The 141,159-nt window shown below is 41.6% G+C and overlaps 1 protein-coding gene across 1 annotated transcript; it reads left to right on the forward strand.

The window, feature by feature from the left end:
• The first annotated feature begins 53,133 nt into the window (after window positions 1-53,133).
• RBBP8 (RB binding protein 8, endonuclease) lies at window positions 53,134-121,086 on the forward strand. Its single transcript, XM_032795810.2, is given in 21 exon segments — window positions 53,134-53,153; window positions 55,980-56,103; window positions 57,790-58,016; window positions 65,396-65,438; window positions 71,220-71,277; window positions 71,279-71,319; window positions 77,365-77,477; window positions 78,838-78,913; window positions 81,987-82,156; window positions 84,294-84,398; window positions 87,856-87,944; window positions 101,070-101,197; window positions 102,351-103,245; window positions 103,345-103,471; window positions 104,543-104,634; window positions 105,597-105,708; window positions 106,528-106,692; window positions 108,662-108,731; window positions 111,428-111,524; window positions 117,047-117,188; window positions 120,520-121,086. Coding segments are annotated over 19 exon segments (2,742 nt in total). The 5' UTR covers window positions 53,134-53,153; window positions 55,980-56,103; window positions 57,790-57,904; the 3' UTR covers window positions 120,627-121,086.
• Window positions 121,087-141,159: the final 20,073 nt, after the last annotated feature.

Here is a 141,159-nt window from a genome sequence, read left to right on the forward strand (position 1 = left end):
CAGCTTTTAATATCTGTAATTCATTTTAATATCCTCCATGATTTAAAAACAATCTACTCTGTAAAAACTGAATTAGTGTTTGTTAAGCTAAAGATACATTTTAAGACCCGGTTTTATGACTTAATGAATCGTAAGAACAATGCAAGGTCCTTTAATTTAAGATGTTAACTGTTTAAATATTTTATAAAGAACAATCACTGTTTAATTAATGTTCTAGAATGGGATTTGTAATTGATATATGCAAAATATTGTGTCTGTCTTGGACAGTAGGATTTCCAAGCTAACTTCTTACATTTTTCCTGCAGAGACAGCCAGTGCTTTCTTCTAAGAAGGGATTCTACCTTATTCTATCCTAAAGAACATACACATTGGTCTAATCAATAAGAGCTATTGTTTGGTGATCTTGCTAGCTATCACCCTGAAGTGAACCTCCCTTTTCTAAGGAAGCTAATATCTTAGAATATGGGGGTTGGAAAGGACCTCAGGAGATCTAGTCCAACACTCTGCTCAAAGAACGACAAATTCCCCAGACAGTTGTTTGTTTTTTATCTCAGTTCCCTCAATGACCCCCCCAAAGATTCAACTTACAACCCAAGGTTGTAGCAGGCCAATGCTAAAACCAGTCATTTGCTATACTAGGAGTGGCCAAGCCACATGCAGCTCTTTTACAGTTACAATGCAGCTTGCAGAGCACCCCACCCTATTCCCGACTTACCAGCCTGGGGCAGGGGGAGCTTGGGGCTTTGGGCCCTGTGGGGGAAAGGTCTTAGGGGTTGGGGCTTCAGAAGGAGTGGAGCTGAAGCCCCAGTAAGTGTGTCCAGCTCTTGAACTTCTAAAGATTATCGTATGCGGCTTGGAGGGCCATTAAGTTTTGCCACCCCTGTGCTATGCCCTTGATCCCTTTCAGTCAAGATTCAGGCCCAGAGGTGGTACAGAGACAACACTTATTGTTCCTTTAGGTGGCCTCCTGTCTATAGAGCAGGATAACACATCCATGGTCATCCTGGATGACCATCTATGACATTTCAATACTGTTGATCACTAAACTATCTTATTTCAGTTCTGTGAAATAAAGATGCATAGAAATACACCAAAATGGCTTGAGTCCTTCAAGACCAAACTCAGAGGGCTAGTGCAATCACTGGCAGACTCCCATCAGCTCTAATTATTCTTATAGTGGCTTCATATAGTTAACTAGGTGTCATGGTCTCAACTATCAGTGATATACAAACAATATCCAACTGCATACATCTCTTTGACATCCAATGCAAATAGCACCCTGTTCCCAGCTTTCCCAATACCTGAGAGAGCAGCTGCTTAATGCAATTGGACCCAGGTAAGACCAAAGTAATATTGATAGGTATAGGAAGGCACTTTGAGAAACTTATTCATAACAATCCTTTGATCAAAAGCATCTTCCTAATGATTGTAAGGTTGGCTTAGAGCATCAGGGACATTTTGTATTCCTCAGTGCTTTGGACTGCCAAAATAACCACAACTGTAGAAAAACTCCTATGTTCTCAAGTTTTCAAACATTGATCCAACCATAGTGATTCACAACCTCTAGGCTCAATTAATACAACTTACTCTATTTGGGAGTGAAACCAGACTGAGAGCACTTTGACTGGTACAAAATAATATAGTAGCTGCTCACTATTTCATTAGGATGTGTCCATAGAGTATAACTAAGGGAATATTATTGTGTAACTTAGCCCATCCCTCAATGCTTTCCAAAGCATCTGATTATAAAGGATATATAGATATAGAGCCATGACTGACATCCTGGCATTAGCCACTGTCGGAAGACAGGATATTGGGCTAGATGGACCTTTGGTCTGACCCAGTATGGCCATTCTTATGGCACTTTAAAACTTATGCCCACTTATTAACACAAGTCACCATCTCAGTCACCCAAATGCTCCTCTCAGACCCATACTATTCCGAACACAGTCTGTAAAGTTGCATCAGTGTACCTGTGAATAGGATTTGGCCCAATGTGTCAGTAAGTCTATAATACACAAGGAAACTAGGGACACTGGAAAAACATAATTTTTTTCCTGTCTCTTAAATGGTGGAAAATTAAAATGTCTTTTGTCCCAGAGTGAGTTTTCACCTCCTCAAATAAAAAAAGCTGTACCCAATCAACTAGGCTACAGATCTCAATCGAGATCCAAACCAAAACAAATTCTGTGCAAATCCAATTCAAGGCCCTGATTCAGCAAAGCATTAAGCATGTGCTGAACTTTAATCATACAAATAATTGGGCTGGATTGGGGGCTGCTAATTTCCTGGATTGAGGCCATAAATAGTTAACTGCCCAATAACTAACAAGTGAGTTTTGCATTTTTTCTTAAGCAATTTATAGTATGTTGGTCATTTTTATCATTACTGCCTTTTTTGTATAGGAGTTTTGCTGTTGATTTAAACAGGTTTGTGCATGGCATAGGTCTTCCATTTTTACCTTAAGTAAATAGATTAATCTATGTGAAAATGAAAGCTGCTGTGTTCAGGCTTTTTTACTCTAACTTAGGTGTAACTTCTTGGCAGCTCAGAGACAAGAAAGGACAGGTGACAACAATCCCAGCTCAGCACTATTGTATTCTACCAAGTTATGTTGCCCTAGTCACAACACTTGGAGGAAGTTCCACACAAACAGAGGAAGCAGAATTTGTTCTGAGAAGAAATTAGTAGCTGCATTACTACCCTCTCAGCACTGATGCCTACAGAAGATAAAACCTGGGAAAAGTCCTCAGGTTCCTATTCTTTATTGTTGCTGCCTGGGATTTAACTTGTATGTCTGAACTATGTACATATTTCACTGACTTTGGTGGGGCGCCATTAGTGCATTTACATGGGCTGAGACAGTGACAGGACTGCTGATGTTTACAGTAACAGGTTAGGCCTACTTTATGCCAAAGTATTCTTATTTCTTAAAATAATTGGTGCAACTTGACCCCTTTCTCCCTCTCTATTGTTTTGTCTGCTGGGGTTGTAGAAGAAGGAAGCAGTAAATTACTAAAGAAAATAGCTTTTATCTTGCCAGGACGTGTTGCTTTGAACTTGGATGATATCAACATATCAATTAGATTCACTGATGTGTTAAACAAGGTTGTCCCAGGTTTATGGCTCGCTGAGGTTGGAAGTTGAAATGAGGGCTTGACTGCATTAGGAACCCTTGCTACAATTATAAGTAAGCCAGTGTAACTCTCTCACACAGAGTGTAGATACATTGCACTATTAAGTGGGGCACCTGGTTTCCTTTTCCTTAGTCACACTGGTACAAGCCCATTTTACAGAAGTGCCACACATCAACACTGGGAATTTGCTCCAGTACAGTTGTTTGGTATAGCTACAGCAATGCAAAAATCCCTAATAGGGACAAACCCAGAAATTAGAAGATACTTTTTCCCCCATATAAAATGCTCTTTAGAGTGCACTTACAAAAGGCAGTATTCTGAGACTAGCTATCCCGGGCACATCCAAGTCTTGGCCAGTGAGGTGGAAAACGAACTAAATAGCTGGCATTGGTTGGACTTTAGTGAAGTTACTAATTCCAAGCCTTTATGTGGCTTCAAAGAATTGCCAGCTCTGTTTTTTTTCTGTGGTATGGTATTTGCATTAGTTCATGACATTTTAGGCCTGGGGTGGCTTATTTAAGTGCATTAAATGCTTTTGCTTTCTTTGCAAATGACAGCAAATTGTTTTGTTTGTTTTTAAATGCCGAGTAGCTGAACCAAAGTGGCTACTCAGTTGAATTGGTCCAGATTTGCCATGCAGAGAAGTGACATGCAGAGATCAAATTGGTTTAAAAAAAAAAAGTGGAGGTACTAATCCAAGCTCCTCCCATTTGTAATGTCAAAATAACATGCCTAGGTCTGCCAATTTTGGCTGGATGTGTTGTTGGGAGTTTCATCACATGACAATCTTTAACAATTAATCTTTAATTCCTGGAGTCTCCAGGACAACCTGGACGATAGGCAACCCCATGGACATGCCACTCAGAGTAGATTGTACTGACCTTAAAAGTACGATTGCCTTCTTCCTTCTTGCATATTTTGATAAGCAGTAAAGTAATTAAGAATGCTGATATAATAAGGCTTTAGAGTCAACATCCCAGTGAGAGAGAGGAAAGTGTATAGGTCTGGCAGAGCTATTTCAGGCTGTCTGTAAACAGCACAGTGATTTATGTTCATATTCCATTTTAAAGCTCCTTTCTCAATTGACAGCATTAGAGACTTTGGGCCAGATCCTCCTTTAGGATAATTCAGTGTAGCATACTTCAGTTCAGGGGAACTATGACCATTTATAAAAACCAATACTACAGCTTTTTTAATGAAAACTCAGCTCCTCGAGCACTATGCAGTCAGCCACAAAGGAAAATTCAGTGCAGGAGGTCATCTAGTCCAACTCCCTTTTCAAATCAGGACCAACCCCAACTAAATCATCCCAGCCAGGACTTTGTCAAACCGAGCCTGAAAAACCTCTGAGGATGGAGAATTCCACCACCTCTCTAGGTAACCCATTCCAGTGCTTCACCACCCTCCTAATCTCCAACCTAGACCTTCCCTTCTGCAACTTGAGACCATTGTTTCTTGTTCTGTCATCTGCCACCACTGACCAGGGCCGGCTTTAAGAAGTGCAGGGCCCAATTCAAAAGTTTCAACGGGGTCCCGGCAGGGATGACTATACATTTAAAAAAAAAAAAAAAAAAAGTAAAACACACATGGGGCTTATATTCATTGGGCTGTTCTCCAAGTCTTTGGCAGCACTTCGGCGGCAGCTCCTTCACTCACTCCAGGTCTTCGGTGGCACTGAAGGACCTGCCGCTGAAGATCCAGAGCAAGCGAAGGACCCACTGCCGGAGTGTCGCCGAAGACTCGGAGCGCCGCCAGGTGAGTAAAAATTAAAAAGGCGCCTCTAACCAGGGAAGAGATTCTCACTGGGCGCGGGGCCCTCTTAGGCGCGGGGCCCGATTCGGGGGAATTGGTGGAATTGGCCTAAACCCGGCCCTCCTGATAACAGCCTAGCTCCATCCTCTTTGGAACCCCCTTCAGGTAGTTGAAGGCTGCTATCAAATCCCTCTCATTCTTCTCCTTTGCAGACTGAATAATCCCAGTTCCCTCAGCCTCGCCTCAGAAGTCATGAGCCCCAGCCCCCTAATCAGTTCTGTTGCCCTCTGCTGGACTTGCTCCAATTTGTCAACATCCTTTCTGCAACAGGGGCCCCAAAACTGGACACAATACTCCAGATGTGGCCTCACCAGTGCCGAGTAGAGGGGAATAATCACTTCTTGATCTGCTGGTAATGCTCCTATTAATACAGCCCAATATGCCATTAGCCTTCTTGGCAACAAGGGCACACTGTTGCCTTATATCCAGCATCTTGTCCACTGTAATCCCCAGGCCCTTTTCTGCAAAACTGCTGCTTAGCCAGTCAGTCCCCAGCCTGTAGCAGTGCATGGGATTCTTCCGTCCTAACTGCAGGACTCTGCACTTGTCCTTGTTGAACCTTATCAGATTTCTTTTGGCCCAATCCTCCAATTTGTCTAGGTCACTCTGGACCCTATGCCTACCCTCCAGCGTATCTACCTCTCCCTCCAGTTTAGCATCATCCACAAACTTGGTGAGGGTGCAATCCATTCCATCATCCAGATCATTAATGAAGATGTTGAACAAAACTGGCCCCAGGACTGATCCCTGGGGCACTCTGCTTGATACCAGCTGCCAACTAGACATCGAGCCATTAATCACTACCCATTAAGCCCTGACGATTTAGCCATCTTTCTATCCACTTTATAGTCCATTCATCCAATCCATACTCTTTTAACATATTGTCAAGAATACTGCGGGAGACCATATCAAAAGCTTTGCTAAGGTAAAGTTGTATCACGTCCACTGCTTTCCCCATATCCACAGAGCCAGTTTTTCCTTCATAGAAGGCAATCAAGTTGGTCAGGCATGACTTGCTCTTGGTGAATCCATGTTGACTGTTCCTGATCACTTGCCTCTCCTCCAAGTGCTTCAAAATGGATTCCTTGAGGACTTGCTCCATGATTTTTCCAGGGACTGAAGTGAGGCTCACTGATCTGTAGTTCCCCAGATTCTTCTCCTTCCCTTTTTTAGAGATGGGCACTATATTTGTCTTTTTCCAATCTGGGACCTCTCCTGCTCACCATGAATTTTCAAAGATAATGGCCAATGACTTTGCAATCACATCAGTCAACTCCCTGAGCACCCTCAGCTGCACTAGATCCAGACCCAGGGACTTTTGCATGTGCAGCTTTTCCTGGGCTCCTGCTCCCTGTTTTGCTGAATCAGGCCCTCAGGCAGCACAAACACACAGGTAGGGATGCACCAGCTGTAGGATCAGTCTGCAAACAGCTCTCTATGAGGAGAGTCAGCTAGGAAATCACCCAGCACTCAAGTGCAACTCTCCTCTGGAAGGTACACACAAAATAATATTGTCTTAAACTGTAGAGAAAGCTATACAGCGTAACCTCATACATTTGTCCCCTCCCTCATTGTGGGGGAAAATATGTACAACTTCTTCTCCTCTCCCCACCCCCCGCAGTTATAAATTGCATAAACTGGGTTTAATAAACAAAAACAAGTTTAACTATAAAAGGCAGATTTTAAGTGATTATAAGGGACTGTAAACAGAACAAGGCAGGTTAATAAGCAAATAAAACAAAACACGCATGCCTTTCCCTTCAGGTTAGTTCCTTTGTCCCTTCAGGTTCTTTCAGCAGTCCTTCTAAATAGTCATTAACCTGTTCTTTCACAACTGAGGGCTGCTCACCGCCTCCCCATACTATGCTGCTCAGTGCAGCAGTCTGGGAGCTGACCTTGTCTGTGAAGACTGAGGCAAAAAAGCATTGGGTAGCCATGGAGGAGAGTGGAATGCCTTCCTCCCAGCCTTAAATAGAATTTACATAAGGTGGGAAGCCTTGTTTCCCAAACTTGACCTCCCCCTCCCTTTTAGGAGAAAGTGATGAAGTCCAAGATAATGTTTAGTATCAGATCAGGTGGACTTGGCACCTAGTAGTGTCACAGTTACGTCCCAGGATGCCTTTCAGGAAGCAGAGAGATTAGTATCTTCAGTCTTGTTGCTTCTTCCTAATAGCTCATCAAATTTGATGGCTTGTTGGCTGGTGGGTGTCTTCCTAATACACACACAGTTGTAATTTTTACATAGTTCAGATTCCTAATTTTAGATACAGAAATGATACATGCATACAAATTGGATAATCACATTCAGTAAATCATAACCTTTCCAATGATATCTCACATGAGCCATCTTGCATAAAGTATCTGTTATGTCATATCCATATCATAAGTATATTTTCGTAAAGAATATGGAGTGTAATGTCATAGTGATGTAAGGCTTTTGACAGAGATCCACATGACAGTCTCACAAGAAAATGAAGCAAATGTGTTCTGGATGAAATTACTATAAGGTGGATGCACAACTGAAAAGTAATTATCAGTGGTTCAGTGTCAAATAGGGAGAGTGTACCTACTAGGGTCCCAAAGGGATCTATCATGGGTCAGATACTATTCAATATTTTTATTTGATATTGAAGTGGAGAGTATGCTTATAAAATTTGCAGATAACACCAAGTTGGGACAGTTGCTAGTACTTTAGAGGATGAGCTTAGAATTCAAAACAGCCTTGACAAATTGGAGAATTGATCTGAGTTCAACAAGATGAAGTTCAATAAAGACGTGGAAACTACTTCACTTAGGAAAGAAATCAAATGCAAAACTACTAAATTAGGAGTAACTGGCTAGATGGTAGAACTGCTGCAAAGGATCTCAGGGGGGTACAGTCGATCACAAATGGAATATGAGTCATCAATGTGATTCAGCTGCGAAAAAAGCAAATATCATCATTCTGGGGTGTATTACCAGGAATGTCATATGTAAGAAAGGGGAGGTAATTGTCCTGCTCTAATCAGCACTGGTGATAAAGGGTTTAGAAAACCTGACCCATGAGGAAGGTTAAAAAAACAACTGGGCATATTTAATCTTGAGAAAAGAAGACTGGTGGACGACCTAATAATAGTCTTCAAATATGTTAAAGGCTATTATAAAGAGGACAGTGATCAATTGTTCTCTATGTCCAGTGAAGGTAGGACAAGAAGTAATGGGTTTAATCTGCAGCAAGGGAGAGACAGAAAGTTTTCCAAAAAACCTAACCTAACTATAAGGGTAGTAATGCAGTAGAGGGGGTGTTGTGTGACCTACCCAGTGCTGATCGGGTATGTGCTTCACAGTTAAACCCTCCAAAGAATTTGAAGTTTTACCCATATCAGGGGAGGCTAATTCTTACTGTGGAGATTCTGAAACATACCTGCAGGAGCATCCCTGTGCCCAGGGCAGCATAGCTATCTCCAGGAAGACAGGAATTGGGGTCACTATCCTGTCATCCTCCAACTTTGAATGGGAGAATGGTCTAGTCACCATCCACTGTTAGGCTGGCAGGTTAGGGCACTAATCATCTCTTGCCACAAGGAAAAGGGAACCTGAAACTGGGGTACTGCAGTGCCCCCTTAATTCTCCAGTCTGGGCTGTCTCTCAAATGCTTTGCTAGTGACAAGCAGTGAACCCCTCCAGGTGCTGTTATCACTGAGCCCAAGCTTGTGGAGCCCCACACCCAGTTAAATTACGTGAATGCTCCCTGAGCCACTCACAAATCACCCAAAGAAAGGCACCAACAAATGTCCCAAGCCCCCAGCCTTGCACCTCAGAACTATACTATTTTGCCCTGGTCAGGAGCCTTGTTACCAGTCTGCTCCTCCCTTGATGTGGCGAGGACACACACTAGCCTTTGTAAACTGAGCTGAGATTTCCCAAGTGCTTCAACCAAAACACACTGTTTTAGGTAAAATATAAAACAGATTTATTAACTACAGAGAGGTTTTGTCATAAATGATAGTTACCAAAGAAAATAAAAGGTAAGCAGACAATCTAAATCTTAGGCAGTATTTGGATCAAGCAGTTTCCCTCACCCCACTGGATGTTGAAGGTAGGCTAGTGATTTTAATACACAGGCTTCTGTCATAAGTAGATAGGTAAGGGTTAATTTTCTTTTGCCTGTAAAGGGTGAACAAAGGGGGAACCAAGCACCTGACCAGAGGACCAATCAGAGAACTGGATTTTTTTTAAAGTCTGGGAGGGAAAGGAACTCGGGGTCTTGTTCCTCGGCTGGAGTGAAAACAAGCTTGCTTCTATCAAGTGTGAGTACAAAGGAAACAAAGTAATAGGCTGTTATGTACTTTGGTTTGTAATTACATATTGTGTTGATTTCGGACTGGTTTAATTGGGTATTTTTAAATCAGACTTATTCCTATTTTCTTATAAGCCATATCCTGTATTGAATTCTTAATGCAGTTTTAGTATATGTAAGTTCTTTCTTTTATATAAAGTTTTCTTTTAAATTGTGGGAGTTTCTTTCTAGTGAGGCAAGGGGAATAGAAATCCTGTGCCTGGCTCTGTCTATCCCTGTGACAGGCTAGGGGGAGGGGAAGCCTATGCTCTGTTTTACTTTCCTATTGTCCCAGAGCGGGAAAAAGCTACGGGAAAGAGAGAGAAATCAACTCTGTTCTCTGGTGTTTAAGGCTTGTCTCTTTGTGGAAGATGGGAGACAGGTTTTCTTGGTATTGTGATGTAAAGAGATTAAATCAACTCCCTCAGGTTGCTCAGAGCGGAACGGCTGAGAGGGAGGGGGAGGAAGGTAGATAATTTTGCCGGTAAGACCAGACTTTGAGTCTTGGGGGTCTTCCAGGGAAGTGGGGAGGCGCAGAGAGGGGGTCCCCCAAGGAATATTTGGGGAACCCGGGCTGATAGGAGCCAAAATCCTATCTGGTGGCAGCGAGATAAGATCCAAGCTGGTACAAGCTTGGGGGAATCATAGTAAGCACCCAGATTTTGGACGCTAAGGTCCAGATTTGAGAAGGTAGGCTAGTGATTTTAATACACAGGCTTCTCCTTTAAGCCTGGGACTAGTCTCCTTGGTTCAAGTCTTTTTGTCTTCTCTGTGTTGCTTCCAGCATAGGTGGGGGAGCAGAAAAGTCAAAGCATGATCCCATTGTCCCCTATTTATATCCTCAGTCCACGTGCCTGAAAAACACTATCACAGACTTGTCCTGATGGATTTTGCTGAGGCATAGTTGAACAATCCCCCATTCTGCCATGCTTACACAGCCCCAAGGTGGATAAAAATCAATGATTTTTTTTATTTATTTAAATTGGATGTTTTTGATAAGTTTTGTCCTCAAAAAGCATTTTATCTAAAGTTAGTTTAAGATACATTATAGCTCAAAGATATCTCATCATGGAATAGGGGTTATAAATTCTAATTCTATAGTATGAAACAATATATTCATGTAATATTTAAGAAAAGTTTTGTAAATGAGTTCCAATAGTTCATGGATTAGGGCCCCAATCTTACGGGATTCCAGGGGCTTCTGTATAGATTTAGGTTAATCTTTCTATCTACCCCTGGGACTCAGTGCTCAGTCTAGAAGATACTATCAGAGATGCTTAGTTTTGCAGTTCTCAGACTGTGGATTTGTGTCTCCAGAGACAACATGCTTGTTAACAGCAAAACTGTTTTTAAATAAAATATAGAGGTGAGAAATAACAAACCTCAACCCTGTTGTTCCTCTGCAAATTTGTGTACACAGTCAATCTCTCTCTAAAAGTGCAAAGGTTCAAAAAGTTCAATGAATAGCAGATTGTTGGGGGTGGAATAGATCTGGACAAGGAGAAGATGTCTGGAGATAAATGTAGGAAGGGAGGGACAGGCAGTAGAAACAAAAATGAAACTGCTTGAGCAGCATATTCCAGAAGTCTGGAGGTCTTTCTGAGTGTAGCCTTCATTGATTTGAGATCTACCATACCATTCTCTCACTAGAAGTGAAAACCTATAATGGCAGCAGGCCTTAAAAGAGACCCAGTTTGGGAATATTTTAATGAAGTTCCTCTACCTGTGGGTAAGACAGGCATGTGAAAAATGCAAACAGTGCAACAAAGAAATGCAAGACCTGGTGCCCAAATGAAGCAACATCATGAGAAATGTTCCTTCTCAGGAGGAAGCTGCATGATGGAAAGGAACATGATGATGGAAAGGAACATGCAGGATCTTCAGGTTGGTAAACTTTTTTTATTTCATACTTCTTTCTTAAGGACTGCTTGTCTTCCTTCTGGTCTATTCTTGAATTCTCATATTTAAGCGAAAAATATTGTTACTCTATGGTACTATCATTTTAGATGCAGTTGTGATAAAATAAATAGCTGAAACAAGCAGATCTTCCTTTTTACAATTTCATCTTTAAAGTAGTATTGGGTGTCAGTGAATGCAATGAGTAATACTAAATGAGCAGTATGGTAATAATAACTTATTTTGTTTAGGGAAATCCATCCTCAACATACAGATTCTGAAGACTAGCCACCTTCAAGACCACCATTTTCTATAGTTTCAGAGTTATCTGCCAATGACAGTGTTTCAGTCACATCATGTATGTCCCATAGCCACAATATATCTCCTGTAGCAAAAAGGAAAAAAAAAATCTCCATCTTCCAGAAACAACCATAGATAAGTTTGTGATAAGAACGAGCAGATTACAAAAAGAGGTACTTGATGAAAAAATTGCCTGGTTTGTTTATGCAACAAACTCTCCTTTTGGTAAGATTGAGAACCCACATGGTTCAGTCATTAAGACCAGGATACAGTCCATCCAACAGAGCAGATGTCGCAGGCAAACTGCTGGATAAAGTGTGTGAAAGAGAAATTGAGCAGTGTGCAAAAGGTCTAGAGGGTAAAATTGTTAACCTGATTCTTGATGGGTGGAGCGATGTCCACAATGATTCTGTGACAACAGACAAAGAGAATGTCTTCCTTACAGAAACAATTGATACATCAGGAAATGCAAATGCAGCAGAATACTTAAAGAAGTAGCAGTAAAACCTATAACAAACTGTGGGGGGGAAAAGTCAAATGTCTAGTGCGCAGCTTGGTCACAGACAATGCTGCAAATGTATCCAAGATTAGAAGAAATACATTAGAAGAGAATGAAGAATCTCAAGCGAATAACATACACTTGGAGTGCTCATTTGGTTCACTTTCTAGCCAAAGACTTCAGTGTTCCAGAAATAAAGGCTAATGTTAAAATTACAAAATACTTCCATAACAACCTCTTTGCAGCAGCTGCTCTAAAAAAAGTGGGAGAAACCAAGCTAATTCTCCCACAAGACGTGCGATGGAACTCAGTAGTGGACTGTTTTGAGCACTATATCAAGAACTGGCCTAATCTTTTGACAGTTTGTGAACACAGTTGTGAAAAAATAGATGGCATTGTCACAGCCAAAGTTCGCAACGTTGGGCTTCAAAGAAATGTTGAATGCATGCTGAGCACCCTGAAGCCTATTTCTGTAGCCTTGAACAAAATGCAGGGGAAAAGCTGTTTTATTGCTGATACTGTTGAAATTTGGAAGGATCTGAGAGATCTCAAAAAGAGAAATGTACAACGACAGAGTTAAATTACAAGCATTAAAAAAAGAATGGGACAAGCACTATGTCCAGCTCATTTTCTTGTGAATATTCTCAATATTCGGTACCACAGTCAAACCTTAACTGCTGAAGAAGAGGAGTTGGCTATGACATCGACATTCAGCAATCATCCCTCCATAATGCCAACTATAATAAACTTCAGAGCTAAAGGTGAACCGTTCAAGAAACATATATGGTTGCTGATGAGTTAAAGAAAGTCACACCAGTGAACTGGTGGAAATCACTTAAGCACTTGGATTCAGAGACTGTTGAAGTGATCTCACTTTTAACAGCAGTAGCTTCTTCTACCAGTGTAGAACAAATATTTCTTCCTTTGAACTAATTCATTCCAAGTTGAGAGATCGTTTAGGACCTGAAAAAACAGGAAAGCTTGTTTTTCTTTTCTTTTCCAGATTATGAACGAACAGGAAAATGAAGGTGAAGACAACTGAGTTAGCAGCAGAAGCCAATATTAAGTTGACCTGGCTGACATAGTTGATTTGATTTTTGTTTTTTTTTAATATTTCATTTAACTATAAGTTAATATCAGGTTTGTTTTTGTTAACATTGTTTTTAAAGAACTTGAATGTTCAATTACATTCAAAAATTCATATGCTTGTTTTTTTAAATATTTGCTGTTGAAGAAGAAAATCCAGAATGCATAACATTGTTTTAGTTTCTCTTGATGGTGTTCCTTGAATAGGACAGAATTGGCACCAGGTTTGTTGTAAAGTTTGGTTCCTGGGTTAGTGTTTTTGTTGTATGGTGTGTAGTTGCTGGTGAGTATTTGCTTCAGGTTGGGGGGGCTGTCTGTAAGCGAGGACTGGCCTGTCTCCCAAGGTCTGAGAGAGTGAAGGATTGTCCTTCAGGATAGATCTTGTAGATCTTTGATGCGCTGGAGAAGTTTTAGTTGGGGGCTGTACGTGACGGCTAGTGGCATTCTGTTACTTTCTTTGTTGGGCCTGTCTTGTAGTAGGCAACTTCTGGGTACCCTTCTGGCTCTGTCAATCTGTTTCTTCACTTCACCAGGTGGGTATTGTAGTTTTGAGAATGCTTGATAGAGATCATGTAGGTGTTTGTCTCTTTCTGAGGGATTGAAGCAACTGTGGTTGTATCTTAGAGCTTGGCTGTAGATAATGGATCATGTGATGTGGTCTGGATGAAAGTTGGAGGCTTGTATGTAAATGTAGCAGTCAGTAGGCTTCCGGTATAGGGTGGTGTTTATGTGACCATTGCTTATTAGCACTGTAGTGTCTAGGAAGTGGATCTCCTTGTGTGGACTGGTCCAGGCCGAGGTTGATGGTGGGGTGGAAATTGTTGAAATCCTGGTGGAATTCCTCAAGGGCCTCCTTCCCATAAGTGGTGTAGACAGGTTCTAAGAGCAGGGGGAGCAAACATTAAAAAGGCGCCCCCCCCTTGGCTCCTCCTCTAGTCATGCCCCCTTGGCTCCTCCTGCCATGCCGCACTCCCCCCATGGCCTCCTTCAAGTCTGGGGTGCAGCAGTCCCCCCCCACCCCCCCAGTTCCAACCCCATGTGTGTGCAGGGAACAGAGGGGGTTACAGCCTGGATTGGGGTTACAGGGCTCAGCTCTGCTCAGGGGTTCTGACCCTTCATGGCTGACCGGGAACACAGCTCCTGGTGGGTCTGGGCCCCTTGGGCAGCAGGGCAGTTTGGGGGAGTCTCTGTGCTCCACGCTGAGTGCCGGCAGTAAAGAGCCAGAGGCTCCCACCTAGGCTGACATCCCCGTATGCCTCTGTTCTTCCCCGGGGCCCGCCCGCTTCCCCTCACGCACCCTGGAGCAGCGAGAGAGCCTCTAGCTCCATTCGCCTGTCTCCTTCCCCTTCCTTGCCCAAGGCCACCCTCGCTCCTCTGGCCACGCCACCCTCCCCCCGTGGCTTCTCCGGCCACACTGTGGACTGCCATGCTGCGTCCCCCCGCCCCCATGGCTCCTCTGGCTGCACTGCCCCCCCCATGGCTCCTCTGGCCATGCTGTGGGCTGCCATGCTGTGGCCCCCCTCACTCCTCACTCCTGTGGCCCCCTTCACTCCTGCGGCCACTGTGGCCCCCCCATGGCTCCTCCTGCTGCACTGTGGGCTGCCATGCTGCACCCCCCACATGGCTCCTCCGGCTGCACCGTGCCACCCTGCAGCCTCCCCCAATGGCTCCTCCGGCCGTGCCACTCCCCTTTGCCTGCAGGAGCCTAGCGCTGGCCCGGCGAGCGGAGCATGGACCCCGCCCGTTGGCACCATGGTAACCCCTAACTAAGACGCCGCTTTTGGAAAATGTGCTGAGGGGAAGCGGCTGCTTGCCCTGCACCCCCCTAGCTATGCTACTGCTTCCCATGGGTCCAGATGATGAAGATATCATCAATCTAGTGCAAGTAGGGGAGGGGCGCAAGGGGATGAGAGCTGAGGAAGTGTTTTAAATCAGCCATAATAATGTTGGCATAGTGTGGGACCGTGCGGGTACCCATAGCAGTTCTTCACATTTAAAAAAAAAAAGTATCTATTCCCAGGGACCTTTTTTTTTCTCTTCCCATGTTGCCTGCTAAATATCTTGTTCATATTTTCTAATTTCTATTTTTCCTCTCTCTCCCTGACTATCCCTTGTGTGTCTCCATGGCTATGGTCATGAAACTGTGCACTTAACCACTCTGGTCTCACTCTGCTCTACTGCTGTGTCTCTTCTGCCAGGCTTTATCCTGTCCCCTAGGTACAGTGCTGATCTTATCCCTGACTTTGCAGTGCTGGACTTTATGCTGATAGCATAACATCACAGATTCCTTCTCTCAGGGAAGAAAATACAGTCTAACTCTCACTTTCATTTGAAGTCTTTTTCTAATAGATAATGCAAAGAAGTCACTTCCTCACTCCCTGCATTCTGGAACAGGGGAGCAGACAATGTCTCTAATATTTTTTCCTCTGTTGCCTTAGTCTCACAATTGTCCTACTCTGGGTTTCCACTACGTGTCTTCCAACATCTTCCAGTCTCTGATAGTGTGGTTCTGCTTTCTTTTCCATATCTCACTATGATGAGAATCTTCGTGTAGGAAAATTCTGGTTAGGGACTTGTAGAGATCTCACTTCTTGTGATTTCTGGTCTTTTCCATGATGAGCCAAGATGGGCGAGGTAATATCTCTTATTGAACCAACTTCTGTTGGTGAGAGAGAAGCTTTTGGGCTTAAAGACCTGAAGAAGCGCTCTGAATGACTCAAAAGCTTGTCTCTCACCAACAGAAAGTTGGTCCAATAAAAGATATTACCTCATCCCTTCCACACACACACTTATCTCTCGAATATCCTAGGACCAACACGGCTACAACAGAACTATCTACAACTTTTCCACAATGGTTATTTTATTTTCCTTTTTTTATATTTGATTAGTATTTTGAAAATTGTTTAATTCTGAGGTTTGAGTGCTGCGGAAACTGACATGTCCTGTCTTAGCATCAATCCCATCACCCACAACCTCAACAGTGGGACAATCTTCATCAGTTTACTGATTTAGGATTTCCCCAATTTAGCTCCCCTGTTTGCACATACATGCACAGTGAGAATCCCATGTCAGTTGTTCAGCAGAGGAATTGGCACTTACTATACCTGTTCTCAGGAACGCAATGACTTCGTCTCTACGCCACATGTTGCCTCTTGAATCCTTCTTTTTATTTTCTCTTTTCTTTCCCTTTCTCTTTCCTCCAGGTGTACCACTGGTCATGAGGACTGTATCTGGCTACTTTGTCCCTTATATGAACACTGAACAGTCCCTTCTGGAAGGGTGCTAGGCTTCAGCTCCCATTAAGGCACAATGCCGACCTCTGGATGTGAGTGCTCCGCAAAAATTTAATGAATCTTCACAGCACCCTTGTCAGGTGAGGGGATATTGTTAGTCCTACATAGGAAACAGAGGCACAGAGATTAAGGCCAAAATTGCCAAAAGTTCCCACAAAGTTCCTGGGTGCCCAATTTGAGATACTTTGAAAAAATCAGGCCATAGGTACTTGACATTTTTATAACATTGGATGCTCAAAGCACAGCTCCCATAAATTGCAGTTGTGAATGCTCAGCGCTTCTGCAAGTCTGGACCCAGGTGTCTCAAATCAAGCATTCATAAATTGGTTAGGGGCCACCTGTGACTTACCCAGTATCACACAGGAACTCTATGGCAGAGGCAGGAATAGAATCCAGTTATCCAGGTCAGCATTCAACTGCCTTAACCATGAAACTATCCTTTCTCCTCTGGTCATTCCCTGATTTATTCACTACTCATCCATCTTCCAACTTCCTCAACAAATGAGGCAGGGATCTTACAGACACCAGCCTCCTTTGCTACACGACCCTGATTCATTGCCAGTACACAGTCCTTCAGGTGGAGACAGGTCACTTCCTGTTGGGGTGGGGGACAGTAGTGGGAGGAAAGTAAAGTAATTAAAGACTGTATTATAATATACAAACAAGAGGACTGACTTAAGATTGCATAGACAACCTTAATTCTGGTATTTCATAATTTTCTGGTGCTTGATTTTTGCAATGTAAATGATCTTTTAATGTAATTTTCATATGTAATTTCCTACTTTTTTTTAAATCAGATCGCTTTCAAAACTCTATGATGGGGGACCATATTGACCCCAGTATGGATCATCAACATGGTTCAGACTTTTAGATCCGCAGCACAGACCTTTATGACTCAAGTTAATGGAGTAACTAGTAGCCGTAGAATGCTCTCTGTATGGACCAGCCACAAGATGGTGATAAGAGGCACATTTACCAGTATATTTCACAGCTATTTCCTAGACAGCAGAGGAATGTTAGAGTCAGAAAACCTGTATTCAATTTCAGCCAGGCTCTGGAGGGGACTGTGGATAGTGGTTATAGCCCCGGAAGCCTCTGTTCCCTTGACTCCTGCCTCTACTCCTATTTCTCCTCTGTTCCAATCCCCAATCTTACAATAGGAGATCTTAGGTAATCCTAACTACAGGTGTAGCTACCAGTTGTGCTTCTATTCAAGTGGATAAATTCTCAATAAAGATTGTATTATACTTGATTTATGTTCTTGTACTACATCCATCACTGATGTGTCTGAGGCTTCTAGTCAGCAAAGCATTTAAACATGTGCTTAACTTTATAGTGGCTTAAGTCCATCCTTATTCAACAAAGCACATGCTTAATTTTAAGAATTCATTACGCCCCAATGAAGTTGAGGAGACTAATTGCATATCTACACGTTTCCCTGAACCAAGGCCTGACTGCCTAATACTACATGTATATTTGACACAGCCAATAGTTGTACATAAAAAATATAGTAATTGTATAATAGATACTATTTCCTTTTTTCTTTTCTTTTTAATGCAGGGAGGTTTTCTTATCCACTTTAAGTTCAGCTTACTAAGGATTTTCTTTTCCATTTTGTTACACATTCAGAAGTCAAATAAGCTCAAATTGTTGAATGCTGGTGTATTCAGACACATAATAATTACTTGTGTGCCAGGTCCTCTCCTCTGTATACTCTACAGTTTCCATGCACACAGTGGAGGATGGCCTAAAAAAGTGTCCACTGCTTTGTGCAGGCTTTGTGCATTTGGTACACTAGATGGCACAAGTATCCTTTTGTGAACTGACAATAACATAACTAACATAGGGTACGTCTATACTACCTGCTGGATAGGCGGGTAGTGTTCGATGTATCGGGGATCTATTTATCGCGTCTCGTCTGGAAGTGATAAATCGATATGCGAATTGATGCCCGTACTCCACCTCGGCAGGAGGAGTAAGCGAAGTCAACAGGGGAGCCGCGGCAGTCGGCTCGCCGCCATGAGGACAGCCAGGTAAGTCGAACTAAGATACTTCGACTTCAGCTACACGAATAGTGTAGCTGAAGTTGCATATCTTAGTTCAAACCTCACCCCACCCCACCCCACCCCACCCCCGCTAGTGTAGCTTAGGCCCTAGAAACAAAACTGAAAATACACCACCCATAGCTGTCTATTACTTCTTTGTTTAAAGATAGTTGTCCATGGGAGAAATATAGATCTGTCATGGTTGGGGGAACAAAAGGTGAATGCACAGCAGTTCAAAATAATAACCTAATCATAGTTAATGCCTGCAGCATTTATTGTATTACTATCAATCCTGATGAATTGTTTAGATATTAATTTGAACATTGGTAGCGATTCTATAGGATTTCAACTAGACTTCAGCATTAATTGCATGCATATTTTAAAGTGTTAGCAACAAGTACTATCCAGCATGCAATGCCTACTAACCATGGAGAATTCCAATTTGGAACAGTTCAGACTGAGAAAAGGAGCTGACACAGCAGGGCAGGACACTTTCCAAAAGAACATGCATGCTCAGGCAGGCTGAGAGGACTACACTATGCAGGCAGTTGCTGGGAGATGGGCAAGTCCCCTCCTTTCAGAGATGAAGCAGCCAATGATTTCCTCAAGACACTAATGTAAAAATTGCCAGGCCTACTCCTCTCACTTTGCCTTCTTTGATAGTCACTTTGAAATTTTGCCCCTCGAGATACCCATCAACAGGTAACTAGCTATTAAAATAAGGAGCAAACAAATATAGTTCGGGGATTTGTTACCCAAAGCTAATACCAGAAAATGATGACCAGGAGGAGTTCTCTTCCATGTTCACCACTATCACTGCAGCATGAGAGGGAGAAATAAAGGAAAAAACAGAAGGAGAGAAATCAATGGAGAGCAGGCCTGGCTAGTAAATTGAATTAAGTGGCATGTCATCCAGCTAACAATCTACATTATGTCTCTTGAGTCATGCAAATGCCACACCCTGTGGTATCCTAGTACAGATTTCCAGTACGGATTAAGGCAATCATCTTTAAAAACACAAGGTTCTGTGTTATGTTTAGATTCTTCTACTGTAGATTCTTCATCATGGTATCAGAGTTCCACACTGAAAACATACAAGGTGACTTGCACTAACAATGTACCTTACATGTAAGTTCTTCCATTCAAAATATGTTTTTTCTATAGCCAGCAACGGAAACAAGCCATTAAAGTCTTAGCATCAGCTTAGTTCTTCTGTAAGAGACTATCTACTCCAATCAATTTAATTTCAGCAGCACTATATCCTCTCTGTAGCTGATAGTAATGAACATATCTGGGAATTAAATCAAGTGGACATGTTACAAACCCTCAAATTTCAAGCCCATAGAAACTAAAATGCTGGTGAAAAAGGTAATAAATTGTTACCAGTTGCTCTGTGACATTGGATACTTGCAGAATCAAGTAAAGTAAGATCCTGAACCTCAATTGTGCATGAGTACTTTACTGGGCAGGATGCGTCAGGGGGACAGTGGAGTTAACCAGAGGAACAGGTGATTTTTTCTTTGTATATTTCATATCTGTTGTCCAAACATAATTTCTAAGAAAAGCAGAGGTTGATGGAGAAAATAGACAAACCTCAACCAATGTTTGTTCTGCACAATGAACTGCGTAAGAAGAGATGAGGTTTGTGAAAGGATTCACCAAATAATGAAGCCAAAGCAAAGGAGAGCATGAACTAATTTATGTGACTAGCTACTGGGAAGAAGATACTGTAGATTTCTCCTGGGCTAACCTGACTTGTCTGGGAAAATGTTCAAACTTTTCATTTCTGTATCAGGAATTTATGTATTTATGTTTAGTTTCACCCCCAGCCCCAGTATTCCTGTCAGGGAGACTTCTAATTGGAGTCCGCTCATCTAATTAGGGTGACCAGACAGCAAGCGTGAAAAATTGAGACGGGGTAGGGGGGTAATAGGAGCCTATCTAAGAGAGAGACCCAAAAATCGGGACTCTCTCTATAAAATCGGGACATCTGGTCACCCTACCATGATCTAATGCTAACTCTTCTGTTTGTTCAGCAGCCCCAGCCACACACAGAATGGTCTCAGCTTCTGGTGTGTTTCATTATATGCTGCTTTTAATCTTTCCATGCATTTTTTCTAATGGTCCAGGATCTTAGGAGCCATACACAAAAACCACATATACCAGCACTGTCCACACATTTTAACTAACCTTGGTTGTCTTCTCTTGCACAACTGAGCTAGGATGAACTGTATAAGGTAAACTGCTGTTATAGCAATATCACTGATATGATGGTCTGTTGCTTTGTTTGTTTTTTGTTTTTGTTTTTTAATAGTTAGCTATTTTGAGGTGATTGGTTCTCTTACCTTATGCTGCAAAGTTTCTCCTCTTAATCTGAGTGAAAATAAATGCCCACATGGGGAAGGATAAACTTGGGGCTAGAGCCAAGAAAGGAGGGTCAGGACATTTGCTTTCTACTCCTGGCCCTGGCGTGGCCTTCCTGTCTGACTTTGGACAAATAGTTTAGCAATCCTGTGCTTCCATTATCCTATATGTACAATGGAGCTAATACTTTCCTCCCTTCCAAGGTACTGTGAGGCATAGTGTAAACTCTTTGGGCCAGGGAACATCTTTTGGGTCTATGTTTGTACAGCGCCTAGCATGATGGGCTCCTGGTCTATGCCTGGGGCTCCTAAGCATTATGGTAATAGTCCTACTACTAACAATAATGAATAAATACTTCATTTCTGTTTGCAAAGTGCTCTGAGACACTTTCACGGAAGGGTGGTCTAGTGTGAATAAAACACATTTATTTCCTCCACCTCCCACACCTGGTTTCAGGAAATAAAACCACTCTAGATTATTATTATTCATGATGATGATTTGATTTGCATGGTTAAAAGTCAATAATTTTGAGGATGCAAATCTAATCACTCATACTGGTAGGTGGTCTTGTAGCTTTAGCTATCCCAGGATATTAGAGAGACAAGGTGGGTGAGGTAATGTCTTTGATTGGACCAGCTTCTGCTGGTAAGTGAGACAAGCTTTCGAGCTTACACAGAGCTCTTCAGGTCTTATTTGTCTGAAGTAGAAACTTAGCTCATGTCACTAGAGGGTGCTAGAAGTACTGAAACACACACACTTTACTACTGTTTTATAAATACTTTACTAACTCTGTGGGACTATTCTAGGCAGCTCCATGTTTTCATAGTTTGAATTTTAAAGTAAATTTTGTCTAGGAGGTCACCCACTTCAGAGTGGTTGTAGGCTGAGCACATGGCACATACCAGTGGCTCCTGGCACCCATTCACTCCACACCACAATCTCCCCCTCCCACAGCATCCTCTCATCTCCTTCTATTTCAGAGACTCACTGCAACTCTCCTCCCTCATGCCTGGGGCTCTGTGTGTGTCTCTTCACATCTCCTCTCCCCACCCATGGCCTGAGCTCTATGTTCCCCCATTCCCTCTTCCTGTACAAGGGTCCCCCTATCATCCCACCATCCCAGGGGTTCTGTCTGCTTCCCATTCCAATCTTCCCCATGCTGGATACTCTGCGTGCCTCCTTTCTCCCCTCTCCACATACCAGGGTCCCATAATCTCCCCTGCTCCTGGCCTGGTGTTCTATATGCCCCATTTCCCCCCTTCTCCTCCTAGGATCCCCCATGCCAGAAGCTGTTTGCACACCTCCTTTTCTCCACTTCTACCACCTCCCCACCATTATTCTGTTGTCATTGTCTTGTGCCACAGTAATCTCATCGGGCCATGAAGCTTGAGAATCAATTCGGCAACTCTTGTGGGGTCCTCTGTAAGGGCTTGATCCAAGGAATCAAAACCAATGAGCATTGTTTGACTTACAGTATTACATTAAAAAGTGTGGACAGATGTTAGCCTGCTCCCAACGCATCTTGCAGAGTGGCTATATCTTGGTCTCCTCTCTACTGATTTTCATTCCTGCACATGCCCTGTCTGAAATCCTACGATAGTAAGATTTATTAGTATCGATAGTATTTTCCAAAATGTTTTGATATCAATCAGAGGCTCTTTTATCTTTAAACCATTTATGTCAGCTAATATTTCCCTTGATATAGAGTGTCAAAATCCTCAACTGTTGTCGTTCCTACCTGAGTTTCCAATCCTCCAACTTTGGTTAGATCATCAGCTACCTCACTTCCATATATGCCAATGTGCAATGGAATTATTGTGAAGTCAATTGCCTCGCTCTCAGATCCTCTTAGCATCCTTATGAACTGCATTGTTGACAGAATTCTGATTTCCTTAAAAAGAGCTGAGGATTGCCACCTGTGAGTCAACAAACAGCACAACATTCGTCGCTGTTTCTGTTCTGTTTATTTCTTGCAGTGCTGTGAGAATAGCTTTCATTTCAGATATATCCCTGACTAATGCGCTTTCTTTTACTCTCTCCATTAGGCCATGGGGTAAAGACACCACAACCACCATTCCTGAAGGATTTTGAGCCATCAATGTACACATGAATCTGTTTGCCGTGTGACCCTCACTGTGGTAGTGGGGTGTTCCTAAAGGAACTCTCTGGCTACCATATTCCCACCATATTCTGAAGCTGCAGAAGAGAGTTTGGAAACGTGAGCACTCTTATCCTTCCTTTTGTCTGGGATAAGTCATTCAGGGTATCAACATGTTCTGTATTGGGAAGATAGACGGAGATGATATGGGATATTGTTATCATGGAAGTTGTTAATGGGTGCCATCAACCAGTTGGTTGATTTATAAACCATTGCAGAGATGCTTGAGCATGAAGCTATACTAAAGAGCTTACAGAAACTTTGTGAGTCCTTTGGATTTTCCAGTTTTCCCCCAGATCAATAGGGTTCTGGCCATTGATCCCTAGAACCTTCCCTGAAATTTTGGAATTGATCAGAGGTCACATTCCAAAGTTATCACATGACAGACAGATAAATACCCATGCTGTTGAATGTAAAGGCAGCAAGTTATTGGGCAGCAAGCTAGGGTGTGACTCTACAGTAAGCACTGCAGTGGGATCAATGTGGCAAGTTATTGCATGGCAAGCTAGTGCTACAGTAGAATCATACTCTGGTCTGCCATGAAGTAAGTTGCTGCATGGACAAGCCCTAAAGCCTTTGCAAGCTTGATCACTAGTTAAGTGAGGGGTTTTTTTTTCATTATTGTTCAATGTGCTGCCCAGGAGAGGTACAAATATGCAATGAGTTTACCTATACTCAATTTTTTTTGCCAGAAAACTAACACTTAAAGCTAGTTAAAAGCAAGTTGTCTTGGAGAAATCCATGTGAGACGTGCTTAGAGGTTTATTTCTGGCTGTAGCATCACCATCTTTGGATGCTTTTCTCACTCAATGGGCAGAAGCAATCTGCTCACCCCATTGAAGTTTCATACTGAAAACTCAACCAAAATGGGATGACAAACTAGCAAGACTATCTATGAAGGCAAATACAAAAAGAAAATCAAACGATCCCAGTGGCAAACTCATTTTCTTACAACAGGCAGAACTTATTACTGTTTGGAGAGAGTAGGGGATTGATTCTCTGCAATATACCCAGCAAAATCAGGGACAGTATATAACCATTGCACAGAATGCTAGACAAGAAAACATGCCATCTGCCAGCTAATTTTCTCCCATTGAAGTCAATTGCAAAACTCCCAGTTTCAGTTTTTTATTCTATCATTCAGTTTGCTCACAATGTTATCTTACATTTAGATAGCACTTTTCATCCTTCAGGATAGAGAAGTGCTTAATTACTTATGCACTTACAGGTATCACTTTGCCAATCGCTGACATGCAGCCACTTCTGGGATTGAAAGTAGCATATAATAGGTACACAGTATGTCGCACAGCAGAGCTCTGTGTTTGGCTCACATTTGGAACTATAGTAATGGCTGGAATCTTTAGTTTCAGTGCAAGACTGAAGTTAACAGGACCCTTTCTCATTAATTTCAGTGGCAGTATTTGCAAGGTCACAGATCTTCTGTTATTTGGCATCTGACAGTTTAAATTTAGCATAAACTAATGGGGACACTAGAAAACTATCATTATGGCATAACAGTGAGTATTGGCTCTGATTCCTGGCTGTGCATTTGACTTCACCCAAATTACTGTGGGTTTAAAATCTGGCTACGCTAGTACAAACCCATGCAAAAGAAACTGTAGAGAATTCCATTTATCTAGTTTTGGAAGGATGAAGGTCCCAACAGTTCTTTATGGGATTAGAACCTGTGGCATGCCAAATCTGAAGCTTAAACTATCCTTGGATAACTTGCCAACAGTTCATCATTTTAAAGTGTTGTGCTGTTATCATCTGCTGAGGAAAAATGTGTGTGTACAGATAATAATGTATAATAAGCACCTGTGCGAAGCATAACCTAGACCAAGTAGGCTATTTTGTAATATTTGGAAGTAGGCACAAGAAATAAGTACCTTACAGGTAGAGTCCCGTGCACAAAATAACTATAGACTATGCATTAAAAATTCTCACTTCTGTTTGCAGAGGAGAATTTTGCCCTTAGGGGCAAAGCCACTCCCTAGCACCCAGCCTGAGTGTCTCCCTAATGCCCAGCCAAGATCCTCCCCCTCATGGGGAAGAATCCTCCCCCTGAGGCTGATAAGCAGGAGTGAAGCAACTCTGGGAAGGCTTTCTTTTTTATTTTTTTTCACTGAAACATCCTTGTGGTAGGATACGTTGCAGAGCTTTAGGATAGGTTACCTTTGGATAGAATGATCAAAATGAAAACTTTATCAAAGTTCATGTCTTAAAAAAAAAAAGAGACAAACACACAACTTAGTTTCAGAAATCCCTTATTCTGTTTCTGTGAGTCTGATCATGCCACTCCTTGATTCCTTAATATAACATTACCTGGAGCCATGTCATACCATCAGCTTTTAAGCCTTACTGAAGCCAATAAGGAATTCTGCCTACAAAGCAATACTATAATATGACTCATAAAAATAAATTTATGCTAGGTCAAGCACAGCCATTTTAAATAACAGCTGTAATGATCTGCATTCAAACTGAAAAACATTCACTCCACTGAAGTATATTACTACTTTTTATTTAAATATGTTTTGTTTAAGGCCAAATGCAAGAGTTTTCCAGCACAGAACAAAAGAAATATATGCTACATAGCATAAAAAGTGCATCATGCCATTTTGCATATTGTAACTAGAGATATACCAGCAAAACACAGGTGAAAACTTCTTTCCATATAAGTGTGTGTGTAATATACATTTTTCTGCACAAATTACTCAGCAGAAACTCCAAAGTCCTGTATCTCTCCTTGCTTTCCCCATTCAGAGTTTTCCATGTCAGACAGTGTAGGACTTATCCCTTTACAGTACATCATTTTTTTTTCCCCACGCCATTTTTTGTAAGCTGCTGATTGAGCCATAAACATAAATCATCCCTAAAAGAAGCTCCATTAGAAAATGTATAATTTTATAGGAGACATGAATGTTTTACTTTGCAGTTTGGTCCACTTCCTAAATATTGCTCTCTTTATTGTTTATTAGCCTGTTGCAAACTGTAAAGTGAATTCATCCTCTGAAAAATGACTCTAAAAATAGTACTGTGGGTTTTCATGTTTATGATCTCCCAGTGACTCCATAACAGACTCAGTTTAAAAGTAAAAAAGGTTTTTTTTCTAACTATCAGTGTTGCAAGCTCAGTCTGGGATCTGAAAGGCAAGCTGTGTTCTTTCTGGCTCATGTATTCTCATCTCAAGTAAAAAATTATATCGACAATCAGAGAACTAGACTGGGATACTCTCATTCAAACTGAATAGTGGCAATTTACATCATGAGTAGTGATATTCAGTGGAACTTCTTGTGATGTAAGATACTGGTCAGCATGAGTAAGGGGATCACAGTCTGTCCCAGAATTTTTAGATGATGTATTAGCCAGAAAAGAATCCAGCTCCCTCTCCCATAGCTGGGCAAGGTTGCTATACTTGCTGAAGAAAAACAAAGCAAAGAGGTATTTTTTGTCAGAAAACTAAACACCAATTAGTCTGATCATGACACAAGTTTTCTTAAGTAAGAAAGTACCAATTTTATTTAATCACTTGCTTCCCACCTATTCTGTTCTATTCCATATAGGATTTTATGCCACACATCACCATAATATTTGAGTACCTTCCAATAGTGCATTAAGTGATTCCACTTCTATCATATGTTGTTTGTTCTTTCATCCTTTCCCCAGAGGGAGAAGCATTTAGAGAGGAGTGTCTTGCTTTGCTAGTTTGTTTGTTAAATATACTTGTTGATACGTGTTTATTTTAGAGAAGGCAAGGTCAAAGAAATGCGCCTTGCACTTGGAGCAGAAAATGATGAGGCTTGTGGTAGCTCTTAGTTCATTCCTCAGTCTCAGAACACTCCCAGAGAAGGTGCTGTCTCCCACACAGACAAGCTTTACTTCTACTGTTGGGAATTCCGTTGTGTCAGAGGAGCGAAATTGTCAAGCATGGTCTTCATTCCAGATCTTTAAATAGTCTTGTAGGTGTCCTGGCCCCAGGACATGGAACACTTTGAAGATAAAGACTGAGACCTTGAACTTGATTTGAAAATCTATAGGAAGTCAGTGTAGACAGCAGAGGACAGATGTGATGTGCTCATGGTAGCCTGGGTTGCTGGGCAGACATGCTGCAGCATTGTATAGTAATTGGAGTTTACTAAGTGCTGAAGGTTTTATACCCAGGTATATTGCATTGCTGTAGTCCAGCCAAGAGGTGATGAAGATACAAATAACTGAAGCTAGGTCCTCCTCTGCCAGGATGGAATGAATTCTCCTAGCCCACCAGACAGTAGAAAGCATTATACACGACCATTGTGATATGAGAGCTTAGCAGCAGCAGCAAGGAATCCAGGACTATGGAGTGAACTGACCAATTGTGCATGTGCATCTTCAGTCAAAAGAGACTGCACCCATAGCTGCATATTCCTCAAAATACTTTCCTCTATTTGGCTTGAGTTCAGCTTCAGCCATCTGTTCTTCATCCACCATGATAAGACTTTTTCCCCCTTCCCTTAATACAGCACAATTTATAAGATCTGAAAGAGGTCCCCCAGCCAGGAGAAAAAAAGGACTTGACCAGTCTGCTTTTGCTCATGTTTTCTTGATTGTTCTCAGATACTGAGTAATATGCCAACACTTTTCATTTTTACTCAGAAAGCAAAGTGGCCTTGAGCCATACCGATGACAGATAAAAATTGCGTTAACTACACTTAACCCATAATATTTACTGTTAGCAATGGGTAAAATCATGCATTGGTCTTCATTTGGTACTGTTTCCTGACTGTGTTGATCAGATTATTTTCTTTTGCCGTAAGTTACTTTTTGTTTTCAGCTAATTGTGTTCAAGATGCTTTGCACAGGGTAACTAAATAGACCTCACAAGATTCCTATTGCGATAGATAAATAAGTAATATTTACACTGTTCTATAGCTGGGGACACTGAGGTGGAAAGATTATGGGTCAGACGGTGACCTTCTTATACAAATCGGTGAGCAGCTATTCATATAGGTCATCCCATTGACATTAACTAGGATCTAAATTAGTCACCATAAAGAGAATCAGCATCAGAGCTGTGATTTAGAATTATGGGATTCTTTGCTGAGACCACTAGCTTCCTTCTTAGTCCATATCTCTCTTCCAACTCTTGTGCATACCTCTACTTACACACAAATTCTCATCTCTTTTCCCCAGCAGCATCCCTTCACCACTATTTACTGTCTTTTTTATAGCAAACGTACCACTGCAATACAAAGAGGTCAGATTTGTTAAAGGTATATGCTACTTCTTACCACCATGCTGCTGCAATTCGATGACTCTAGACAGGCCTAGAGTCCTAGTGTTAAGGAATGCAATTTGAGCCTTTGCAGGCACAAGCATGTCACTGATGCTACTAAAAGAAAACTTGAGCTAAAATTCACTTCAAGTCTTCACTTGCTTGCAGTGGAAAGTTTGCTGGCAGCTGTTGTCCTCATTAGCCCTGTGGCTATGTTTTTTTTTCTGAAGTGTCTTGTGTCTCATTGAAGCTTAAAGCTTGTTAAATTGGGAGGGGACTTTGGTCATCTGCCAACAGCAAACAATAAAATGTTCTTTTTTCCTGTTATAACAGAGTTGTAAGTTTTGGTTTATGGATAATGGAGGCTACATATAGTAAATTAACAAAAAACATAGAAGAAAACAGGTGGTCTTCTAAGCAGTCCTCTTAGCCCATCATAGATGCTCCCAGAATTTTAAATATAGTAAAAAAAAAAAAAAAAAAAAAAAAACCAACCCAAAAAACCCTATTTTTTCACCATTAAATATTTTATTTTCCAGTTCTCTCTGTGGGATATCGATTTCTCCCTTTCTGGGGCCTTTGCTGGGATTTATATATGCCTCTTTGTCCTTAAGGGGGGTTTAGATACATTGTCATTTTACAGGGTCAGCCCAATTATTTTATTAGGAACACCACCACCTGAGGAGCCAGAGCCCTGAGACCTTCTGGCATAAAACAACATACCCCATGGCTGAATCAGGCCATCAGCTAACTATGACTGGGGTATATGTCCTTTGGTGCCCACTGAAGAGGGTCCCTGATGCTCCCTGTCCCAGCTGTGCTCCTAGTGAGAGTCTCCACCAAGTCAGACTGTGGCCTGGGGATTTTGAGATTAAATTCCAGCTTCCTACTGTATCTGAGATAATAGTTAGGCTGAGAACCTCAAGAAGTAACTGGACTCCTTTCAGGAAAAAAAGATGGGGTGTGCTAACTAGAAGCCAGGACAAGGAGTGATATGCATTGCTCTGCATAGTGTTGTTTGCAGTGCCATCATAGCTGTCATGTTGGTTGCAGGATATTGAAGAGACAAGGTGGGTGAGGAATTATCTTTTATTGGACCAACTTCTGCTGGTGAAAGACAAGCTTTCAAGCTACACAGAGCTCTTCTTCAGATCTTGTTGCTCTGCATATGTCATTTTCATTGGAGGTTAGCTTGTTTGTCTGGATTTTTAAAGATGATCAAGCTGCAAGCTGAAGGCAATGTGGCCAGATACTCTGGTTGGCGACGGATCTCTGGCCCAGTAGGGGATGTAAGATTAGGAAGCCAGGGGAAGGTGGCGAGGGTGGGGAGGGCAGATGGGGAGAGGGTCCCCTGCCACAGGGGGTGGAGAAGACCAGGAGAAGATTGCCAGGGACAGCTGTAGGGAAGTTCCTTATCAAAATTAATCTCTTTACTCTGTTAGAATGTGTTTCCCCCAGCTAGACTAGATTCATTGATCCTCCCTAGCAGGGGCGGCTCCAGGCCCCAGCACGCCAAGCACGTGCTTGGGGCAGCAAGCTGCAGGGGGTGCTCTGCCTGTGCCGTGAGGGCGGCAGGCAGGCTGCCTTCGGCGGCTTGCCTGCGGAGGGTCCGCTGGTCCCGTGGCTTCGGAGAACCTCTCGCAGTGCCTGCGGGACGTCCTCCGAAGCCACGGGACCAGCGGACCCTCTGCAGGCGAGCCACCGAAGGCAGCCTGCCTGGATGCTTGGGGCGGCAAAATGCCTAGAGCCGCCCCTGCTTCCTAGCTCCTATGCAACATTTTGACTGTGGGAAACCATTGTCAGACTGACCTGACCAGCCAGTTACATTGGGTTTATGGAGTGGTCCAAAAGTAGCTGGAGTGTATCACTGAATCTTTATGGGGTAAGAGCAAACCCTATCTGAATAGTGTGTGCATCTTAGAGGCACTTAGAAATGTCATCTATAACATCTTCAATGATATGGAAGCAGACATACTATAAGTGCCCAATGCAGTAATGTAAAACGGACTAGGTATCATGATCTTTGAAAAGTGCTGAGGATGTAGCCTGTTCTTTTTGTTTCTTTTCTTTATGCCTGGAAGTACAGAGCCTTCTGTTTGGTTTCTGTGACAGAGATCCACATTTTCAAGAGTGGTCTGTAAATTTCTGACAACTCTTGTTTGCATTCAATGCCCAACCGTGGTGAATGCAAAGCAAATGTTTTTGTGCTCAAATCGCAAAGTTTTCCATGGGAAAAAAAATATGGATTCATATACAAAGATTTCAGGCTTGATTTCCCCATTGCATTACTCTGCTTTCTCCATTCATTTAGTTCCAGGAGATGCACCAACTTGAAACTGGAGCAACATAGTGGTGACTCAAGCCCCCGGCCTTTTTGACTAATTACATGTGTGCTTGGACGTGCCTTGCTACTTCGTTTAAAGTTTGGCATGTAAAAGCTGCGTTACGTGTGTTTTATGTTGATACTGGTATGTGTATGTATTTCTAATGTGTGAAGTTTCATAACTAGTGTTGCACCCATCACACGCACCCATCAATTAGATAAAATTTACTGGTAAAATGTTAGGTTTGAAATATGGGTGCATTATTGTATGATGACATCACACACAAGATAGATTTTGAAGACTCTCATGCGTGACAGAATTACCAACTTGGGATCATTTCTGCAGGGCTCCTGTACTATGAAATATAGCACTACATCACTTCCAGTGAACATTTTGCATAAATGTTAACTAAAACTTTTCAGTGTGTAGATAGCTTGCATATTGTGTTTGTGTATTTACAGATAAGCTGGATATAATCTGATGGGAAAGGTAAGTACAATTTTAGATTTCAGACTTGGGAAGGAGGTCCCTAACCTATTCTTCCATCAAGGCCCTCTGGGCCTTGCTACACTCCTGTTCAGGAAGGCAGAATGTAATTAACCAGTTGGAATTTGGCCATGACTCCAGATTTAGTACAGATTACCTCTCAGCTATAAGACACGTAACTGCCATTTTATTTCCATTGTATGCTTCAAAGTATAGGAGAGGGAAAACGCCTCTCTGGAACAGACAAGATGAAGGACTCTGCTAGGTCAAATTCTTTTTCCCCTTATACTTCAATTTTTTTAGATAACATTCTCCCCTTGATTATGCAGCCCATAAAAATCTTAACTTCCATGTTGCTTTCTGACAGCAGTACTCATGCCACAGGCAATGGCATATTTATGGGCTACATGTGGGCATAAATTCTTCTCAGTCATGATATAACAGCCTTTATATAACAGAGCAAAATTTGTCCATGTCATGAACCAATTTAAGTAACCCTCTCATGGTAATCCTGAAATCTCAGATCTACTGTAGGGCAGTCTATGTTATCTGATTTTTTTTTCCAAATTGTAGTCTTCTATCAATATCTTTGCATTCATATTGGTTCCTATATGTTTTAATTCTGGAAATACTTCACCTGATATTCCCATCCTGGAAAAACACATCACCAATTTTAAAAAAATTGTTTGTCCAATTATATTTATTTCTTCATAACAATGAAGAAATGTTATGTATCCTTCACTGGGAGGATGGGAATTCCTATCTTGTGGTCTAATTATGCAGCACCAGCAAACTCACACTTGAAGTCAATGGGATGTGGTGTTGGGTTCTCATGACTTTAATCAGACAGTTCAATCAATGTGTATAGTCTAATTTTTTACGAAAGCCAGGATTTTTCAAACACAGATACCTAAAGCTAGGCTCCTGCATCCATACTTAGATGCCTAAATAAGTGGCCTGATTTTCAGAAGTGTGGAGCACCCTGAGCTCCCACACAAGCCAACTGACCCCTTGAAGCCAATGGGAGTTATTGAGTACTCAGCACTTTTCAGGCACCCAAATATGGATTTAGGAGTATGATATCTTTAGATCCTGGCCTTTTAGGTAGGGGCAATGGCCTTTCTGCGTTTGAAGTTTATCTGAGGGTTGGATGACTTTATTCTGGTGCTAACGATCTGTAGGCAGCAGTTAACATATGGATTTCAAACATCAGTCAGTGCTGTAAACACAATGAACAAAGAGCCATCAGAAAAGGAGAAAAGAACTCTGAGCCAAACTCTTTCAGGTCATATGCCAGGTGAGATGACAGTAGTTCAGACTGTTCACTTGTCCAAAAGCCCTGCTACCATCTGCCCACATATTTCCATCTTTCCGGTGTTGTTGCCACAGCAAGCCCTTTCTCCTTTCAGCAAGCAGCCACCTGAACTATTGTATGTGTATGGATTTGGTTCATTTGCTGCCTGTATGATTCAGAGCATCATTAATCTGATACAGAGAGCACTGTTTGAAATGCTTTGACTGTGTACAATATCAAATGTCACACTAGGCTCTTGAGTACAAAAAGTACAGATAGCACAAACTAAAGGGCCGATTCACCCCGGTCTAACTCTAGAGACTTCACTAGCATATTTATAAGGTTACTTCACAGGAGTTAGACCAGGGAAGAATTTGGCCCAGAAGTTTAGCAGTAAGAGAAATGAGAACAAGCTGCTTGGTTCCCTAATAAGGATGTTTTTAGGATTTTTAATGACTCTACTTAACTGATAACATTGCAAACTGTGGTGATTTAAGAAATGCTGATATATACAGTTTTAGATACTTGATCTGTTTGACTTCTCTGAAGCATGTAACATTTTTAGCAGAGGGTGACCATCACTTCCTCTACACAGACAAGATGAATTTGTCTTTTGAAACTGAACCCATAAGCTGCTTATGATCAGTGAATTGCTGCTTCTGTTAGCGCTTTTTAAGGAATGAAATAAACACCCATGAAAACTGTTGTATTTTTTTAAAATCATGGAGCAATGACCATTTTTAGTCTTGGGAAGAAAAGCTTAAATCTTAATTTGGACTGCCAAGCCCCTTGTTCAGGCTGTCATCATCTCTTGCTGCCCTCAACTTCCGTAATTTCCTCCCCCATTCTCCACAAGTCCAAACCCTGCTGCTAGGATCAGCTTTCTGGCCTTTCAAGCAGTGGCCTCACCAACACTCATTTAAGGATGACTGGTAACCTTCTATCATTGATGCCACGGTGAGGTGTTGCTGTGATTGTTGTGGTACACCAGTCCTTTGCAGATTTCTGGCAGTATGTTTTGTGCACCACAAGCTCAGAGGTAAGCACTGTCAGTGCTTCAAGCACTAGGCTCTGTCCCTTCATGGTTTCCCATTACACAGTCACACACTCCTAGTAAGGAAAGGAGGATTATTTTACTGTGGCTGTCAGAAAGAGAAGATGTCAATGGCCAAGGCACAAGGGCTTGAACAGTTACCACAAAGATCAAGAAAGACATTTCTGATCTAGCCCATAAGCAAAGCAATAGAGGGGGAACTGGGACAACAAGCCCCAGCAGAGCCCCTCAGTCTGGGCTGCTCCTTCTTCATATCCTGACTAGGGCAATTTAAATGCTGACCCATAGGTCCTACCATCTGGAGCTCAATCCCATACTCTATGATGATATTATGAGTCTCTCTGCAGTGTCCTCATTGAACATGCAGCCACCTCATGCTACCTGCTTGCAGGCTGACGGCAAGTGTAATAACAAGACAATAAAATACAATTTAATACCCTAAGCTGATGTCATCACCAAAGGGAATCCCATCCCCTCCCCCCCCACCCTAAGAAGTAACATCAAGAGGATGAGCAATACACTAACAATTTTTTGATATATCTAGGCAGACCCTGCTGAGACAGCAAACGCTGGATATGCTTAAACCAAAATTCATTCCCTTCTGTGCGCAGGCTGCTGCCATATCTTTTCCCGCAGAACAGCAAATTATCCAGGGTGGGGTGAAATATTTTATGACTATGATGAAGCTAAATATTATTTGAATTCCATATTAACTTGCCTTCCTGCCCCTAGGGTCCTGATGGACAGCTTGATGCATCTTCCAGAGAAGAGATTATTACAGACAGTTTCCTACTGAGGTTTTGCTAGTGGTGTCTCTTACATAAGAACAGCCATACTGGGTCAGACCAAAGGTCCATCTAGCCCAGTATCCTGTCTTCCGACAGTGGCCAGTGCCAGGTGTTTCAGTGAGAATGAACGGAACAGGCAAGCACTGAGTGATCCATCTCCTGTTGTCCACTCCCAGCTTCTGGAAGTCAGAGGTTTAGGGACATCCAGAGTATGGGGTTGCATCCCTGACCATCTTGGCCAAGAGCCATTGATGGGCCTATCCTCCATGAACTTATCTAGTTCTTTTTTGAACCCAGTTATAGATTTGGCCTTGAAAAGTTTATGTTAGGGACTACCTCAGAAGGCTTAATTTCATTTATTACACTGTGATTCCCACTAATTTACTCATTTTTATATTAAATGGGACATTTATATTTGAATATAGACTGTGGGCCAGATTCTGCCTAGCCCTTTTGCAAGTGTGTAGTGCACCAAGAGCCTGCCACCTCTTGCACAGCCCATATATGGGTCAGGCATAATTCTGAAAATGACTATTCAGAACAGTGGTCCCCAAACAATGGGGCGTACACCCCTAAAGCGGTGCAGAGGAGCACTCATTGGACTGCAGCAAGGCCTGGGCCAGCCCCCACCACCCAGCCCTGTTCTGCCCCCAGCTCCACTCTGGCCCTGCTTCCAACCCCAGCTATAGGTCCAGCCCCAATCTTGGCCATTGGCTCCCAGCCCTACTCCCGACCGCAGACCTGCTCCCAGACACAACCCCCAGCTTCTAGCCCCAACAGCAGCCCCAGCTCCTGACTGTGTCTCCCAGGGGAATGCAGACCAGGTAAGGGGGAGAAGTACAGACAAAAAAGTTTGGGGATGACTGGTTCAGAATAACTTTCTCTATTACTTTCCAACAGAACGAGAGTCCTACAGCAACATGTTGGGTGATTTTGAGCATTGTTCTAATGCTAAAGTGTGAAAGAATGCTTACATGGGGGAATAGATACCTTCTTCGACACCTTGGCACTAGTTTCTCCTGCTGTTGTAGCTTTGGGGAAAAGATAACAGAAATGTTAAACCCAACATCTATAATACATTAGAGCATCTTCCTGGAATCTCTAAGGTCTTAATGTTTACAGCTGCTCATGGCCATTAGCACAACCTTGAGTCTGCCAAGTAATATTGCAACAAAGATTGTGCAGTTTTAAATTACACTAATTTTCTGGAGGGAAACTGACTGCTTTTATTTCATGGCCTGAAGGAAACAAAATAGTAGATGCATTGAGGGGGAAAAAATCGAGACATCAGCTCCAGTTCTGATCTAACTCTAGCGTTATACTGATATAATTCCACTGACTTGAATGGCGTTATTCCTGAATTTACACCTATGTATGATGATTCTGACTGGAGCTGGTAGAGAAAAGGGGAATATTTTCATGCTCTTTTAAAAAAAATCTTTCTTTTCCACCCAATATCATTCCATAAGTCAGAACCAGGCCCCTGATTTTTTGGGCAAACATGTACTAGTTGCTGTGTCTTACCTCTTGAGATGTTAAAACTACAAATGGATGGTACTGAACTGGTTTAGATTATATTTTTGATGGACACACAGAAGACCACAGGCTCTATTCACACATACATACATCGCACTAGTGGTAGAAAGTCTTGCCTGGGTGGGACCCTCATAATGGTGCAATTTGCCCTAAACCCTGCTGCCAGGAAGTGGTTAGGGAGCAGGTATCGCTAGAGTGATTAGAGGATGTGGTATGGTACCATGACTGTAAATTAAAGCTGCCCTCCCCTGGCAGAATAGTTAGGTACAGGGAAATACCACTCATGTTTTGAATTCGTAAGTGTGAGTATTCACACTAGAAACTTGGTTCTAAAAGTCACACTTATCCAGTAAGGGAGCAGAATCATACCGCTGGTGTAAGCAGGTAAATCAGGGAATTGGGCCCAGAAAGAAACAGTATCTCCATGGCATGTTCCCACTTCCCCTGGATTTCTCAGAAGCTCAAGCATACCTGAGGAAATAACAATACTCACATTGTGACTGTCTTGCCCTTGATTTTTTGATCATTAGAGCATTGAAAACATTGTAGTGTTATGCACACCACGGTAACCAAAGAGCATAAGAATACTTGACTAGCAGCATGTAATAAAGAATCACTTCAAGTTAATTCAAGTTAATTCTTTCAAGTGCAGGTGAAGAGTTTATATTTTAACCATCCAGCTTTCCTCAGGGAGGAAAATAAATCAGACCCATAAGGAAGAGTTAAACTGCAAATATTTTTGTGTGCGTATATTTTAACTGATCTGGCCTCTTTAGTGAACTTAGATAAACAAGTCTGGAGAGGGGAAAAAAGTATATTATACCATTTATATATGTAACCAAATGGCGCATCTACATTGTTTCTACACAACGTCTTTGAGTAGATAAGGCCTAAGCAACATCAGAATCACAATTTTAAAAGAGCTGGCTGAGGAGCTCGCTAGACCAGTAGTGTTGATTTTTAATAAGTCTTGGAGCACTGGGGAAGTTCCAGAAGACTGGATGAAAGCTAATGGGATGCCAGTTATTGAAAAGGGTAAACAGGATGACCTGAGTAAGTACAGGCCTGTCAGCCTGACCTCAGTCCCAGACAAGATAAGGGAGCAGCTGATCTGGGACTTGATTAATTAAGAATTAAAGGAGGGTAATGTAATTAATGCTAATTACATGGGTTTATGGAAAATAGATCCTGTCAAACTAACGTGATATCTCCTTTGATGAGATTACAAGTTTGGTTGATAGAGGTAAATGTTGATGTAATACACTAAGATTCTGTAAAGCATTTGACTTGGTACCATATGACATGTTGATTAAAATCCTGAGAAGCAGTGAGACTGAAAAAGATTTAGGGCTTATGGTGAATAATCAGATGCACGTGAGTTCTCAGGGTGATTCTGTGGCCAAAAGAGCTAATGCAATCCTGGATGTATAACAGGGAATCTTGAGTAGGAATAGAGAGGTTATTTGGCACAGGTGCATCCACTGATGGAATATTGTGTCTAGTTCTGGTGTCCACAATTGAAGAAGGAAGTTGATAATTTGGAGAGGGTTCAGAGAAGAGCCATGAGAATGATTAAAGGATTAGAAAACATGCTTTATAGTGATAGACTCAAAGAGCTCAATCTGTTTAGTTTAACAAAGAGAAGTTAAGAGGTAATTTGATTACAGTCTATGAGTACCTACATGGGGAACAAATATTTAACAATGGGCTTTCTAGTGTAGCAAAGACATTTATAACATGATCCAATGGCTTGAAGTTGAAGCTAGACAAATTCAGTCTGGAAATAAGGTGTACATTTTTATTGGTGAGAGTAATTAACTATTGGAACAATTTACCAAAGGTCATGGTGGATTCTCCATCACTGACAATTTTTAAATCAAGATTGGCTGTTTTCCTTTAAGATATGCTCTAGGCATTATTTGAGGGAAGTTCTATGGTCTGTATTATACAGGAGGTCAGACTAGATGATCACTGTGGTCCCTTCCAGCCTGGGGAATGTATGAACAAGAAATATACTTCTAATTATTGTTTAAGGTCAAGATTTTCAAAAGAAGTCAACTCCCATTTATGAAGTGGACAGATCTTCAAAAGTGCCCAGCATAGAGCAGCTCCCACTGAGCCACATAAATACATCAAGTGACTGGGATTTGGCTCGTGGATTGCTTGTTTGACACCTCTGCTCTAGTAAGATCTTGAATAAGCAATAGCACTCTTTCTTTCCTGCCTTGGACAGCAGGGCCGGCTTTAGGCTAATTCAGCCGATTCCTGGGAATCGGGCCCCACGCCTTAGGCACCTTTTAAATTTTTTTTACTTACGCTGGCTGAGGTCTGCTCCGCGGTTTCCCATGGCCCCGCTCCCCTGACCAAAGCGCAGCAGGGAGCGCGGCTGCCCCACAGCCCCGCTCTCCCGGCTGGAGCCCCGCGCCGGAGCGCAGCAAGCTGCCCCGTGGCCCTGGCTGGATCCCTAGCTGGAGCGTGGCCAGCCTCGCAGCCCCACTCTCCCAGCTGGAGCTCCGGGCCTTTTAAATAGCCCCCAAAGCCCTGGGATAGCAGGGGGGCTCCGGGGGCTATTTGAAGGGCCAGGGCTCCAACTGTCTCTGCCACCCCATCCTTTAAATAGCTGGCCGGAGCCCCGCAGCCCCCATGTATTCTCCAGGGCTCCCGCGGCTATTTAAAAGGTCCGGGGCGGGTCAAGCAGGGGAGCCCCGGGTCCTTTAAATAAATCCCAGTGGCCTGGGATAGTGGGAGGCTTGGGAGCTATTTAAAGGGCCGGGGCTCCAGCTGCCTCTGCTGCACCCCCTGCCCTGCCCACACCAGCCCCTGCCCAACCCCCTGCCCTGTCTCCAGCTACCCCCTGCCACACACCCCTGTGGCCCTGCCCAAAGCCAGCCAGCCCCCCACACAGCCCTGCCCGCACCAGGCCTGCACACCCTGCCCACACTGAGCCCCAAACCTCCTGCACTGTCTCCAGCCAACCCCGCTGCACTCCTCTGCCTGAAGCCAGACAGTTCCGCACTCCTCTGTCTCCAGCCCTCCCAACCCCTACTGCATCCCCCTGCGGCCCTGCCTGAAGCCAGCCCACCCAACACACCTGTCTCCAGCCAGCCCTGCACCCCTTGCCCTGCCTGCAGCTAGACCCTACCTCTAGTCAGCCCCTGCTCTGCCTCCAACCAGCCCCATGTCCACTGCTGCCCTGCAGTTCCCAGGGCAGTAACCCTGCACACCTGCTTCAATGAGGGGGGCAGGGAGCAGCTGGGACCCACACATGTGCACATCCGCAGAGAGTGGCAGGAACCCCCACATGTGAAATGGCGGTCATTAATAAGCAATCAACAGCATATATGATGCAATGTACATAATATATAATTGTATTATTTATATAGTTATGGAAAGTAAATAATACATGGAAGAAATGAAAGGCTTTTTTTTACACTTTTTTTTTTTTTAAGTCATCCCTGCCAGGGCCCTGCCGAAAATTTTCGAATTGGGGCCCGCACTTCCTAAAGCCGGCCCTGCTGGACAGTCTGCAATTTATCTAAGCAAGTGTCATTTGTCCTTATAACATGGTAATTTGAACAATGATTTGACCATTGTGTCCTCAGCATACTCCAGAGAAATATACAAAAGTGGTAGTTTGAAGATCAACAACAGGTTCACAAACTTAGATGTAGGACAGCTAATCTGTTTAGCTGACAGTCAGTGTAATTCATGGAAGTTGGTTTTCCAGATCCACTGCTCAAAACAGAAACATTCAGATGTACATTTTCTGTGTTTTTATTTAATTACACTGCACATTAAGGAATTTAATTTCCTACGCAATTTATTTGCTGCTCTCTCCAGCTTGATAGATACTGATAGTTAACTGATACCTGAAGCAGGATGTAGAAGGAAAATAGTAGCAGGTTGTTAAGTCAAAAGAACAAGCTGCCCCAATCAACCTATTTCAGTGACAGAAGTTCTGGTCAGAATGTCTTTCTTTAAAAGTTATCCTGAGACAGTTGAAAGCTAGATACAGATTTTTCAATGAAGACAAAACTATATTAGAGTTGCTAAATAAAAATGGTTAATAATAAATGACTGAATAAGTAGGAGTGAGGGGGAGGTAGGGAAAAATAGCCCAAATTCATTCCTGATTTAACTCCACTAAATATAATGGTGTTACTTGAGAGATTGATTGAGCCCACTATGACTATGCCAAGGCTTAGGTTATGGTCCATGTAGTAAAATAGGACTAGTGAGTGCCCAATGAAGAGGTGACCAAACTAAATTCACTATATGTGAGGCACAAGGATAGACTAGATTTATTGTGAAATAAATAACGGCCACGAAAACATAAATATACCTCACTCTCCAAGCAAAGAGCAAAAGTTAATGTTGTGCAAGCAGAGCCTGTTTCTTTTTAATTTCCATGAGAAATACAAAGAGCATTGTTCAGGAATGGAACACATGAGCTAGGGAAATGCCAGTTTCTCCAAGTCTTGTCTGGGTTACTGTTTTGTTCTGAGAGTGACGTGTTTTTGAAACAACGGTGATTAGCTCTGGGTTTAACAAGCCCTGCTTGTAATGACCTATAATTTAAAAATATTAGATTGTGACTTGCAAGGTTGGTTAAAAGCAGATTAGCAGCTTTACAGATGTGGTACAAATACTGTTTCACTAAACTTATTTTTGCTACTGGATATATATTTATTAATGCTTGACAAATTGCTTTCATTTAGCCCTACAGAAATGGTCATTGAAAAGCAGAAGACAAAAAGCAGGAAACAAAATGGAGAAATAAATTATCAAATTTCAACATGGCAAAAGGTTAGCAGTGGGATTCATCAAGGTTCCATACTAGGACCATTGTTACTTAATATATTAATGATCTGGAAAAAGGGGTAAACAGTGAGGTAGCCAATTTGTAGGCAACACAAAAATATTTGTTAGTCAAGAGTAGAGAAGACAAATAATGGCTGGTTATTAACCTCGATCATTTTTATAGCAAATACCTGGCCTTCCTGTAAAGATGAATTATTACAAGAAGAAGATAAATCTTATAAGCAACAAGTTTTAAAAATCTAGAGAAGGAAGCACTAGTATCTGCAGTCACATCACTGCATAATAAGAGTTGGGGTGCTTCAATAAACTAAGGAAGGTCAGATCTGGTCATCACTTGGATAGGATACCCTCAAGAAGATCTCATCTCCTTTGAAGGTGGAAAAGGCCTTGGAATCTCATTGGAGTAAATCCTACAGCCCTGCTTCTCCCCCATTCCAAATCTGCCTTCTCAACAGCCCACAGGAACTCCATGCTAAGCAGGGCTTGATATCACACAACAGTGCATAAACTCCCCGGACCCTAATTTCCCCCCTTTGATAGATAAACTGCACTGGTTCTGCTACAAGAGGGCCCTTTGCATCTGTGGAGGAAGAGGCAGAACTAAAATGCAAAGGAATAACATTTCAAAGTTTGTTTCTCTGAGAGGAAAAATTCCCCCATTTTTGTTTCAAACTCACTCTTGTGTTGAGAGTAGTGAAAATGATAGTTCTCTTTTTCTGACTTGGCTTGATATGCTACCACTGTCCAACCCTGCAATACCTGCTCAGGAAATACTTGAGAAATGGTCATCAGCAAATTATCAGCAGTAGCAAATGCTAACCAGGACCCAACCCAGTTCCTGCTTAGAGGAGCACCAAAGTATATTCATTCCCTGGCCTACCTTGAGGAATCTCCTGGCTGGCAAGATTTCCTGTAACAAAGGGTTAGATCCACTTCATTGCATCACCCAGGCTAGGGCTTGGCCCATTTATCAGGTAATTCTCTCTATTCTCTATGCCCTCTATGCCTCTCTAGGCATCAAAATTATCTTTGCCCTTACCCTGCCACATAACGTGTCATGAAGACAGATATATTAGCTAATTCCAATAGAGGTATTTGTTTGTGTTATCTGAATTTGTTCATGGAAGTACTGAGCAGCTTTTGATAGCTACAGGGAGGTATGTTGTAAACTCTCTGTAATGAATACTTGCAGATATGAATGTGCATACTTTTACTATAAGAGCAAGTCTGTGCCTGCACCATTTAGGTTGTTTTACTTTAGATTTATGTCACTTTTTGAGTCTTTTATCCTTAAGAAGATTCTCTGTGAATGTTACATAAACTGGAAGAGCTTACAGATGACCATTAGTGTGGCTTTTAAGGAGTGAACCTGGAGGGTGATAAACAATGAAGGTAATTTTTTTTTTCATTTGCAAAGAAACACAGCAATGTGTTCAAGCGGAAGCAGTGTATCTCTGTGATGTTCCCTTACAGTAGCCTTCTTTATTCAAAGTTCATCAAAACTGACCGACTGGCTAAGCAGCAGTTCTGCAGAAAAGGACCTGGGGATTATAGTGGACGAGAAGCTGGATATGAGTCAGCAGTGTGCCCTTGTTGCCAAGAAGGCCAGTGGTATATTGGGCAGTAGGAGCATTGCCAGCAGATTGAGGAAAGTGATTATTCCCCTCTAAAGTGGTGAGGTCATGTCTGGAGTATTATGTCCAGTTTTGGTCCCCCTACTAAGAAGGGATGTGGACAAATTGGAAAGCGTCCAGTGGAGACAACAAAAATGATTAGGGGGCTGGGGCACATGACTTACGAGGAGAGGCTGAGGGAACTGGAGTTATTTAGTCTGCAGAAGAGAAGAGTGAGGGGGATTTGACAGCAGCCTTCAACTACCTGAAGAGGGTTCCAGAGAGGAAGGGGCTAAGCTATTCTCAGTGGTGGCAGATGAAAGAACAAGAAACAGTGGTCTCAAGTTGCAGTTGGGGAGGTCTAGGTTTGATATTGGGGGAAACACTATTTCATTAGGAGGGTGGTGAAGCACTGGAATGGGTTCCCTAGGGAGGTGGTGGAACCTCTATCCTTAGAGGTTTTTAAGGCCCGGCTTGATAAAGCCCTGGCTGGGATGATTTAGTTCATGTTGATCCTGCTTTGAGCAGGAGATTGGACTAGATGACCTCCTGAGGTCTCTTCCAACCCTAATATTCTATGATTCTATGAAAAGTGACTATCTGAAACAAGAGAGGGGATATCTTAGATTTCTGTGTTTTCAGGATGAAGCAATTGTGTTGCATTCTTTAGTAGGGGAAAAAAATCAAAATCTGCATCAAAGAGAACCAAAAGCACAATGTAACTTTGTAACATTGATTTCTAACAGTATATTTTGGAGCCTGTTGTAAATTAGTGGGCTCAGAGGAAAAATCAGGTCATTGATTTCACAGTTTGTCTTTAATAATCACAATCTGCCATGACCTCTATTTTATGTTTTGACTGAAATATGGCAGCACCCAATGCCCCTATCATATATGGCATTGATTCATTACTACTCAGTGAATCACTGAATCACCAAAACCACTTCCTGCAGCAGATTTACTTGTGAACCTCTTATCCAAGTACTGACCAAGCCCAACCCTGCTTAGCTGTATGAAATCATAGCCTGAGGCTGTGTGACTGCAAGCATAAACAGTGCCCAGCTGTCATTTCAGCTGAGATGTACCAATCTGGTTGCTTTCTTCACAGCTAGCTCCTACTTTCCAAATCCTTCACAAAACATAGTCTCACATTCTGCTTCACCATCTCACATGAAAACAAATATTTTCATGGGTCTCGTGCTAACACATCCGTTCCTTTGTCTTAGCTATCCTGGTCTATGATAAAAAGGCAGGGGATACCTTACACAAGGCTGGTTAAAGGGGAGGGTAATTTCCTCTGCACTTTGCACTATATCTCTAATAGCTTAATTAAAATTGATAAAAATGGGGATCTATGGCAGTATAAAAAATAGCAGGGTTAGATCACATCATGAACAAACACACATCTGTTTCTAACCTAGGCCAACATTTTTGTCAGAAAGAATAGAGTGACATTTTTCAAGACAGGATGCCTAATGTTAGGCTCCTAAATTAAAGAAGCCTAAGTATGTGCTTAGAAGTCTAACTTTAGGTACCAGTGGGCTAATTTTCAAGGGTGTTGAGACCCACAATTCTCATTAATTTCTGTGGTAGTTGAGGGTGCTCAGCCATTCTGAAAATCACACCACCAGATTTGAAAATTATGACCTGTGTTCTTACATGGAAGAAAATACAGGTTTATAAGGATAAGATTCTATTGAGGAAAATCCTGGTTCCTTCCTGCAGCTTGAATAAATACGATGTGCTCAGGGCAATTCCCGAAAGATCCTTGGTCCCAGGCCACGAAGTGCCAAGCAGCAGTGCAGCAGGCCATGAGCTACAGTAGCACTGCCGGAGTCTGTGCCCCCTATATGGAAGGAGGATTGTGTTTGGCAAGTAGTTCTGGATAGCTGTGGACACGCTGCCCGTACCTTGCCCCTCCTCTGACCGGCCTCACCTCCAAAAAAACCCTGCAGTGAGGCAGAAGAAACCTGGCAGACACAGCTCACCAGACTCCTTTGCAGGCTCTGAGCATGTGCAAAGGAACTACTTTGGTTCCAGCACACAGGGTAGAACTCATGAAGGGTTCTGGAGAGTAGTGAATTTAGCATTTTGTTTGTGCTAAAAATTTACTGTCATTTAATTACAATTAGCTTGTGTTACTTTTGCTTTAAAATAAATGGTTTTCTTCCGTTTCTCTGTGTTGATGCCAGTGAAAGGCAAACCTTTTAGACTAGTGCATCTACATATGTAATGAAGGAGAATTTACAATAGGATCTTGCTGTATGTGACACGGATATATCATTCCCCCACCCTTTGGTAAATTATTTTGCTGGAGGCTACATCATTCTATCAAAGTAGTATGTTGGCAGTTGATGGAGGCGTGAATGATTCACCATGTACAAAGCCTAGCTGAACTGAGTTGAGCTGCAGCATGTTGGGCTGGCCTTTGATGCAGACTGGTTGGACAGGTTCCTGGTCTGCTGAGGAACCGGTTTGACAGGCCTGTTATGCCAACAAATTCTGGTATGATTCCATGTTCTGCAGAATGTAGAAACCTGCCCAGCCAGTTAAATGAAAGACATATTAGGTTATCCATTGCACATTGTATGTATCTTAGGTGCAGCAGATCTCTTCTCAGCATTCTCTAGTGTGGTCCACAGCAGCTTCCTCATTTCATTTATGCCTGTGGTTTATAGCTTGAGAGAAAATCAGCAGGAAATATTCATCATCCCTGATCGAGAACAGAACTTTTCACTCTTAAAACAAAAGGGTGAGTTTTAAAAATCTTTCTTTAAATATTGAACTTGCTTAAGAAACGCACCATAGAAAATCAATGTTACCACACTTATTTTCACTTAAAGATGTAGAGTATCTGTTTCTTTAATTTATCTATTTATTAAATAACATTAATTCCAGCTTCTGTGGTTGTTGGTGACGTCATTTTTGAAAGTATAACTTTTGACACTTCTGTATCTAGCTGAACATCAACTATTCTGTATATAATATTAAATGGGGAGCATAGTCTACTAGACTAAGCACAGGAGTGGGAGATGGGTACTCTTGAATTAGTCTAGGCTCTGCCATTGACTTGGTGGGTGAACTTGGGAAAGTCTCTTAACTTCTCTGCCTTAGTTTTCTTATTTGTAAATGTGATAATATCTAACTCAGGGGGCTGCTATGGCAAAGCAAAGTGCTATACAAGCACAAAGTGCTACTACTGTTATATTTCTTCTTAGACCAACTTTTAAAAACAAATTCAGTTTTATGGAGGGTTGTTAATTCACAAACCTTGAGTTAGCATAACCATAATTGACTTAATGGTCAATGTTAGGAAGCCTGCTGTTTCTTAGATGTAAAAAGCTTACTTAAATATGTTTTGATGTGTAATAAGTAATTCACAGTTGCAATATGAGTAAAGCCCAAATCAGAACCCCAGATCCATACAGCCCTGAAAATTGAGTGTCTGGAATCTGAGTATATTCACAGGTACAGTGTCAAATAAGAATAAAATAGATAGAAAATAAAGGCTATGGAATTTGGTAACTGATTAACTACTGGCGCTCAGAAGTACTTGAGCTGAATAGAAAGGAATGAAGACAGGTTTTATCATGCCTGTTAGAACAAATAACTCTTAATCTGAAGTAAATGTGAATCTTCCTGTCATCTATGTAACTATACTTTTGAAAACAATCCCATAATCACTTCCCTCTCCCCAGGAAGCTTATTTAAGTGTATCTTTAGAGAAAATAATTATAGGTCTTCTGTGAGATGTAGAGAAACATTCTGTACCTAGTGGGTTATGTTTTAGAGCAGCTTGTGGGAATGATGATCTATGCAGAGTATAGGAGAATTTAAGATAACCTCACAACAGGAAGTCTCATCCCAGTGATTGCTTGCTAGATTGGCACTCCAGGTTGATGTAAAAGTGAACAGTTATCTTTATTACTCTCTGATAGAATGCCAGTAAATAGGCCTCCTGAACATCATAAAAATGCTGTGAATGACGGGCTGAACTGACCTTCTCATTGGCAGCACTGTCTGCTTGATAAAACAAGATGTTTTCTTCAAAGTGTGGGGGAAAGGAAAAGAACAAAAGGAAAGGTTTTTCACTCTCATGGAGACTAAGAATACAGTTCAGAAAACTTGGTTCATTTTTAGGGGCTAAAATCTGTGATTGTCCTTTGCTGCTGAAAATTGTAAAATATTAACAATCTATATATTTTAAAGAATAAATATTTTTTTCCCAAAAAAGGGAATATAAATATACCTATTGTGTCAGATGATATGGTTCATTCACAAAAATGTTTCCTGTATCAGTATTGGGAAAAGTGCATTTGTGTATACAGACATGTAGATCAAATGTGTTTCACACAGCATTCTAATTTATGGGAATTGTGTGGCATTATTTTCTAGTAGACACACACCATAGTGATGGGTGCTATAGACAAACCAAAATCAGAGAGTTAGGGAATAAGAGATAAGACTCCTGGGCCTCCAACGCTGGCAGTGGCTTGCTTGTGACACTTTGGACAAGTCAGGGCCTAAGCTTGCAAAGGGCTGAGTGCCTTTTGGGTAGTACTAAGCATGCTCAACTTACATTACAGTCAGGATCTAGCCTTTGTCTCTTTGTGCTTAAGTTCCCCATCTGTTAAATAAAGGTGGTAATACTTTTCAGGGTTGTTCCAAGGCTTAATTAATATCTCCCAAGCATTTTCAGATCCTTAGATGACAACCACAATAGAAGCTTAAAGTATTATGATTATTATTGTGTTATCATAGCAGTGTATTCCTTGTATATGCCTGCAGCCCTGCTATATCGAAAGGGATATTGTCAAGCAGTGTAAGTCCAGAGTTTGCTCTAATTTATAATATACTCTACAGTCTGGCAGGGGACATGTTGTAGATTATAAATTACTCCAGTAGCCCTTTGTTTTCTAAATCTAGAGCACTGGAACACAGTACATTTTTAACATTCCAACTATATAAATTGGACTTTCAAATACTACTTGCCCACTCACCCAGAGTGATTTTTTTGTTTGGTTGGGTTGGGTTTTTTGGGGGATGGGGTTAGAGTGGGGGGTGGACAGGTCAGTATTACGTGAGGGTTTTGTTTGTGTTTCTGTTAAAGTCTCATCATTCATCACAGTAAAGGATGATGGTAAATGTTCATGATGATTTTGCAAAGCTAGAGTAAATCAAATCTGCCATTAAAACAGCTACACAATAACATATTTTGCACTTTTGGTTCCTCTCTCTGATGTGTCACTGATATTAACGTACACTATTCCCAGATCTGTTACAAGGCATGCTTGCCAAATATTCCAAGTTAAGCTCCAGTGGTAAGACAGAGGAATAATAACTGTGTAATAAATGAAGAAGATCAAACTGATCGGGAAAAAGAATTTTTTAAAAGGGCTGATCTACCCTACCGCTTAAGTCGATGCAACTTACACCGCTCATGGGTGTGAAAGCGACACCTCCCTGAGCCATGTAAATTACATCGACCTAAAGCAGTGTCCATACCATGCTATGTCAGCAGGAGATGCTCTCCCTCTGACATAGATTCCACCTGTCACGGAGGTAGAGTAATTATGCTGACGAGAGAGTGCTCTCCCATTGGCATAGCGTGTCTTCACTAGATGCACTACAGTGCCACAGCTGTAGTGCGGTAGTGTCAACTTGTCCTTTGTTTTGGAAGTAACTATGGAGCTGGTCCTTCTAGCAAGTGTACTTATTACTACCTTAAGTAGTCCCATTGAAATAACTGTAATAAGCTCTACAATTGGTAGCCAGTATGTGCAGAACTGGGTGCTATCTAACTGTAGGACTGGGATGCTAGCTATCAGAGCTAGTATCATAGTCCTATGGCTCATGTTCCTTAAACTGGCATGATAATAACCCTAAGCAATCTGGAGAGGGAGCCCATTCAGCCTTCTCTCTCTCCTTGTTTCTCCACTGTGCTAGAAGGGAAGAATTGATGCTGACTAGGCTTCAAAAGCGGTTGAGGAAACTGGTTTAAGGAGTGTTCCTCTGAGCAGAACTAGAATCAAGTGTTGGTGGAGTTAGTCCTCCCACCAGGAGTAACTGTTTTCAGCACCACAGACCTGTAGCAAACTCTATCTGCTCCCCAGCAGAGGGGATTGGATGGCTCAGAGAATTGCCAGTTTCTAGTCTGTTCGTTCAAATGCCATCTAGCGTTTCCATCTCTTGGTGGTTTGGTGATCTCAGTCCAGTGCCCTGGGGTCCCTGTGGCAAAAGATCTAGTTACAAAAGCACCATTACAACTGAGACTAACTGACATCCTTATTTGCTGTCAAGAGACAGACCAAAGAATTAATGGGCTTGGACTACACATTTACCCAGGAGGTGGATTTTCCAGAGTTCAGAGAGGTCATAAACACACTGGCCATGCAGTGGGGAGAAATGTACTTTACTTGTTATGTGGATAAATGGGGATTTCACTTGCTAGAGCAGTTGAGCCAGTAGCTTTCATGAGCACTAAAATGCATACACACGTTTTTTAGAGTAAAAAAGAAGCATTTTCCTCATCCTTTTGATAATATGGCAAAATAAAATTCAAATGTAGATTTTCTAGGTGGTGATTAAGATATGTAACTCAACGTTGTTTTTAATCTTTGCATCTAAATTAAGCTAATAAAAGCACAGAATTCTGAGTTACCTGCTTATCTGCCCTAGCCCTACTGCACTCATGTATATGATCTATAGGATCACTTAATGTTCTAAGAATGCCTACTAGACATTGATGCAGCACCTAAGCTACTGGTGCAATAATAGGCTTTTCGTTATATCTGTTCTTCTGGGAGCACTGCAATAATAGTAATTCAATGAACAGCTTGATTGAATTACTGGTAAATAATCCAGGTCACTCAGTAACAAGGGCGTTAATATTAGCCTATAATTGATAACTAACAGTTCCATACTAACACCAACCCTTACATCGATTTAACTAGACTCCACTCCTGTTTCAGAGTTGTTTTTAGATAAGTATTCTAACACCAAAGTTAATGTGTCAGGTAAAGGGCTCCTCTGAAATCTGGCCATGAGCCATGAGTCCACAGAAACTTTTGAATTTGTTCAGCAACAATGCCAGAGTCTTTTCCCACAGTTTTATTGTCTAGGTGTGGATATTTACTCCTGTTAAATGAACGACATGGTGTTCCAGTTCAATTAGTAAACTTAAACATCTAGTGTAAATGAATTTGGAATAGCATGCTTTTCAGTATTTCATTAGTACATTTAATTAGTCAGGTAACTCAGTAAGTTGTGGCCAAGTTTGTCACCATGGGTCAGGTTTTTCTGCAGAAATTCAAATAAATGACTCCTTATTGGAAAGTAGGTACGGAAAGAAAAGTTCACTGTAATATGATTTTCAAACAATATTATACTTATACTAGTATCAATTACTGCAGTTTAAATTAGGAGTAACTTCAACGAAGTCAGTGGAGTTACATTGCCTTAAAAACTAATAAGAGAATTGGGATCATGCAGTTTATAGGAAAAAAAAATTGCAAAAGTGTTTTTAATTACCGATACTAATAAAGTAGTGATTTGTTCTGTGTGTATTGCAATGCTTTTTGCATACTGCCATACCATACTTCTCATAAATTTAGCAGATCAATTTATTTTATTTTTGTTTTTAAATCTTCTACTAGAGCACCTAGATTCCTCATTGCAGTATTAGCTCATTAGCTATAAGTACATATTTGGAAGTAAAATTACAATTCAGAATTAACTTTGATGAACTTTACAGCTCACACCATGTAACTGAACTGTAAGATTAATGGCTATTAGCCAGGATGGATAAGGATTGGTGTCCCTAGTCTCTGTTTGTCAGAGGGTGGTGACGGACGGCAGGAGAGAGATCACTTGATCATTACCTGTAAGGTTCACTCTCTCTGGGACACCTGGCATTGGTCACTGTCGGTAGACAAGATACTGGGCTGGATGGACCTTTGGTCTGACCCAGTATGGCTATTCTTATATTCTAAGATGTAGGGTTTTGTGCAAATCTATTTCCTATGTCCTATTTCCACAAACTTTGAGATGCATTGAAACCTGACTACCTGTGAGAAAAAAGTTATTTTCTCATGCTTAGGAGAACCAAGACATAATTAATTTTACTAAGCAGTTAATTCCTAAGAAATCCGAGTCCAAGCATGGTGATGTGTATAATCTCTCCTAGAGGAGCTTTATAGACCAAAACATGAGTTTGATTCATGGTGGCATCACTAACCTAGCAACTTAGGGTGATTTTTACTGTTACTTATCAGAGCTTAGCATAAATTCAAGGACTGCTTTCCTTCTTCAGTATGAGAAAGCTGCAAGCAAAGTCATCCTAGTCCTGAACTCTCAAAGCTTGAAGGCTTCAAAAGAAAAACATAGGAGCATATTTTAGGTTTTCAGATACGAAGTTACAAAAATCTCTACAATAACTAACTGCACTTCTGCTTTAGCTGTTGCGCTAGTCAAGTTTATTTCTGTTAAAAAGTGATTAAACAAACAATATTGAGGAGTGAGAAGGAAAATGGGCTACAAAGATTTTCAAAGCCCTTGTTAGTTATAGGTATGTACCTAACTGAGACTTGTAAAATCTTCAACATAGTTAAAGTGTATGCACAAGTCCGCTTTGATTCTAATCTGACCATATTTCAGAAAGCTTTTCTTTATATTTCAGATCTAGTTGTGATTTAGAAATAGTTTATCGCTATCTTTACTTTCTAGTGCAGTAATACTCAGACTGAGACTCCTGAGTTGCAAGCGGCTCTTTAATGTATCCCCTGCAGCTCTTTGCAGCACATACAATAAAAGTGTGAATTAATTAACCAATGTTATTAATCAATCAAGATGCTTTTACTATGTTATTAACTCATTTTGTAGTTGATAAAATAATACTTGTTCAATCATTTTGCTGTATTTTGTATATATATTTTGCTGTACTTATTTATTTATATAAATAAAAGTTAAATATACATACAATTTTCCCTGCATCATACTGTTTAATTATGAATACATAGTACCATAGTAAGAGAAACAATGAATTCACACTCCTATGGCTCTTTTGGGTAATGTTGATCACTAATTTGGTTCCAGAACAACTGAGGTCTGAGTATCACTGTTCTAGTGACTTAAGCTTTCAAGTATGTGACTAACTGAATAATCTAACAAGGGGAAGGTGAAATAGCAATTAAGACCTGATATGGTAAACATTAAAACATATAATTCATTTACTAATGTGAGTAAAATAGCATGTGTTTGTAGGACTGGCCCACAGCCGAGCAAGGGCTTGTCTTCCAAGCTCATAACTAAGCCCTATCTACAGCATTCTTGATGTTTTTGTGTGTGTACAATGGAGCAATGAAAAGGAAGAATATAGTTAATATAAAGTTGGATCTGATCCTTCAGTTTATACATACGTAAACTTCCAAATTAAAGTCCCTTAGTTTTTGCTTCCCTGCAGAGAACAGGTTTGGACTCAATAAGTGTTTCCCTATAGTTTGGGTGAAGATGTTCTATGGGCTAGTTCCCCAATAGAGATTAATAAGTATAGAACAGACTTCAGTAGAGTTTACAAGGAGAATCCAGCCCTACATGTTTATACCCTTATATAAAACATAAGAATGTACCTTTCCTGAGCTCCAGACATTTCTGCTATACTAACCATAAATACAGAGCCTCCCCCAAATCAGGAAGGGAAAGAAAAAAATACTCTCAAACCATAGCTCTCAACTGTCATTATACAGATCCCAGTCCTCAATGCACCCTTCCCTCCCCAAAAGTCTGGGGAAAAGATGGATTTTTCAGCATGACTTGATGAGAAACAGATTAAGGCTCTAGCAGCCAAGGGAATTCCAAAGCTTGGGGCGAATAAATTCCAAAGCTCAGGGCCTTTTATGTTGGATACCATAGGGGTGAATTTGTTCTCTTTTCAAGTAGGGCCTTTTCTCGTCGATTACATTTTTCAGTTAAGGTTAGGCTCCCAAACTGCAACCTCATTTTCCCACCAAGATGGATTTACACGTGCGGCACTCAGCGCTGTCTTGAGCTAGGCGCTGGCTCCTGTTCTGGGGTTTCATGATGGTTCCCGCGCCGCCAGCTCCGTGATTCTTCGCTCGCTACACGGTGTTTTCTTTAAGCCCACGGGACTGGAATGCAGACCCCTCACGCGGGGATCTCACAAACCCGGGGGAATTCCAGAGGCCACGTGGGGCGCTATGGGACCCGCGGGTGGGAGCGGGCGTCGGGCGCTCTAGAATTGGGACCCAGGGCTGGGAGCGGGAGCCGGCGTGGGGCGCTCTGGGGCTAGGAACCGGGGCCGGCATGGGGCGCTATAGGACCCTCGGCTGGGAGCGGGCGTGGGGCGCTCTGGACCTAGGACCCGGGGCGGGAGCCGGCATAGGGCGTTCTGGGACTGGGACCCGGGAGCAGGAGCCGGCATGGGGCGCTCTGGGACTGGGACCAGGAGCCGGCATAGGGCGTTCTGGGACTGGGACCCGGGAGCAGGAGCCGGCATAGGGCGCTCTGGGACTGGGACCAGGAGCTGGCATAGGGCGTTCTGGGACTGGGACCCGGGAGCACGAGCCGGCGTGAGGCGCTCTGGGACTGGGACCCTGGGCTGGGAGCGGGACCCGGGAGCAGGAGCCGGCGTGGGGCGCTCTGGGACCCGGGACTTTATAACAAGTAGGTTGTGGGGAACATGAGCGGCGCCCTCCAGCCCGGTGCCAAGACCCCACCACTCATGTGCTGGCTGTTGCACCCCAGGATGACGTTTAGCGGGCTGAGGCAAGGAGGTTCTGCTTTTTGCCCTACGGCTGCCTGCCAGCCCCGCGGCACATGCCCCACGCCACTCCTCAGAGCATCACCGGTTATCACTTCCCAAAAGCCCCCTGACCCAGGGACCAAGGCAGTCTCGCGAGAGGAGTCTCGCGAGAAGTCGCCGGCCGCCCTCCGGCGGTGTTCGGCCAGGGGCAGCTCCTGAGGCGGCCGGCAGGGGGCGCACAGCAGCGCTTTGCTCCGCCCGCCTTTTTCCTTTCCCGCCGTGTGCGCCGAGCCGCCAGAGACCGACCAGTCGCCGCCAGGTAACCGCCCTCGTCCCTCGCTGGTAGCGTGACCCGCGCGCAGGTCCTGTTACTGTGTCGCTGCCGGGACGTCTCGCCCGCCGCCGAGACCCGGGCGGGGCTGCCCTGCCGCGCGGCCGGTGGGCTCGGGGGAGACTCGCGGTGAGGCAGGGCCTGGGCAGCCCTTTCCCAGAAACAGCTCCTCTTTGCCGGCTCCGAACAACCGTCCCCAGGTGCCCCTCTGGGCTCCCCGGCTCCACCCCACAAGAACATGTGTCGCCCCCACCCCCCCCAAGAGGCAGCTCGCTAATACCTCCCTGGGGTCCCTGAATCAGCCCCTCGGTACTGCCCCATGCCCACTGCTCGCACCCCCACACCCAGCTGTGACACTGCAATCCCCCGCCTCCCCGCTCAGACCGGTGTTCTGCTAGTTTGTTACAGTGACAGTGAGAGTCACTGTAAGGAAGTGAAGATGAAATTGGGCCCTCTCAGCCCATGGACAGGGCTGCAAACACAGCTGTCCCTTTTGGGCTCCTGTTGTTGTACGCAAAGTACTATACGGGATCTTTTCAGGGGGATTAAGGCAAAACGCCACATTTATTAGTAATACAGGTATTAATTAATACTCTATCATATGCATATGATATATTACAGTCATGCATTCACACACACACACACACAGACACAAACACACTCCATCTTGCTGCTGTTACCAACTAGTTGCTCCCCTTAACTGCACTGGCCAGGTGAGTTAGATGGGGGAGGGGTGGAGCCGGGCTTCTGCCAATCCGGATCAATGCTCCGGTGGTGACAAGACGAGACCCGGGGTCCTTCTGCAGACACCTTGTATTTATAGCAGCTTCCCTCTTATGCAAATCCAGACCAGATTCAAAATCTGGGTCTGTGTCCGTTGGTCTGTGCTTTGTGCTGCTTTTTTTTCTGGGTGTTGTCCCAATGCTGCTCAAAGAGGGCGTTTTCTAAAGAAGGTGCTTGCTTCTAATCCCTGAGGTCGTCAATATGTCTGCTTTTCTTTATTGGGCCCACTTGACAAGTTGTATTGTCCTTTGCTCTGGCTTCCATTCCCTCTTCAACTGTTGTAGCTGTCTGGAGGTGGGTGTCTTCCAAGCCTCACTCATTCACACCTCATTCAGTCAATGGGGCAATTGATTACAGAGTGGGGGGGGAGATTTTATTCTACTTCTAGCAAAAAGGCACATGTTTCTTTCACTTTAACTATACTATCCTTAGGGGCTATAACATTTGATACAAAGTTTTCTACCAATTTTCTAATACAAAGTTGTATGAGAGAGGCACAATGCCAAGTCATATGAAATACAAAATCAAACAGTGAACAGGAGTTACAATGCAGGCAAGTGTATTGAATGGTGAACAGAACTTACATTAATAAAGTGAACAATTAAAAACAATTTCATTTATCAGTTCTACATTGTGAAGCACCGACTTCTCTCAGCTTGGAGAAGTGATGCATCCTCTCTGGGCAACGTTGGTGGCTGTAAAGGCTGCATGTGGCCTTAAAGCTGATGCACTCAGGCTGTGTCTGTTCTGCAAAAATACCTACTTCTGGGAGTCCTTGTGTAGACAGTTTTTTTGTGGCTGCCTGCAATTTTAATAGTTGTCTAACCGCTGGAGTGTCAACAGTACAATGGTGTTATGAATGTTACTGGCTGCAACAGATTTTCTTAAGCTAAAGCAGCAAAGAGTCCTGTGGCACATTATAGACTAACAGATGTATTGGAGCATGAGCTTCCGTGGGTGAATACCCACTTCATCAGATGCATCCCATGAAAGCTCATGCTCCAGTACATCTGTTAGTCTGTAAGGTGCCACAGGACTCTTTGCTGCTTTTACAGATCCAGACTAACATGGCTACCCCTCTGATACTTTCTTAAGCTAGTGCACCCTACGTTGGTAACAAATAGAGAGCAGCACCAATACAGCTGAGTGAAGGAACTGCCCTGTTAATCTCAATGAAGTGTTAACACAGACATCTAGTTACAGTAATTAAATTGTCAATCTAGTAACTGCTGCTGTTGATGAAGAAATGGACAATATCTTACAAAATTCTGCGCAGTGTACTGGGAAAGACCTCTCATTTTGATGCCAAAATGGATAATGTTTAGGGAAGAAAAATTATCCCAATTTGAGCTATAAAGCCAATGGGCTAGAGGAAAGGGTTGGAACCCCAAACAGCAAGCCTTTTCTTCTTTAGAGCAGTGGGTGGTATCAGCTTTCTCCTGCTCCTCCCTCTGCTGGAGGCAGTCATGCATTCATATACATTTAGTTAAGTGTTTCAAGCTCTTTTTCAGAGTCATAAAGGCTGTTTTAGAATCAGTTCTTAATATCCAGACTCAGCTTTTTTCATTTTTATCATGAGCCCATTGTGCTTATGCAACTGCCCAGCTTTGTCCAGGGATACTCCTGAACGCTGACTGCTAGAGGTAGGAAAGTAAGCAGAGTATGCATGATCATGTGTTGAACATTTGCTATGAGTGGCATCTCGTTTTGGGGTCACAAAGCTGATGGAGCTTAGGACAATTCCACTACTTTTACTTTCAGCATTATGTACCACTGAAGAGAAATGTGGTGGGAAACTTGTGCAGAACAACTTTAGAGACAATCCCCAAAAGCGGAAGAAAACTCTAGAATCACATGCCCTCCAACTGAAAATGACAGACCCTAGATGTTCACATCTAAGTCTGTAAGCAAGGGTACATCATCTGAGCTCCACTCTCCTGACTGCTCATAGAGAGAGAGGTGATTTCTCAGGCAGCTCTGTTTAAAAGCTAATGAAAACAAATGTCTAAAAGACATTCCTAATGTTATTAGGCAATGAGTTCCACAAAGAAGCATTGTATGATGGCTCAAAGTGAAGCATTTCAGCTGTGAAGATGTATGAAGACCTCTATCACAACTTCAATTGGTGACCATTAGTTATCCCTAATTCTAAAAGGTAACTTGTTCTGTTTTCTGTTGAGCTGTGTTTAATATGAGAACCTTCGCTAACTTGAAACTTATAGCCAGTGCAATAAGTCACACAATTCAATCTGCAGGAGCCAAAGGTGATTCAAGCATATTTGGGGCTGTCTGATGTCTGTTTTATGTAAGGTGCACATTCTGAGCCTCCACACAGTCTCTCTTGTATGTATTTATCCTTAAATACTGCTGTAAAATAAAGAAGTACTAATATCCCATTTTAGTGATGAGGAAGTGAGGCACAGACAGGTTAAGTGGCTTACCCAAAGTCATTCAGGAAGTATGTGTTAGAGCAAAGACTTGGAGCCAGGTATTCCAAATCCTAATTTAGCCCTCAAACCATTGAACAATCTTTTCTAATGTGAAGAGACCTATTGTTTGTGAGAGAAGTTGCAGCCTCAATACATATGTTTAGGTAGCTTGTGGACTTGTACATTAGGAAGTGCAGCTGCTTGGTTACTCCTAGGTCTTGCTGGGTATGAGGAGAAGCTTTGTATTTTACCTCAGAAACTCAAGGAGCCCTGGCCCCTTCCAGTTGCAGGTCTTAAAAGTCAGTCTCCAGCATGCTCGGTCAGAATCGTTGTTTAAAAATATCTCAAAAGGGCTGGGAGATTATTCATGTACTTATTTATTATTTGTACTACAGAACAGTAACCACGAAGATGAGGACCGATTGTGGGTAGGTACTGTGCAAGCATATAAGAAGAAACAGTCCCTGACCCCAAAAGTTTACAACGTAAAGAGACTGGGAGAGAAGAAAGATAATTAATCACAGTTTCACAACTGAGGGACAGATTGCATGGCTTTTCCAATGTCGCACATCTGTGTCAGCACCAGGAATTAATCCAGTTCAGAGTTCCAGTGCAGTGCCCTAACCACAGCATCTTGCTTCCTCTTAGATTACCTGAGGAGATCCTCTGCACTGTGGAACCCCTCATAAGGCAGCAGGAGCAGCAGTAGGTGGGGAATTTCCTTGCAGTGTGACTCCATCGGAGTCATATTGCTGGAGTCTGAGAGGAATCCGATTCAATGCAGAGACACAGGACCCTGTGACTTTGATGAATCCCAAGATCCTTATGGATTTTGGGGGATCTGCAAATTCTGAGACCAACCTCCTATTCTGTGATGAGACAATCCCATTCCTGGTGGCAGAATTTAGAGGAAAACTACCAGGGGAACCTGAGTGTTCATCTTCATCTGATTTCCTCTTTTTGGAATGAGCATTCTTGGCCTGTATCTAGAATTATATGCATAAAGAAATACATGTGCACGCCCTGTGGGTTTTTTTTAAGCCAGTTGGCCCGTTTTACAAAATTGTATTGAAGCATTTTCAAATTGTAAAGTGTGGGAATCATATGGTAATTTTGGTAACCAGGAATTAGATTAAAATGTTTTCAAACATGGAAAAAGTGTGAACGATCCTTAAAATCCGTTGTCTAATTTGAATTTGGTAGCTGTTTTTTTTTTTAAATAACAGCTTTTATTATATAATAGTTTTTAGCTTTCGGCAAGATAATTAGCACTTACCAAGCTTTTAAGGTGAATGATTGTTATTAAATAAGCACAACTTGACAATGACATGCAGTGGGCTTTTATTTCATCCATGGCTGCAAGTCATACTCTGATACATGCAAATGTAAATGTTGTCAATCTTTCATTACAGGCATGCAGCTGTCTTCAGAAACAAACTTCATAGCTATGTAATTTAAAACTAAAAAAGATAGTGAACAAGTACCATAGGTAAGATAAGCGAAAAAAGTTACATTGGAAAAGACAAAATGAATGCTTCTGGAGGAGGTTGTGGAAGCCCTAGCTCTGCTGAATCTACTGGTGACATCTTCAAGGATCTGTGGTCCAAACTAAAAGAATGTCATGATAAAGAAGTACAAGGTAAATTATTCCAGCTGATGCTGTATGTTGATGGAGTTTGATTTATTTATGAACAGGATTATATGGAAGGGTTGCCTGTGATAGCAGGGGACTGGATTTGATGACCCAGAAGTCCCTCCCTGTGCTATGCCCGTGTGTATGTAAAATGGTAACTGTTAGTATGAAGAAACTTTGTTTACAATTAGATTAGAAGGCTATTTGTAGCAGCTGTGCTTGTTTTTAGAAGTAAAAAAGTTTAGTCTAAGGCTCCAGTCCTGCAGGTGAGCCAGTACAAAACATCTGTGACTACAATGGCTTGTGTTATGCAGGAGGTCAGATTGGATGATCACAGTGGTCTCTTTTGGCTTTAAAATCTGAAAATTCTTGCAGGGTTGTAACCTAAGCAAATAAACTCTATAAATGAGCTCATAAATCTACCAAGTAAAGTTACTTAACCTGAACTGACAGTTACAGTTGCTTTGGAGGCACTTAGTGCTATTTGATAATAATGCTTCATAGTTGAAACTCACTATTTTTAAAGGAAAAACATGTTACCAAGCCCAATGTTTTTTTTTCTCTTTTTTTGATTTCCCTTACTACTTACCTCTTCAGATACATAAAACGAATGGACTGTATATATATTAACACTAGTAGTCAGGGCCGGCTCCAGGGGTTTGGCCGCCCCAAGCAGCCAAAAAAAAAAAAGTCGCAATCACAATTACGATCTGCGGCAGTTCAGCGGGAGGTCCTTCATTCCGATCAGGAGTGAGGGACCCTCCGCCGAATTGCTGCCGAATCTCTGAGAGTGCTGCCCCACTCCCGAGTTGCCGCCCCAAGCACCTGCTTGATAAGCTGGTGCCTGGAGCCGGACCTGCTAGTAGTTCTGACATGAGAAAACACCAGGTGGTAATGCCTCTAGTTTTAAATATTCACAATGAAATTTATAATAGAAGCAGGAATTTATAATTTATAAATTTATAATAGAAGCTATTTATTCTTGCGTTATATTTTCAGCCTTTGTGCTAGTGGTTGTACCATGATTATGGCTCTTAGAAGGCATTGTACATCTGCATTCTTGAGTATTGGAGAGAATTAAAAAACATCCAAATATGAGAGGAATTATCACAGCCTATAATTTTTATATTTTATCATATTTATAATATTTATTTAAATGATTCACGTGTGTTTTTTCTCTTTCTAAAAATGTGGTCCAAACTTAAAAGCTGGTCTCTCAAACCTTTAATCACATGAACAGTTGTTAATGCATGATTAGTTCTTTTGAACTGATTAAGAACAGCATTTGACTTGAATGTCAAAAAATGCATTGTTGTACATTAAAGACAATGCAAATCACTTTGGAAGAGAAGCAGATGACTTATTAGGAATTAATGTAGGCCCCAGTCGTGCAATTAGATCCTCGTAGGCAGATGATTCCACCTATGTGGAGTCTCACTGATATCAAAACGAGTACAGGGATCTGTCTATGGAGGCCTGATTGCAGGATTACAGGGATCTGTCTGTGGAGGCAGGATTGCAGGATCCTTAGTTTTCAAATACCTAATGGCCCAATCTTATAAAATGCATTTGCCCTCATAACTCCCACTAATTTCAGTGGGATGTTTGATCCCACTTAGCAACTTGCAAGATTGGGCCTTGAGGGTTTGTGTACATGGTCAAAAACATTTGTTAATTTGTTGTTCACTAAAAGGAAATTAATTTGACATTAATTAAAAGAAAAAGATTTACCAACCAATTGCATTCTGGTTACTTTAAAAAAAAAAAATCTTAGTTCGTATCCTGGGAGAAAAAATAAGTGTATAGAATGTCCTGAAAAACAACAACATTGTTTTTATTTCTTAAAATATTATCTTTACCTTGGTTGATTTGATTCAATCTTCAGCTGGGTTTCAGTAGTGGATTTGATTCAGTCTTCAGCTGGGTTTCAGTAGTGGATGTGATGTCATCAGCAGATCATATGTTGGAGCATCAGAGAGGGATTGTCTAACCGTGAACTTGAAAAAACTAAGACTTATGGGTAGTGTTGAATGCCCCTTTCTGTAGTTATTTGGGACATTCAGTGCATATTTTTAAAGTTTAGGTTTTCTTTATACATTTGCATGTTCTCTTTAAAATGTGTATTGGGCAGGGCCAGGTAATTTTGCCACTAGGCACACTTTTTCATGCCTAGCCCTTCGGTAGTGTGTCCCACAGTGTTGGGTAAAATTAGATCTTCCATGATAACATCAAAGACATGCCTGAAGGATAGTTAATTTTTTCAAAAGGTGGGGAGAAGAGAATATTTAAGATACATCAAACACAGACTTGCCTGGACTTTGCTTGTTTCTGAAGTCTGTAAATAAGAATTAAAATTGATTCATGAGTTTCAAATCTAGATGTCAGCAAAAAATATATTACATATGGTTATGTTTAGGAGAAATAGAGTGTTTGCTCAAGAAGTGAAGTACTTCATGTGTGCTTGCTCTGCTAACTATCAGAGGACAGTTATTTCTGTTACAAATTCTGCTTTCTAGGGATTTGCAAGTTAACATAGAGTATAACTGCCTAAAATTTTATAAAAGTTGTAATTTTTTAGAATCCTTTAAATTGGTTATGTTGGATTTTTTTTAGTACATTGGAGAAAAAAAGTCTATGCACTCTCCATTGTGTGCTTTATCACGCTAAATAAAAAACAGCTATTTTTTAACAAATGTAATTTTCCAGCTTCTGTACTTTGTCTTTAGAGAATAAATAGAAGCTTTTTCATTTTTTATCAGGCCAATTTATTCACCTTTGAAAAGCTGCTTCTCTGCTGACAAAATAGCTAGTAGTTTCTACCACAAACTTCCTGTGTGGCCTTGAGCAAGGCCTAATTATCAAATGGGCTGTGCACCTGTAGTTCCTATTGACTTCAGTGGAATTTGTGGTGCTCAGTACTTTTGAAAATCGGTCAATAAATCTCTGTGCCTCCATTTCCCATTTGTGAAATGTTTATGGCAATTAATACTTTCCAACTTCACATAGGATATTATCTAATACTAATATTTGTGAAGAGTCCAGATCCTCCTACAGATATTAGTACTTACGTACTAATTACAAATTAGATACGTGATATGAATAGCCTCTAAGTAGGTGTAGGATTTATCCCTCATCAACGTCGTATTTGAGCATAATCTTTAAAACTAAATCTGAAGCTGTGTACTAGAGGAAACAAATATACCTGTAACACATCGAACAAACAAAAGGAGGTTTTTGTAGAACAATAAAATAAATAATCCAGTTCTTCCCCATTACATCCATAGAAAACCAGGAGCCTGTGATAAAGATGATGTGAGTCTTAGGACGGATAGGATCATGAAAAATAAAACACATTTTTGCATTGAAGGATTCCTATAGGAGATGTGAAGGTTAAAGACTATGGAAAAAATAAATAAAATTATGTTGAAATTGCTATCTTCATGCTCTTCATTACTGCATTATATCCTTACCTTCAGCATTAACTTATCCTCTCATCCATTCAGAGTAAATTTTCTGTTTCTCAGGTGCCTCATAAAAGATATTTTTGATATCTTTAGAAGTATTTTCAAAAATTTGTCCTGCAGAATTTAGCACTTCAGTAGAATAATGAAAGATTATTAGAACTATAACTTTTAAAATTACATAGTAAAGTGATAGGTAATGAAACTGCAGAGCTGGAATTAATTTGCAAACCCGACACCATCAAATTAGGCCTGAATAAAGACTTGGAGTGGTTGGGTCTACAAAACCTAAACCTAATTTCCTGAATACTAATTTCTCCCTACTATTACTCACACCTTCTTGTCAACTGTCTGAAATGAGCCACTCTCATTACCACTTCAAAAATTATTTTTCCTCCCTTGGTATCCTGCTGTCAATTGAATTGTCTCGTTAGACTGACCTCACACTTGGTAAGGCATATCACATCTTTTCCTGTATTTATACCTGCTCCTGTATTTTCCACTCCATGCATTTGATGAAGTGGGTTCTAGCCCACGAAAGCTTATGCCCAAATAAATTTGTTAGTCTCTAAGGTGCCACAAGGACTTCTTGTTTTTGCCGATACAGACTAACACAACTACCACTCTGAAACTTTTACACTGAATGTCTTCCGTATGTCATTTTAAGATAACATGAGACACATGGAAGTCTTCAAAAGGTTTTCAGCTATCACCTGTTTTCTCATGTGGAAGGGTAACTAATATATGAGAGAAAGCAAGAGAGAAGGCGTTCATCACAATGATGAAGGTTGTGGGCCACATTCCATTCTATTGCATCCTGTTACTTAAAATGCTTGGCTTTTTAGGATAAGAAAGAGGTGCTATTAGGAAACTGTATTTTTAATGGAATTTGGAACCTTTTCCCTATTAGGTCACTGTTTAAAACACAATCCATGTTAATAAAGATCAGAAATTGTCACCATATGACAGATGTGGTCTCAGTACATTTGTTTCTGGACAGGCATCTGCATAAAATAATTATAATCCAATCAGCCTATAACCCCTCAGATGGAAGCCCCAGAACACGCTAGTCCCATAAGAGAAAGAACTGCATTTCACATTCCAAGAACTGCAGTTCAGATAGATTTGTTTGAATGTAAAATTGCATACATTTGAATGAACTGCTGTAACTTTTTCTCTGGTTTCTCTTACCTATTTCCATTTCATTTTTTTCTCAGACAGTAGAGTTAGATGCCAAGCCATATGCTAATACAATGTTAATACTGAAAACTTAAGTACACAGGTCAAGAAATTAAAATGCTGAAGTTCCTGTAGCTATGATAACTCTACTGTATTTAAGTATTCATTAAGGTATAAATAAGTCACAATCCTTAATGAAAAATATTACATATATGCATAATGTAGCCTAGTTACAAGTCTCATAACATTAACTTTTAAATGTTAAATGTGTATTTATATTAACCTAAATGTTAATTTAAAAATTAGATGTAAAACATATAAAGAGCTTTAATAAATATTCATCAAGTCACCTACATATTTTACACCTTAAAACAGTTAAAGCCTAACATCCCAGCAGTAGACCCCTTGCACCAAATCATCCATCTGTTTCGCAAGAAGGTATCTGGAAAGGAGAAACTAAGTGGTTGTGATTAAATTGAGGATTTTTTTTTCCACTTTAGACAAATATTTGGTTTGCTATATGCTGAATACCAGAAACATAAAACTTCTTTGGAAACACAAGCATAGTCCTATTAGTTAGCTCAGTCAAAGCTTTCTGGTACCCTGAAAGACAAAAAGGAAGAGATTATGGGTAACATTAGTAATTCTACACTCTCAGATAAATGTAACAAACTGGATTCCTGCCTTCTCCTAGTCATTTGACTTCAAAAAAAACTTTTAGGTAACCAGTTTAGCTCTTCCTGAATTCAGGTGAGAGGGGAGATAGTGTTACTTGTAGCATAGTACTTGGCCTTTTGAGCACTGCCTCTTCAGTTGGCGGCTCAGGTTGCCAATGTTACAATCTTAAATAATTTACTGAACAGACTACCTGTTCATACAGGAGCCACATTGTTGTGCAGCCTCATTCCTTCCGAAGGGTGTGGAGTAGAATTAAAGCACACTTTATAGGGGTTCTAATGGCTGATATCTAATTGACTTTATCAATAGCAACCACTTTAAAAAATAAATAAATAACCCCTCTCTCTGTGCTGCGTGACAGAACATAAAGTCTCACAGGTGTTGAGTGCTTATGAGATAAGAGAAGTCTTTACCTATGTCCCAAGAACTTTCTTTTGAAGTAGTCTCCATGGAATTTATATCTCGTTGTTACCTCATCATCTTGTAACAATCTATAGTGTGTATTCACTGAATCGTTGTCTTGACTATTACTTTCCAAGTGGAAGCCTGAATACTGGAAGGTTTGCCAGAATAAAGAGTAGCAGATATGGCAGCAAGTAGACTTTTTTATTCAGCTATTTCTGGGGGAGAGGGGAGAAACTTCTCGACAATTCCGACCTCTACTTCTCCAAGCAAGGTCACAGTTCTTATTTTTGTGGTTTTATGTTACATCGTTTTTATGTTACATTATGTCATTACTATGTCAGCCCTTTCTTAATAAGGACTTCATGAGATTATAACATTAAAGAATATCCTTTTTTGTGAATGGCATGCTGGCACAGACATTTTTAGTTCAAAAGTTTTTTAAAATATGAATAAAATTGGTCAGTCCTTTTTTTGGTAGCATGTCTGAAGAAGGCATTGAGTGGGGAGGAAATTTCCTTATTCATTGGCTTCACATGTTTTATTTTTCCATTCTTAATTTTCTTTGTCATGTACTTAGCGTCTGATTTTCCCCAGCAGTTACATTTGGAGGGTCCCCTACATAAGTGAATCGTCCCTCTCCTACACAGAGTAGATGTCTCAGATCCTCAATGACTGAATAGGAGAAGAGTGAGGAAAGCACAGAATGATGTGCATCATTCCTCAGATCATCTTAAAGAGGCTTTCTGGGAAGCTTCAGCCTGCGGAGTCCCCAGCAGCATGGCTCTATTAGAACTGGGAGAATAATAGTAGCCCCAGAAGCATGCCCTCCTTGTGGACTTAGGAATCTTAAGCGATGGTCCCTTAACATTGCTACTTTGTGTGTATCCATGATTCTGGCATTAATTACATGACCGGATAATATAATATTTGAAAATTAATGTCAGAAATCTTTTCTGCAATTTTATATATCGACGTAGTACTGTGTACACTCCATGTCTGCACAGTCCAAGAAAATTTTTCATATGAATAGTACACAATACCCCCTACCTTTACAGCATAGTAGAGGTGAAGTATATTTTTTACAAAGGAGACATTTCTATATTAATTTAAAGGGGAAGCAGGTGTTCTTTATTAAGGATCCTGAGATAGCCAATAATGAGATCTTTATAGCTGTTCCTGAACTCAACCAAGAACTAATTCAGATATCATGGGAAGGTCCAAATAGACGCTATCCTCTTAGTCCAGGAGCCACTACTTTCCTCTTCCACTAGTTATGTTGCAGCATTTTTTCCTCTTTCACAGATGGCAGGCAAGCATATTTCCATAGAGATTGACACCAGGAAACACTCATGGAACAAAATGACTTTTGCATCACATACACCTGAATAAATCTCATCCCTCATGTGACTAAAACCCACTGGAATGGAAAAATGGAAACTGAGGCCATTTCCAAAGTAGGGCTTTGCAAACAACAATGCTGCTTCCTATCTGATGGGCCAATTTTAGAATGAGTTATAAATTAACTGTGGACAAGAGAAAAGGGAGTGGTTTAAACGTTAAGAATGATTTTTAAAGTTTTCATAACTGAAAGGACAGTTCAGCTCTACAGTTGTTTTAAAATGAATCAAAAGATAATCCATGTTTTTTCTTTTTGCTTTCCAGGATTACAGTTGAAAATATCCAAACTGAAAAAGGAAAGGTGTTTGTAAGTACCTATTCATATGCCAGACAGATTTATTTCATAGGAGGAAAATTTAGTATAATTAATAAATTGTAATTCCTACATGATGAGTTGAGGACTTGAGGTCTGATCCTGCAGACACCCATGTGCATAACTTGACTCATATGAGTGGCAATGTTGAAGTCAGTAATATACATGTATAAACATTTGCAGGATCTATAACCTGAACTCCAGTTCTCCATCGCTTGCATGAGCGGTTGGTGATGCAGTCTTCTGTAGTATTTCTAAGGTGCCTATCAAGGGTGTTGATAATTCAAATATGAAAAAGAATAAGTAGGAAACCTTTTTTTAAGGTGAAGTCACTTTTGTACATTATAAAGGAGCAGCAAGTGGCATAACCATATTTTAAATTTTTGTTAGCTTAGCAGTGTACCTTTAAATGCTGCCTCCCCTAAGCTGGGTCATAGTGATTTGTATAAAGAACTCCAGCCTGAAGTAGGGATGTAAATACCGTTTAAAAAATTAATCGTTAAAATGTTTAAATGGTTAAGCGGCTGGGGGCGATCGGCCAGTGCAGCTGGGGCCCCTCAGGCCGAGTGGCTCATCTGGGGGCTGTGCAGCCTGCCAGTGCGGGACAACTGGGGTCGGCTGGCTGGCCCGGGGTTAACGGATAAGGCAGGTTAACTGGTAAGACTAATGCTTACTGGTTAACTAGTTAACCTTTTACATCCCTAGCTTGAAGGTTTATGCACTCCTGTGCTGTGAAAAATTTATTTTTTCCTCTTTTTTAACAATATTGAACATAGCTTATTAGACACATTAACTAGAAAATGTGTATTTTAACCAAGATAATAAAAGTAAACATAGTAAAATCCATGTACTATGTTTACAAATTTAAAACAGCTTGTTTTTAGTTCTCACACCAGATGCTATAATTCAGTTAAATGCCAAATCCTATGTTAATTCAACATTATGTTTGCAAATGTTAACCCTGGCTTTCAGGAAAGGAAAATGAAAGTTTCAAGAACTTGACTGCATTATAAGTAGTGTATGCTATGTTTGCTATATGAAAAAATGTGTTTGTATTATAATTTTCTTTCCATTGAGGTGCGGTGGGAACTTAATTGCGTTAAACGCACTAAAGAAGTTAAGTTATTCTATTCTAACTAGTAATCAGAATACTCCCTATGTGCAATATGGTCAAGATATTCATTCTTTATTTTTAAATATGCAACCATAGTACTCTTAACATAGTTTTCTATATTCAGTTTCTTTGTACTCTTCTAAAACAAATTATACCTTATGAATGTGTACTTATGTTAACTAGTTTTTCCATTGTTAATTTCAGCCACTGCATTTTTCCTAGTTATGCCATTTTGAATAAATAATTCCTCTCCTTCCTTTATAGTTGCACCTTTCAAATAGATATGAACCCTCCCCAACATTGTCCAGATTTACTCTTTAGTATCTTTATTAGTTTTCCAGTTATGTATGTATTTGTATAATGATAACTCCCAGAGGTGTCATCTTTCTGGTGGCTCTTTTATGACTTCCTCCAATGTATGTATCATTATGATCTTGGAGATCAACGCAGATTTCCAGGGCAGCTATGCACCAAAGCCCTATAGTATAGAATTATTACTTCCCTTTTCTGTGGTGTGAAATCTCTACATGTATATCACGATTACATTGCCCTTTTGTGCTGTCCTATTGCATTGCGAAATCATGCTTAACTTGCTATCCACTTTCAGAACTACTGCTTTTCAGTTATTTGCCATCTGTCAAATTCGTTACTTGATTTGTATTTCCCCAGCTGCATTAGCTTGCATTTTTCCAAATTAAATTGTTTGATTTTTGTCTATAGGCCCCTGTACATTTTGTCTGTCCTCACTGGTGTTTGCAGTAAAATTTTAATGTTGTATGCATATTCCGGCTAAACACACCCCTCTTAGGTGTCTAGTTGTCATTATCCTTTCCTGCTGCCAAATGTCAGGCATTTCAGTTCTGTCACACATTCCCTTTTCTTAGCTTAGTTCTTACATATCCATCTGAGCTGCTGTCCTATGTTTTGGCCACCTGGTGTCAATTTGGCACCTACTGAGTAGTCATCTGCCTGCTGCCTCTCTTGCCATTCCCTCTGCTGGATCCGGATCTGAAAAGGGCAGCTAGGAGGATTTAGTAGTGGCATTTGAAGGAGAAGGCAGGACAGCAGCACAAGGCGAGGGATGTATTATCCTTAAGCCTTGGCTATACTGGCGCTTTACAGTGCTGCAACTTTCTCGCTCAGGGGTGTGAAAAAAACACCCCCCTGAGCACTACAAGATACAGCGCTGTAAAGCGCCAGTGTAAACAGTGCCTCAGCGCTGGGAGTGCGGCTGCAAGCTAATCCCCATGAGGAGGTGGAGTATGTGCAGCGCTGGGAGAGCTCTTTCCCAGCGCTGGTGCTGCGACCACACTCACACTTCAAAGCACTGCTGCAGCAGTGCTCCGGCGGCAGCACTTTGAATTTTCGAGTGTAGCCAAGCCCTCAAGCTCCCACATCTGCACCCTGCCCATCCTCCCCCTAGCATCCTCAGCACTCTCTAAATCTCCCCAGCAACCCACAAACCCACAGCAGTACCAACAGCCCCAGTAACCACACACACAGCTACCTCTTAGCTTCCATCTTCAGCACTCACCCAGCTTTGCCAGCCAGAGTTGCCAAGTTTTATGCAGCTGCAAGTCCTACTCCCATCTCTGATTGGACAGCGTGTGTTGACTGTCAGCTTAGGCCTCAGTTTATAGTAATGCAAATTATTTGCTACTGTGTAAACATTAAATTTGTATAAAACACAATGCATGGAACAGAACAAAATTTGTCAGATTAGGCTGTGCCTTTTTAGTCCTTCAGCTAGTTTTCAGTCCATTTGACATTGGTATCAAAATGAATTCAAATTAATTTTGAGAGTAGGATTTCATGAAACACCCTGTCAAAGATGTTTTGTGAAAATCCAAATAGTGTATATCTACAGTTTATGTGTCAGGAACAAAATAGCTTTGGCAATAGAGTGACTGTGTAACTTCACAGACAATAATGGAACCAAGCTATAAATCAAATCACACTTTTTACACTACAACACTTGTGTACCATCAGTTATAGTAAGTGATTTTCAGTTATTTCTTGCTTTGTGTAATAGTCACAAATATCTTTAAAAATCAAATTAAGCACCACCCTTTTTATTTATTATTGTGTACAGCTTCCAAAAATATATTTAGATGTGCTTCAGTTCCAGTCTAAAATTGTGAGATTGACTGTTGGTGCTGTTACTGACTTAATCCTGACCTGTTTCTACATCCGTGTAAAATGAAAAGTTTACATTCTTGGGCAGTTTAGAAGATTTGTATTATTGATGATATTTTGTTGTGATTTAATATATATCAAACCAATTGGTGTAATTATTGTTTGCTGGAGTCGTTCTACAAGTACCACATTGTAGATACAATAGTCTTACATAGGGGTTTTTGTTTTCCCTGATGCTTTTGAATAGCTGAGGTTTAATATTTCAGACTTGATAACCACCCTGACAATGAGCTCCTTATGTTGTACCCTGGTTCAGTGTTGGAGCTAATGATCTTGTAAATGCAGGGTCAGAGACTATTCATTACAAAGACTAGCTTCTTAGCCGAATTGTCAGTCACTTTTGTCAAGCAGTACCAAAATCCTGAAAACTTCTTTCTGTTCCTTCCATTGTATTTCTTTAAAACATGAACATAAAGTTTAGGATCAGATCATTAAATCTACTGAGTTTTAAAAGGAAATGGATGTGTACTTTTATATATTCTTTTAAGTATTTTATGTAAAACAGGATTCAAGTCTATAGTTTGATAATTTAAAGATGACCTATAAATGACTTTTAAAAATTAGATTTATTCCTTTTTTGCATGTTTATGAATCTCATAGACTTTACAGCTAGAAGGAGCCATCATGATCATCTAGTCCGGTGGTCACCAACTGGTAGATTGCGATCAACTGGTCGATCCTGGAGCCTCTGCCAGTAGATCTTGATTTCCAGCCGATAAAAGTCCAGTGGCACAGCAGGACTAAGGCTGGCCCCGTGCTGCTCCCAGAAGCAACTGGCATGTCTCTGCAGCCCCTTGGCGGGGGAGGCAGGCAGCTCCACATGCTGCCCGCACCCCCCAGCACCGACTCCGCAGCTCCTATTGGCCAGAAACTGCGGCCAGTGAGAGATGTGGGGGTGGCATTTGTGGCACTGGCGGTGGGAGGGGGCAAGCAGATAAGTGCCTCCTGGGTGGGGCCTGCACCTCATAGACTCATAGACTTTAAGGTCAGAAGGGACCATTATGATCATCTAGTCTGACCTCCTGCACAGTGCAGGCCACAGAATCTCGCCCACCCACTCCTGTAACAAACCCCTGACCCATGTCTGAGTTATTGAAGTTCTCAAATTGTGGTTTGAAGACGTCAAGGTGCAGAGAATCCTCCAGCAAGTGATCCATGCCCCATGCTGCAGAGGAAGGTAAAAACCGCCAGGGCCTCTGCCAATCTGCCCTGGAGGAAAATTCCTTCCTGACCCCAAATATGGCGATCAGTTAAACCTTGAGCAAGTGGGCAAGACCCCCAGCCAGCACCCAGGAAAGAATTCTCTGTAGTAACTCAGATCCCACCCCATCTAACATCCCATCACAGACCATTGGGCATACTTACCTGCTGATAATCAAAGATCAGTTGCCAAATTAATTGCCAAAATTAGGCTATCCCATCATACCATCCCCTCCATAAACTTATCATGTAAAGGAGCCTTATTATAAATGACAGTAAGGGAATCCTCAGCTAGGAAGATCTCTGTGTTTCTCTCACTTTTCCTATGTAGAAGTGCAGAATGGGTATATAGACATCTCTGGATTTATTTACTTTCCCATTAAAAAAAAAAATACTAAGGCAAATAAAATATTTACCAAGCAGTCATAAATGTCAGAACAGTCAGAACCAAGCACTTCCCGAAGTACCCAGCCAGGTCCAGGACAATGATTAGCAAAACTGTATGACTTTCATATGTGAAAGTCTGAGCAATTTAAAATGACATTCTACTTTTTTCCTTCCTCTTTGGTTTTCTGTAATGTAATTTAAATCCAGGGTTATAACTGGAATGCAGGGTATTTAGTTTACCAAGTGTTGTAAACTAAGATTTTGTGTGTTTTGGATAATGCTGAATAGTTATTGAGACTTTTTTTCTGTATTGTAGTTTAAATAAATTACCAAAAACAAATGAAACTGGGGTGATTATATTGCATATTTTGACAAAATATGCAGAATTTGAATTTGTTGGTGCAGAATCTCCCACAGAAGTTGTGTGTAAGGTGCCATAATTTGGGTGACTTTTGTCTGGTTTATTTGGAGATTGTAGAAAAATTTATTTTGGCTCCAGATCTAACCTACCATCTTTAATGGCCCTTTTAGTGCATAACTCTTTTGTGGTTGAAATGGGGGAAGTGTCCAAAATCAGACATTAGTGGAAATTCAATTGCAACATGAGCTACGGAGTACCACATTTCTGTATCAATCAAACATTATTTTAAGTTACCAGCCATTCACAATAAACATGTGCAAGTTTTTCATTTTATTGTCTTCAACTTAATATTTTTGCTGATTATCAATCACACGTCTCAGATAGAAAACATTAAGAGAGCAAAGTTGCCATAACCATAACAAGAATTATCTATTGAAATTAATAGCTTTTAAGTCACAACTGAAGAGATTTTTTTATCTGTTTCTAAAAGCATTTACCTGTTTCTTCCTTTATTGTGGGATGCAGAGAGGCTTGAAGAGTTTTATACCAAAAATCAGCAGCTGAGAGAGCAACAGAAAAGGACTTCATGACACTATCAAAGTTTTAGAAACAGGTGAGTGAGGTTTTGTTTTGTTTTTGTTTTGCTGGGGGGGAGAGGAAAAGGGGCTGGACCAAAACTTTTTTTCATGTATACTCAGACTCATAGTTAAAGGAGAGGTAGAAAGTGCATAATCCTCTTACATACACCTCTACCCCGATGTAATGTGACCCGATATAAACGAATTTGGATATAACGTAGTAAAGCAGTGCTCGGGGGGTGGGGGGGGGGGAGCGCAGAGCTGCGCGCACTCTGGCAGATCAAATCAAGTTCGATATAACACGGTTTCAGCTATAACGTGGTAAGATTTTTTTGGCTTCCAAAGACAGTGTTATATCGGGGTAGAGGTGTAATTGTATTCATTCACAGGTACCACGGTGCTTGGTGCAATAAGATACATAGAAATGAAAGAGGTCAACCTGGAAACAATGTGGCAACTTCTAAACAAATTCATATCCTCTACAAAAATTGCTGTAAGAGGTGTAAATTAAATGGGAAATTGAGAATTTAGCATGTTTGAAGATTGACAAAACTCCAGAGCAAGACAAGATCCTGCCCAGGATTCTAAAGGAAATGGCAAAATAAATTAGAAAGCATTTATTAATTACATTTTCTATTTTAAAAATCTCATGACAGCTGATTAGCCATGCTTACAGTAGATTATGATTTTCAGGGTTCTTTTCAATCTCCTTTAAGCTTTGGCTTTTTCCCCCAATCTTTTCTCATACTCAGCTGTTCACTGATCACTACTTGCTCCATTCTGTTTTTTTCTTTAAGTTTGGATGTCATGTGGCTTGTTTGTTTAATCTATTAGTATTGAACAAAACTAGTATGCATAAAATTATATCAAATCTCTTATTAGTCTTTAAAAGTGTCTGGGACCAGTATTATGTTATTTGTGTATAAAACTCACTACTTAAAGGCTTTTAGAATACATTGAAAGCAGGAGTTCATAATATATTGGGACCATTTTCCTACTTGTCTGCTAGGTGAAAATCCACAAGGTAAAAGCCTTATAGTTTGCTTTATACCTGGAAATTCTTTGTAAAGGGGAATAGGACCATTAAATAGTGTAAGGTACTGAACTTTTGACCCTGCATGGACAAAGTAAAGAGATACAAATGGATGAACTTGCGTGGTTACTTGGCAGACAAGGTACTCTTGTTCTGAAAAACCAAGAGTATTTAAGACTGTTTGATTCAAGGAGGACAACCGTATTACAAACATCAGTTTTACCTTTCAGAATACCATGTGTTTAATGTGGTTATAAGAAGAGAGACTACTAAACCATTCTTTTTACAGTCATTCTCCATTGCTGTAGTATCAAACATAATCAGTTTAAAAGCCAAGATGAGCATTTGCCCTAAGAAAAATCAGCCTAAGATCTGAAAATTCAGCTGTATTCTTTCTGCTTCTTAAGTTACCAGGAATAAATTCTTGTTGCAGAAATACAGTATTAACTGGCAATTATTTTGATAACCCAGGTAAAACAGAATCCAGCTCTGTGTTCCATAATGCTTTTGGTTCTTCATTGCTAACAGTAGTAAATAAACACTTGGTTTTTTGCCTACAAAGTGAACAAATATAACGTAATAGGGAGAGAATATGTCAAGTAAAAATGTGATATTCAGACAAAATCCTTTTCTGACCACAAATATACTTTAAGGGCCTGGTCCAAAGCCCACTGAAATCAGTGGAAGCATTGACTTTGGAGACTTTGGATCAGACCCTAAGTATGTGTGTCTGAGTTATTAGTTACATGGGGTTATTATTCCATACTGAGTGGTTATTATTGATTACTGGTACAACTTGCCTATTCTTTTGCTTCATTTATCATGTTCATATTTTATGTTCAAAGTGTGTCTTATTTTTGCATAATTTTGGACAATTTTTAGATAGAAAATAATAGCTAAACATTAGAATTACAATTATTAAATGTCTAATACTTCATTAAACTGAAAAAGCAGCAGAGAATCCTGTGGTACCTTATAGACTAACAGATGTTTTGGAGCGTGAGCTTTCGTGGGTGAATACCCACTTCGTCAGACGCAGGTAGTAGAAATTTCCAGGGGTAGGTATATATATGCTAGCAAGCAAGCTAGAGATAACGAGGTTAGTTCAATCAGGAGGATGGGGCCCTGTTTCTGCATTTAGAGGTGTGAAAACCAGGGAGGAGAAAACTGGTTCTGTAATGGCATTGCCATTCGCAAGTCTTTGTTTTAGTCCAGAGCTGATGGTGTCACTTGCAGAGTTGAACTGAAGCTCAGCAGTTTCTCTGTTGAAGTCTTGGGTCCTGAAGTTTTTTGTTGCAGTGATGGCCACCTTAAGGGTCTGCTATGAGTGTGGCCAGGTTGAGGTTGAAGTTGCTCTCCTACAGGTTTTTGTAAATTGCCATTCCTTATATTGATTTGTTGTCCATTATCCTTTTCCGTTAGTGACTGTCGTTTGGCGATGTACATAGCAAGAGGGTTTCCTGGCATATGTATGGCGTATATTACAGTGGACTCTTTATCATTGTGTGGTGGAGGCGGAGTGCATGTTTGGTTAGGGGTTGGGAGGTCGGATCTGAGGGGTGTGGAGACCTATGAATGGTATGGGCTGTCTGGTTAGGTACTAGATGATGGATGTGTGGTTGAGGTCAGATTATTGTTAGGCGAGCTTGCTCGACGGTTTGTTGCATGGGATGGTTCCGTAGAGTAGAGTGTTACTATCGGTGTAATTGTGCAGGTTCTGGCTGGTGGCGAATCGTTTTCAGTTGTGTTTGGCAGGTCTGTGGGTCTAAGGATGTGTGCGTTGCAACGCCAAGGACTTGTGAAAGTTTGGATCTTTTCAGGATGGGTTGGTATAGTCCCTGATGATGCGTTGGAGGGTTAGCTGGTGGGCTGTATGTGAGTGGCCAGTGGAGTCCTGTTTTGTCTCTCTTGGGTTTGTTTGCAGTAGGAGGCTTCTGTGGTACAGCATCTGCTCTGTTGATCTGCTTTCCTAATTTCTCGTGCGGGTATTGTTAGTTTTGAGATGCTTTGCTGGGATTTTGTAGTGTTGGTCTCTGTCCTGCAGGGTCTGAAGCAGATGCGGTTGTACCTCAGTTGCTTGGCTGTAGACAATGGATCGCGTGATGTGTCCGGGATGAAGCTGGAGGCATGAAGGTGGGCCATAGCGGAGTCGGGTAGGTTTCGTATAGGGTGGTTTTAATGTGACCATCACTTATTTGCACCGTTGGTGTCTTAGAAAGTGGTCCCTCCTGTGTAGATTGTTCCAGGTGAGGTTGATGGTTGGGTGGATGTTGTTGAAATCGGTGGGTGGAATTTTTCTAGAGTCTCCTTCCCATGGTCCAGATGATGAAGATTCATCAATTGTGCGTAGTTAGAGAAGGGGCGTGAGTGGATGAGAAGCTGAGGAAGCGTTGTTCCAGGTCAGCCATAAAATATTGGCGTATTGTGGGCCTGCGGTGTGCCATGCAGTGCCACTGATCTGGAGATATATATTGTCATCAAACTTGGAAATAGTTGTGTGTGAGTATAAAGGCACAGAGCTCAGGCAGCCAGTTGTGCTGTGGCATCATCAGGGATACTGTTCCTGACAGCTTGTATTCCATCTGTGTGTGGGATGTTGTGTAGAGAGGCCTCTACATCCATGGTGGCTAGGATGGTGTTTTCTGGGAGGTGACCAATGCATTGTAGTCCTCTGCTATGTACATCGGCCAACTGGACAGTCACTACGGAAAAGGATAAATGGACACAAATCAGATATCAGGAATGGCAATATACAAAACCTTGTAGGAGAGCACTTCAACTCCCTGGACCACTATAGCAGACCTTAAGGTGGCCATCCTGAAACAAAAAAAAACTTCAGGACCAGACTTCAAAAGAGAAACTTGCTGAGCTTCAGTTCATCTGCAAGTTGACACCATCAGCTCTGGACTAACAAGACTGTGAATGGCTTGCCAATTACAGAACCAGTTTTCTCTCCTTGGTTTCACCTCTACTGCTGAGAACAGGCCCCATCCTCACTGATTGAACTAACCTCGTTAATCTCTAGCTTGCTTGCTAGCATATATATACCTACCCTGGAAATTTCCACTACCTGCGTCTGACGAAGTGGGTATTCACCCACGAAAGCTCACGCTCCAAAACGTCTGTTAGTCTGTAAGGTGCCACAGGATTCTCTGCTGCTTTTACAGATCCAGACTAACACGGCTACCCCTCTGATACTTGACATCATTAAACTGAGGCTTACAAGAAAGTGATCTGCTTATTTGTTTACCTTGCGTTCGGTGAGCTGCTCATTTAAGTGGAGAGAAGAGGTGGTAGAGAGAGGTGTAAGAACAACACAGTTGAACCTCTTGGTTTTGCAGTGGCAATAGCTAGGAGGGTTTCATGAAGTCGTACAGCATAGTGCGTGTAACTTAACGTTACTTATAAAAGTAACTCCTTTTATATATTATAGAATTGTATTGTATATTATAACCCTGATTGCTTTCCTTGTATGTTGTATCATTCTTTTTAGACTGTATGCTTAAGAAGATGTCTCTTGCCTTGTGTTTGAAAATTGCCTAACACATTTTGGATGCTGCTGAAATAACTGGAATGCATATATACAAATATTAATATAGGCTCTCACTGAAATAAATCAGCATTCTTCACTAAATGGAAATAACTTGATAGGTGTTTCAAAAACCCAATTTTGAAAATTTGTGTATATAATTACACAAACTCACATAGACTACAGGTAGTAATTTTCTCATCTAATAATTCCTTGGCTATTTAACGTATGACTAATTACTGAAGTCTTCCTTTAAATCTCAATTCAAAGTAAATGTTCAATTCTATTTTATGTATAGTTATTCAAGTATCAATACATCAAAAGTATGGAATGTCTTCAGTTAGCAACCTTCTGCATAGTTGTCAACAGCTTACTACTTTTATTGTTTCAAAAGCCAATTAAGTACCAATGTCTGACTTACGTATGACTAGAGCCCTACCAAATTCGTGACTATGAAAAATGCGTCACAGACCATGACATATGCTTTCCCCCCTGTGAAATCTGGTCTTTTGTGTGCTTTTACCTGTACTATACAGATTTCATGAGGGAGACCAGCGTTTCTCAAATTAGGGGTCTTGATCCAAAAGAGAGTTTCAGGGGGGTCACAAGGTTATTTTAGGGAGGTTGTGGTATTTCCACCCTTGCTTCTGCACTGCCTTCAGAGCTGGGCAGCCAGATAGTGGTGGCTGTTGGCCAGGCACCCAGGGGCGGTTCTAGTATTTTGCCGCCCCAAGCACGGCAGGCAGGCTGCCTTCGGCGGCTTGCCTACAGGAGGTCCCAGCTCCCGCGGATTTGGCGGCTTGCCAGCGAGAGGTCTGCCAAAGCCGCGGGACCAGCAGACCCTCCGCAGCCATGCCGCCGAAGGCAGCCTGCCTGCTGCCTCACGGCGACCGGCAGAGCGCCCCCCGCGGCTTGCCGCCCCAACCATGTGCTTGGTGTGCTGGTGCCTGTAGTCGCCCCTGCAGGCGCCCATCTCTGAAGGCAGCACCCCCACCAGCAGCAGTGCAGAGGTTAGGGTGGCAATACCATGCCACTATTACTTCTGCCTTGCTGCCTTCAGAGTGGTGGAGAGTGGCGGCTGCTGACTGAGGGCCCAGCTCTGTAGGCAGCAGCACAGAAGTAAGGGTGGCAATATCCTACCATGCCATCGTTACTTCTGCGCTGCTGCTGGTGCCAGCTCTGCCTTCAGAACTGGGCTCCCAGCCAGCAGCCGTTGCTCGCCAGCTGCCCAGCTCTGAAGGCTGTGCCACCGCCAGCAGAAGCACAGAAGTAAAGGTAGCAGTACCACAACCACCCCTAAAATAACCTTGCTACCCTCCCCACCACGACTCCTTTCTGGGTCAGGACCCCTACAATTACAACACCATAAAATTTCAGATTTAAATAGCTGAAATCATGACAATAATAATTTTTTTAATTCTATGACCGTGAAATTGGCCTAATGCACTGTGAATTTGGTAGGGCCCTATGTATGACATTCTTTCTAACAGATGGAAAATTTAATTTTTAATTTTTCCCATAGATTAAGAGCAGGACTATGCGATCGCTGTGCAGTAACTGAGGAGCATATGAGAAAGAAACAGCAGGAGTTTGAAAATATCCGGCAACAGAACCTTAAACTTATAACGGAACTTAGTGAGTGTTATCTAGTATAATAGTCCCCAAGACAAAATGCAGTCTGTTATAAACTTTGCTATATTGTTTGTAAACTGGTGATTATACACCTTGCTGTAGGTTGAGAGAATTCCCATATTGTGCCTTTAATAAGCCTAAAAAGTTCAATAAAGCAAGAACACTCCCATATGTGGTCTGCAAAACAAAATAAATGAGAGAGACAGTTTTTAGTCATTTTATTTTCATATTAAAATGGAGAGAAATCCTGTTGCTGTAATCTCGTTGTATGCATTTTGTTTTTATTCTCTCATGGTTATGCCCTTTCAAATTCACAGTTCATTTTGATCAATTTCAAGGCAAGAGGGTTTTGAAATTGGTCAGTTTGTTTTCAGACATTTTCGTCTGAAATTTCAGGCTGTCGTAATCCTGGAGGTCCTGACCCAAAAAAAGATCCACTGGGGTCGCAAAGCTGTTGAGGGGGAGAGGTTGCAGGATTGCCACCCACAGCTTTATGACACACACACCCCATTATCCCCTTTTGGGTTGGAATCCCCAGGGTCACAACACCCTGAAATTTCAGATGTAAACACATGAAAATGTGAAATTGACTGATCTAAAAACCCTCTGGCCTTGAAATTGATCAAAATGGACTGTGAATTTGGTAGGGCCATAACCATGAGAGAATAAGAACAAAATAAATACGAAGAAAATATATAAGAAGAAAAAGGAACAGAAGCATGACAATAAGGAGAAAATGAACAGAGGAAGGTGGGACCTGGCATTCCAGCAATATGGGGCATTATGGGAAGAGGCATGGAGATGAGACTGAGTGTGTTCTAAGTGTGAGGTGTTGGCAGAAATAGGAGAGATGGAAGAGATGATATCAGAGATGTAAGTCAGCGAATTGTGATGAGTCTTTCTAGTTTTAATTTCTACTATTACGGCTTCCAATATCATAGTAATGCATTATTATTTCTCAGATGATCTCGTTATTTTGGGGACCAAAAAGTAAACCTTGATTATGTTGCTTTCCATGGTCTCTCTGTCCCCAGTCTAGGCAGTTATGTCAAGGAACCCAGAATTAGCTGTTCAGTTTGACTGAAAAAAAACTCACATCCAAAATTAAAGTAACTACTAATTACATGGAACTAATTAACGTGATCCAGTAATTTGAAATAACTTTGCTGTAAAAAATTAATTTACGACTCACTTGAATACTTCTGTTTTTGAATGTCAATAAAAGAGTAGAAGTTTACAGTTTTTACGATTGTGTAATAATCTGATCTCTCACTTCCTAGTCCTGTTAGACTCAGAGGAACTAACAAAGGTCAAATGCAACATTAGATTAGTGTGTGTGCTGATGTTTCACTATATATTGCAGTGAATGAAAAAAACAACTTACAGGATGAAAATAAAAAGATATCTGAACATCTTCAGCAGTTGCAGAAGCAGATGGAGTAAGTTCCTTTTTCTCAACATTAATTTCCGAAAACATTACGTCTGTTTAATTCCTCAGACTTGAATCAGATCTCTTAATAAATTGTCCAATGAAAGTCCACTTTCATTTAGAATTAATAAAGAACTGAAAACAAATATCTTTCTATCTCAATATGCAGCATTTTCCCTTATTTTACACTGTGTGTGTATGTGCTCTTTAAGAGATCTTGGTTATTATGAATATGGATTTTAAATTCATATTCACTTATACCAGTGCAATTATTCAGGTTATTCTTTCTTGCCCAGATGAGATTTTAGAAAAGAGATTTCTAAATTAGATATTTAGTGAGAGGGGGAAATCTCTGGTAAGCAGTACATTTTGCAAGAGACCCCAAGTATAAATGCAATCCAATGACCTACTTATTCACTAATGTAATATGATAGCACATGTAATATTGTACTTAATACAGAGATGATTTTGCATTGTGGGAGAGCGAGCTAGTATTCTTTCATGCAGCTGTGATGCAACAGCACTCGAAATATTTTGTTCAGTTCTGGTCTTCTAGGGATCAGTCCTGTGATGGTAGGAATATAGACTAGAGAAACTAATAGGTCTCTTTTTCAAACATATATAATGAAATTAGATCTTTACTGCTTGATTGTCATCCTAGCAAGGTCTAAAACTGTCTAAAATTACTATTTCCAAAGAGACTTATGAAGGTATAGGGGAAAGCAGTCTAGATTATAGGAAAACTGTATTGTGTGTTCAAATCCTGTTTTACTAGAGGTCTTGCTACCATGCTTGGATGGAGAGATCAGAGACTTCCATGTTCAAATATTTTAGGTGGTTTCTGGGAGTCTTTCCTTATTTCAGGAATTATGTATTTGGTGTAGTGTCCTTATGGACACTCTATATGTTGGAGATGCTTTTCAGCAGTTACTGAACTGAACTTTAAACCCTTCTCCTCTGGCTGTTTTATGTTATACTATTTTGGAAGTCTATCTGAAATAGATCAGGAGAATGGTAGAGAAAAATATTTCTTACATGCTATTTCAGTTTCTCAGTTATCTTGTACAAGACTGAGTAGTCTACTAATATTGAATGGAGATTCCAGCAGTTAGTTCATGTTTGCAGAATAACTGAATGGATAAAAGTTGAGAAAATAGGTAGCCAATATTACTGCTTTTGTAACTGGTTCTTGATAGTACTTCGTGAATTTCATATAGAGAATTTCAAGTCAAGCAAAGTCTGTTTGATAGCAGGTGGCATAGCTCTAAGGTTTCAGTATTTTTTGTGACCACCTATTTGAAGAGAAGCAGCATAACCCACACATAAATATTCACCTTGAAGTGTTCAAAGAAACAAACTTAGCAGGTAAAAAATGTACCCAAGCTGACACTCAGACTGCCTTCAGACTTGTCAAACAAATTAAGTCTAAGTAGCTCAGTCATTGTTGTTGACTGAGCTGATAGATTTCTGCATTTTTTTCATTGTATTTCCAGCTTCTTTTACAGAAGTCATTACAAGTTACCTTATTGCGCCCACAACATTTTTTTCCGCTGTCGGTTTGATCCAGTCTTGCTGTGTGACTTTACACAACTCACTAACCTGTGCCTCAGTTTTTGTGGGTGGTGATAATTTATCTTGTAAAATACTTTGAAATCACCAGTTTAAAGGCACTATAAACATACAGAATTTTATTTCCTCTTTTATTTTATTTTATTGTATAGCTAGGTAGTTCCCTCAGTCATTGAAGAGGATTTTGCTTGGCAGTTTCTCCACACTTCCTCCTCCTCTTCCTTTAGATCTAAGTCCTTGCAGCCTACTTTCCAAAGACAGAAAAGTGGTCTCCAGTCTCTGTTTTCTCTTGAGAGGTCAAAAGGAGAAGTAACATTAAGGAAAAATGACAAAAGTGGCCTGACTGAGTTTGATTTCCTTAACTCTTTGTCTTCGCTTTTCTTTCATTTTCTTTTCCCATGTGACAGTGAAAAGTACTTCCCGTAAGAGGACAAAACAGGATAAAACATTCTGTTTATCTAGTTCAGAGCTCTCTAATTAGAGCTTGTTCTTTCCCTCTGTGATCCCTGCCACTTCTCCCAAGAAATCATATCTAGAAGAGGTTTACCACTTTATTAAACCATTTTTTGCATATCGTGTGAGTAGGCTCTGAGACCACACAAAATTAGGGCCAAGTGAACTTCACACTTACTGATCTATGAATTTTAAACATGTTTCAGGTGACTTCTTTCTCTAAAAGGTGGCACAGTTTGGGGTATAGGGCTCTCTTAGGAGTTATCTTAATCATCTAAAAACAAATTAAATATAGGGCAGTTAGTAAACCGTAGCATGAAATCATATGTGGGGGAAGATTGTCTCTGAGCAATTTTAGTAACATTAAGGAACTTCAGATTTGCCTGGTAGCATGTCTCTTATTTTTTATGTTCTTGAGGAATATAGGAATTGCCATAATGGATCAGACCAGTAGTCTATCTTCTTTTGGATCTTGTCATCAAAGGTGACAAGTACTTGATGGTTCTTACTGCAGGAGATTGACTTAAGCCCTGAAGCATGAAAGTTTATGAAGTTCACAGGATGATCTAGCCTAGGGGTCGGCAACCTTTCAGAAGTGGTGTGCTAAGTCTTCATTTATTCACTCTAATTTAAGGTTTCGCGTGCCAGTAATACATTTTAACATTTTAATAAGTTCTCTTTCTATAAGTCTAGCATATATAACAAAACTATTGTTGTATGTAAAGTAAATAAGGTTTTTAAAATGTTTAAGAAGCTTCATTTAAAATTAAAATGCAGAGCCCCCCGGACCAGTGGCCAAGACCCAGGTAGTATGAGTGCAATTGAAAATCAGCTTGTGTGCCGCCTTCGGCACGCATGCCATATGTTGCCTACCCCTGATCTAGCCTTTCTGAATTTCTTGTTAGGTCTGTCTCTTCTAATAGTCTGGAGTCATGATGTATATTCTGAATCTGTGATTGTCATTTTCTTATACTGATTTTCATAAATTTCTTAAAATTAAAGATTTAGCTCTTCATGTTGCTGTTTTTAGGTTTTATTTTAGCTCTGAATTCTGTCCTCAGGGGGAGAGAGCAACAAGCAATGGAATTGGAGGAAGGGATCATTCCAGATTCACCAGTTCAATCTTTTTCACTATCAGTGGTTAATCGTATCCGAAGAAAGAAAGAGAACAGGCATGTCCGATACACAGAGCAAACACATACAGACCTTGAGCATTCTGACAGCACTAATGGTAAGAGTGTTTTTAGTCATCTTTTTCTATAGTGGCTTTTCAAGACTTTAAAGGGGAAAAGAAAACAAAAGCCACATTTAATTTGGAATTCATAAGATTTAAAATGTATACAAGTTCAAAAAAAGTGAATTGGTTATGTATTGTAATAATTGTGCCTGTGCTCTAGGGTGAAAAGTTGTTTTGATATTTAACAAGTATGCTAGTGGTATGTTTAAAGTGTGTCCTATTCTCCCAAGGTTTCTGAATTCCCATATTAGTATATGATTTTGGCAGACAATAGATTTTTCTGAATCTTACCCTTTCTAGAACTCCTAAATAATGAAAAAAAATTGAGGGGCTGAATCCAAATCTTGTTCAGATAATTAACAGATGTGATAATGCACTCATTGTTATAATAGACTAATTGATTTACATTTTAAATGGAATTTATTTTAAAAGTAATTGCAAAACATGACCTCTTCGGGATACATGTTTAGGTTTCAGAGACTTCAGAATCAAACTTGTTCAGTTTGTAAGCAAAAAGATTTTTTTTCCCTCAAATCAGCTCTGAAAACTGTGCCTAGGAATCATAAATTCATAGACTTTTTTCTTTTTTTTTTTTTAAAGTCCAGAATCATTATGATGATCTAGTCTAACTTTCTGCATAACACAGGCCAAAGAACATCACCCAGTAATTTCTGCATCAAGTCTATAACTTCTGTTTCAGCTACAGCATATCTCTTAGAAAGACATCCAGTCTTGATTTAAAGACAAATGATGGAAATTCTATCATATCCCTAGGTAAATTGTGCCAATGTTAATAACCCTCGCCATTAAAAAGTTGGAAGTCTAGCTGTATTCTTTCCTTCACATATAACCTTGCTAGTAATAGTTTATTTAGTAAAAGCTGTACCCTCAGTTAACACTTGTGTAAACCAGGTGTTACTTATTGTTAGATATTTGTTAATAACCATTCAAGACTTCACTCTACCATCTAGGCATCCCTGAATTAGTTTCTTGGAGTAACACTTACCTGAAGTTTGGAATTGCTCTTTCTGCAGTATGTGTGCTTGTTGTACCACCTAGTGGAGAACAAAAGAAAAACCAATCTGCCATGTTCAGTTATTGCAGAGAAGCAGCATCAAAATTAACAAAACAGCCACCTGAATTGAGCAACTGCAAAACATGTTTTTCTGCTATAGGAATCCTGCTTACATTTGTCTTGTACTGTAGGCATTTCGATTAATCTAAACTTGGTCTAAGATATTCACTTAACAAATGTAAACTACTTTAATAACAATATAAACTATTTTTAGGTGCAGTAAGATTTCCTGCATATATTATTATGATACACAGGATGCTTGTTACTAGATTTGAATATTGTATTCCAGATGCTCATACTATGTTAATTTATTTCTTGTGAAATAAGAATGTATCCTGCAAATATAGAAGCCTCTGAATAGTTATAAATATACATTTTTAATAGGCTCTTTTCTTTTCAGGAATAAAAATAGAAAATATTAATCACAAAATATATTAACTATTCTTACAGGCTGTTGGTACCATGCTGGAAAAGGTTAACTACGTATCAGTGTATAACCATACAAAATGTCATGCTTGTAATCCAAAGTGAAGTTATTCACTATATTCACCATTGTCTTAACTGACCTGCTGGTGGGACAGCTGAAAATTAATCCCCTCTAATAGTAAAATTTTTAAGCAACTGCCTCCCCTTTCAGCTGGCCGGTGTACAGAACATAGGCTTTGAGTAAATGGGGTCTAACTGTAATGTGTTATATACATAACTGTGATTTGTTGCATCAACGTAAATGATAATTATCTGTCAGAATATCTTTAGTGTTATTTGGCTGGCTTATTTTATGCTTGCATGTTAAAATACTTTTCTTGAGCACAATTTCATCTCAAGAAATGTATTTTCTATTTTGTTGTTATTTTTGTTTGTTTTTTCCCTTCAAGTCTTGATCATGGAAACACTTTAACTTTAAGCATGTGAAGATAATGGGACTGCTCTCACATACTTAAAGTTAGGTGGTGTGCACAAGTGTTTACAGGACTGAAACCCTAGTCTGTACCTATTCATAATTATGAATCCAGGTCATATCCAGTTTAACTTCTTTATTTTTATTCCTTTATCTAGCATTTGGAAAAGTTCCATTGTCGTCATCCACTCAAATTCCTAAGCACTGTGGAAAGGAAATACTAGTGGCAGACACCTGTGACCAAGAACTGTCCCCTATAGCAAGTAAATACTAGGTTTAATTGTATTTATTTCATAAGGGAAAAAACACAGGCAGTTATGGGTAACCAGTAACTCAAATTCAATTTGTAGTTTTCAATTTGAGCTCGGGATCCAGAAAAAAGGAGTAATCTTAATCCCGTAATTAATGTGGATATTTCCTCAGTGAGCTGGCATACACTCCTGAGATCTAGTTCCCATTCTTGTCACCTACTTCCATTGTCATTTTGGGAAAGTCTTTTAAGGTTTCTAACCATTAGAGGAGTGAAGTCCTAGAACAGCCTTCCAAGGAGAGTAGTGGGGGCAAAAGACATATCTGGCTTCAAGACTAAGCTTGATAAATTTATGGAGGGGATGGTATGATGGGATAGCGTAATTTTGGCAATTAATTCATCTTTGATTATTAGCAGGTAAATATGCTCAGTGGTCTGTGTTGGGATGTTAGATGGGATGGGATCTGAATTACTACAGAGAATTCTTTCCTGGGTTCTGGCTGTTGAGTCTTGCCCACATGCTCAGAGTTTAACTGATCACCATATTTGGGGTCAGGAAGGAATTTTCCTCCAGGACAGATTGGCAGAGGCCCTGGAGGTTTTTCGCCTTCCTCTGCAGCGTGGGGCACAGGTCACTTGATGGAGGATTCTCTGCACCTTGAGGTCTTTAAACCACTTATTTGAGGACTTCAATAACTCAGACATGGGTTAGGGGTTTGTTACAGGAGTGGGTAGGTGAGATTCTGTGGCCTGCATTGTGCAGGAGGTCAGACTAGATGATCATAATGATCCCTTCTGACCTTAAAGTGTATGCGTCTAATGTCTATAAAATAGATTAAAATACTGAAATTGCTAAATCTTACTATTCTTGTAGTCATCCAGTGCTGTCTCCAGTACAAGAAGTTATAACTAAAATCTTTTCTCCCATTTGATTCCAAATGTTTAAACTTGGTTTCTGTTTCTGTGTTCTTGGCATAATCATGAGTTGGTGTAGCTTAATTTTTTTTCTCCACTTCATGTTCTTTACTTTAGAAACAAGATGTCAAGCTTGTAATTTCCAGAAATTTCAGTTTTCTCGATTTTTAATTAGATGACTGGAGATGGCACTGTTTCAGAAAGTATTCTTGTAGGACTCTTTAGTGTTTGTCACCTGAAAGCCCATTATTTCCCCCTGATTTAATGAACTGAGCTGTTCTACAACTCTGTAAAATGGCAAGTTTGCCTTTCTTTATTGCCCTAATCTAAATCTTAGATGAATAAATTTAAGGGAAAAAAAACTACAAGTATTGAATGGAAATATACATTCAGTCAGTTCACTGTTTCATATAATGCAGTGAATAAATTGTGTAAAATTTTACAAAATTGTGAACATTTCATATTCCATATATACAGTTAAATAATTAGAAATTCTGTAAAACCATATGGTGTTAAAAATAAAATTTAAGTTGTCAGATCTAACAGGCACCTGTTTTAGAGCAGATTATTCCCTCATGTCTGCTGCCATGTTTGTTTTTAGCAGACAGCGTAGATTTCTTTCAATGTGAGATTATTTTTAAAGTAATTAACTATCTGGAGCAGTAATCTTAGTTTGAATTTTAAATTCCTCTATATTAGAAGCAGATAGTAAATGTTTAGAGATAGCAAATACTCTAAAATATGTTAGGACAGTTAGAATAAGGTCTTTCTTTTAACCCAGTTGGAGTAATTTGCCCATAGATTAATGGGCCATCCTGAAATGCTGAGTTTCATTGGCAGTAAATTTACTGTGGATAATGTTTTCAAAATGGAAAAATTCTTCACTCAAAAGAAGAATTTCCAATAAAATGTGAAATAACAAAATATGGTTTTGAGCACTATGTAGCATAACATCATACTGAAATGCAATATAATAATTAAATTTAATGATCAGTTTTAAAAAATCTGATGTTACATAAGCCTGATAAAACTGCGTTACTCAGGGCCAAATTTTTCAAAATAGCCAAGTTGCATGTTCCTAATTGGCATGGTCAGGTGCCGATAATTGCATGTTACACTACCTATTTTGTGCATGTAGCTGCACGCTTTGGCCTGCAGTTACCTATTTGCATTAGCAAATGAGTATTTAAATTTACAGTTTATGTAGCTAATTCTAAAATCTTTTTCAATTAGTTAATTAAAGAGCAGACTGAAGATTAGAGCCAATTAGTGTATTATCACTTGCTGTGTCTTCTGCAGAAATTTAAAATGACTATGGTTGGTGTAGGTGTAAAGGATATCATCATATATCCCAATATCCTTAAAAAGTCAGTATATGACCATATAAAAACTGTTCTATTATTACTTCAACATACTTTTCCTAACACCACTTCCTAAATTCAGTTTTCCCTTGAATTGAGATGGAAGTACTTTGGTACCTGGGAGTAGAGTTTTGGGGGCTTTTGTCACAGAGGCATGATAATACCATATCTTCTGCTTTCCCTACTCAGGATTTTTCTTCCTTTATGATCAACAAGGAGGGGTTTTGGGGACAGTGCAGAAATCAAAGGGAACCCAATCCATTCTTCTGAGTCCATTTGCTCTGTGCTTCTATGTCTGTTGGATATTGCTGCTATGCTCAGCACTCTACTTGTTCTGTCTGGCTACCAGAAGAGAAGCGTGTTGGAAAAGGTAGCCATTTCCAGATATGCAGAGACTTCAGGAAAGAAATCTGTGACAGCTTGTGAAGCATAGTCTTTGAGGCTAGCCAAAGGCAATGACTCTTTAGCTCAGTAGTTTGACTGAAATCTTAATATTCTTATTTTCTGCTGTCTACTTAACCACTAAAATCAGATCAGATATATTTAGTGCTTAAGTCTGTAGTGAGATTTTACAGTTTATATTTTATAGATGTAATCGTTAAGACTGAATCAATTAGGTATCTTAAGTACATCTTAAAAATGCAGTAACTAAGAAATAACCTTGTATGGAACTCTGCCTCTGTAGGTAATGTTCCTCTTATTCTAAAGAATGTAGAATGTCATGCTTTACTTCAGTCTTCCCAGTCACCTGAGAGTGAAATATTTTATAGTACGTGCAATGTTAGAAAAGTTAGACTTTAAAAAGTTTACATCTTCTACATTTACTTTCTGGTGCACTATCACCATTGACACATACGTACTGCACCAGTCCACTTGCCACTATAATGGCACTTATACTGTAGATGGGAAGCTTGAAAGGGTAATTTCTGCTCAGATTGTCTCTGTACAGTTTGATTTTGGGGGACTGCATATAAATAGAATGGATATCTTCCCTTCTGTATAGATAAGAATCCCAAGTTTTCACTCAGTTGACCATGTCCCAAACAGCGCAACACACTTCTGTCACTTTGATGTGTTTTTCAATTTATGGACTTTTTTTAAATCTGACTCAATTTACACAGTCTCTGTGTAAGAATAGAATAAAATTATCATGTATGTATAATGTATTAATTATGCCTTTCTCTATCCACATAGATAAACAAGGAAGCTATCCTGTTGCAAAGCCATCTTTTAACTTGGCTGCAGTTGTTGCAGAAACAATTGGACTTGTTCAGGAAGAATCTGTAAGTAATGTTCCCGTATTTCTCAAAAAATAAATCTTATAAGCCAGTTATTGTGTAATGCAGTGTTTGTCAAGCTATGTAACTGACCTTATTGGGGAACTGCTGAGCTCCAGGAAGGTAAAAGTCACTCTAAGAGGAAAAGTAATTGTTTCTTGACTATTTTCACTTTAAGATTAAGGAAAAGCCTTCTGAATAATGCATTTTCTAAGGGCAGTGATCGATTCAGAAGAGATCGATTTATCGCATCTAATCAAGATGCGATAAATCAACCCCCTACGCCTCTCCCGTCGACTCCTTTACTCCAGTGCCGTGAGAGGCACAGGCAGAGTTGACAGGGGAGCAGCAGCAGTTGACTCACCGCAGTGAAGACACCACAGTAAGTCCATCTAAGTACGTTATTCACGTAGCTGAAGCTGCATAACTTAGATCAATTCCCCCCACCCGGTGTAGACCAGGGCTCAGTATTCTAAATACTGTTCTGTCTTTGCTTACTCCTGATGTAAAGGCCTAGCGAGAAAGAGAAATGAACAGGCTTCCTGGCCACAGGCTTTAAGTAGCTTTATAAAATGCATTATTTTCCCCACTACTTACAACTCTTCATTTGAATAAAACAATGAGCCAAGTCCACAGATCTGGTTAACCTGTGTTCAGTGCAGAAACTGAGATGATGGGATGGGGGAAGGGTGGTTCTCAGTCGCATTTATAGTACCCCTGGTCTTCAAGGCTGTCTGGGGACTGAACCCAGCCCTCATTGTAACTTGGAGCTACCACTAGAATAATCCCTAAAGGACCCAACTGCTAGGGATCACCAGAGTACAGCATACTTTTTCCCATGCAAAACTTGTGCTTTGGGAAGTAGGAGGAACTGTTGGCATAGAGGTGACTAGGGTGGCTTCATGGCATCCCCAGAATCCAGCTACTTGTTTAGATTTCTGGCCTTGCATCATTGGCACAGTCAAAGGGAGTAGAACAGGTGGCCTCAGTCTGGCTCAATAAATTCACCTTTTCTGATAAATAAACTTTAATTGTGGTAACTGTATAAATTATAGTGGAACAATTGAAATTCTGTTTTACTTCTTAAAACAAGTAGGAGCTTAATGAAAAAAATCATTCTCGAGATCTCTGCACTCACTAGCATACGGGTAACACTCATATGTAATGGAGACAGCACTTTCGGGAGCTGTTCCAAGAGATTGGAACAAACTCTCACAGGAACAAAGGACCATCACAAACCACCTCACCTTCTGTTCTACTGTTTTCAACCTTCCCTACTCTGATAGACACGTAGCAATATGCACAATTCAAAACAAAAAAGCCAAATCCTACCAAAACAGTTCACTGCACATGCAGTTCTTTTTTCAGGGAAGTGGAGGGGAGAAGGGAGAATGTGTTGTATAGTTCCGTATGACATTAGTCACGTTCATTTAAAGAACTGTTGGAAGGCATGTCTACACTGTAGTGTAAGCCCATACTCGAGCTTGTACCTAAAGCTCCCTTCTGTCTGTACACAGATCTCTTGGACTTGGGCTTGCACCCAGGGTCCTAGGACCCCACAAGTTTGGAAGGGTCAAGCCAAGACCCAGGGTTCAAACCTGGGTAAACATAGTCTCCCCTGGACTCGGGTCCTAAGAGTCTGCCAAAAGTATCCCACAATCCCTTGAGCTGACATTCTTTGAGAGAGAGGACAATCGACTTGAGGGAAACAGAAGCAACCCCCTGGTTCTAATACAGCAGCTCAGCAAGCTGGTGTTTAGCCCTTCCATTTTATTCTGACCACTGAGCTGCAAACATAACTTTTGAGAGTCTTCTGCATTTGCAGTGGATGCTGACCAGGAGTCCTTTGCAAAATGCATTGCTTCATGGTTGTGGGAGCACAGGCAGTTTTTGGTTAATCTCTCCAGTGAGTCCAGCTAAACAGTGGATTTTAGTAAGAGTACAAGGAATGACCACGTGTAACACCAAATAGCAAAGAAGCTGGCAGCGTTGGAAACTATCACACCAGTGACCAGTGCAGAGAGTGAATTAAGTGACTCAAGATTGAGTACCAGAAAAAATAGCAATAAGAGCTGCATGTCAGGCAACCCGCCAACAGTCATGCCTGTTTTATGATGAGTTTGATCAGATGCTATGTGCTGCATTGAGCATGGAGCCAATGGTGGTGCATGATGACTTAGTCAGCCAAGAGGGCAACCTGCGTCTCCCAGAGTCCAGCAGTTGGCACCAGCACTTGGCACCAAGAGAAGCCAGTAAAGTGACTGCTGCTGACACCAGTCCCAGGGGAAGCTTTGCCACAGGAGCAGCTGCAGCTCATTTCGGGGCTATACTCAGAAGAGTTTTTTTGTGCCCCATAGAGGAACGGCCTGCCACGGAGCCTGGTAAGTTTCCAGCTCCATTTTAATGTTCGTTAATATAGAAATAGGAGCAATTTCTATTCTGTGAATGAATGTAAAATTTAGTACTAGCCCTGGGTAGCAGTGTGTATTTACTAACGGCAGATTGTATGTCAGTGCCTTGGCTAGGGCTATAACAGAGAACTAGATAAATTCATGGAGGTTAAGTCCATTAACAGCTATTAGCCAGGATGGGTAAGGAATGTTGTCCCTAGCCTCTGTTTTGTCAGAGGGTGAAGATGGATGACAGGAAAGAGATCAGTTACCTGTTAAGTTCACTCACTCTGGGACCACTGGCATTGGTCACTGTTGATAGACAGGATACTGGGCTGGATGGACCTTTGCTGTGACCCAGTATGGCCATTCTTATGTTCTTACAGTGTTTACCACCAAACGGAATTCAAGAGACCAGGAAATGCAAACAGTTAAAAACACATTTAAAAGTGAGTTGTTACTGGAAAGCCATCCATTTTTGAGATCACATTCCTCTTGTTAAAAATAACAACTTTATATTGCCATCTCCATGAGTACACTGCTCTGTAACCACTCAACAGTGTAATGAGGCACTTGGAAACAGTGAACTGGGGGGATTATGAAAATGTGTTCCATTTACAGATCTGGTCCATTTCAGTTAAATGTAGTTCATGCAGTCCATAGGTGGCGAAATCATTTGTCCCAAATACAACTAGGGTTTTAAGTTTGGTCCAGAAATGTGCCGGGGATGTGGCTTTGGAGTTCTGGGTGTTTTCATGCAGTCATAACAGGCTCAGTCATGTGGATGCTCACACGTCTTGTTGATTCCCTCATGAATTCTGGCCCAATCCCAAGTGCTGATAGCTGAAAACTTTTCCCATAGCAGGAGCTCCAGATAGGTAGTCATGTTTTGGGGAAAGGTATGTTTTCTAGGGCCATCTTGGTAGCTGACCATCCCACTCTACTCGTAGAGGTGCTGTTCAGTCACTACTTTGCGTATTTCATTGGCATACATTCCTGGTTTCCCATGCGCAGCTTGCAGTAACACCTCTATTTGCCAGTTGGGAACCACAGGAACTGGTATGTCCTCCAAGATGTGGAATGCCTGAAATGATAGAGCAACCTTTTGTAGAATAGCCACTAACAGCCCCGATGCCCTCCCACAGCCCAAGTTGTTCTGCAGTTTTTGGGGGAGGGGAGAAAGCAGCAGTGATTTTTAACTTGTCTTTGTCTCTGTACTTATTTCATTGCGATCAACCTGGCTGTGTCCAGGGAGCTTCTGTGGGCTGAAGCATCCCCCTCACAATATATTGAAATTCAGTTTTTAAAAGTAACCGTTTATGTCATTGAAATTCCACAAGGATTTTTTACTGTGCTCCTGCACTGAGCTATTTGAGACAATAACCCTCTGTGTCTTGCCTTATTCCAGGTCCCTCAACTTCTACAGGCTGGTACTTCTACAGCACAGAAGAAGCTTGTGTCAGTGTACCTTCATGGACCATTCAGAAAGGAAGCATTTCTGTGATGAACTTATAGTTGTAGTTCTGGACAAGGCCAACAAGAACGTCTGTTACCTAAAATAGAGGGACTTATGGCTAGAGGAGAGGCATGATGAGAGGCAGGCAGAACGGTTCAGGCTGGCTGTACAGCTTGAGGACAGGGTTGCAGCATGGGAGCTGACATTTGCTTCCTAGTTTCTAGAAAAGGAACCATGGCTAAGGGAGGATTACAGAACTCAGCAGAAAGAACTATTTGAATGGCTGCTATCACTAATGCCATGGGCAGGGCAACAGTGCCTCATTCAGTCCTCCGTACTGACATCCTCCCCCATGGATGCCTTTACTGCCTTCCCCAGCCTAGCACTTGGGAAACGTGGGAGGAAGGGAAAGGAGATTGGGGAGCCAGGGGACATGCAACAGTAGGCGGTTTCTGTCTTGTAGATGGTTTCATTGTTTGTTTGTAAGGTTTTGTTACTGGTGTTTTGGTGTGGTGATGACAGCTGGCCTGCCTGGCAATGTGTTAATGTTGTATTTTTCTAATAAATGTTTCTAAATAAAGCTTTTTAGTTCAGTAAGAAATGTCATTGCTGTCAGTGCATCACATCATATAATGTGTGTTTCAATAATAAAGGTAAATAAATACATGATCAGAGATAATTGCGAATTGGTATATATGTGCTATTTTTCAATACAGTTAGTTAAATCAATACATACATCAGTCACTTCCTTACATCAGTTCATACTGTGAAAAAACTTTCATCCTCCATTTGATAAGCTGTCAGGTCATTCATAAGTACATTTCATGACAATCGATGCCTCCCTTTTACTCCCCTCTACAAACATATTCACAAAGGGACTATTCGCCCTCTTCATTGGCCCATGCAAGTCCGTAATGTGGGAGCACAAAGCATCCCTAACTTCTGTTGCCCATGTGCATCCGGCTCCATCTGTGGTAGGTGCACTTTTCTGGCTGAGTATACCAGTTCAGCAGTCCATTCAAGGGGAAATGGCTCACCTTTGGCGTCACAAAAATTGTGAAGAGCACAGCAAGCCACAGCATGAGCACAGCATTGATGACAACGGGTCTGTAGACACTTCCAGTGGGATTTCTGTCTGCCAAATGCACATTCAACAATCATTCTACACCTGCTAAGAGTGTAATTAAACCTTTTGCCAGGGCCTCTGATATCAGCATACAGTTAAGTCAAGGCCAACAGGGGCATGTGGGGTCCCCCGAGAATGACAGTAACTCCATTTATGACCATGTCATTTGGTGGGAATAGTGTCATAGTCTGTCCATGAATGTAGACTCCCAGTTGGCAGAAAACCCTTCCATCATGATTTTTTCCAGTGCAACTCATGTTGATGTTCATAAATTGGCCACCGTGGTCCACAAGTACTTGCATAACAATGGAGAAGTACCCTTTGTAGTTTATATACTTGTGCTCTTTGAGGGGTGCAAAGTATGGGCACATGCAGCCCATCAGTGGCCCCAGCACAGCTTGAAAACACCGTTCTCTCAAAGCCAGCAGTTACTTCCAGAACATCTTTTACGCCCATCGCTGTGGGGTATATCACATGCCTGATTGCCTCAGAAACCTCTGCCACCACTTTATCCGCAGTTGACTTTCCAACACCAAACTTGTTGGCAACAGACATATAGTATTTCTGGGGTAGTCAGCTTCCAGATGATTATAGCAACTCGTTTCTGGACCAGCCTTTCCGCCCTCAAGCATGTGTCTATATGGTGGAGAGTTGGGGCAAGTTGCTCACAAAGCTCCAGAAATGGAGCTTTCTTCTTCGAGTGATTGCTCATATCCATTCCAGTTAGGTGTGCATGCGCCGCGTGCACGTTCATCGGAAAACTTTTTACCCTAGCAACACTCGGCGGGTCGGCTGGGCGCCCCTTGGAGTGGCGCCGCTGTGGCACCGGATATATACCCCAGCCGACCCGGCCACCCTTCAGTTCCTTCTTACCGCCCATGTCGGTCGTTGGAACAGGTGGAGTGCGGCTTAGCTGACCTCCACCTTCCCTAGCTACTCGTAGTTTTCTCATTGTTGTCATATACATAGTTGTTGTTCTTGTAGATATAGATAGATAGATTTAGTTGTAAGTTATTAAATTAATAGTATAGTTAGTTGTTACTAGTTAGCGGGGTTCGGGGAGTAGCCCCTTCCCCGCACCCGGTGCCGGAGCTCATGCCCGGCTCACTAGGTTTCAAACCGTGCTCAGCCTGTCACAGGCCGATGCCAACAGGAGACCCACACGACTCTTGTTTGAAGTGCCTCAGGGAATCGCACTTAACTGCTAAGTGCTCGATTTGCAAAGCTTTCAAGCTGCGAACTAAAAAGGAGCGGGACATCAGACTAAAACAGCTCCTCATGGAGGCGGCCATGACACCACCACCTTCGGCACCGAGCACCGCTCAGTCAGTGAGCAGAGGCACCCCCACGGCACCTGATCGTACCGGTACACCTAAAGACGACCGGCACCGAATTGACTCCATGTCGCTCCCTCTCCCCGAGGCCGAAGAAGGCTAAGAATCCTGCTGCTTTGGCAACGCCCACGCCGCAGCCAGAGAGTGCGCCCAGATCGGACCGCCCGGTGCTGATACCCACTGCGGCACCGATGAAATCAGCACCGTCGATTCCGGTCCCGCGAGGGCCGTCGAGTCCGGCGCCTGATAGCTCCCCGGCGCGTACGGCGGTAGAACTCACCATGCCATCCACACCAGAGGCGTTTTCGGCGGTGAGAGACTTGATCGCCCTCACGGATACGGCACTGCCCCTACCCCCGGCACCGCCGGTGCGGGTAATCCAATCTCTGGGCAAGCCGACCCTGACCAGACCACTGTCTGTCGGCTCAGCGGACCGGCACCGCTCAAGATCGCGGTCCTGCAGGAGCTCCCGTTCTCGACACCGCTCGCAGTCCCGGCACCGTTCCTCTACACGGCACCAGTCAGACTCGCGGCACCAGTCGGACTCACGCTCTCCACCTCACTATTCGCGGCACCGCTTTAGTTCCCGGCACCGACCCAGGCACCATACCTCCCGGAACCGCTCACGTCGCAAGGACTCGAGATCCCGGTCGACCTCCCGGCACCGGTCTGGTCACAGGTCCCGGTCTCGATCACGGTACCGTTCTGAATACCGGCACCGGTCCCCGCTAAAGAGTGGAGCAAGGTCCATCGGAACTTCAGTTCAAGGTTTCTCTGCTCCTCCATGGCCATCCAGGCAGACGTCGGTGTCCTCCCACGTGGACAGTTACTACGACCAGGACCATGATACAGAGGTGCCTACCGGGGTCTTCCAGGACGTCCAGCCTCAGGTCACCAGGCCTCAACGGTGGTCCTTTTGGACACCCTGAGCGTACCACCAGGCCCAAGGTGCTCCTTTGGCCCAGACCCGCTCCGCTCCCTCAGAGCATCGGGCGCCAGAGGCCACCATTAGCCATCCCTCTCCAGCTGGGACAGAGGAGCAGATGATCCATCCGCCAGGCTCCCTGGTACCGCTAGACCAGGAACCGACCCATGAGCAAGAGGCCATTCATTACCCTCTCATCCCCGGAGTGTCATCCTCTTCTTCTCCAGATGAGGCGGTGGCAGGGACCTCGTCATCAGGGGCCCCCTCGATAGACCTCAGAGCCCATCAGGACCTCCTTAGAAGGGCAGCGCTTAACATCAGCTTCCCAGTAGAGGAAGTCCCAGAGGTCGAAGACCCCGTCGTGAGCATCCTGTCGGCGGATGCCCCCACTAGGGTGGCTCTGCCCTTCATTAAGACCATCCAGGCCACTGCCGACACCTTATGGCAATCCCCAGCCCCTATTCTCCCTACGGCAAAGAGAGTCGAGAGAAAATACATGGTACTCTCTCGGGGGTACAAATACCTATATGTCCACCTTCCTCCCTCCTCATTAGTTGTCCAGTCGGTCAATGAAAGGGAACGCCATGGCCAACAGGCACCAGCCCCCAAATCTAAGGAGGCTAGGCGGATGGACATACTGAGCCGCAAGGTGTATTCGGCAGGTGCCCTGCAGCTCTGGGTGGCCAATCAGCAGGCTCTCCTGAGCCATTATAGCTACAACACCTGGGCGGAGGTGGGTAGGTTCACAGAACTACTACCCCCGGACTCGCGCCAACAATTTGCCGCATTCCTTGAAGAAGGTGGCCAGAACCTCCCTCCAAGCTTCTCTCGATGTGGCCGACTCAGTAGCCAGAACTCTAGCCTCAGGTATCACCATGAGGCGTATCTCCTGGCTGCAGGTCTCCAACCTGCCACCCGAGCTCCAATACACAATCCAGGACTTACCCTTTGATGGCAAGGGTTTGTTCTCTGAGAAGACTGATCCCAGGTTGCAGAGTTTAAAAGACAACAGGGTCATCATGCGCTCGTTGGGCACGCATACCCCCGTGACCCAATAAAGACCCTTCCGGCCTCAACCCCACCACCTGTACAGGCAAGACTTCAGTAGAAGGCGCGGGCGGGGTGGCCGTAGACGCCAGTCCTGGCCCCACGGGGGTCAAAACCACGGGCCCCGAAAGGCACCTCCGGGGTCTAAGTCTACCTTTTGAAGGTGCACACGAGGACGGCGTACCAGTTTCAGGACAAGATCCTTCTCCAACCGTCTCTCCTACTTCCTCCCGGCTTGGTCCCAACTGACCTCAGATCTCTGGGTTCTACGCACGGTGAAACAAGGATACCACCTCCAATTTGTTTCATCCCCGCCTTCCCACCCCCCAACCCAGTCCCTCTTCAGGGACCCCTCTCACGAGCAAGTCCTCTTACATACAAGAGTTATATATCCCTCCTCGCCACAAGGGAGCAACAGAGGAGGTACCATCAGACGGAGAAAGAAGGGGTTTTAACTCCGCCTTAGCTCAGCCCTATCGTAGAGCTGCGAGGCTCAACAGTGTTTATGGTCAAGTTGAAGTTCCGCATGGTCTCCCTGGGGACTATTCATCCCGTTCTTGATATCCTGGAGTACGGTATGCCGCCACATCGACATGCAAGGATGCAATTGCATTCCAACTTCCACAGATTCCGCATAGGAGCATATCTTCGCTTGTGGGCATCACCAGCACTAGCCAGTACATTATAGATCCTCCCCTTTGGCCTTCCACACGGCCCCAAGGGTTTTATTGTTTACGAAGTGCAATGGCCGTCGTCGCCGCCTAAGTCTCTGCGGCAGCAGATTACATGTATTTCCGTATCTGGGCGAGACTGCGCCTCATCAGGTGAACCTACCCAGACGATCACGACACCGACAGCACGTGAGGCATAATCACCGGACCAATATTCTCCCGGTTGGGGCTCCCTCAAAGCGGAAAAGTCTACCCCCTGGTGTCCCCACATCAAGGCTGGACTTCATAGGGGCGACCCACTGGACTCCACCTAGCAGCCAGGGGCCCTACCCTCCCTCAGAGCCACGTTTCCAGGCGATGTGCCGACTGATCATTCGAGATCTGCAGACCTCCCTTCAAAGCCACTACCTCGACTCACATGTGTCTCGGGCCTACTAGGCCCACATGGCCACATGTACTGTATGTGACCCAACTATGCAAAGGCTCCGCCTCGAACGGGCCCTTCAAACGCTAGACATGGTCCCAATTTGGCGGTCGTTTGCAAGTCCAAGGCAGCTGGATCCAAACAGGCATTCTGGTGACAGCTTCCGACTGAGCACCGTTACGACTTCCTCGACACTTGGTGGCTAACTCCCTCCCTGGTCGTGTGCAGGGCTGTACTGTTTCCATCAACCATAGCCCATCACTGTCGTCTAACGACAGATGCGTCATCTCTCGGTGTGGCGGGGCGTCACCATAAGCGGTCACCTTTCGTAAACAGGGCCTTTGGTCAATCAATCAGGAGCTGACGCTCCCCATAAACGCTCTGAGAAGCTGAGAGCAGGTGCGGGCCTCAGACGTGCCCAGGGATCGTGTCCTAGCAACAGTCTTCAACGGCCGTTGTTGTCTTCAGTGATTTTACAGACAACACGACGGCCATAGATATGTATATCAACAAACAGGCCGAGGGGACTGCACTCTTCTCCTGCTCGTGTCAGAAGAAGACACATTATCGGAGCACTGGCATCTCCTGCAATAGACCGGCATGTCGATTAGACGTCCGGTGGCGAACTATTCTCCCAGGGGTTTTCATAGAGAGTATGGCGGAACACTCTGGCGCAGATCCTTCTCTGAACTCTGTCTACGAATAGGTCGATGCTGAGGACCAGAATCATTTAGGTGCACTATAGAGTATGTCACAATGAGCGTCGTTTCGCGCTCACTATGAGGCTGTATGGACGCTCAGGTCGCGACGACATGCAGGAACCGAGAGTGCCAGTCACACGAGGTCATCTATGTCTCGGTGTGCAAAACCAGGGTCCCTTGGAGCCGGGCCTCGAGATCAGCGAAACGCATTCCTCATGTCATTGTAGAGGCACCGTAGACGTTCTGTACTAACCAAGTTCCCACCATTCCCCCTGGTTCAGCAAGGTCCTGATAAAACTCCGAAGGACAAGAGCGACATCTATTGCCTGACTTGCGCCAGCGTGTGGCCCTCTGAACAGCACGTGGTACATCAACCCCTAACCTGTCGATGTGTCTACAAGGCCAGTTACCCTGCCACTCCTTCCAACCTCATTAACGCAGGACCACGGCAGTCCTTCGCCACCCGGAAAACTTTCCGACTCTTGCACCTCACGGTGTGAGCATTTCAGCATTGGACTGATAACACATCAGAGTTTCGCTGCAATATCAGACTCAGAAGTGGACCAGAGCGAGTAATTGCGTTGCCTTAGTAGGCAGGAAAGCACTCTTCCACTCGCGTCGCACGTTACTTGACAAAGTGAGAAAGAGAGTGGCTCCGATATTCTACGTGCTTGGTGTGGCACCTCGGGACTAGTTACCTCCTGCTGCGGACAAAATATGTGTTCACTGTTTGTTCTGGACTACTCTTTGGTCTCTTAAGCAACAAGGGCCTGCGCGATATCTTCTCTGAGGGTGCACTTGGCGGCTATGTGTCACAAATTAACCATCCTGGAAGGAGAAGTTGGCAATCTCCATGTTTTCCTATCGCACTCCTATAGTCACCTAGATTCCTTTAACGGGCCTTGGAGTGCCATCTACCCCTCCAGTAATGCCGCCCTGTGGCCCCAACCTGGGACTTCATCGACTTATGTCTAAGCAGACTTATGTCATATGCCGTTTCGACGTCCATTGGCGACTTAGCGTCGACATCAATGTAGCTTGTCAATGGAAGGACTAGTCCTTCTTAGTGGCCATTACATCGGCCAGAAGGGTTTCCGAACTTTGCTCGGCACTTACCGGTGAACCTCGGATACTGTCTTTCACCAAGAACAAGGTTACAGTTGCACGCCTCATCTCGTGCTGTTCCTCCCTAAGGTAGTGTCGGCCTTCCATACCAACCAGGACATTCTTTCTCCCGGTCTTCTTTTCTGAAGCCCTCACTCTTCTCGCACTGGGTAGCCAGCAGTTCACTCCTTAGATGTCTCGATTAGGGCGCTAGCGTTTTCTTATCGAGCAGGCAAAGCACCTTCCGGAAATCCAGCTGTTGTCGGCAGTCGCTTAGCAGATGAAAGGTCTACGCGTCTCCTCCCAGGGATCTTCCTCTTGTGGTAACAGCGTGGCATACGCACATGCTATGACCTTGCTTATGTCTCTTTCGGGCCATCTCACTTGCGCATTCAACCAGAGCTCAGGCTTCATCAGCCGCTTCCTTGGCCACATGCCTATTCAGGAAGATATGCCCGCCAGCGACCTGGTCATCGGTCCACACCTTTGCTTCGCACTATGCTCTGGTCCAACAGTCTAGAGATGATGCAGCCTTTGGCACAGCGGTTCTGCACGCTGCCACATCTCACTCCGACCCCTCTGCCTAGGTAAGGCTTGGGAATCACCTAACTGGAATGGATACAAGCAATCAGTCGAAGAAGAAAAGACGGTTACTCACCTTTGTAACTGTTTGTTCTTCGAGATGTGTTGCTCATATCCATTCCAAACCCACCCTCCTGCCCCACTGTCGGAGTAGCCAGCAAGAAGGAACTGAAGGGTGGCTAGGTCAGCTGGGGTATATATCCGGTACCATAGCAGCGCTACTCCAGGGGGTGCCCAGCCGACCTGCTGAGTGTTGCTAGGGTAAAAAGTTTTCTGACGAACGTGCACGCGGCGCGCGCACACCTAACTGGAATGGATATGAGCAACACATCTCGAAGAACAACAGTTACAAAGGTGAGTAACCGTCTTTTCTTCATGCAAAAATTCTGGACCTGCTGCTGGTTATCCTAGATATGCAAGCAGTCTGTGCTTGTGGCCCTGCTCACAGAAGCGTCAGTCTATGTTGGAGTTATCAGCAGCTATGCCAAGTTTCATGAGCAACATCAGCCAGTTCAAGTCTGCCATGTCTGTTCTCCCGCTCCGTCATTAGCTCTGTCAGGTGCCTTCAGTGGGTCAGAAAATACCTCAGAAATCCACCAGCATCTCATGGAATCTCTGCCTGTTTCCTGGAACAGGAATAAAAGTGCATATGAGAGAAATTTTTCAAATGACGCCTTGCTGGCTTCGGTTGCTGGGAGCATGCAGACCAAAATGAGAGGTCTTGACAGATAAATGTTTGGTAGGATGTTTTGGTGGGCTGTTCAAACTTTCAATAACGTGTAGGGTGGACAGTCAAGTTTTCCTATACTGTACCACAAAGAAAGGCTAGAGCAATCACATTTCAGGAGAGTGCTAAGAAGTCTGGGATATGGCTGGTTAGACTTGGATTTGCATACTGTAGTGTGGATGCTAGAGCCCTGGTTTTGGGCCTAGGGTTGACAGTCAGTGTAGATGCTCAAGTCCTGGGTCCACGACTCAAGTCCCACTAACCCTAGACTTACACTGAAGTGTAGACATACCCTCGGATTCCACCATGGAGAGGGTAGTAAAAGAATTTGTATAGAATAGTGTTTTTCTTAGTAGTACAAAATGAAACAAGTTCTTTACTGATTTGCATGCATGAAACATGGTAGCTCACTGTCTTGAAAAACGTTTTAAAGCGCTTTTTTAAGGCTCATTTAAAAGCAGATTGTTAAAGTAGTAGTATAATAGCTGGCTGGTGAACTTCAGCTACTTATTCACCCCAAGACTTTCAAAATTGAATTATTTAGTTTGGGATTTTTGGTGTTCTAATTTTCAAGTCTAATATTTATAGTTTTAATTCTTTTCTATTCTTTCATACAAATGTACTTTATTTTTACGGCGTTCAAGGAGTCCCAGAGTGTATTGAATGCTCTTAGAAGTAACATTCCGATGACCCAGGTGCCTCAGAGCCCACAGCAGGAAGATTCCAGAAAACAGCTAGCTCATGAATCATCGAGAAATGACGACAACTTGGGGTGAGTTTCTTTTTAATTTATAGCAAATAAAAATGAAGAGAGTAAACTGGCTTATATCAAATCTTAGTTTTGATAGAATATGGTGTCTGCCTTTAAAGTTACGGCCCTGCAAAACCCACTATTTCATTTTATGTGGGCTTCATGGACCCGAACAGGTCAGTGTTCTAAAAACCAAACAGAATTCCTTATGACTTGGAGAGATTTACAAAGCCATTGATTTTTTACTACTTTCTTACCAAGATGACATTAAATGTTTGAGGGGGAAGTATCCCAGTGCAATGAATCCCCACTTCTGAGATTTCCTTAGTTATTGCATGGTGTATTCTGGGGCACCTTCAGTCTCTGGTAAGATAGTGGAGTGACTAAGGAACTCCACTAATGCTGAAAAGAGACAGGCAGGTGGGCCATTCCCCTTAATTTCTTCTCTGAGGTGGCATGGGTAGGAGTGGCCATTTGGTAAGTGAGCTGGCTGCCTGCCACCTGAAGATCACAAGAGGGAACCATTGACTGCCCCACAAATATTATTAAGGAGGTTATAGGTCTCATGCTGTTGAAACAGTCAGTTACAACAATAGTACGGTTCATATAAGTACCTAGATAGGCCTCTCTCCCAGACCTTCTCCACCTTCCACCCTTTGAATAGATTGAAAGCCACGGCCTGTTGGGTGGAGAGATTTCTATGTCAGGTTGACTCCTCTTGCAGATTTGAGAGAAGCCAGGAGAGGACTCAGGGTCACATTGAAAACCAGATCTGTTTTTGCCTAGTTTTGGTCCTCTGGTTTTAACTCTGATCATTGACCAGATTTCATATGCATACAAACAATGTTCATTTCTCATCTTTCCTTTTTATCCAATAAGAAATACAGCCAGGAATAGTGTTGTATTACATCTGTCAGGGAAGTAACCCTTTACTAGTACTAACTACTAAAATTGTAGATAATACTGTACTAACAAACTAAAGCAATTACAACTTTTTAATTTTCTGTTCAGCTACTAGAATACATGCTGGTAAATGCACATAATTTCCCCCTCAATTTATACAGTTGCTGCCTGACAATTGCTGAATAATGCTCATATTTTAGGGGACTGAATTTTAAAAAAATCATTTTTCCCAGTGGCACAAGGAATGTCTTTCATCTCTCAATATGTTCAGACTTTCAGATCCATCTCAGAACACTCCAACAGATGTAGATTGGGATTCTCAGGTAGCTTCTCCTGTTTTTGGAGCATCTAACTACATGAAGAACAGCCTGACTTCAAGTCTTTCCCCTTCTGTTTTAGAAACAGGATTGAAGTCCAATGCCAAAAAAGACGCCTTCAACAGTACTTTCAATTCTAGATCTCATAAAGTTAGATCAAAATCTGAAGATGTTGCTTTTGTTGCACCACTTAACCTTGGGACTGAAGTGAACTCTGTTATCAGCCAGGCCTCAGCCAGTAGGCAGATGGTTGTGAAAAGGGATGCAAATGAATCCATAACTTGTATGGTCAACACTTGCTTAGGTAAAGATGAGATGATCAAGAATGACTTCCTTCTTGCACCCCACAAACATTTAGTAGACAGATCTATTAAAAGAAAGAAAACAGAAGATGAGCGTGTGACTAGCTGTGAAAAAACATCTTTCAACAAAGAAAACTCTTTTCCTTTTCAAGCAGACATTCAACCTTTTAATGCAGATCATATAATTGATAAGCCTCTGGACCTGTCTGATCGTTTTTCTGCTATTCGCTGTCAAGAAAAAAGCTCAAGAAGTGATGACATCTGTAAAAATAGATTAAGACAGGTGACGCTGCATGATGTTTTTTCACAGCTGGTGAAGCCTGTTCCAAAGGGTTCTTCATCCATCCAAAATATCAACAATGGAAGCTATTTGTCAGGAAAAGAGTCACAAGAAGATCTCTATGAACAGGAGATGATTCTCCAGTCACGTGGCAAAACATGCCCAGATAAAAAACCTTTGATGCAAATAAAAGAAGAAATCTCTGCTTTCAAAATCCCATCATTGCCAAACACAGTGGAGACAGAACAACTTTTTGATGACATGAAGGTATGTTGCTTCTCTGAGGGAAATGTGTATTTTATGTTTTTCCTTTCCAAATGTTGTGTTTAAAACCTGAGAAACGTTAAAATTGTAGTATGTTGTTAGGTTGCCAGTGACCACGAACCAATTAGAAAGAAAACCAGGACAGGACACGGAGAATGTGAGCTGGCATCTGTGCTGCAACCAAACCCTTGTAGAGCAACAAAACCTAAACCACTGCAAAATGAACAAGGTAACTTATTCTTCATCCCATGCCTGTAGTTTAAAGGAGTGGAATGTTCACATTTTCGTTCTTGTGCTCCTATTGTTCTTCTCTTCTTCTAATCCTGCACCTAACTTCATGTCCTTTGATATGCCACCTCTTATTCCTAGAATTACCTCTACATTAACTATCTCCATCCTTGTTTGCCTCAAATCACTTTTTAAAAACATACCTGTTTCATGAAGCTTTCATCAATAGTGTCCCGTCATTCTGTGTTCACTAGATAGTCTTTGTTCATGACTTTAGATTGTTATGGGCAGGAAAGATTTTTTTTTTATCTAGCTTACTTTATATTATAACTGCATATAGCACTTTGCTGCAGTATATGAATAAGATGTTGAAACAAAATAAGTTTGGTGTTTTATTGTCCATCAACTTTCTCGTATATAGACAGATATTTAAAATTGATAGCTGGCTATAAGTCTGTCTGAATGTTTGTTTGCATTTATGTTATCCTTTCTAAGAAATTCCTGTTCTTTTGTAATGGAGAGCATTACTACCAAATACCCCTATTTACAGGAATTATACTATATATTTTGACTTTTCTAATCAGAATGTCTGAATCACTCTCTCTCGGTAACTCTTCACTCAGCAGCATTCCTTTGGAGCCAACTCTGAAATAAAAGAACTAAGACCACCAACGTAGCTATTCATTGAGTAGTATCTTTACTTTTATGGTCATCATCAGTATTGAATAGATAGGATGAGCTGACAGACCACCTGAAACTTTTTATTGTAATATTATTTGACCACCATATTTATATGTACTATACAAAAGAGAGAGTGCATCATTACAGTAACAGTGTATACAGTGAATGTACAGAAGAATCTAAAGGATTATTTTAAAATTCTTTATATCCGAACTAAATTATATCAAATTAGCGTGCTTACTCTACACTATTTCAACCTTGTTATGAGAAAAATCAAGCCTAACAGAAGAATGAATAGCTAAAAAGGAAATACACCTAAGGTTGGCATTAGATGTCAGTAGTTTGATTCTGATTTGTCTTTTCTCTTGCTTCCTGTATCACCACCTCTAAGATAAACCATCCTTAGAAAATATACAGTGGAGTATAGATCCAGGAGCAGACCTTTCCCAGTACAAAATGGATATTACGGTTATTGACACCAAGGTAAGCAGAAATTTGAGTCACACCCTCATATCCCATAAAATAAATAATAAATTTAACTTTTTAAAAAAGAGTAAATTTGGCTAATTTGATAATAGGCTGCATATCTAAAACATGGTTTAGAAAAAATTGAAAAATGCCAGAGTAGACTTAAACATTACAAATACATTTTACTTATTTTTAGAACAAAACTTTGCAAAGCAGATCCTCAACCTATCTCCCAAAGCTTTCCATTATCCATTACAAAGATAGTGCCACATTCTTCTGAGTGCTTTCCCGGTAGCTATGGAAAAGGAAACAGTCATTACTAAAATGTTTTGTAAAAAAATTAAAGAATGTTCTTAATTACACAACTTGTCTTCTGTAAGTGTTCACTGTGAACTCTGTTGTAAATAGTTGGAGACTTACAAGACTTGGCTTTATTAACTTTATTTGGATCACTGACACAGTCAGTAAGGAAGCATGGCTTTGTTGAGTGTTTTCCTGAATGGTAATTGTTTTTGTCATTCTTGCTTGTCTTAAAAGGTTAATTTGTTTGCAAATTTATTGGTTCTTCATGTAATTGCAGGGATATTTTCCATGAGATTTAACAGTTTGATGAATTGCTTTATACATCCATAAATAAATTTTTCTTTCATAAAACTTTACAGAAGGGACCTGTAGAATGTGATCTCAGTGACTAGTGATGTTCGCCAGATTACCCCAATTTCAAATCTAGTTGCTAATGCCTGGTTATACAAGAAGTTTCTGTATCTCTGCCATGCAGATGTTACTCTCTGAAGACAACTGTGAAAAACTTTGCCGTAGATTCTTAGCTCCGCTAGTGGGGAACTTGTTAAATTTCTTTGGGAGACTTGTCTGAATTGTATCTTAAAGGAACTTCAGGTACCTGATATGAGACTGAAATATGTCAATTAGTTGTAACTTTTAAGTGTGATTACCATTTTTGTACTTCATTTATTCAGGAAGGCTCTCAATCAAGAGTAGGAGGAGAGACTGATATGGACTATACATATGTTAGTGAAAGCATGCTATTAAAAGTGAAAACTCAAGAGCAGAAAGGAGAAAGCAGTCCAAGTATGTATTTTTCTCCTCTTCATAAATAGATTGAAAATTGGCTGATGATACAGTATAGTTTGTTTTGTAGCATTGCAGTAAAGACTATAGGTGTATTGTGATGGCTTAATCTATTTCCTGTTGAAGTCAATAGAAGACTTTATATTGAGGTCAAAGACGTGGCTAGGGTTCATAGTTTATGGCTGAGATTGTGTTTCCTTTCTACACCTCTATAAACAAATTAAATATACCTCAGATAGTACTTGTTGTCTAACCTGAAATAAACATGTTAAATATTTAAGTACTGTCATGACACAAAAAATACCCCATTATTGACCCTATCAAACTTCCTTTATCTGTAGAAAGATCTCATTTTAATATACTAAATATATACAGTTATTGTGTATGTGTAGATATATTTTATTTCATGTCATATATAAATCAATTTGACTATTTAAAATGCCTAAGTTGGATGGAGGTGGATTATCATTCACCAGTAAAGAATGCAGATATTTGTGTTTGGATAACTCCATAATAGTAGTTATCAACAAAATACCTCTATTCATACAGTGCTAAGGTTGAGGATTTATTATTGTGAAATCACTTTGCATATATGCACTTATATCAGTCAAGAAATCTTTCTGAGGTAAGAAAGCATAATCCATATTTAAAAGATGAAGAACAGGCACACAGAAATTAAGTGAGTTGACCAAGCTGTTGTAGTGAGTCAGTGAAAGAGCTGAAAGTATAGTATAACCCTGTTCTTTTGACTAATGTTCCACCAAAAACATGTTTTGTTGAAAGACTGATTTGGACGTTTGTTCTGATCTTTTTTTATAGAGGGAGAAAGAAAAATGAATGACAGCTTAGCAGAAATGTTTGATCGGACCCTATATGAAGAATATAAATCTTGTTTAGAAGATGATAGTCCTTCTGCATGTGATGAAAAAGAAAATCCTCTTGAGGAAGAAAATGAGGAAGTGTCATCAGCAAGCAAACTAACGAGTAAGTAGTACATGTGTTTTTCCTTTAATTATAGTGTTACTACAGTAACTCCTCACTTAATGTTGTAGTTATATTCCTGAAAAATGCTACTTTAAGCAAAACGATGTTAAGCAAATCCAGTTTCCCTATAGGAATTCATTTAAATAGTGGGGGCTAGATTCCAGGGAAAAAAATTTTGCTAGACAAAAGACTATATATATCAGGGGTTCTCAAACTGGGGGTCGGGACCCTTCAGGGGTTCACAAGGCTATTACATGGTGGGGGGTTGCAAGCTGTCGGCCTCTACCCCAAACCCCGCTCTGCCTCCAGCATTTATAATGGTGTTAAATATATAAAAACATGTTTTTAATTTGTAAGAGGGGATCAGACTTAGAGGCTTGCTATGTGAAAGGGGTCACCAGTAGAAAAAAGTTTGAGAACCGCTGATATACTGTGCATGCACAGCAATGATGATTGTGAAGCATGGTTGAGGTGGGGAAGTCAGAGAGTGGAAGAGGGTGGGATATTTCCCAGGGAATGCCTTATTGCTAAATGATGCACTTGGCTGAGCCCTCAAAGGTTAACACATTGTTAATGTAGCCTCACACTCTACAAGGCAGCACAAATGGAGGGCGGGGATACAGCATGGCAGAGAGATGTGCATTGCCCCTTTAAATAGGCTAAGCCCACTCTAAGTACATTGTCTTTTTAAGTAGTTCAGCAAGTTGAGACAGCTGCCGCTGCCAGCAAGCTCCCTCTGTCCTGAGCCCTGTCGTACCCTCCCTCCCCGCTCTATGGAGATAGGGTAAGGGGAGGGGAAACACCCTGACATTAGCACCCCTCTTCCCCCTGCTCCCAGGAGGATCTCCAAGGCAGAAGGCAGGAGCAGCACACGGCAGTGCGGGGAGGGACAGCTGAACTGTCAGGCAATTGATAGCCTGCTGGGCGGCTGCCGCACAGGGAACTTTTGGGAGCAGGGAGCTGATGGGGGGCTGCCAGTCTACCCTAGTTCCAAGCCCCCACCAATTGGCTCCAACAGTCTGCTCTTTCTGCAAGCAATGAACAAAGCAAGGCGGCTGCCAAACAACAACATAAGGAAGCATTGTGCACCTTTAAATGAGCATGTTCTCTAATTGATCAGCAATGTAAGAACAAACCAACATTAACTGGGATGACTTTAAGTGAGGAGTTACTGTAATGAGATTGGTCAAACTAAAGGAGAATCATCTTAATTGTGGGACAATCCCATTAGAATCAGAAATATGCCAAATAAGTGATTATTCTGTTTATCAGAACTTAAAGGAATTCATTCAGGATTCCAGAATTTTAAGAGAATAGAGAGCCATTTAAAAGCTGCTGCATTAAGTGACTTATTTAGCATTCATACAGAAGCAGGGAAGTATCACAGAAGTTAACATATGGGGCTATACAGTAGGATGTCTGTTCTAGGAATCCCCGATTCTTGGTGTTAGTGGGTTGATTTGGTTGCAGTTACTAACTCAATTTAATGAGGGGAGAGGTAATTCTTTTTTCAAGGAGCTCTTTCTAAGACTATTTGAATATTTTGCATCCAAGCAACCTCTCTCTTCTTTGTGCTCTCCTTTCCCTACTCTTCCTCATTCCACTTTACATCTCCCACTATTATCTCTTTACTTTTCACTCACACACCATTTCAATTCTCTTGCTCACCCCATTTCATGCTTCCCTTACTGCACTGTATCTGTTGCCTCAAAGCTGATCGTGTATTTCATGAAGCTTGATCTCATTCAGCACATTAGAGGACAATTAGATAATTGTGAAATATTAAAATTGAGAAATCTGCATATGGTTTTGTTCAGGTAGATAATGGTTAACTAAAATAATTTTATGCTAAATTTTTAAAATGAACACTGTTGCAATTTATGCAGTATATCTCTTTCAATCATTTTATGGTCATTCTGCCTAGGCAAGTTCATTAACAGACTTATGGCATGTTTTTATTTATTTACAGAGCATGAGAATAAACAAGATAAAACCAAGCAGAAAGCTTTTGTGGAGCCATATTTTAAAAGTGATGAAAGGTAATGCAACATTTTTATTAATGTAAGAGGATTAGGGTTTCCCCTCTGACGAGACCTTATCTTTTCATAAAATAAAACTGCGAAATCATTCCATACAAAGAAGCTGAAGGTGTACAACTGGAAAATCTCTATATGAATTCTGGTTATTACTACAGAAAAGGAAGATGAATCGGAAAGAGAAACTACAGAACGTTGGAAGAGAGGAATGCTTGTCACTTTTTAATAAAGAGAAGGAAATGTTACTCTTTTACTAAAAGTATGCTTCTGTAATCTGTGATGTTTTTCCAAAACACATAGTAGCTCAAGTTATGTATTATCATGCTTATTATGGTAGTGCCTAAGGGCCAGCTAAGAATGGGGCCCCATTAGAGTAGTATATATAGAGTAGTAGATGGTTCCTGCCCCACAATGTTCACAATCTAAATGGACAAGACAGGCACAGGGTGGGAGAAGAGATATAACATATGAAGAGAATAAACAATGTGATGGTAGCAAACATCAGGTATGTTCCATGACTGGTGGGGCAGGGAGTGGTATTTAGGAACGGATCAGCTAAATGGAAAGAAAAGGGAAAGAGAGCAAGGGGGGACAGGGCAGGGGAGAAGAAGGGAAGGAGGGGCAGGTATGGAGTGAAGCTGTGGGGAAGAGACTGGAGGGCGGGTAGAGTTGGCGTAAACAGGCTTTCTGCCCAAGGAAGAGAAAGTATGGTGACCAGATGTCCCGATTTTGGGGTCTTTTTCTTGTGTAGGCTCCTATTACCCCTCACCCCATCCTTATTTTTCATGCTTGCTCTCTGGTCACCCTAAGAGAAAGTCAGAGAACTTCTTACAGGAATGTCCAAACCTGAAAAAAGTCCCTACTTTGGCTGCTCCTATTTCTACTTCCTCGAGTCGCTGGCTAATGTATTCCTGGACAAATGGGAGAAATGGTCTGCGGTAAACCGGATGAAGTTTAATAAAGACAAATGCAAAGTTTTCCACTTAGGAAGGAATGATCAGTTTTACAACATCAGAATGGGAAGAGACTATCTAGGAAGGAGTACGGCAGAAAAGGTATCTGGGTTATAGTGGACCACAGCTAATATTGAGTCACAGTGGTGATGCTGTTGCAAAAAAAAGCAAACGTGATTCTGGGATGCATTAATGGGTGTTGTGAACAAGACACGAGAAGTCATCTTCCGTTCTATGCTCTGCACTGGTTAGGCCCTCAGCTGGAGTATTGTGTCCAGTTCTGGCAACATCTTCAAGAAAGAGTTGGAAGGGTCCAGAGAAAGAACAACAAGAATGATGTAAAGGTCTTGAGAACATGACCTATGAAGGAAGGCTGAAAGAATTGGGTTTGTTTAGTTTGGAAAAGAGAAGACTGAGAGGGGACATGATAGCAGTTTTCAGGTATCTAAAAGGGTGTCATCAGGAGGAGGGAGAAAACTTGTTCACCTTAACCTCTAAGGATAGAACAAGAAGCAATGGGCTTAAACTGCAGCAAGGGAGGTTTAGGGTTGGACATTAGGAAAAAGTTCATAACTGTCAGGGTGGTTAAACACTGGAATAAATTGCCTAGGGAGGTTGTGGAATTAAGAGTAGGTTAGATAAATGTCTATGTGGAATGGTCTAGACAGTATTTGGTCCTGCCATGAGGGCAGGGGACTGGACTCGCTGATCTCTCGAGGTCCCGTCCAGTCCTACAGTGTCTGAATCTATGAATTCTTCTCCCAGGCCTAAGAACATACAGATTTCTTATAAATAAGGGTTTTTTCATTGTCTCGATCTTTTTGTTTTATATCAAGCTTTTTAAAATTCCTGTGGACATTAAATAAGAAACATTTAACAGACCTCTATATATCTTAGTGCTTTTGCCATTCGTCTCCTGTTTTCATCATAACCTCTTAGTTTTCATTTCATAATACCATTAAGCACTCGATTTACTGGCTGGCTCACACAACTATTCTATACCCAGCCTGTTTTGACTTTGCAAAGGAAAGAGACTGACATTGTGTCTTGCTAAAAAGAAAATGCAAAGCTGAAAAATCCCATACAGTTGGAGCAAACAGGTAGAAACGTCATGGCATTCATGAAGCATTTACTAAAAAAACCTAAAACCTTAAGTGGGGCAGGCGATAAATTAATACAATTCAAGATTAAGTAGAGATGAGATGGTCAGCAGCTCCACTTTCACAGAGGAGCATAGATATATGTAAGACAACTTACTTTAAAAAAACAAACACCAACTTCTTTTGACTACAGATTATTCCTTTATGTTCTGATGTGAAAGATAGCTTTTTATATGCCAGTTGTCAGGAAGCTGAGGTTTTTTCAGATAATCTGTTAAATTGTCCCAGTGAAATGCTATTATTTCCTTGCTGCTGTCTGCTTCATTGGGTTAATAAACACTTCAACTTCCCAAAGAAATACATTATCAAATGAAAACCTAGGCTATGTCTGCACTGCACGACAGTGCAGACTATGATGGGTGAATCACAGAGTGCACCAGACCGTTGCACTCAAACTGCCCCATGTGGATGCTGCTGACATAAAGTAAAAGGTGCCTGGTTTGCATTAACATAGTCCTGTTTGAAAGAGTTGAATGGGGGCAGTTAGAGCACAGAATTTGGTGCACTCTGCAATTAGCAAACCCTGTAGCCTGCACTGCAGAGTAGTGTAGACATGCCCCTAGTAACTTTTCCTTTTGCTTTCCAGAAAAAATGCTGGGTTAGGTTTTCCTCATATTGAGGTTGTTCGGAAGAGAGAAGAGAGAAGAAAATTGCTGGGCCATACCTGTAAGGAATGTGAAATAGTAAGTAAAACTCTTAAGTTTTGGTCAGTCTTGCATTATTTTCACTTGCTTGGTACCAGAGGCCTGAAATGCTTTTCAAATTAACAACATAGAAGCGTGAGTACTGGTAAATCAAGTGGCAAAGAAGTCAGTTGTACTAAAGCTGTTGGCCACGGTAGAGATCCATAATAAAAATTAGGTACTGTAATAATGGAAAATAATTAGATAAAACAACATCTTGGAATGATAGCATTGGCATTTACTTACTTACCTTTCCTGTATCTACTAAAAGGAGTAGGCATTGCAAATCCTCATGTCAGTGAGGCCTCAATTAACAAAAAATAAATCAACTACCCCAGGGATTCTCAAACTGGGAGCTGTGACCCCTCAGGGGGTCGCAAGCTGTCAGTCTCCACCCCCAAACTCCACTCCACTTCCAGCATTTATTATAATGTTAAATATCAAAGATATGTTTTTAATTTCTAAGGGGTGGGGGGTCACACTCAGAGGCTTGCTGTGTGAAAGGGGTCACCAATACAAAAGTTTGAGAACCACTGAATGGTTGATCCACCAGTATCTCAGCAAGAGAGTGATAGCACTACTTCTCCTAAAGCTGAGATATCCAGAATTGGGTCCAAGACAGAATTGTAATGTTAAGCTGCACTTCATGGTATATTCATGTTTTGTTTTTTCTTTCTGAACGTATATACTGGAACAGGTATTCAAATAAAATTGCACATGCGTGTATATATACGAATGCGTACAAAACTTGCCTGTCAAAATTTCGGGTACCTTTATAAACCAGATTGAAAATTTAGCCCATCGCAACTGCTTGTCATCCTCTTAAAAACGTGATTTGTCAGTACTGACTGTTACAGTAGTTTTGCACATTGACTGTCAGAGCAGCAGTCTGACTCTTAGTGATATCTGGTACATATCTGCAGTCCCCAAAACTTATACATGTTACATTGTATAACTCACCAATTTTTTAGATTAAGCAACAAGTGTAAAGTAAAGTAGAATGTAAGGCAGTGGTCCCCAAACTGTGGGGCATGCCCTCCCCCCCCCCGTTGGAACAGAGTAATGTTCAGGAGATCGTGTGGCAGGGCCCAGGCTAGCTCCCAAGGGAGACAAGGAGGAACACCACACTTCCCGCCCCACTCTGCCCCCAACCCTGTTCAGCCTCCAGTTTTGCTCTGCCTCCAGTCCCACTCTGCACCTTGATCTGCCCCCATCCCAGCTCTGCCCTCATTCCCTCTCCACCTCCAGATCAGCTCTGCCTCTAGCCCCAGCTCCTTCACTATCCTCAGTTCCACCCCCACCCTGTCTTCAGCCCAAGCTCCGCTGCTAAGGAAGCCTTGGCTGTGCAGTAATGGAAGGGGGGAGGGGCGTGGACAGATTCCGTTAATGATAAGGGGAAGAGGGAGGCACTGGAAAAGTTTGCAAACCACTAATGTAAATGGTAGAGAAAAAAGTTGTAAAGACATTTTTACATTTCTTTTTTTCCCTTTCAAGTAATTGAAATGCTTTCAGGCACATTATATATGTGTTACTCTTATTTTATGTGTATAATAGATTGTGCTTCATTTGGTCATTAATATACTTTTCAATCTGCTGGAGATATTGAGCTACAATTTCATACTTCACAACATGTCTGAGGTGTAGATTAATGAGCTAATAAGAGTTCCTGTTGAGTTTTATTGCTTAATTTCCACTCTTATTTAGAACCAATATTTTTCTTAACATCCATTCTGTCCAACTGATAGCTAAATTTCTCCAGCTGAGTAATGCAGCTTATTAGTATGTTCTTGAACAAAACAAGTTCATGAAAAATCGCTTTGATAAAACCTTCACTAAAATGCGGTTTTAATGGAAATAGTTTTATTTACAGCTGACTGTAAAAGTAAATTCTCCGTTCCAAAATATGTGAAATCTAGAGAGTTTGAATGAAAACAGAGCATTAAAAAAAAAGCAGCTCTATTCTGTTTCTTGTGCCAAGAGCCATGCATTAACAATTTTAATTTCCTGTCTCTGCATGCTACGGGACTTTTCCTCTCAACGAACCCAGTTCTCATTATATTTTGGCAAGTAACATTGTGGAAACATTTGGAGACTTTATTTCGTAATGTACAAGCATTCAAATTCTGTTTTTATTCTAATTTTTTTTTTTTTTTTTTTTAGGAAAGAGTTATTTATTTATTTATTTATTTTTAGCATAAACCATCCAAGATTGTATGTGATACTTGGCAATAACACTGCATTAGAATGACTGGATTTGAAAAAATTCTTAACTGAAAACTGCCACTTGGTTAATTGTCTGCATAGGTCTGTGTACCTGGTCCATTCACAATTCCAAAAGAGAATCAATATTGAAAACATAGTCCTCATTAGATGAGAAGCCACTTCCATATCCGGTTCTGGCACCTAACACTACAATATATGTTAACATCAGATTTTGACTCTCATTTTTACTCAGTATGTAGATATCTATAAGAGCTACTCCAACAAGACTGCTCCCAAACAGAATTTTTGCAAGTTAGTGGTAACTCCCTATTATATTTTTCCCTGATGATACTGCATTCTCAGTCATGATGACTTTATACCCAATTTTTAATGAAAATACATATTTTGGGTTTGAAATGGCATCTTTAATAGGACACTGGCTGCTTGTTTATACTTTTTTTTCCTATCCTTTAGCTACACTGCCACTTTAGAAGCTTCTGTCAATGTTTTCTTCTGCTGTTCAGCAAATATTCACCCCTGTCCCCAGTGTTCTAATGGAGCTAAAATTTAAAAGCCTTACTTTCTGGTTCTTTCAAAACAATGACAATTCATTTTGTTACTGTTGATTATTTGTTTTTCAATTTCCACAGAAAATAGTACTGTAGCTTTTAAATTGTTTTAATCCCAGTTCACTCCATTCCCCAGCAGTTCAGACAATTTAGAAGTTTAGGCCTAAAATTTGCTTACAAGAAGCCTGATAGAGAAAAATTAGGTTTTTGATATACTGTTTTAAAATTCCTAATAAACTGTTTTAGGACAGTTTAGGATTTAGACCTATTTCTAATTATCCTTAAGGAATATTTAGCTATCATTAATCTGATTGGCTGATATGGATTTTCTTTTTGAACAGACGTACAATATCTCTTGTTAATTTAGTTGGCTGCTTTAAAAAAAAAAAGTTATTCTGATATGTTTTCTAACATTGGCCACTGAAATCTGACTGTACAAAATAGTCATTACCTGTTCGCTGTTCTGCTTTCATCAGTCTATCTATAATCTCAAACACATACTGCTAAACTTCTTTTGTGGATTTGTGTGGTGGGGAAGAAATTTTAATCTAGCTTTCTAAGCATAGTACTTTAGTTTCAAAGTATGTCAATGTGTTTTCCAAATGGACATGAGCAATGTCTAATTTCATACAGTTATACAAGTTAACAAAACCAGTTTTATAGCACCTATAAGACATCTTGGCGGGATATAAAAGAGAGGTGCAAACATTTTTGCATCAGTAGAGCGATTAAAACACAGGTAGATTCCTGATGTTTAAGTGCTTAGGATTTCTCTCTTGGCAGACTTTCTACCAAAACCTCTGTTAAAAGCAAAAAATTATTTTAAATTAATCATGGCTGCAGATCTAGCTCTTCTGTGTAACCTGTAAACCAGGAGTCTTGCAGGATAGAAAGGGGAAACTCTGACCATCTTGGTACAGCCTATTAAAGAACTGAATCTCTTTAAGACCTCTTGCTTCTTTGATGACCCAGAGAGCCTGCATGCCACCAGATGATGAGAATATGTACTAACTATGACATTTAGAACAGATTTTGTTCTGCTGTCAGATTGATGCTGGATTACACCAACTCAAACTTTTATATCTTATATAATACTTTATATTAAAGTACCTCAGTCTTAGGCAGGCCTGCACTTACCCCGTACTACAGAAACAGTACAATCAGTCATCTCTTCATCTTACTGTATGTCGTCTCTCATTAATAGCCCTCTCTCAGCGCTCTGGTTGTTTTGCTGTCCACACCGTCATCACTACTGATATCCTTTCTCTTTTGGTTTTTGACTGTTTTATGTTTGTCCAACAACTATTGAGAGAATTAGTTTGCAAGTATTCTTTAGCATTCCCAGTAGGCAGCTCTTGTGTGGCATCTTACTAGCACTAGATGGAGATGGGAAAACAAAACCAAACTTTGGGGCATCCTGTTAATAAAAGCAATTCTATACTGGATGAGCATTCCATTTCTTTCCTGTCTCTTACTTGAGATTACTTTCTGCCTGGCTGGACTAAGATTTTAACTTGATTTTCTCTCTTCTGGTCATACCATTGTAGTATTTTGGCAAGATTACTTACTCTTTTGATGAGCTCCAACTATAAAAGTTTGGATAGCATAAGACTGCTGGATTGCTAATTGAATTAAATCATATATTCAAGCTTTGGAAAGACAGTGCTGGATGCATAAATACTGCAGTACTTCATAATGTCTGAATTGCAGGCTGGCATTAACAGGAGCTTTTGGCCAGAAGCACGGTCTATAATGCTAGAAGAAGGATGAAAATTATTCCCTTTCATGATGCACATTAGAGCCACTCTAATAAATGACTGAACCATGTAAACCAGATGCTTAAAAAAGTTATTTTTAACTATTGTATTACTCACGGTTTACTGGAATATCTTGTGTTCTTTCTGAAGTCAGTGACATTGCACTAGTGTTAATGAAGGCAGAATTTGGTTCAGTGTATGTAGGGCAGATTTTCACCCTGATCTAATTCATTTGAGTTGTTCAGGTAGCACAAATGGAATATAGAGAGTCACCATAATTCTCCTGCATGGGATTCTCCCTGTGAGTGGGGAATTTCCAGCTGGCATAGAACTAACTGCTATGTCTCTCTCCCCCTGCAGCCCATAGCACAGTTGCTGGGGAGGGGAGAAGAGGAAACCAGATCACTGTGTGCTCCAGATAGTTGCATCAGGGATCATAGTTCGCGGGCATAGGTTAGAGCAGCTTCTTAGCTGCTCTAATTTGTGTCTTGTGTTTGCAACAGAGAATCTGGCTCATGAACTATTTGTGTTTCATTAATACCTGAAAATGCAATTATCTTAATCTGAATGTTACTACTTTTATTGTTTAACTTTGATTCTTCTATTGATCTATGTCTGTATTCCAAACTGTTTTAAGCCCCAATTCTGCAGAGGCTTATGTACATGCTTAATTTTACACACGAATAGTTACACATGTGTTTTTGTTTTGTTTGTTTTGTTTCATATTAAAATGTATAGAACTAACATAGTTGCTAGTTTAGGGTGCATTTTTAAAGTTATAGTAATAAGGATAAAATATGTAATAAGTCAAGTTTAACAAACTAACACTTGAGGTCAGGGACATGCAAACCTAAATCTGTAATTTTGGCTAGTCTCACCAATGTGTATGTATTTAAGCACAATAATCAGTAGCGATACAAGTAATGTAATTGCCTCTTATATATCATTGTTCATTTTTATGACCTATTACATATTTTCCAATTTCTGTTTTTAGTATTATGCAGATATTCCAGAAGGGGAGAGAGAAAAGAAGCTAGCTGCTTGTTCAAGACATAGATTCCGCTACATTCCTCCTTGTACACCAGAAAACTTCTGGGAGGTTGGATTTCCTTCCACTCAAACATGTGTGGAAAGAGGTGAGTATATAAAATTGTTGTGTTAGAAAGTTTGTATGTTTTTGTTTTTAAACTTGATGCTGAGAAAACTGAAGTATTAAAAACACTAAGATGCTCATTTCATAATGAAAGATTTCCCTACACAGCTCTGTCAAATTCCATTTGACCACCAGCTACTAAGGTCCTGAGTAAATGTTGTCATTTGTTCAGTGGCTTCTGGGATATTAGGAAGGGGGACTGTGAAGAGAAGTCCTAAGAACTGGGATAGAGTGGGAGGATATTGGAAGAATTCCCACAGAACTAAATTAAGACCATATTTATTTCTAACCTAGAGCTAGACCTGAACTGAATTTTCAGTGGTGAAAATCTGGTTGATTATGTTACTTAAGGCCTCAAATAACAAGATGAATTGATATGTCTTCATAGCTCTCTTAGGTGCCACAATGAATGGGGATGTATGATAAAATGGCTGTACTGTCAACAGTTGTCTGTGATTGCCTTCTGAACATTGTGGTTTGTTCTTTCTTATGCATATATCCTGGTTTATTGCAAAAACACAAACTGCTCTTAAGACTTTTCTTTACACAGATTATAGTTTCTTTGTATAAATAGCTTTAAACAAGCCATTGTAGGTTGGCACAATAATGAGTTACTAACACATGGATCTACTGTTTGGATTAAAAATGTGTGGATTTTTTTATTATGCTGTTCTAGAGTAATGGTGCTTCAAAATATTTCACGTTTCAAATGCTCTAGCCTTAAAACCAGATTTTGCAGGCAGCTTGCCTTTAGAGTGGATTCAACTACTGAGATATTTTGAGTGGAAAACAATGAAGTAGGTGAAAGACTTGTTTGACAAGATGTTCATGTGCTAGAATTTTCACTTTGATTATACCAAACAATCCCACCATTCCCTTGAATGGGGTAATGGCTTTAAAACATGTACATTTTGTAAGGAGTTGCATCTATATCTTCAAAGGGACTGAAATTCTGAATTAAGAGCCTCATGCATTCTTTGAGCCCTTTATCTAATTACAACAGTACATCTACATTCTAAATGTTAATAAATTATAACATAATTATAGAGGTACGCAGAGCTATCTGTTCTCCAGGGTTTTAAGGTGGATTGCAGGAAAACTTAACCCGGGATAATTGGTTGAATCCCCATGTTTTCCAAGTAGAATGTTAGGCAACATATATTATGCATACTGCACATGACATTAATATGTATTATATGTATCATACATTATATCATGTATGAATATTGGATAGTTTATGCTAAGCTATACCACTGTCAATTGTATTATGCTTTTCCTAGAGTTCTGTTCACTCATACAAAAGTATATCCCATAACGCTTTACAACAGCACAACTCTGCTCTTGGTCCAGGCAAATACAGAACCTGTCAGAGACAAGATGTGTACACATAGTGTGTTCTCATACAGTTAGTAGGCCATGGAGGCACCTCCTGCTACCTGGAATGTGGTATCCAATACAAAGATAAGGAAGGTAGAAGACAATACAGAAAAACAAGACAAAAAACTGGTACAGACTGGTGGGTTGAATCTTGGCTGATGTACAGAGAAACAACTGTAGTATAAATATAGGTAGTCGAAAACGCATACATTTGAAAAAGACCTGTGTAAGGTGAACGCTGCAAGACTGATTGTCAGTATGTATGTCTCCTTTTCGTATTGTACTACTCTGTCTTTGACTAATTAACTGACTAAGCTTTGCTTGAATATTTTCAACATTAAACCACAAGTGTAATTAAGTGACTGGCTATACCTTGTCAAAAAGTGCTATGGGATCTTCAGCCCACTCTCAGAAGAGATGGAGTTTTGATCAATGTTCCTTCTAATTTTTTATGTGCAGAATGAATTTTGTTATGTCCACTAATATGGAGGTGATGTGTGATGGGGGTGGGGCTCAGGACTGGGGCATAGGGTTGGAGTGTGAGGGGGTAAGGGCTCTGGCTGGGGATGTGGGCTCTGGGGTGCGGCCATGGATGAGGGGTTTCGTGTGCAGGAGGGAGCTCAAGGCTGGGACAGAGGGTTAAGGTACGTGGGGCTGAGGGCTCCAGCTGGGGGTACAGGCTCTGGGGTGGGACCGGGGATGAGGGGTTTGGGGTGCAGGCTACCCCAGAACTGTGATGGGGAGAGACAGCTCTCCCCAGCCCTCTCTCGCTGCAGCAGCCTGGAGCCGGAGAAACGGCGTCTCTTCCCTGGCCACAGCAGCTCCGAGGCTGGGGCCGGGGGAGAGGCGTCTCTCCCCGCCTGCATGGCCCTTGATAGCCTTCTGCACAGCCACGCAGCTTAGAGGGAATTTAGGTTTTGATGTGTAAGGTCTTATGCAATAAACTGTCAAACAATGAACAGCAGTGCTAATTAAGCTACTTAAAAAGGATAAAGGGCTAAGTCAATTTTAGTGAAATTTGAACCTGTTGTTCTAAGGAATTTCAAACTTTGGGCTCAGACCATTGATCCTATTAGTAGTCATAAGTCACTGCTGCATTCCCTAAATGGAACACTATATATAATGTGAGATTTGAAATTGTTATTCAAAAACAGAATGTTGTTATTTAAATGGGTGGTACGTTAAGTCTAGTCCTTGGCAATCCCTTGAAGTGATTTTGTATATTTTAATTGTGTGTCACACAAAGCATTTTACCAGTTGCAAAGAAGGAATCTACCAGTAAACTTGATTTTAATGAATTTAGTACTTGTGAACAGAGCAAAGTTGACAAATATGAAGGCAAATATAAATCCTGTACTTATCCACAAAAATAAGCAGAGATAGCCGCCTTTTTTAGAGGCCTTTGTTATGTTAAGTATGATACATGTGTCCAGAGAAGCTGTATTGAGTGCTTTTGATAAATTAGAATGTGGCAAATATTTTCAGAAACAGATTTCTTGTGTTAAATAACTCATATTTTTGCAGTGTTTCTATATATCTTACAGAAATAACCTACTAAAATAAAATATAAAAGCTTCTATTAGGGAGGACAGTGAAATGTGTAATGAGTTGCAAAATAGTTGAACATTTGACAGCCTGATTTCTCAGTAGCCCTTCAGTATAATCAATCTGTATTAGCTATTAGGAAACTACTGTAAATCAATATAACTAAATGTTTAATTTTTAATAGATGTTTTCATTGGCTGAGGGCATTCTAAATGATCCCTGGCAGGGTCAGATTAGTTTCCAAAAATGAAAAATACTTTAAACAAAAATCTTTGTGGTAGGCAAAACTTAGTGGTCTGTTAAATGCATTTTACTTTTGCTTTTATACTGTACCATCTCTCAACCAGATTGTTTTGAAATCTTTACCTTGATTTTATTCTTATTCTTTTAAGGCTATATTAAAGAGGATCTTGCACCCTGTCACCGTCCAAAAAGAAGGCAGCCTTACAATGTGATGTTTTCTCCAAAAGGCAAAGAACAGAAACAACAAAGCACATAAATGTGGGGAAAGTGTTTCCTGTCATTAGATATTTAAAGTTAATATAAACTTGAAATAAAAATACTGCAGATTTTTCCAAAATGATAAAATCATTTCATTAGATATGTAAATCATTTCCCTCTTAGAAAGCTCATTTGAAAATCTGAAGTATGTTATCAGGAAACACTATTATTTAATGTGTCTTTGTTTCATTTTGTGTTAATGTCTTGTCTTGATTTTGCACCTTTAAGACAGTGGATCTGCTCCTGTTTCCTCCCATTGAAGTCAATAGCTAAATGCCCATTGGACCATATCCAAACTTTAAGTGAGGTGGGTGTGACTTCTTTGAGCTCAGTGGAGTTCTACCTGCTCATTCTAAGTCTAAACATTGCTTATAAATTTCAGTGGGAGCAGGACTGGACCTGGTGGGGTGCTTGCATTTTGCACTGGATAACTTAAAGGATTTATCACCTTCCCTTTTTTTGTAATAATTGTGATATATCTAATTGCAATAAACAAAGTAGTATTTATTAATGATTTCATCACCTCAAAACTTTCTGCAGCAGAGAACGCCAATCATAATTTCTTGTCCCACTGGTGCATACCAAAGTGGTACTTATGTCCTCACAATTTCAGTGGTTTAAGTTGGAATCTTAAAATTTTTTGCTCCAGCTTATCATATATGGCTATCTTTTTTTAATTCAGTGTCATCTGTATACCTTTCCTTCATAGTACCCAAAGTTAGTGTCTCACCTATTGCTAGGAATGTCTGAATTGAGGGAAGAGTCAATACCATTTGGAACGTATTGTGCCCAGACTTCTCTTAAAGATCTTCAACACTATCCACTAGACTGAGTGGTCTCTTAAGACATGCATTCTAATGTAGTCTTGTAAATTTCTATGTTACACAACAAAGTGCACAAGTTGATACCTGTCAAGGTCTCTTTCCCACTTTGAATGTCAGCATCCAGAAAGTGGGGACCTGCCTGTACCCTTCTAAGCTTAATTCCTAGCTTAGATCTTATAGCGCTGCCACCAACCAGAGATTTCAATGTCTGGTGCACTCCTTATCCCCCTAAAACCTTCCCTGGGGAGACCAAGACCCAAACCGCTTGGGTCTTAAATCAAGGGGAAATAAACCATTCCCCTACCTTTCCCCTCCCAGACTTTCCCCTCCCTGGGTTACCCTGAGAGATTACTGTGATTCAAACTCCTTGAATCTTAAAACAGAGAGAAATTCACCTTCCTCCCTTTTCCTTTCCCCCCACCAATCCCTGGTGAGTTCAGACCCAGTCCCCTTAGGTCTTACACAAGGACAAAATCAATCAGGTTCTTAAAAAGAAAAGCTTTTAATTAAAGAAATAAAAAGTAAAAATTATCTCTGTAAATCAAGATGGAAAAATGTTTACCAAGGTCTTCAGCTTTACATAGACCGAGAGGGACTCCCTCCCCCCTAGCCTAAGTATAAGTTACAGCAAACAGAGATAAAATATCCTTCCAGCAAATACACATTTGCAAATCAACGAAACAAATATAAAGACTCCTATCTAGTACTTACTATTTAGAACATGATAGACTGATTCAGAAAGATTGGAGAAAACTGGTTGCATGTCTGGCTCCTCTTAATCCCAAGAGAGAACAAAGAACAACCCAAAAAGCACAAAACAAAGACTTCCCTCCACCAAGATTTGAAAGTATCTTGTCTCCCGATTGGTCCTCTGGTCAGGTGTCAGTCAGGTTCACTGAGCTTGTTAACCCTTTACAGGTAAAAGAAACATTAACCCTTAACTATCTGTTTATGACAATACCTCACCATATAGTCCAGCTGTCTCAGTACTACACTAAATTAAAAGGTGGAATGTAGTATTGTGAAACATTGCTAAGATGACAGAGCTGCAATATTTAAACCTCAGTGGAATATGTCTACAATGCCAAAGTGAGAGATTTTTCTAGTTTAGAAATACCTCCTATATACAGCACTATAAGGGAATATTCCTGCCACTCAAAAAGACTTTTATCCAACTTGTGTGAATAACAAAAACAAAAGAATATAAAGCCAATGATATTTTTAATACAATTACTAAAACAGCTTTTATTTATGACCCCTAATCACAACTATCTTTATCAATTGAAAAGCTATTTTGCGTGTACTGTGTTATGCCTGGGACATGTCACTTATCTCCATTTTACAGAAGAAAGTTAATACCTACCTCAGAGCAGTGTTGAAGACATTTTTTTTGTTGGCAAAATGCTTTCAGTTCCTGGCATCAGAAGCTGTAAGTGTGGGGTATGTTTCTAATTAGTTTCAGAAGGGCTCTTGGATGATTAGAGACGACCTTATTAGACACCTATTGTAGTATCCACTGTATGTATAAATAGGAAGACACCATCCCTGCCCTGGAAATGTTGCAGTATAAATAACTTGAAATATCCAGACAACTGTAAAAACATGTTTATAAAAATTAAGAGACAAACTGTTGTGCTAGAGTTATTGGGCCCAAATCTCATTTATACTAATTTTTTACACTTACCTGGCAGTGTAAAAGGGGCCTTTAGTTTAAAAAAACAGGCTCATTTTCTGAAACGTTTAAAAATTATTGCACTCTAACGAAGTTTTACTTTCTCAGTATTTGCAGATATATAATAAAATCCTAAATATGCAGTGCTTTAATTTGGTATTTAGAGGCCATAATGGGTATGCTTTAGTTTTTCTCTTATTTTCATCAAAATTTGGGGTGTGCTATACCTGCTTTAAATCCTGCCATTTGAGTACTATTGCCTACATCTATAAAGTTGCTTTTGTAACACTTTTTTATACTTTTAGAAAATTGTGAACTTTCAAAAACTTGAAACTAAATTATTTTGGAACTACTTGGTTTAGTTGTTCCTCCTCAGATCATTATAGCCATGAAATATTGTGACAAAGCTTTTATATAGTTGCTGCTGTTTCACTATAATGGTTACTCCTGGGACTGACCCAGTTTTTGTGCTGTGTTAGGGTTGGGTGCAACTTCACTGCCAAATCTGGGTCCCAGGGTCAGGGGAAACTGTACCGCGATCTCCCACCTCTGTGCAGCCAGTGGCCTGTGCTCCCAATGCCTCAGGAGTAAATGGTATCTTCACAACCATACTTGTTTACTGCTCACTAATGTAGTTCTTCAATGTGTACTAAATTAGGTTCTTAATTTTAGAATGTTTTCTTTACAGCCAAATTAGTCCCCTAATGACAGTCACCTCCACACTTATTAGTTGAGATGTCAAACACATTAATGGTTTTAAATGAATTTGATTAAAGTAGGGATTGACAACACTTGAACTTGTAAACAAGTATTTGTTTCCCTAAGGATGCTATTAGCAACAAAGACTGAGGGGAGAGAATAACTGAGAAAGTAAAGTATAAATGCCACTTAGAAACAATTGTAAGAATAGCTCATTTAGGGCTTGATCCTGTAGTCTTAACCCAATCTTGAAAGCTTTGCGTGGGTACTAAAGAGTTTGGCTTCTCCATTCCATGCATCCAGTTAGCTTGTACTTCTGCAGGACACCATTTTCCACTATTCTGTAGTGATTCTTGTATTAAGAAGTGACCAAAGGTCTGTGGATTAACTAGAAAAGTGGTAAAAGTGTGAAGGTGGATGCTTTATTTTCCACTTCAGCCTTCATGCACAGAAATAATATGGTTTTAAAAAAAGAGTGTAGCAGTAAAGGGCTTAACTCCCACTGACCATGTCCCCACCCAGAACTATTTCTCATTTCTATATCTTTTTAGATGTGAGAAGGTTCTTGTCTGCTAGTACTATGTTCATCAAATGTTCACAGTGCCAAGGAGAGTCTTCAGTTCTCTTGCTAGGACATAAATGTTAGAGATACCATTCCTATCTCTGGGAGGTTCCTATATGTGCATGTGAGGTATTAAGTCACCTGGTCTGTACACCAACACAGAAATAGGTTAGACAACTAGAGTTAAGGTTTGCTGCATATTCAATGACACTATGCCCCCTAAATCTTTAGCTCTAACACTTTATGTTGAAACATCCCTCTATTTGATTATTGGATTTTCTGCCATTTTTAATAGTAATTTCTGCTTATTTTAAGATCACTAGTACATCCAGTGTTTCTAGTGTTGCTTAAAAAGTAGAAGGGGAAGGACCGTACATAATGCTTCAATACATAAATGTCTTCTGCAATATAAACCAAAGTCTAATAATGCAGTTTGCTTTAAAAGGCAGTTAATTTCTATGAGGCTATTACTCCACCAGAGGACAGCAAGGATCTCCTCTCTATTAAAATATGGGGAAGAAACTGCCATTGTACTTCCAGTTAACCAAATATTTTAAACAGGGCAATTATTCAGAGATTTGTTTTTTAAAACTTTGTTTAGAAAAATAGAAATGAGAGCTAGCTATATCATCTTCTCAAAGCCCTCATAACCAGTGAGCATGGGTGAAAGTTAATGCAGTTGTAAATAAGGCACATTGCATGTGTTAAACTGCGCCATTGCATTAATTTGTTTCGAGTATTTGATGTAAAGCAGAAGTACAATGTTTTGATAATGTAGACTAGTTAAAATGACTGACCTGACAGAGTTTAAGTTGCAAGTGGAGGAATGCTGGTCAACCAAGTCAAAGGATTAAAAAAACAGACTGCATGAGAAATATGGTAGATAAATGAAAGGAAATATGCAATATTCTATTGCTGCTAAATTCTTAATTTTAGGACAACTGAATTTTTTTTAAACTAATTGAAATACCCAAGAGAGCACAGAAACCACAGTACTTGGGAAAGTTTTATCTAAACAATAAAAAGACAGGAATAGTTAAATTACAAATAGTACCCAGTAAGCGTGTCTTTTTGTTAATAAACTTATTATAATAAACTTATAATGCAAGACGCTTACGGTCTCAATAGAAAACTTTCCCAGCCAAAGCTTAAATTCTGATGCTGATGTACATCTCCTGCTGTGTTCATGTGTTAAATCCTATTGATATTCTGTCATGGAAAGATGAAATACTATCACATAAGTGCACAGCTGGTTGAAAATCCCTACTCAAAGGTAATTACCCATGGTTCACTGTCAGACTGGGAGGATGAATGTAGTGGAGTGCTGCAGGAGGCCTATCTTCTGTCCGTTACTAGTCCACATTTTCATTAATGACTTGGATAATGAAGTTGAGAGTATGCTTATAAAATTTGCAGATGACAGCAAGGGACTGCAAGCACTTTGGAGAACAAGATAAGAATTCCTGACAAATTAGAGAATATGTTTGAAATCAAGATGAAGTTCAATAAAAAGACAAGTGCAAAGTACTCCTACTTATGAAAGAAAAAAATCAAGTACACCAGGGGGAATAACTGGGTGTGTGGTACTTCTGAAAAGGGTCCAGAGGTTAAAGTGAATCACAAATTGAATGAGCCAACATTGTGATGCAGTTGCCAAAAAAAAAAAAGCTTATGTGCTGAGGGGTATTAACAGGAATGTTGTATGTAAGAGAGATTGTTCTGCTTTACTTGGCAGGGGTGAGGCCTCAGCTGGAGGTATGTGTCCAGTTTGGGGCACCACATTTTAATAAAGCTAGGGACAAATTGGAGAGAGTCCAGAGGAGAGCAACAGAAATGAGAAAAGGTTTAGACAACCTGACCTATGAGAAAAGGTTAAAAAAAAAAACTGGGCATGTTCCGTTTAATCTGGAGAAAAGATGACTCAAGGGGAAACCTGATCAATCTTCAAATGCGTAAGGGCTGTTATAAAGAAAACTGCTCAGTTGCTCTCCATGTCCCCTGAAGGGAAGACAAGTAGTAAATGGCAGCAAGAGAGATTTAGTTTAGATATTAGGAAACACTTCCTAACTGTAAGGGTAGCTAAGTACTGATGTAGGTTGCCAAGGGATGGTGTGGAATTCCTGTCACTGGAGGTTTTTAAGAGGAGGTTGTTAGACTATCCTTGACAGGTGATGTCTAGATATAGTTAGTCCTGTCTCAGTGCAGAGGGGTGGTGGACCAGATCACCTCTCAAGGTACCTTCCAGCTCTACATTTTTATAGAAGTTATGCCTATTGTCATGATCTCAGTTGCAGCTGTTCTTTGGAAAGTTTTTTTTTAAGTCTCCTTTTTACTTAGAATTTAGTCAAATTGCTTTTTAAAAAATTTTCTGCCTTCAGTAGCCAGTGCACAAACTAGGGGTTTACATACAATAAAGATGAGTTGCACAGCTGTCATTTTCTTACAAAAGGCTATTTTGCTATTATAAACTGGACTGCATCTTAGAGAGACAAGGGGACTAAGCTAATTTTTTTATGGGACCAATTTCTGTTGGTGAGGGAGACAAGCTTTTGAGAAAAGCTGTGTAGCTCAAAAGCTTGTCTCTCACCAACAGAAGTTGGTCCTATAAAAGACATCTCACCCACCTTGTCTCTCTAATATCCTGCGACCGACACAGCTTCACCACAATGGACTGCACCTCGACAGCTAGAAAAAGCTAGAGCGGGTAATAACAGGAGAAATGGGTAAGATGATAGATCACACTTTCCAGAAATAGAGAAAAAAAAATACCCAGGAATTCTCAAAAACCTGGGGTAGCCTTATGCTTTTTTTAAAATACGGTGTATGTTTAAACACTGAGCAATCAGGTTTCCATCACTCTCCAAAAGGCACAGTGCGGCAACCATGTATACATTTCTAATGATGTAAGAAAGGTTAATAGAACAGCTTAGGGTACATCTACACTGCAATGTAAGCCCACGGTTTGAAGTCAGGCTCAAGCCTAACTTCCATCTACACACACATCACACTAAGCTAGGGCTTGGACCCAAGGTCCCTTGCCCCCATGGGAGAGCCTGAGAACCCAGGGTTCAAGTCCTATGGCTTTGCAGTTTAGATGCAGGTTCACTGGACTTTGGGAGTCCGCCAAAAGCATCCCACATGCTGATGGTCTTTGTCCTCTGGACAGTCAAGTTTCCCCACACTGCACCATGAACAAATGGCTAGAGTGGCCACATTTTGAGAGGGCATCAGGAAGTCTGGGATATGAGTTGTTGGACTCAACTCCCCATAATGCAGTGTAGATGCCAGTGTGCCAGGTTAGGATCCAGAGTTCAACAATCCCTAACCTGCGGTTACAAATGACGGTAGCTGCTCAAGCTCTTCATTAACAAACCCCAGGTTAGGGTGACCAGACAGCAAGAGTGAAAAATCGGGACAGGGTGGGGGGGTCATAGGAGCCTATATAAGATAAAGACCCAAAAGTCAGGACTGCCCCTATAAATTCAGGACATCTGGTCACCCTACCCAGGTCTGCTAACTTGAGTTCTACTCAGCCTGGGCTTACATTGCAATGTGGACATATCCTTACAATTTACTTCTAATGAACAATCCAGGTAAAATTTCCATAAAAATTATTTCAGCTTTAAAAAAAATAATCCCTTTTTGATTTTGGTGCCCCGCTGCTTTAACAGTGGCTTCAAAGTCTTCAGGATTTAAACCCTGCACCTCCCAGGATGGCTTCATCTCACAGTCATAGCTGCTGCCTGGTTTGTTCAAGTGAAAACCATGTGCCTGACCAATGTTCCCATCTACTGGTACATCTTATCAAGAACAAGGAAATCCACAGAGACAAGGCTGAAACATCTTCTGGATAAATCCAAGGGGCATTTCCAACTAAGAACAAGCCCTATATCAGGTCCTTTTGTCTCAAATTCCCAGTCAATTCCCCTGTCAGCCAGGATGCCACTCTCACTACTGGTAGGAGATCTGATTCAGCATCCACACAGAAGCCATGGCCGTCAAAGACCAGCTGAGCACCAATGGCTTCCCTGATATCAATTCTTCTATTCTGAGCCAAGGTACATCAAAGCACCAGATGGCTCTTTCTCTTCCATGAAAGGGAAAATTGAGAAGTCTAAGGCAAGCTACTTGCCTTCCCTCTCTTCCCAGGAGTTAATCTGAAGGCCTTCCCATACTATTGGGGCATGTGATGAAACTTCGGCTTCTGAACCAGCACAGAGGAGTAGCAAGACAACCCTAGTACCTACATCCAGTACCAACTACTCAACACAACGACAACTGGTATCTGCAACACTGCGGGCTCCAACAATGGAAGCCTTTGTCATTCTGGCTAACTCAGAGTTGGAGGATGTCACTACGTATTCAGTACCGTTCACGGTACCAAGAGCTCTTCAGTAAGTATCGGCCTCAATTTCTGAAGTAACTTCATGCCCTTGTATCGGAGCACGAGGAGGTACAGGGCACCTGCATCCCATCCCCCACATCCACCTCACACACTGCTATAAAAAATCTCAACGATACTGTTACGCATGAGGCACATGTACATCTACAGTGGATACCCACTCCAAGAAAAAAGAGTTTCCAATCACTTTAACCCAATTTAATTCAGTAACTCAGAAGTAATTGTTTCTTTAACAGTGCCTGTGTATAAAAAAAAAAAAAGAAAAATAATGAAGCAGGAAGCAGGCCATATCCTTCTGATGATGGATCACGCCAGACACCTGCCAGGGACACAGGTTACAGCAGAAGACCTCCACAGCTCATTTTAGATATTTTATGTATTTTTTTTTAATCCAGTATGTGATATCCTCAGATTTTTATCATGGGGTCTCAAAGATCTGATTTCTCCTTGTTAACTGACCCAAGGAGATAATCCCTGTTCAATAAATCAGGTTCATGTGCTAACCCACAAATCAATTCAGGTAATAACTGGAAATAATAGACTGGATACATACAAAGGCACTTGTAATATTAAAGTCAGACTGTTCATGCCTTGTCCCCGTACAGAAATGATGCAAAACTAACAAATCAGAACACTAACACTCTTCGCACAAATAGAAATAGCTACACAAGGAAAGGGCCAAGGCAGCAGAGAATCACACCTAAATTCAGGCTCTGTGGAAGATGTAACTAAATTATTAGATAGGCGAAAGATCTGCAAGGTTAACTATTACTAAAAATGTTCCTGTTCCTTTGGTTTACGCACTCTGAGAGCAATCTGCATGCTCTGCATATACAGGACATGGAAATATTATGCAGCTGAGGATGATACATATTCACGTCCTATATGAAACATTTGACAGGTTTCAAAGTGGCATCTTACCATAGCCTGGGTTAAACCACTACACTCCTATGACCATGGAGTGCCTTAAATATACCACCATACATTCGGTTTAGCCATGAAGCGTGAAATGGCAACTGTTGCAAGAGGTAGAAAGTAGAGTCTTAAATCTTTTCTTCCCGAGGTGGTAGCATGAACTAGTTTTCCTGAAACACACTTTTGTCAAGCATTTCCATAAATCCAGTGAGCCTGCCTGGACACTGTTTTGTCCATTGCGTATAGTCCTTTAGCCCTGCTTAGAGTGGAGGTAAAGTGTTACCAGCTCAGAACTGTGGTTTTACATCCACTGTCTACAAGCATAAATGACTCCACAAGAAGCTAGGCTGTGCAGAATTGGACCAGAATAGATACTAAAGTGATATTCCTTTTAAACTTAACCAGATGTCCTAAAATTGATAAGCTACAAATAATATTAAAAATTTGAATTATAAACAAATTATTTTGAGGAATTGCAGGCACTGCTACTATAACTGTATTAGTGAAATAACATTAATCCTCACAAGTAGGCAAGTAAGAATTACTTCACAATTTTATCATCTTATAATTACCATTCTCTGGGAAATTCCAACTATTCAATTTCTTTTTGTCCCAAATGGGAATAAAAAGTCAAAAATTCCTGCAAAACAAAGTTTCTGACTGAGTTTTGGAACTATCAAACCAACCCTTTTGAAATGCTTTGTTTTTTTCTTTTATATTAGTGTGAATGGAATCAGTATAGCACAATGGAAGTAGACCAAAAACTCAAACCTACTCTTCAGTGAGCAGTCCAGCCTCCCCATCATACGATTCTCCCTTTAAATTAGTCATTGTGCCACTTATACATATCCTGAAGGTTCGCTTAGTAGGATTTAACTGTTACAGTTTTCCCTAAAGAAAGGTATTTACTATGATTGACTGCAATTTTTTTTACAGCAAAGATAAGTTGGCACTGAAACAAAGCAATTGGTGATGTTATTGTTCTTTGAGTGATTGCATATAACTGTTACACTACATGCATCTCATGCACCAGGACTGGGGATTTTTCCCTAGTGGTACCCATAGGACAGTCATGCCTGTGTCCTGGCGTGATGCTTTATGCTCTGAGTCCAGGATATAAAGGGGCAGAGCCACCTCACCCATCCTCCAATTCCTTCTTCCCATCTGTTGTCAGCACATGCTGTCAGCTCATTCCTTCTGCGAACATGCCATTAGTAGTGTTCAGTTTTGGATCCTCTTTTGCTTTCTTGTTCTTTCTTTCTCCTACTAGTTGTTCTTGCTGTCAGTAGTCAGTGGACTCTGGGGCTCCACCCAGTATCAGGGAGCCTATGCCAAGGTCCCCTGGCTCCAGGTGTTCCAAGCCAATGCCTGTGAGTGACCCTCACTCTTGCTGTCTGAAGTGCCTGCATGAGGGTCATGTTGGGAACAGGTGTCCAGTTTGCCAGGGTTTCCAGAGGAGAACTAAGCAGCAAAGAGAAGAGCATCTCTGGTACATCCTCCTGGAGGCCATCCTTCACTCAGCATCAGAACCCCTCGGGGGTCAGCTCAAGGGAGTTCTTCGATCATTCCATCCAGGAGTGCTCCCTGGCCTTACCTGCGGATGGACACTGGAGAAGACCCCTCACTGGAGCAGTCCTAAAAGAGGTACAGGTGCTCTGAGCACCCGCAGCCTCTGAAGCCAAAAAAGAAGACAGCTTCATCATCAAAATCTTCAGTACAGGACTCCTCAACCACAGAGGCCAGCCAGTCGGGTATCGAAGGCAGAGCACATCCTTCAGTCTGGTGTTCCCTGCTACAATGTTCCAACAGCCTGCTCAGAGCAGAGCTGTTGACTCTCCGGTTCTCAGGCCAGGGCATTCTAGGCCAGCTACTTCCGTGGCAGGCAGTGGAGCCATTGCCCCTGCTCACAGTGGGGCAAAGGCCCAGCCACCCCAGAGGCCTATACAGTTGCAAAAGATCTGCTGAGTCTCCCGGTAACACCCTCACTGATCATTCAGAGACAGTGCCCAGACAGGGCTGTCACATGTGGAGCACTCACTGGCTTCCATGTCAGGGCCTCTTACAGCACCAGCAACTTCAGGTCTAGTACCACTACCAGCAATCTGTGTGCTAGCCCTGAGACCACAAGTAATCACTCTGCCCCAGTGCACAGTATCGATAGCCAGGATGCCCCAGATATTGCTGCTGGTACCACAGGCCCATCACAGATCACAGTCTCAATCTCTGACCGACGCTCAGTACTGCTCCACTCTGTTCTTCCATGTACTTTTCCTCCTCCTTGGAGTCTGAGTGATTTCCTATGTTTCCCGTGGGGAAACCAGGGCTTCCTCCAGGGATCATCCCTGCATTGTAGGAGTCACCTGGACAAGAGTAGATCGAAGGAGTACAGTGCCTGATCTAGGCACAATTAGCCTTTGGTATCATACTAGCCCTACTGGATACTAAGGGGGATGCCTCTGGCATCAAGGCCTCGTCTCTGCTGTACTACAGAAATCAATATCAGAGAAGAAAAGTTTCCCTGCTTGGTGCAGATAGTCAGTCCAAAATTGGTACCAGGCAACCACTACATTAGCCTTGAGGGGGTAAGCTTCTCTATCTGATACCGACAGCAACTCAATGTTGCTACTGAGCTCCTGTGGGGCACAGAGGATTGGGACTACCCATTACCTGCTTTGGACAGGCCTACTTTGGCAGTTCAACACCAGCTTCAAGAAGGTTCTAACGTGCCTCCTTTGAACACCTCGTCCTTGTCACTGGGTGAGGCCCTGGTAGCAGAGATGTCTCTTCCGATACCAGATGACTTTAAGTCGTACCGAGAGCTCTTGAAAAGGATGACTATGTCCCCAGGGCTACAGATAGCACTTGTGGCGGAGAATCAGATGTTTTACACTTGACTACAGCGGGGAAAGTTGCTCCCTCTATAACTGAGGCAGTTTTGCAGCCTATAAAGTCTTTATGGCAGACCCTATCATCTATCACGTTGGTGGCAAAGCGCAAAGAACACAAGTATCAAGTCCCACTGTGGGGATACTAACAGTAAATAACCAGCACCCATGCACATCTGGGATGAAAGCTTGGACCCATGAAAGTTAATATGAGTTTTGTCAATGTCTTCAGTGGGGTCAGGATTTTACCCTCGATGAAGGAGCAGTGTGAAATCAGCAATATCAACTGGCTTCCTAATTACAAGCCAGCAATGCACTAGAGGGGGCGCTCAGGAGCTCCTGGAAGCCTCTCGTTCAAAATTCTGCCACCTAAATTAAAGGTAGAGATGATTTCCCTGCCTTTAGCTTAATCACCGCCTGCTCTGAATTCTGTTAGCTCACCTCTGTGAGAGATAGCTTTTATCCTAGGGCTCAGAAAAAAATCTAAAGAGCCAGGGGAGGAGGTTCATTTTGGGGGGCTTTGGAATGTTCCTGATTGCACAGAGCATCCAGTAATTTAAAAACAAATTCTCACCCATGAACATTTTCATACCCCTTGCACAGATGGATTTGTTTTTGTACGTAAGTTGAGTACTACTATACAGGTTGTTATACTCTGTGTACAGTTCAGGAACAAAATTTAAATGTTTCCGGCACGTGGCATTTACTTGGCAAGTGGCGTTGGCTGTTTTCTTTGTGATTTGTTGTTTTTCTTTTATTTAATGATCTCCCAGCACCTCTACCAAGCTCTGCACCCAAAGAACATAAGTCAAGGCTGTCAAAATGCAACTAGTGATTTTGGATGCCCCCATTTTTTTGGTACCCAACTTGACAACTTAAAGGGGCCTAGTGTCAAAAGGTGGTAATTCAGCACTTTCTGGAAATAGGGGCCCTTTAAGGTACCTCAAAATTGAGCATGCAAAAAATCGAGGCATCCAAGGTCACAAGTCACTTTTGAAAGTCTTGGCCACAGGGTTTGTAACTGGCAAAGGGAACATATTTTTGTGGGTGCTACAGCTGAGTGAATTTTTATTCAATTGCTAGTTTATTTGCCCAAAATGCATTGTTTAAAGTCAGTAGCATGTTTTATATGCGAAGGGGAAGACACAATTGTTGGAGCTAACGTTTTGAAAATGTCATTGTTTTTCAACCAGGGGTGGTGCCCTTATGTTTTTCATGTGCAAAGTTTAGAATAAATTCTCACCTATCCCCTTCTATATGTAACCCTTCTGCCCCTCTGAGTTGGCAGCAACAAGGGCCGGGTTCAGTATCCAGGGGTTCCGTTTCAATAACCAATGCCAAACCAGCTCGAGCCCCCAGCCAGTGACCTGGGAAAATCTTACACCCACCCCTAGGTGCCTCAAAGAGGCAATGTTTCCCCTCTCGCAAGCACAGAGTCTCGGTGTAGCAGAAAAGGTTTAATTACATGAAATAAACAATAAGCACTAAATTGGGAAAACACCTCAACTAGAGTTCCTAGACCAAACTGTAAGCAAAGAACCACCCCAGGAAATTGAGCTGTGTCCTTTTCCCTGGGCTCTTGAGTCCAGCAACCCCCAAATCACCCACAGTCCCAAAAGTCTCTGTCCTCGGTCAGGCAGCCCCAAAGTTCGAGAGTCTATCTGCAGAGGTCCCTCCCCCCAGCCTGGGTAGAAAGGGGCACCTTACGTGGTCCGGGGCCAACTGCCCTGCCTCTCCATGGGTTCTGCTTCCGCCTTCTCCACAAACTGCTCTGCTTTACCAGCTGCTCCACTCTGCTCCTCCAGCCGTCCTCACAAACTGCTCCGCTCCACCAGCTGCCCCGTGAGCTACTCCAGTTGTCCCTGCAAACTGCTCGGCTCCGCTCGCTCTGTGGGCCACTCCGCCTGTCCCACGGCTACTCCGCTCTGCCAGCCGCTCTGCTCCACCAAGATATCCCATGATCCGCATCACGCCGTCCCACACTGCTCCACTCCACCCAGCTGCTCTGTTCCACAAGTATAGCTTCACTCCCCACTAGTTTAGCACAGTACTCAGTGCTCTCAGCATTAGAATTTCAGCTCTTAGTGATCTCAGCTCATAGTAGGGGAGCCCCAGTGCTAGTGCACCATTAGCCAAAGGGAGTTCAGCTCAGTAACCTGCATATAGATCTAAGGGAATAAAATCAATTCTGACATTCCACAGTGGAGAGAGGAGGAGGTGGAACTGGTGCTGCTTGACTCCACAAGGAGCCTGCACCACCAGGCACAGATAATCGTCCCCACCTCTCTCAGTTCACTTAGGTGTTGGAAACACATGTCCCTTGTCTAGCAAGTACCACCCAACTGAGGTTGAGTCATTTCTGTCACAAAACAGTCCCACAGCTCAGCAACCTGGGATGGGGTAGGCGTGCCTATGCAAATACACTCTCTGAAATTCTTTCCACCAGATGTCAGGGTAGAGCTCATCCTGACTCTGCTTACATATATAATAAAAGGGGACAAATCACAAGTACAAAAATAAATGAAAATTTAAAAGTAACCATTTTTGCTTTTAGTTCCCCTGTACAAACACTTGACTAGGGCCATGCAAAGAGAGTTCAGCCAATTCCAGTCGAACCAGGCCCAGGCTCAGGCAGGGCCCCTGATATTTTTGTGGGTTATTTTGTGTCTGCGCTCTTTTGTTCCGTTATGAGGCCCTAGCCAGCTCGGTTTAGTGCCCTGAATGGTGTAGTCATTTTGGGTTTTGTAGATTTCATTGATATGCACCATAGATGCTGACGTTTCTTTTTCCCCTGTGGTGCTCCACTCCTACTCTGCCCTAAGGCCACTCTGACCTTTCCCCCAAGGCCCTGCCCTCACTCTGCCTCTTCCAGTCCCCATTCTACTCCTCCCTCACTTTCACCCCTCCTCAAGGCCCCACCCTCGCTCTGCCTCTTCACACCCCCTTCCTTAGGCCACTGCCCACTGCTCTCTCCCCTCCCCCAAGCCTCCGATCAACTGTTTGTTTGGCAGCGCCCCTGATTAGCTAATTGGCAGCACCCCCAAACAACTGATTGGAGTCTCTGCTGAACAGCTGTGGCTGGTGGGTGCTGAGCACTCACTGTTTCTTTTTCCATGGGTGTTCCAGCCCCAGAGCATTCGTGGAGTCGGCACCTATAATATGCACACAAGAACAAGGGACGGTAGTACAGAGGGTATTTTAGAGAAGTGGCAAAATGACAGTTTAGCATTTGCCTGATGTCCTAGATTTGTTCCTTGCAAACAGAGCTAACATGGCTGCAGGACAGACAGGATCAAAAATCGAATTCAGCAGGTAAATTAGTACACTTCTTTCATTCCCTGTGCTGCCCATTCACTGAATCTTGTTGGAGAAGCTACCACAACAGTTGTGCCCTCCATTGTTCTATTTTTTGGAATTGTTTTCCACTTCTAAGTGTAAGTGGGGGAATGGTCCCGCTATTGTGGGGAACTTTCCTGGCTTCTGCACTACCCCGGTGAAGTGGGCTAGCGAAAGGATCTGAGTCCTCATTTCCACTTCCTTTACCCAGAGGCCTCCCTGCCCCTGAGGATCCTCTTTCCACTCTACTCTCAGCTGCAGCAGTCCTCTAACCCCAACAAGGCTGGAGAATTCCTGAGAGGCTCAACCCCCAACCCCTGCTGGGGTCACCCAGGACAGGCTAGGGTGTCCCCACTCCAGGGTACTCTCTTTGCACTGTGCACCTCCTGACCCACTGATCACATCAATACAATTAAGATAACAAGTATTTATTAACAATTAATTAAAAAAAGAATTAGAAAAATTGGCAAGGTTAAAGGAAAACACATTCACCCCGCTCTGGGCAGGGACCATCACAAACAGTGTCTCTGGAAACAATCAGGGCACTCTTCACAGTCTGTTCCTTGTAGGTCCATGCCTCGCTTCTCAGCCCTGGCTGCGCCTGCAGGACGCGCAGGTTGGACACTTGCTTCTGGCGTGGCCAACACACTCAGGCCTTGGTGGTCGGACCTTCTCCCAGTGTCACCTCCGCTCTGTCAGGGTTACTGATCCCCCTCCAATGCGGCCAGCTCCAGCCTCTTTGGCTGAGAGATCCCCTCGGCTCTCCCCAGCTGCTCACCGCACCCAGCTCCGGACTGCTCCAGCCCCAGCTCCACACTGCCTCAGCACGGCTGCTGATGCTGCTCTGCCTTCAGCTCTCTGGGCTGCTTCTCTGGCCTCTCTGGCTCCAGTTGCTACAGCTCTGCTCCCAGGGCAGGTCTGCTCGGCAGGCTGCTTCTGTGACTCTCTCTCAGCTCTCATCTGCTTCCTGGGCTACTTGTCTGGCCCCTCTGGCTCTGGTTGCTGCAGCTCCCCTCCCAGGGCAGGTCTGCTCTCTCTGGGCTGTACTCTGGCTTTTTGGGCTGCAGCTCTGCTCCCAGCAGCTTAGCTTGGGCCCCTACTCTCTCCTTAGCTCAGCCCCACTCTATCTGACTCACACAATTCCAGCTCACACAGAGGACGGGGACGCCCCCCCCCCGCCCTCCTGACTCTTTGATTAGCCTGCCCGCCCTGTCAATCAGGCTGATCTGGAGCACTGGCCTCTCCACATTGATCCTGGAGATTGTCAATCTCAGGCTCCTGATTTCCCATCAACCCCTCCCCTTTTAGTGCTGGGAGCTAGCAACCAAACACTCCCACTGAATGTTTGTTAGTAAGGGGGCAACAGTCCCCTTACATAAGCATTGAGATGTGTTGCAACATCATACTAGCCTTACATTAATGTGCCAAAGCATGACACGGAGAGAGAAGGCAAGCTGCCCACTACCAAGTCAGGTTGAGGGTGTTCATAACATTTTAGACAAGATCAAGGCTTCACGCACTCTTATGCGAGAGCTTAAATCAGAAGCTGATAGTTTGCAAACAAACCTTTCAGCGTTTTTGCCAAGATGTGGCATGCTATCTTATCAAAAATTAATGTTTTGAGCAAAAAATTGCCAAGTCCAGATGGTGACAGTCAAATGGCTGACAGTTTACTTGATAGCTTTGAAATGCTTTATCAGAATGATAATCTGGGTTTGTTGCATGTAAGGAAGCAGCTGCTTCACAGGTTGAAATGGTAGGAATAATCATGCAGTTCAAAAAGCCATGATCTTGAAGGAGAAAAGTAATGCCAGGCAATCCTGCAAAGGATGAAAGGTCATCAGATCCCCCCAAAGAGGTTTTGAATGTGAGGTTTTCAACTCCATCTTAGATGCAATATTAATATAAATGGACCATAGGATGCATAAGCACAATGGAGTTGGAGAAAGGTTTGCTTTTCTGATGAGCCAGAAACTGCAAAGTCTCAGCAGCAAAATCATAAAGCAGCATGCTCAAAACTTAGCAAGAGCTACCCTGAGAATTTCAACTCAACATTTTGAGAACAAAACTGAATTCTTTGTGAATTTTTGCAAGCAAATCTTTAAGGGTGATTTGGAAATGAAGATGCCCATTGATGTCCTTAGCTGTATTCACAAAAAGATTTTAGATACAAGTTCTCCTGACACAGAAACAGCACCATGTATTTGTTGTTGTCTTCCTGTAACCATGGCTACTAATGAAAGGGGTTTCAGCAAGCTAAAATTAATCAAGAGCTAGCTAAGAACATGCATGGGGCAGAAAAGGTTAAACTATCTGGCAGGCATTTCCACAGAGAACTCAGCAGCAAGGCCGATAGAGCTAATTAATAAGATTGTTTCAGATACAACTGGGAAGGTCACTTGTAAACGTACTAGTGATGATTGTGAGGGGTGGGGTTTGGTCAGAAGGAAGGGGAGAGGGTGGCATTTGAGTCTTTGAACCAGACCTGGCATATCCTTGCATGGCACTGAACTTGACTGCCATGCAGGTGGCTTTAGATTTGTCATTCTTTCAAAGGGCAAGATGATTGACTGTGAAAATCTAAAGCTATAGCATTACAAATGATCCAAAGGAGAGTGTTTCCAAGAGAGGATTTTGTGCATCACAACAGTAGCTTAGCCCACTGACTACTTCATTTTTAAAGCTTTGCTATAGAGAAGACAGTCATTTGTTACTTAACGGTGGCCTGTGTATGTCGAAAAATCCCTATCTCATACGGCAATTCTGAGACTTTGCCTGGCCTCCTGCCATCTCTTTTAATGTCTCTCTCTCTGTGTGCATGTTAAGTTTGTTGTATTTATTCACTTGCTCATTGTCATTATTGTGTTGGCAACTCCGATGAATATCGCACTATTTATTGCATTTTTTAAAGCCTCTTTTCCAAGAGTCAAGTGATTACATGAGCACCTTGGTTTTCATTTTAAAAGATTACGATGACTGATAGGAGCCAAAATTGCTGTGGCAAGTGTAATGTAACTTCATGTAAGCTGAAGTATAGTTGCTTTGGATTAGGGTTTCTGCTGTGCCAGAAGCACTTGGAGTGAGTGTGCATTACACAGGACAGGAGGCACTGAGACCTCTACTATCTTGAGTTCACAAATTCACCTCTCTGCAGCTGACCTAGCAGAAGGTCTATGTGCTACTTCAGCCTTCAACATAGGGTCCGAGTCCAATTCAAGTGGGGCATACGCTGGACCCTCAGCACAGAAGTGACTGTCACCTGCAATGCAGCAGTAACTCACATCCCAAAACCACAAGCTACCACTACACCGCTGTGACATTAACTTCTTCCACCTTTTCTTGTCAGAGAGGCCACTACTCATTCTCCAGATGTGCACACACAAAAGTGTATGTGTAAAGCTTGTGTTTGTACTGTAGGAAGTCCAACTCCTGTGCGTACACTTTAAAGTACTGTAATAGCAATGCACACACGTGTTAGTCTTTGCACATGCAAAATCCTTGTCTGTACATAGGCATCCAACTAAAAAGTGCAGCTGGGGATATAACTGCGGTGCAGGAGTTGGCACATACAAAATGCAGCTGTAATGCCAACAGACCCCAGTCTTCAGCAGCAGGGATCAAACACGAGCCTTCTAGAGCTTAATACATAAGCCTCTACTGCCTGAACTGAAAGGCACAGCTCTCTCAGCCAAACCTGTAGCAGGCTCATCAATCTCTAGCAGATCTAGCCACCACTAGAGGGGGACAGAATGCCACTCCAAGCAGACGTGAGTTACAGAGGCACAGATGTGGGCTCACGGCTGCTGGGCACACCCATAGAAGAGCTGCTGAAGAAATGAGCGTTGTTGGGGGAATGTTTAATGTAATAGAGGAAACTTGGATTCCTTTTTGTGCTTGCAAGGTCTAGAGTGTTGTTATGGTAGTGCTGTTTGTATAACTTCCAATCATCTTTTCCAATCATATTTTTAAAATAGACGTCAGAGGCAGCTACTGTGTCCACATAAGTATCTCTTGTAACTGTTTTTATAAATCTAATGATTACTGTGCAAAAAAGAGGAGGCCAGTGGCTGAAAACTTAGCCCTAGATGTCACTAAAGTGGCATCTCTCAACCCAAAGCCATAGGCTGGCAGGCTGTACCCAAACTTTACAAATAGAATGGACAAAGAAATTGTGAGTGAGGGTATCTGGGGCTGGATATTATGGCTATTGTAGTCAATGGGAGTTTAGCCATTGACATTAGCTGGAGCAGGATCAATCCTTTGGCTATTTGTCACTATTCTGAGCCTTACTCCCTCACTGTGTGCAGATTAGGCAACTCCAAACCAAGTTAAACAGAGAGAGGGCCTGAGGCTGCAGATACCTCCTCTGCTGTTCGCTGCCCAGTGTTATGTGGGAACTGTCCAATAAGTGATCCCCTCCCCTAGAAAGGCCAGGAAGGTGTCACTGATAACAGCCAACCTGAGAGGAACCATTTCACATCCTGTGCTGCGCACACTAGTAAATAATTTAGAGCAGCTTCTAAACAAGAACTAGAGAACCCTTATTACATAAAGGGCCTGTTTCCACAATGCTGCGCAGGCACAACTCCCACTGATTGCTGTGGAATCTTTGCCCAATCCTGGTCTGCAAGATTGGGTGCTAGATAAAGGAACTTGTTTGCGTTATTTAGAGGGTTACTTCAGCTGCATAGCTCTGGATAGTGTGGTGGGGCGGATTATTCTGATCATTGTCTATTTTATTCAGGTCTGTGAACACCAGGTTGTTTCTAATGAATATACACATGAATATGACACAGTAAAAAGCTCAAGAGCCTCTTTTCTGAAATGCAAAAAGACTGGAAGGTATTTAAGAAAAAAATCAAACTAACTGTTCACCTTTAATTTCCTGAGATAGCATATCAAGCTGTAAACACTGCCTGTATTTGGGACAACAGATCCAACACATGAGGGTAGACTGTCAGCATTACAGGGCTGATAGCCTCTGTCAGGCTCATGAACATGGGTGCCAACCTCAGGGCAGACTCTTACAAACCAGGCCACAACTCCCCAAATTGGTTGTGTGCTTTATAATTAGATTTCACCAACCAAATATAAAGTGTGAACTCTTCAAACCCCATAACAGCCTTGACATAGGCCTTGTCTACACTACCTGATTAAATCGAATTACTTTAAATCGATTTTATAAAACCGATTTTATAAAATCGATTTAGTGCGTCCACACTAGGATTCTAAAATC

The sequence above is a fragment of the Chelonoidis abingdonii genome, chromosome 2 (genome assembly GCF_003597395.2).
Source record: "Chelonoidis abingdonii isolate Lonesome George chromosome 2, CheloAbing_2.0, whole genome shotgun sequence".
Lineage (NCBI taxonomy): Eukaryota > Metazoa > Chordata > Testudines > Testudinidae > Chelonoidis > Chelonoidis abingdonii.